At 42.4% G+C, this 144,179-nt stretch overlaps 3 protein-coding genes and 1 pseudogene across 5 annotated transcripts; 3 read left to right on the forward strand and 1 right to left on the reverse strand.

Annotated features, from left to right (window-relative positions):
- Positions 1-6,374: 6,374 nt before the first annotated feature.
- Positions 6,375-31,199, reverse strand: LOC145342298 (uncharacterized). Its single transcript, XM_080187755.1, has 11 exons — positions 31,068-31,199; positions 27,820-27,884; positions 27,331-27,378; positions 26,376-26,447; positions 25,030-25,106; positions 21,626-21,755; positions 14,452-14,651; positions 10,824-11,105; positions 9,809-9,874; positions 9,245-9,430; positions 6,375-7,249 (listed from the first exon to the last, which is right to left on the reverse strand). The coding sequence occupies exons 1-11, from the start codon at positions 31,197-31,199 to the stop codon at positions 7,209-7,211; spliced, it is 1,299 nt and encodes a 432-aa protein (XP_080043881.1). The 3' UTR covers positions 6,375-7,208.
- A 166-nt stretch (positions 31,200-31,365) lies between these two features.
- On the forward strand, positions 31,366-44,867 carry cnep1r1 (CTD nuclear envelope phosphatase 1 regulatory subunit 1). 2 transcript variants are annotated; one of them, XM_080186969.1, is made up of 6 exons: positions 31,366-31,437; positions 31,534-31,605; positions 36,574-36,647; positions 37,860-37,969; positions 39,316-39,370; positions 43,847-44,867. In XM_080186969.1, the coding sequence occupies exons 1-6, from the start codon at positions 31,410-31,412 to the stop codon at positions 43,886-43,888; spliced, it is 381 nt and encodes a 126-aa protein (XP_080043095.1). In that variant the 5' UTR covers positions 31,366-31,409; the 3' UTR covers positions 43,889-44,867. The 2 variants fall into 2 exon arrangements, with proteins under 2 accessions (XP_080043095.1, XP_080043096.1); XM_080186970.1 differs by having other exon boundaries at positions 39,321-39,370.
- A 14,470-nt stretch (positions 44,868-59,337) lies between these two features.
- heatr3 (HEAT repeat containing 3) lies at positions 59,338-103,748 on the forward strand. 2 transcript variants are annotated; one of them, XM_080188108.1, is made up of 15 exons: positions 59,338-59,485; positions 66,471-66,643; positions 67,894-67,981; positions 69,802-69,914; positions 70,856-70,965; positions 80,031-80,171; positions 81,013-81,305; positions 83,463-83,553; positions 89,944-90,089; positions 96,487-96,569; positions 96,659-96,795; positions 100,463-100,551; positions 100,759-100,905; positions 101,454-101,630; positions 103,383-103,748. In XM_080188108.1, the coding sequence occupies exons 1-15, from the start codon at positions 59,345-59,347 to the stop codon at positions 103,494-103,496; spliced, it is 2,043 nt and encodes a 680-aa protein (XP_080044234.1). In that variant the 5' UTR covers positions 59,338-59,344; the 3' UTR covers positions 103,497-103,748. The 2 variants fall into 2 exon arrangements, with proteins under 2 accessions (XP_080044234.1, XP_080044235.1); XM_080188109.1 differs by lacking the exons at positions 83,463-83,553; positions 89,944-90,089.
- Positions 103,749-112,069: 8,321 nt separating this feature from the next.
- On the forward strand, positions 112,070-115,083 carry LOC145342306 (multifunctional methyltransferase subunit TRM112-like protein pseudogene; annotated as a pseudogene).
- Positions 115,084-144,179: the final 29,096 nt, after the last annotated feature.

Consider the following 144,179-nt stretch of genomic DNA (forward strand, 5'->3'; position numbering starts at 1 on the left):
AAGTTCTCCTCGTCTCTAAGTAGGCAAACCCTTATTTTTCAGTAGCGGTTCCTTGTACTAGATTCTCCCACAATTGCAGTACCTGGCAAGTACTGTGTAAGTAGGTTAAGTCCTTTCTTTTTAGGCAGGGTAAACACCTCTCAGCAGTGGGAGCTGAGTACTTAATTAGCTAACTAGTTTAATCTGGTTACTGTAGTCCCAGTTTAGTTTTTTTATCAATTCAGTTCAGGTAATACAGCAAAAACAAATGGAGTCCAGCAAGAACGCTGAGTGCAAGATTGAAGTTCGTTGACTGGGGGATGTCAGTGAAGGGGCAAGGGATGTATTTGTTTCCCTTTGCTTTTTCTGTCTTTCTCTCCCTTTAGGACTAGTTCTTACTCTACTACAGGAAAATAATCTAGTTTGATGAGAAGCTGGTATGTGGGGAACTTGGTAGTGAAGTTAATATATTAAAAGCACCATAACTGAATAAATAGCCTAATTAAGTAATTGTTAAAAACACATTAAGATAACAGGGCCAGTGATGTTCCAAGGCTGAAGCATCTGGGTGTTCCTGAATAACATTGTGATCCAGGAAAATATGTCTTGAAGCTTGAGGAACTTTGACTCAGAATCATTGAGCTAGAGATTGAACTGTAGACTCTGTGACACATACGGGAGGGGGAAAGTTACCTAGCTGCTTTGTACCATGCATGCAGTCCTGCCTCTTCAGATAGGGTCTTCTGATTTGGTCAATGGTCAGGGACAGGAGAGTGTGACTGTGAGCAAGGCAGGTAAGGAGACCTAGAGGGCAAGAGTGCAGGAGTGTCAATTCTGCAGTTTTGGGTTCTCTCAGGTTGTTTGGATGGGGGGGGCTCGTCACGGCATGGATGAGCTGATCATCTCAACTATAGCACTGCAGTACAGGAAGCAATTCAAATGGCGGGGTGTTGCATGTAAGAATATAGCGATATTAGGGGACAGTATAATGAGGGGGATTGACACTGTTCTCTATACCAAGGCGTATAAACTTGATTGTATTTTTTGAGGAGGTGATCAGGTGTGTAGATGCGGGTAGTGCAGTCGATGTAGTTTACACGGATTTCAGCAAAGTCTTTGACAAGGTCCCACGTGGAAGACTTGTAAAGGTGAATACACATGGGATGCAGGGTAACTTGATGAAGTGGATTCAAAATTGGCTCAGTTGGAGGAGACAGAGGGTGATGACTCCAGGATAGCAAAGTCAAATTTCTTCAGTCTCTTCTACCATCTGTCAAAATCCATAATATATTCCTCCATAGTCGAATCATCTCTTTTCGTAAAGGCTGACCAGGCGTTATATGCTTCCAATAAGTCATCCTTTTTGTAGAATTTATTCAAGAAATGTAACAGAAGGGCCAGTCCCTCTTCATTGTCCAAACCATTCACTTTCCATTCTGAAAACACTTACACATAATTTTACTCTTTACTGACCATGATAAAGCCAAAGTCATACCTTGCTTCTTTTTGTAATGAAGTAATCTATGTTCACATCTCAAATTCAGTTTTCCATTGCCCAGATGGCTCTACTTCCAAGAAAATTGATGGATAATCAAAGTCTTATATTTTGCATATTCCTTCTGCAATCCTGTAACTTAAAATTTGTCAACAGCAGTATATTTCTTTTCCTTCAGAAGGTGAAGGCATAAGCCTGCTTTTGCAGTAATGACCACAGCTTAATGTTCATTCACTGCTTCCACTTGTTAATATCATTTCTAGTAAATGATGGTGGAATAACACAGCAGCATATCTTTTACCTTCAGCAAGTTTATTTTACATCAAGCTCAATCAAAGTAAAAATTCCTTATGAATCTTCCATAGCAACTGTTCCAGTTGTGTCCACTGAAACTATTTTGGAGGTTGAGCCAATGATCATCATTTGTATTCAATAAGCTTGACAACATAATTACCAAAGGATGTACTTACATTGACAGGATACTTGGAAAATTCAAGGCGATCAGGCAGAGTCAATGTGATTTTGTGTAAGGGAAATCATCTTTAACAATTTTATTGGAGTCTTTTAATGGAATAGCATGGGCTGTGAATAAAGGGAATCTGGTGGATGTACTAGATTTCCAGAAGGCATTTGGTAAGTTGCCATATCAAAGGTTATTGCAGAAAATAAAACTTCATGGTGTAGGTGGATAACATGTTCGCATGGATTAAAGAGTGGCTAGCTAACAGAAAACAGAGTTGGCACAAATAGGTCTTTTTCTAGTTGACAGGGTGTAATGAGTGGTGTGCCACACAGATCAATGCTAGAGCCTCAACATTTACAATTTATGTACATGATTTGGATAAAGGGATGAAGGTATGGTTGCTAAATTTGCTGACAACACAAGGATAGGTAGGAAAGTAAATTGTGAAGAGAACGTAATGCAAAAGGACATAGAAAGGTGGGTTAAGTGAGCCGGCAAAAATCTGGCAAATGGACTATAACGTGGATAAGTGTAAAATCATGTCTTTAATTTTAAGTACCCTATGCCAATTTGCATGTGGTTCAGCTTTGAGTTTCTGCTTTCTAATTTAGTGCAGAGTTCCTAATACTCTCTGTGCAGAATCACTTTTCTAGTTCTACCGATATTGTCAATACCTACATGGGTCACAATTGGATCCCTTCCCTCCTTTTGCAAGTTCCTCTCCAGCCCAGAGCAAATGTCCCAAACTCTGACAGTGGGAAGGCAGCATAACTATCTGAACTCTTACTCTTTGCTACAGGGAAGAGTCAATTCCCTCTCACCATATTGTCCCCTACTTCTAGTTCATTCCTTTTTGCCCCTCCCAATCTTGAATGCCTTTCAGTACCTTGGTGCCATGGTCACTTTCCTCAATAAAATCCATAGCAGCATACAAAAGTTATTTGCATGTCCTAACTGGTTCCACCCTGCACTTAAATTCACCTTTGAAATGGAGCAGGCAAAGGAACTCCCTTTTCGCGACATACTAGCTAAGAAACGTCAGGGGTTCTCTACCACAGTCTATCATAAACCTACCCTCATTAGTCAACATATGCATTGTGATTCTGACAGTTCCGCAAGCTATAAAATTGCCAACATTGCAAATAGGGCTTAAGTCATTTGCTCACCAAGGAAGCTTGATACTGAACTAGGATGCACCAAAGACATCTTGCAAGATAACGATTACCCCTAATCAGATCATTTTGCGTATGGTGCAAACCTGTGAAAAGGCCCAAGACCATTTTTTCTGGCCATGAAAAATGCCTATTATATCTCAGATTAACTGGATAGGCAAGATGTCTCAAACGTTTGAGCAACAGTTGAAGCTCACCATTTCACACTGCTACTATACAGGATCAAAGCAAGTGGTATTCACCATTGACAGGATAACACCATCAAAAAAAAGACACACTGCCAATCACACAAATGAGTAATGTGATATATAGATTTCAGTACAGTATGATGCTAGGTACATAGGTTATATGTTCCAAAGATTGGTGGATCGTATCTCACAGCATGTCCCAGCACTGTTCACAACAGGTCAGGTACAAACTGTACCGAACCAGTGCATGCTCACAAAACTCAAAACGATGTCCAACAATGGAAGTGATTCTGCAATTAGACAAATTTGCGAAATAATCCTCAGTGCTAAAAAGAGAATTTTTTCAAAGTAGAAATACTTCCTCATTTTGTACCCTAAAAGTGGCAACATAAGTACCCAAGGTATTAAGAAAGCATATGGCATGCTTACCTTGATCAGCTGAGGTGTTGAGTGCAAGAGTTGGGAAATCATATTGCAGCTATATAGAACCTTTGTTAGGCTGTATTTGGAGAATTGGTTACCACACTACCAGAAGGACATGGATGCTTCAGAGAGTACAAAGGTTCACCAGGATGTTGAGAACATTGGCTATGAGGTTGAATAAACTAGGATTGTTTTCACTGCAAAGCTGGAGGCTGAGAGGAGAACTGATTGAGATCTACAAAATAATGAGTCTTTTTCTAAGGGTGGAAGTATCAATTACAAAAGGGCACAGGTTCAAGACGAGAGGGGGAAAAGTTTAAGGGAGACATGCAGAGGGAAGTTTTTCCTCAGAGTGTGTGGTGGGTACCTAGAACACACTGTCAGAGGAGGTGGTGAAAGCAGACACATTTGCCTCTTAAATGTTGCTAATGAATGGGGACATGAATAAAGGGATACGGATCAAGCACGGGCAGGTGGTTTTTCTTAAAAGGTCAGTTAGGGCATCATAATTGGCACAGTCTTGGAGGGCCGAAGGGCCTGTTCCTTTGGTGTACTTTTAACTTCAGGAGATTCCTTATTCTGAAACTCTCTCGCTAGCTCTTTTCAATCCCACTCAGGGTGAATTTTCTCTGATATCAGCTCTTTATGCCTTATAGTGTAGCATTTAGTGCCAAATATTTGCATACACAGGTACCATGCTGTACCACTGGCAGATAGTCTCTGATTCAGCGGAAGGAGATGAATGGTCTCCATTCCACTGAGACAAGTTACTCTTCTCATCACTTTCAGATCCATTATACATCCATAATGATTTTACTCAGTGCCAGCTCAAGGGACGCCAGTACTTGGTCTCCCACACATACCTTCATCTCCCCTGTGGGTTGTGTCCTCATCTATCTACAGCTCAACTCACCACCCACATACACCATATCATCTGGCCTGGCAACCATCCTGCTTACAGTCTCTCCATCTATCTTCATGCAGGACAAGCTGGCACATAACAAGAGGGAGGCATCCCAGACTGCTGGTGGGATGCCGAAACTGAAGATCATCATGGACATTAAGAGTAGTTCTGCTGGCTGGTGAGGACATTAGCTTCAGAACGGCTTATGGTGAGTCACTGGCAATAAACAAAATGAGAACCCAATACAGAGCATCCGTCTGATAACCATGCTGAGAGTGATGTCCCCTGTTTATCTGGGCCCTGCTATGCACTAATGACCTCCCTTCTGTAGGCACATTGGGAAGCAGCCTCAGGGGTCCAACAAGGTTTGAGACACCAGCTCAGAGGGCATCACTAGTGCGTTTTCCAGAACCCTCAAGGGGAGACCAAACACACTGCTCACTCACACCCTCCACTTGCAGAGATGGGACCTAGTCTTCAGGCAGCCTTGGGGTCAAACTGGTGGACAAATCATAACGTCCAATCCACAGCAGATAGAGGCAGGGACATTACAGGGTACTGACACACTGGAGACCAGGAATCTGCTAAGTCAGAGTCTGATGACAAGCCTCTGGACTCAATCACACCACAATCGCTAGATCTCCAAGTCAAGCTTAGCAAAAGCAGGAAGGGATGCCTGTTGCACTCCTTGGATTGAAAGATTGCATGGAGTAGTTACATCTGTCTTCAGTCTGAGGTGATTGCAATGATAGAATGGGGCCATCATAAGAGACCTCAGTGCAACACTTCTGTCCAGCATTGCTGCAGCACATGCACTCCATGATATAGGCTGAGTTCCAGCAATGCCAAGGGACAGCTGGACTTCTTGAACTCACTCCAACTGCCCCTCTATCACAAGGAGGAGAAAGCTAGGGGCTCTGTTTTTGTTCTTGGGTCAAAGCATCAATTGGTTCCCCCCCACTGGGACCATCCATCCAGGTGACACGAGAGTCCAGCCCATTAGAATTCTCTCTTCCTGTATTATCTTTAAACTAGTCACAAATTCAAAATTAAATGGGAGCTGGGGCAACCAATTTAGCTATTATATATCAATGACTAATCATTTATGACTAAATTCACTGAAGGAATTTGACTAATGTAAGCATTAAACCTGCACTTCCATGCAGTCAGTGAAACAAAAATTAACATTCCTTCCAAGGATCTCAAAACTGTTGAGATGTGCAATGTGTTCTTATCTCAAATGCAGAAACCGGAACAGCATTTAAAATACCACAGCTGGAACTTGAAAATCAAGATAAATTCAAAACATCAATCATATTGCACATCAATGAAAATGAAGTCAAGAGCAAATGCACAGTGGTTAGCAGTGCTGCCTCACAGCAACAAGGGTCCAAGTTTGATTCTTGTCTTGGGTTACAGTGTAGAATTTGCACATTATCCTAATATCTGCATGGGTTTCCTCAGTGCTCTGATATCCTTGCACAGCCCAAAGATGTGCAGGTTAGGTGGATTAACCATGATAAATGCACAGGGTTACACGATAAGACAAATGGGAAGGCCTGGGTGGGATGTTCTTTCAGAGAGTCAGTGCAGACTTGATGGGCCAAATGGCCCTTTTCTATACTGTAGAGATTCTATGGTTCTAAAGTATGAACTGTACAAAGGATCGCAATGTTTTTTCCACTTTAAGGCACAGGAATTTGCTTGCAGTTCATTGTATTAGATCAAATAATTTACATGTTCCAACAAATGCATTACAAAGAAAAAGGGAAACCTTTATTAAGTTCAAACACCTACTTATTCTTCAGTTGTTACAGAAGACATCCCTTTAAAATATTATCACATTGTAACACACTGAGAACTAAGGTTTCTGAAGTGATTGCGGGTTTTTCTCCCTCTTCCTGCAAAATAATTAGAAACTTCATTAACAGAGGTGTATATCAATACATTAAAGAAATTAATTACTTTAATTGGGATATACTGAACATATTGTTTCTCATCAAATCAACGCAGCACTGTTACAATGCTCAGTACAAAAAAAGCAGTCAAGTGAACAGTTGTACAAATCTGGCCAAGATAATACTGTACGGTGATATTTACTCAATTACTCCTGTTGATATAATTGCTTTTAGCAACAGAAAGATCCATATGTCAGAGTACTTTAAGTCTCCTTAAAAAAGTATCACCATACAATAAAATCTTTGAAAAAAAGTTCTCAAAACAGAATGGAGAAATCGTTAACAAGCATCTAACAAATGAAACAACCACCGCGAAAGATACATTTATCAAAGGTTTCTTCAACCCTTTCAAAACCATTCATGGCGACATTTAAAAGTTACAAAAAATGGTCCTTATACATGACATTGGGCATACACCTTCAAAAAGGAACTTGAACTTACAATGGGATCCTTCTAAAATGCTAAAATACTACAGTTTAAAATTCAGTCTGAGACTATTCATCAAGGTGTTTGTTGTATTCGTTCGGTGTGGTGTCTTGTACTTCTGGTGCTCTTCAAACAACATTGTGGATATACAAACTTTTCTTCAAAGCAGGGTGAATTTTGATGCTTCAAGTGGTCATTCCTTACTGCAGCGGGAGTCTAGCACCTAGTTTTAACGGATGACCTATAACAGAAAAAATATTTACTTCCTGTACCTGAATCTCCACACAATCAAGTTCATGCTGCATCATTTTACAATGCATTTTAAAAAGCAATTAAGGCTGAAGCACAGGGCAAGTTCATTCATAGCATCTCAATATGAATCATCTGGTGAACCTTCATTGCATCTCCCTGAAGGCAAGTATGCCCTTCTTGTGTAGAGACACCAAAATGGCCCAGTATTTCAAAAGGTGTGGTCTCACCAAAAGCCTATGTAACTGCAGAAAGAACTTTTCTTACCCAAATCGCACTATATAACATCCGTTAGCATTATTTTCTATTCTTCCTACCAAAATGAGCAATTTAATTTTTTCCTTGTCACTTAATCTGTCCATCCTTTGCAGCCTCAATATCATCCCCACAACTTACTTTCCCACCCAGCTTTCTATCAGCAAACTTGGATAGATCAGTCCCCTCAGCAGAGTCCTCAATATAGAACTTCGGCCCTCAATGTTGCGCCGACCAGTGGAACAAATCTAATGACCCTCTAACCTAAACTATTCCATCATGTATAGACTATATAGACAATAACTAGCAAAGACTAAGACACTGATCCTTGCCAAACCCCACCAGTTACAGCCTGCCAACTCAAAAATAACAAATTTAATTTTGCTGTTTGCATCAAGTATCCAAAAAAGATCAGAATTATCATTGAATTTCTAAACAAAATAATTGTTTTTTGTAGCTATGCTTTGAGCTCCTTGTTTTACTGATTACTTCAGTTTCTGTATATTCCATCTTTTGTTCCTCCCAAAAGTAATTTATTTATTTTTTCATGTTAATCCATTTATACTTACCTTTACCTCATCAGTTGCTAATTCTAAAAATGTACTTTTCCTGCGTCCTCAGCTTTTATTTCTATAAATATAAGGATGCATTTAATCTATTGATACATCCTCAAATCCATTTGCTTCAATTGTTCCTTCACTTCTTTCAAATTAGCCCCTTTAAAGATGCAAAAATAGCTCCCAGCATTTGGTACATCTGAAGTAAAGATCATGGCCCAAACAATTCAGGTATCAGGATTATTGGAGATTGGATACAATTTGGGAGATGGTTGTCAGGACTCTGGAGAGCCTGATACATACACGTGCTGAAAATTTCCTTGAGAAGTTTAAATTACTGATCTGATTTCCACTGCCCCAGAACCCATTGTGAATGTCTCGGACATTGAGCTGAATGCCAAAGCCTGCCAGGGTTCATACCTTATGCTAGTTAATATCTAATTAAGGGATGGGCCAGCATAACTCAGAGCACTATGACGGACTCCCCAAATCATCTCAGCTCTAACCTGGCCACGGAGTCACTCATTGAAAGACTTGAAACATTAAATACTTGCTCTAAATATGTTAGCTACTGTCATGGCAAGGTGGAAAACGCCCTCTCTTTGTTCATTTTTTTTTTTGCGCTCAGTCTTCCTTGTGGATGTCTGACCGACCCAACAATCCTTCAACCAGGACGGGATGTCCAGGTTGAAAAATTGCAAAATGGTTGGATCATAGAAATCTTCATAAGCAGCGTCAACATGTGCATCGACATTGACTAGCAGAAATGGGCCTATGTTAAATCTGATCATTCTGTAATATTTCTCCCCAAAAATAAAAGATCTGCCATTTTCTGTTCCTTGTCAAGACATGGATCAAATTTAAAAAAATTACCTGGAAACCTATTCAGAAATATAGTAATTGAATAGAAAATAGACTGAGGTCGTTTTTCAGCTGTTGAAAAGTTGCTGGTGTTGCTGAGTGAAAATATAGTTTTGAAGTAGTTCAGATAGTTACCACAAAGTTGTGTGGATTTTTAACCACAACATGACAATACAGGAAACCATAAAGACATCCTTGAAATGTAAAGTTATTACTCTGAAAAAATATGCTCAGAAAAATGACATGATAAAATGTAATATTCTGAAAATTAGGCAGAATGCTGAAGACAAAGTAACTGGGAGGAAAATGCTAACCTGGAGCTGGCAAAAGGGCCCTGATTGGCCGATCGCCCAAAAGTGGAGGTTTTTTCTGAGAAAGAGGTGCATGACCCAAAAGGGGTGGCCTGCCTGGTGTTGGAAGAAGGGGTTTAGGCTTGCTGGTGGGTTGTGCAACAGCGCCAACATCATAGTAACCTTCAGTTCCAGTGGGTTGAAGAGAAGCTGGAAAATAAAAGTTTAAACCATAAGTTTACACTAACAGTTTGCACCCAATTTAAATCTTTTAAACACTAAATTCTACTTACTGCTGTTAATGTTTAATTCAAATTGCTGTATTTTGCACATTAACTTGATGTTATCAGCAGAATACACAAGTAAAAAATCAGTAACTTATTCTATAAATGATAAAGTACAATTTTTACAAGCATTACACATCCAAGAATAGAATAGAAATTTAATGAAGTGAAGGTCCCAAAGAAGTTTCAATGTTCTTTCAGAAAGGAGCTGGATGCATTAAATAATGGAATTGCACCCATACAATGCAACCACTTCAAATTAACCATATAAAAATTGCACTGGAATCCTGAAATGTTCACTTACCTTCATGTGGCCATTGATAATTTTCAGTTCCCCCTTCCTGAAAGTTTTGCCAATTACTGTTTGCCTCTATCAAAACAAATAAATATTGAGTTTGCAACAATCAAAAGTAACAACTTTCAAGGCATAAAGCACAGAAATCAAGGCTCCAAACCAATAAAAAAACTATAGCAGGTATGCCCAAGCTGTATCCCTAAAGCTACATATAGTCTGACCCCTTGGCTGTCTGGATATCAAAGCTCACACAACAGAATCCTAATTGTGCTTATATTTCCCAGTTGTCAAGTTTCAATTTTGTGGTTTGGAAGTTTTCAGCATGGGTGGACAAATCCTGAAATCTAAATACAAGGTGTGTTAGTAAAAGCAACTTGAGATAAATGTAAATTTCTTGGAAAATGGATTTAAATTACATGAGCATTAATGCAGTGCATGGTTCTCTCTTCAGTTTCTGACATGCACTTATCAGAAACAGAAATACCACCAGCAGCTGTCTACCACTGACCTATCCTTTGCAGGATTATCCCCATGAAGTGAACATGAAGCTAATCTTCTTGTATTTGGAACAGGCAATCTGATTGGTCTGCTCTGAGATCCCTAATTCAATGTTTAGCGCCAAGAAAGAAGAGCCTGCTAATAAACCCATTATTGTATTTTGAGCGTCAATGCAAAAACAGACAAGAGATTGTTACCGGCAATGATCAGAAAAACAATCTGGCAGCTCCTTTAACGACATGGCACTGATCAGTTGTAATCTTTAGAAATTCAACCATCTCTCAATGTATCTTATCTATGAGATTTTTGAACAACACTAACCAAAAAAGTGCTAAGCCAAGATGCTGTTTTCCATAAATGGCACATATGATAATCTATGTAATAGCCTGAAGTAGTAATAAAACAGCATTTATAATATTTAATTACGTTAGCAGTAAAATTATTTTCAATAGACAACTGCTGAGATTGAGTGGATTCCAGTAATATGGACTCTGTATGCAGACGGAATTATTAATTCTTAACTAACCTCCTTCAAGATCCTCTTTTCTTTTGTTCAAGTAGTCAACCACTTTTTGAAGCTCTTCTGCATAAAGATGCTTTCCATCACCAAGCAGAAAGAGGAGATGCCGAATGCTGCTTGGCACAACGTGACTTTCATCGTAAGACTCACGATGAAGGTAATCATCTGCCAAATTCGCTGCTTTGTGAGCAATCTCAAGTCGTTCTTTCTCCAAATTTTCACCAAAAATGCGTTGGTGCTCACGAGAAATCAGGTCCAAAGCATCTTCCAAAGGCATATTACGATGTTCTGCTCAAGAAAGGTAACTTTATTTTTGATCTGATTGGAAAACTCTTCAGTGAGTTAAGTACACATTTTTATAATTTACTAGCATATATTTGGAAATAAACCAACACACTCAGAGATTTCAACAAAACGTAATGAAATGGAATTAGGGTAACACAGAGGCTAGCACTGCTGTCTCATTGTGCCAGGGACCTGGGTACAATTCCTGGCTTGGGTCATTGTCTGTGTGGAACGTGCACGTTCTCACTGTGTCTGTGTGGGTTTCCTCCAGGTGTTCCGGTTTCTTCCCACAGTCATAAAGAAGTGCTGGGTAGGTGCATAGGCCACACTAAATTCTCCCTCAGTGTACCAAAACAGGCACCAGAGTGTGGCAACTAGGGGATTTTCACATTAACTTCATTCCAGTGTTAATGTGAGCCTACTTGTGACACTAATAAATAAACTTAAACTTGATGAAAAAACAGCCAAGGTTTTTTTTTTAAATGGACACAATGAAGATACATAAAAACTAAGATTTTCATTTACATAGCATGGAAGTGCTCAAGACACGGACTGCAGTCCAAATCAGCCTTCATATGAATCACAAGCTTCAAAAGATTTTTAAATTTTGCATATGGCAAACTATATAACCCATGGGAGTGGAAAACAAAATGAGAGGGGAAACTTAAGAGGTACGTCTATGTATGCATGTCTCTCTGCAGGGAAGGGCTTTACCCTTTGCGAATGACAGGCTTATGTCACGTGTGCATTAGAATAAAAGCATTTGCGTATATCAAGTCTTATTGCAATTTCTGTACAATAATACTCATGCCATACAAGAGCTTTGTTATATTTGATGTATCCCAATACAAAAAAGTTGGGTGCCTCAGTTATAGGTTAAGTCAGGCACAGGGTTTTGACACAATGAGGTGATGAACTGTCTGAGAATGAAGGATATTATCTTAACGTGTCTGAGAAACAGTGTACAACTACTGAAACAATGATTTAAAATGCAAGCTCTCTGAATCTGCCTATTAATTTTATTACTGATGATTTTTTTAAAAAGTAGGTAATTGGAGAAAGTAATCTTATAATCCTAATTTTGGAAAGTTAGATATAGCACAGGGAAAGTTCAATGCCTTTAATTAGGGAAGCGGAAACAAAATTTAAGGTCCTTCTGTTAGCTGCCCAGTGATGCCTGGAACTTTAACCACATGGACACCATGAGCTTGTTAATGACAGATCCTTAGATTGAACATGATGATTACACATATTGCTCAGGTTAAAAAAAGAACCGTTATTTAGGCGACAGAACTCATACCACAATGACAGGTGAAAAATTACTGTTCATGTCAATACCAACTTAAGTGACAGTGATGAGCTGATCTGAAACAAAAATAATCACCTCTTCACTGGAATGAAAATAATATGAAGGTTTACTGCAGCAAGTTTTGAGATTAATAATCACATCCTGCAAGTTTTGCCCAATGGAAAACAAACTAACTTATTTTCTATTGACTCAAGATACTGCCTACTAAATATGTTGTCTAGGAAAATGGATTTTGGTCATATAATCTCACAATTCCCATATTTGCAAGGGATAAGGAATCTCAGTCTCAGGCAGACATATGGCAGACTTTTCGCAGTATGGTTAGACCAGATTTTCAGTGAGCTGCAAGTTCAGTCAGGTAATTAAGTACCAAACAGAAGAGCATAGGAAAAAAATAAAGGAGCTGAATATTAATTAAATTGAGAGTGTGCGGAAAGCTGCAGTACATGGAGTACAGAGGGATTGGGGGGGGGGGGGGGGGGGGGTCGGAGGGCTGTGGTCCTCATGCATAAGTTCAGGAGGTAATAGGGATGGCAAATGGAATTTTGGCCTTTACTTAAAAGGCAACGGAGTAAAAAAAGATTGAAAGCCTTGCTAAAACAATACAAGACACTAGTTAGATTGCACTGGCAATACTGCGAACAATTCTGGTCCCCTTATCTAAGGAGGCAGTCCAGAAAAGGTTCACTAGGTTGATCCCAGCTATTGAGGGATTTCGTGAGGTTGAGCCTGTACTCAGAGTTTACAAGAATGACAGGATTCTCAGAGGGCTTGACAGGGTAGATGCTGAGAGCTTGTTTCTCCTTGTGGAAGAATCTAGGACCAGAAGGCATAATCTCAAAGTAACAGGTCGCCCATTTAAGACAGAGATGAGGAATTTCTTCTGAGGGTAGTAGATCTGTGGACTTCTTTACTGCAGAAAGATGCAGAGGCTAGACCATTATGTTCAAGGCTGAGATGGACAGATTTTTAATCAGTAAGTACATAAGGGTTATGGGGTGAAGGCGGGAAAAAAGCCATAAAGATGGCTACCTGGCATAAAAATAGTTGAACAGCATGTAAGGGGTTAAAAGGCATTAAACCTGCACTGACTTCCAAACAGACAATCACTTAAAATTTAAATCACAGGACAGACAGTTAATTTAATTAAAACAGGGAACAGACGCTTCAGGAAGCCAGGCACCTTAAGAGATAAAGATAGTCCTGGGATAATGGGATCTGATAGGGAGATTAAGAACAGGAATGCATAAGCACAAAGGAACCATGTACTACAAGAATAGAATAAATTAAGTCATTGATAAAGAGGAAATGTACCCATTTATGGAACAATGTGATATTGAAACGATAATGGCTGTACCTGTCCATAATAATGAGCTAAGAAATGTTGTACCCATTTGACCATAATGACGTGATAATCGTGTCCGGTCCAACTATTGTGTAAAGGGTATAAAGGTGGACTGCTTCTATTGTTTCATTGAGAGAAGGTAGCTGTCCAGTACTGCGGAGTGCTGGTCCCTTTTCTCCACGAAGCTTCGTTAAATAAACTGTATTGTTGTCCCTCCAGTCTGACTCCAAAGTGGTAATTTTTACTACAACAGAGGATAAGGTGGGAAAGTGGAGTTGAGGAATATCTTATCAGTCATGATTTCATCTCGTTGAGTGGCAGAGCAAACTTGATCGATCGAATGGCCCATTTCTCCTCTGTCTTGTGGGCTTCATTACTCAAAACACCAAGGAGTAAAATAGTCAGTTCAAGGTGTTCAGACGTTCTTCCTTAAAAGCAGAAATCCACCAGCACATTGTTTCCGTATCAAATAATAAATTGCACATGATGCAGGAATCAGTTTCAAATATTTTTTCCTAGTTTAAAAAAACTATCAAAATACTTTGGAAAGAAATGCCTCAAAGCCGTATGAAAAATGTAATTTGCCTCAGGAACAACAAGCATTAAGTTAGATAAAAATACTACAAAGATCTCCATGAAAACTTAAGGACATCATTGGGGTTTTAGGTGTATCTTTACGGAAAATGAATATGTACCTTTGTGGCCTGCATACAAAATAATCACCGTGCAAGATGAAAGAGACTGATGTTCTCCACCAACAACGACACAAAATGGGGAGCCTTCTTCTCGAACATCTTTCAAAGCAGTATCAAGAGCCAACTCTAATTTAAGGTACACAAGATCCACGAGAAGTCCCAGTTCTTGCACACGTCGCCCTACCAGTTTGGCATAATCCCTTAAATTGAAAGACAATATTTTCCAGTTAGGCATTCAAATAAGTTTGAAATGCAATTTCACATGATTGTTTAAAAAAACAAGTGTAGTGCAAGACCCTAAAAGAACAGTACCATTGCAGATGAGGATTTTCTAAAACAAAAAAAAAACTAATGGACAAAACTTTGTTTAAATTCTTAATGGCAGTGGCCCCTTCCCAAATGCATAGACATCTCACTGGTTGGACAGATATTAAGCTCTCAAGCTTTCAAAGTCCAAGGGTTAAATTTAAACAATATTTTATAGCAAGCATTGCATACAAGAGACTAGTCAACAGTGTAACAATTTAATTAAAATATGTTCTGTTCTTATCCGTGGATAACGAAGGAGGTGAAGGAAAGTGTTAAAAGCAGAGGCGTTTAGAGTAGCTAAGAGTAGTGGGCGAGAAGAGGATTGGGAGAGGTTTAAATGTCAACAAAGATTGACAAAGAAGTTGATAAAGAAGGGTAGGAGAAACTATGAAGCTGGGCTAGCGCTTAATATAAAAAAGGATAGCAAGAGTTTTTATAAATATATAAAAAGGAAGAGGCTGGCTAGGGTGAAAGTTGGTCCCTTAGAGGATGAGAAGGGGGACTTAGTGGTGGGGGATGGGGATATGGCTGAGGTCTTGAATAACTTTTTTGTTTCGGTCTTCACAGAGGAGGATGTGAATAATTTGCCGGATGATAGAGATGGAAAGGTGGTAGGACTGGAGGGTCTCGATGACATTAGTTACTACAGAGGCGGTGCTCGACAGACTGGAGGGGGCTGATTGTAGACAAGTCCCCAGGACCGGATGGAATGCATTCGAGGATCCTGAAAGAAATGGCGGAGGTGATAGTGGATGCCTTGGTGGTTATTTTCCAGACATCGCTGGATTCCGGGGAAGTGCCGGAAGATTGGAAAACGGCTAATGTTACGCCGTTTTTTAAGAAGGGTGGCAGGCAAAAGGTAGGGAATTATAGGCTGGTTAGTTTAACGTCTGTTGTAGGTAAAATGTTAGAATCCATCATCAAGGAGGAAATAGCAAGGCATCTCGAGGGGAACTGCTTGATAGAGCAGACACAGCACGGTTTCGTTAAAGGGAAGTTGTGTCTGACAAATTTACTGGAGTTCTATGAGGATGTGTCTCGGGCGGTGGATAGAGGAGAGCCGGTGGATGTGGTCTTTCTTGATTTTCAGAAGGCGTTTGACAAGGTACCTCACAAGAGGTTATTGCAGAAGGTCAGGGGGCATGGAGTTGGGGGTAGGGTGTTAGCGTGGATAGAGGATTGGTTGTCAAATAGGAGGCAGAGAGTGGGGGTCAATGGGTGCTATTCGGATTGGCGGATGGTGACTAGTGGAGTGCCCCAGGGGTCGGTGCTGGGGCCTCAGCTATTTACCATTTATGTAGATGATCTGGAGGAGGGAACTGAGTGTAGGGTGTCGAAATTTGCTGATGACACCAAGATTGGTGGAAAGGCAAATTGTGCGGAGGGTGTGGAGAGTCTACAGAAGGATCTAGATAGGCTGGGCGAATGGGCCAGGAACTGGCAAATGGAATTTAATGTTGGCAAGTGCGAGGTGGTCCACTTTGGTAGGAATAATGGTAGGAAGGATTATTACTTACATGGAGAAAAACTGCAGCAGGCGACGGTGCAGAGGGACCTCGGGGTCCTTGTGCACGAGTCGCAAAAACCCAGCTTGCAGGTGCAGCAGGTGGTCAGGAAGGCGAATGAGATGCTGGCCTTCATCGCGAGGGGGATTGAATATAAAAGTAGGGAGGTCTTGCTGTGGCTGTATAGGGCATTGGTGAGGCCGCAGCTGGAGTACTGTGTGCAGTTTTGGGCGCCCTACTTACGCAAGGATATTTTGGCCTTGGAGGGAGTGCAGAGGAGGTTTACTAGGATGATGCCGGAGTTGAGGGGGTTGAGCTATGAGGAGAGGCTGAACAAATTAGGCTTGTACTTGTTAGAGTTTAGAAGAATGAGGGGAGATCTCATTGAGACGTACAAGATGATGAATGGGATGGATGGGATAGAGGTGGAGAGACTCTTCCCGCTCAGAAAGGATAGTGGGACTAGGGGGCACAGCCTCAAGATAAAGGGGGGGGGGTGCGGTTTAGAACGGAGTTGAGGAGGAACTTCTTCACTCAAAGGGTGGTGAATCTCTGGAATTCTCTGCCTGTTGAAGTGGTGGAGGCTACCTCGCTAAATATTTTTAAGACGTGGGTTGACGGGTTTTTGATGAGAGGGGATTAAGGGTTATGGGGAGAGGGCGGGAATGAGGAACTGAGCCACGACAGATCAGCCATGATCTTATTGAATGGCGGGGCAGGCTCGAAGGGCTAGTTGGCCTACTCCTGCTCCTATTTCTTATGTTCTTATGTAAGCAATTTTGAGTGCAAGCTTAATGTTGGATGATACCCTCAATTTAAGCTTTTAGGTCAGGTTTGAATAGCTGGATATCCAATCTCTACTGCAACACAGGATTGATTGTCAAAATTAGTGGGATGGCTAGTTAGCCAACTGGAATTTAGAATCTAGAACCAATATTCATTGAGTTTAGAGTTGTGCATAGAACAAACAACTTCATTGAATTGAACTAAACGCCCCCCTGCCACCCACTTCATTGTTATAACAATCAGATATTTAAAGCTAGATTCCTGCTCAAAAAAAATTTAGATTATGCATCAATTGCATATGGACAAAATGCTGTTGATCATAATGAAATGCGTCTATCTTTAGAAGCTGGCAATTCCAAAGCGATTCCAATTATGCAGGGTTGCCCATTTTTCAGCTTACAGATCATCACAACGAAACACCCCACCACTGAAGGAAGCTACCCAGGTATCAGCAATCCTTTTCCCTGCAATATTAATTCTATACAACTAAAGATCAATAAATTGTAAATTTTGAACATTTCAGCTTCCTTGCCCACACCAGTTTCAAATATAATAAAACCAATTTGAACACTTCTCTTTTAGCCATGAAAACACCTTATTCTTAAATTCCAGTTTATAAAATCTGGTTGAAGTTTACTAAAAACTGGCTACAGCTGATTTCCCAGTCAACTGATTGATTTAAGAACATAACATAAGAAATAGGAGCAGGAGTAGGCCATCTAGCCCTTCGAGCCTGCCCCGCCATTCAATAAGATCATGGCTGATCTGTCGCTGCTCAGTTCCACTTTCCCGCCCTCTCCCCATAACCCTTAATCCCCTCTCTTATCAAAAACCCATCAACCCACGTCTTAAAAATATTTAGCGAGGCAGCCTCCACCACTTCAACGGGCAGAGAATTCCAGAGATTCACCACCCTTTGAGTGAAGGCGTTCCTCCTCAACTCCGTTCTAAACCGCCCCCCTTTTATCTTGAGGCTGTGCCCCCTAGTCCTACTGTCTTTTTTGAGCGGGAAGAGTCTTTCCACCTCTATCCTATCCATCCCATTCATCATCTTATACGTCTCAATGAGATCTCCTCTCATTCTTCTAAACTCTAACGAGTACAAGCCCAGTTTATTCAGCCTCTCCTCATAGCTCAATCCCCTCAACTCCGGTATCAGCCTAGTAAACCTCCTCTGCACTCCCTCCAAGGCCAAAATATCTTTGCGCAGGTGCGGCACCCAAAACTGCACACAGTACTCCAGCTGCGGCCTCACCAATGCCCTATACAGCTGCAGCAAGACCTCCCTACTTTTATATTCAATCCCCCTCGCTATGAAGGCCAGCATCCCATTTGCCTTCCTGACCACCTGCTGCACCTGCAAGCTGGGTTTTTGCGACTCATGCACAAGGACCCCGAGGTCCCGCTGCACCGTCGCCTGCTGCAGTTTTTCGCCACGTAAGTAATAGTCCTTCCTACCGAAGTGGACCACCTCACACTTGCCAACATTAAATTCCATTTGCCATTTCCTGGCCCATTCGCCCAGCCTATCTAGATCCTTCTGCAGACTCTCCACACCCTCCGCACAATTTGCCGTTCCCCCAATCTTGGTGTCATCAGCAAATTTCGACACCCTACACTCAGTTCCCTCCTCCAGATCATCTATATAAATTGTAAAAAGCTGAGGCCCCAGCACCGACCCCTGGGGCACTCCACTAGTCACCATCCGCCAATCCGAATAGCACCCGTTGGCCCCCACTCTCTGCTTCCTATTTGACAACCAATCCTCTATCCACGCTAACACCCTACCCCCAACTCCATGTCCCTCGACCTTCTGCAATAACCTCTTGTGAGGTACTTTGTCAAACGCCTTCTGAAAATCTAGAAAGACCACATCCACCGGCTCTCCTCTATCCACCACCCTAGACACATCCTCATAGAACTCCAGTAAATTTGTCAGACACGACTTCCCTTTAATGAAACCGTGCTGCGTCTGCTCTATCAAGCAATTCCCTTCAAGATGCCTCGCAATTTCCTCCTTAATGACAGATTCTAACATTTTACCTACCACAGACATTAAACTAATATTTCAATGTTATCACACCCTTATACAAACACTACTTCAAAATTAAATCCTGTTTCAGGATAAGAAAATTTGTGAAATTAACATACATAATTTACAAATGACAATCAAATGTTGCGATGAAATAATTCCCTCATAGCCTTCATGAATCTCAAGTAGTACACAAATATTAGCTCCAGCTATCCTGTAATAAGACAATTTTTACTAAAGGCTACTTTCTTTGATCTGTTGCAGCTAATAAGGAAATAGGTAGTCACGAGATTCAAAAATAACTACTCTCAAAAGTCACAAAACTAAAGTTGATTCTTTCCAACTTATTCAGCAGCAACATTACGATATGTTCTACTAGGCCTTTTACAGGCAGATTTGGTTTCCTGGTCTGGATACAGTGCTGCATATTTTCAGCCCATATTTGCATTATTAAAGAACTATGTGGTGGCTATTTCCTAATAAAACTTTGCTTCTAATTCAACCTCATTTGTTGCACAAATCACCAGTTGACTTAAGTACTCAAATTAGGAATGTTTCAGCCCATATTATGAATTTTACGAGAAACACAATGACCCAGATTTTGCAATTTTAATGACAACAAAACTATTCCTCATTGAAACTGATATCAATACCCAGCTTCTGGATATGCATGTTTTAACACGGAAATCCAGAAGTTGCTTCCTTGCTTCTCCATAGATTATGCTGAAGTCCTTGTTTTCTTTCACAGATGTGGACATAATTGGCTAGGCCAGCATTTATTTCCCATCACTAACTGCCCCTGAAGTGGTGAGCTGCCTTCTTGAACCACTGCAGTCCACAAGTTGTACGAACACACATCATTGTTTGGAAAGGAGTGCCAGGGTTTTGACTTGAAACATGGAAATCTTAGCATGGTGGCAGTGATTAGCGCTGCTGCTGCACAGTGCCAGGAACCTGAGTTCAATCCCTGGCTTGGGTCACTATCTGTGCAGTCTGCACATTCTGTGTCTGTGTGGGTTTCCTCCCACAGTCCAAAAGACGTGCTGGTTAGGTGTACTGGCCATGCTAAATTCTCACTGAGCATAACTGAACAGGAGCTGGAATGTGGCAACTTGGGGATTTTTACGGTAACTTTATTGCAGTGTTAACAATGTAAGCCTACTTGTGACACTAATAAATATATTTTAAATTGACAGTCTTTTGTTTGTCCCATTGTAAAATCTTTCAACTTTTCGAATGAGATGTAACTGGGTTTAAACTGTGCACCAACTCAATTACTCCTGACCAGCCTCTCTGACCTTGAAAACAAAATATGCAAAATGCCAAACTGTTGTTTCATTTTGATAAAGAACATATTTTTAAAATAAAAATCATTTTTTCAACAAAGTTAATTTTTCAGTTCCTTTAAACCCAGGAGTATGTGCCAATTTTTATTTCATTCTCTCAAAAAGATTACAAGTGACAGATTAGTGGTATTTACTTCCTGCTTTGCTACCTGAGAATTTTTCCGATGTCATTGGCTGCTCAGGCTACTTGATGGCATCACTGTTGCCACATGACTAAGACTCCCCATATACGACACTTGAACAAAATTAATACTTGTAAAATGAAATCCACACGAGCACTGGATTGTTGTAGGCAGTGTTCTTAGCGGTCAGCTACAAACGTCATTTTACCACTGACTGCAAACTCGGCCATTAAATGGATGATCAATTGATAAAACAGTTTTAGAAAATTTTGCAAATAGTCTGGTCAAACAATTTTTATAGACATTTTATCTCAATACTAAAATGAATATCCTGCATTACATCGAAATTAAAAAGCAGAAGTATTAAAGCAAATGCTAAACAATAGCTCACAGTTTGTTCTCAATGGCTTAGATGATTAAGGCAGTGAACAAATGACACAGATTCCTAGTGCGCATGAGTTACACATTTTGTCATACAAAAGTCCAAAATGTGATCCATGACCTGAACCAGTTCAGGATACAGGCCCATTGGGTTATCAAGCAGAAAATCGCTGGAGCTCCCACTCTGGGTTGTTATCCAGAGATCTGAGACACATGCACAAAAAATTAGCAAGTATGGATACACAATTAGGTCAGACCAAGTTAAATCTCCACTCTGATTTATCACCAAATTCCACAACCTCTGAAAGCTCAAGTATGAATAATGACTCTCTCTTATGGAACTATATTCCAAATCAACACCATTAGGAGAGGTGGTGAGGAGGAAATGTGAAGACCAAGAATGACTATGCTTGATGCATTTTAAAAATAAAACCTTGAGTCATCAGTTAGGGCTCTTAAGCACCAAGAGTTCTTCTACTGCTTTCCATTTATATAGAATTATATATTAATTATTTTTGTGGACTAATATTCCTCCAGTGATTAAGAATGAGTATGGTCCTTATACATTTTCTTCACATGACAGCACCAAGTCAGTGTCTCAAATTGCAAATCAAACCTGTATAGAAGTCAGTTTGGTGTCAATTTGCAATATGCAACAAAGAGTGCTAAAGTAATATGCCAAAGGAGGTTTACCCTTGTTGTTTGCTTAGAGCTATAACTACACAGTCAGCATGTTTCTCTTTATTGTAGTCATCCTCTATCTCTCTATAGAACTGCTGATAGAGCTCATCTCGGCGACTATCTTCAGGTCTGCAGCTGTCTTCTGTAAAGAAGAATGTACAATTAAACCAGAATAGGAGATTTATTTTTGTTCCAAAGCAAATATCAGGTTTGCATTTATGTATTGCTTTTCATGACCATCAGACAATCCAAAGTGGTTTACAAACAAGTACTTAAATCACTGCTATAATGTGGGAAACACATTAGCTAATTTACACACAGGAAGCTCTTACAAACAGCAAGGAAAATGGCATCTAAGGAATAAAAATTAGCCATGACACAAGGAACAGCTACCCCATTACTCTTCATTTATGTTCACCTGAGAGCACAGCTAACTTGTAACTTAACATCACATCTGAAAGGCATTGCGGTACTGAGGGAATGTTGTACTGCCAGAGGCAACGGAGTTTCAGTCTAGATTGTTATGCTCAAGTCCTGCCTCAGAGGCAAGATTGATATAAACAGAGTCTCATCTGACATGGTTTGGCAAGTATTCAATACAATGACATAAGTATGCCCCTTACCATGGGGTGGGGAGAAGATTAACAAACTTCTGTTAGAATAACATAACAGTTAATAATAAATGATTTGCCATGTTATGTATTTGGGGAATGTTAAATTTTAAATAATGCCCCACAACTTCCCTCCTGTTGGTAATATTTTCAGTTAGTTTTAAAATAAAGCAGTATGCTTCTTTGCTCATATCTATAATTTGGGCAGCTCCAAAACTACTGAGTTTCAAAGCAATTGACAATTATTCTACCCATATATTACTATCTTACATCTTCATATTCACAACTCTTGACTTCCTGCTGTCAGGGAATTTTCTTGATAGTCAATGATATATTGTTTATACAAGTTTGTTCTCCGGTAATTACACAATCAAGCCACTTGGTGGCTTTCTGGCTAATCTGAACAGCTACACAATACAATTCAAAAAAATCATATTATGCATCTATATTATTTTCTGCTTGGGTTAAGTTTTTCTTTCATGCTTCTAGTTAGTGAATAACAGGCTGGCATGCACTACCACAATGCCCAGTTGCCAGAGCAACTTGGCAGCTGATGCTACCACTAAAGAAACAGCCACTGGTAACATCATATCCAGTGAGATAAAACCTCTCAACTTCAGTCATCAGCAAAGATGCTTGACATGAAGACATCCCATCTGACATGGATTTGTTTACTCTTTCTATCATATTTCATAAATAAAAGGATGCTAGTATCCAATGTAATTTATTGCATTTTTCCAACTTGGCAGTTTCTCAGTAATTGGGTCATTAGGCTCACTGTTCCACTCAACAACTCAAACTGGGTTTTATTCTCCTCCAGGTTTGAACACTTCAATTCTTTCCTTCCACTTGCCAGCACAACTGACGACTATCAATCTTGCACATTTATTTGCCAGCCAAAGTAAATGCTAAACTTTAAAGTTGTAGGCTTAAAGTTGTAGGCTTCAGTTTGCACTGCTAACAAACATCCGACACAGCAGCACTGTACTGGAATACACGCTTGCAGTCATTGACAGAACAATGACTCGACCCTAAGAAAACAGTCAAATGGTACATGCTATTTAACACTTTCTTTTCATCTGGCCCCATTAACCTGACAAGTAATGTTTTCTCACCAGTGAACTGCAGGACACACACCCCACTGAGAAGCATTTCCTGATATAGAACTCCAGGACACCCCAAATATGATATCGTAAATCCCACTGAGCAGCAGTTCAACAACCAAGCCACCAACTCATTTATCCCCCTATCATTGCACAGATTTACATGATTCATGTCTTGCTCCACATCAGATCCCATATTTTGCCCAAATAGCACCCTTACACTGATTAGTATGTCAATGTCTCAAAAGAAGCCATCCTCCTAAATGAATAAGATGAGAAACGAATAGGCCATTCAGCCCCTTGAGCCTATTCCACCATTGAATAAGATCATGGCTGATCTGGTAATGGCCTCCAATTTCCTGCCTGTCTACATCCAAAAAACCCTCATGTTTCATGTGCACAGAATATGGAAATCTCATAAGGTGTACAAAATCATCAAAAAAACCAATAGCATGCTGGCTTTTACATTTGGAGGAATAGAATTCAAGGTGGTACCATAGAAAGATTGCATAGCCAGGAAGCAGCCATCTGACCGGTTGTAAAAGTTTCTTCCACAAGTGGCAATTTATGCTAGACCAATTGTTAATTTTAAATCTAGACTTGATCGGGAATATGGGGAAAGATGGGAGTGGAAAGTAATGGAATGACATCACAGGTGAACAACGATTTCACTGAATGGTGGAAGGCCACGAGGCTAAACAGCCTACACCTGTTTCTATGTTGCTAACGCCTTTCTTGAAAGGGTTATCTTACAGACAGCCCTATCACGCATCATGATCTGGTAATTCTAGATGCAACTCATCCATTAAGCCACTGCCCCCTACTTCTTCTACAAGTTACCCCATTCAACTCTTCAGATCCTCCTTCTACCCCCTCCAACTATTCTCACTTCACCATAAAATTACAGTTGGTAATATTTTGCCATGCACTGCACCATAGATAACAGCAAATTTTTCCCTCACGTGACACCTATAATCATCTCTATTTGATTCTTACATCCATAAAAGATAGAAATCAGCAATATAAACTTTCCACCTATCCACCACCATCCAAGTAGTGGTAAGTAAAGTCTGTTTTCCAGATCTTCAACCTCTACTGCAGAGAAACAGTTATGCTCCAAATATTTCCATTCATCCAATTTCCAAACTGATGCACACCTTCTATTTAGTTACACAAGTCAGGATTCATTAAAACAAGGACAGAATATCTAAAATGAAAATTTATGTACATCAGAGCATCCTGGTCTAATTATCTTCCACCCTTAATCCCTAATGTGTCTGTTAGTTGCAACTGGTCTTGACTCGTATGTATAAGTTTTTAAAAAATCTGTTGAAGAAAGGCATTAGTGATCAATAGTGAAGGCCCTTAAGCTAACCCAAATAAAACACTTACCAAAACAAAACCTAAACAAATGCCAAAATCAGAATGATTACCTACAAAATTACATGCATTCATTTATAGTATTTTAGTTAATTGGTAAAATCTTATGTAGATTAGGACCACATTTGGGACTTAATTTTATTATTGCTTCATAAATAAGCCTAGCTTTGTGTTGAAGAAAAATGGGCTCGGCTAGTAGATTTCTAAACAGTGGCAGTCATTCAACATACACTGCTTTATATGCCTTTGTCACTGTGTTTTAAAAGTTTTCTAAAGCAAATATCTGGTACACCATAAACAAACAGATGCATAACAGTCATACCGCTCCAGGTGTAGTTGTAATCCTCTGTGTTGTAAGGCTCAGTATAACCACCATAATATTCCAACACTTCCTGAGTCCTTAAAGGGGAGGAAATAACTGATTAACATTGATGCTTAATTTACATCCACTATTACAAATCCTTTATTTATTTTAGTATTGCTCAAAAAAGAAACATGCTGGCAAATCTTTCTGTCTTTAAGTTCTGCATGAACAAACAATAAGTTATTTACTTTGCTTTCTTTTGATGGAAATGATTTCAAGTTTTGGAGTTAACTATTTATAAAAAAAGTGATTTAGGAAGACCACTCTAAAATATTAATATAGTTCTGCATTGCAAGCTTCAAAACACCACTTATGAAAATTGATTTAATTCAGCAGCAAGTACTCACCATTCAGATGAAGCTGAAAATTGAAGGTGACCAAGAATTTGTTTCCTAGGGGTTTGCAATGGAGGACAAACACATTGACCAAGATTTTGTGGATGGAGTGAGTGACCTTTTACACTGTAACTTGCAGGAACTGGAAATTTATTTCAGTGCAGTGCCCTCTAAACAGGATCTGGAATTTTTATGAAATAGGGCAAGCAACTATGCATCGCCTTACTTAGATGGCGGTCTTCGTGAGCAGCACAGTGTAAACCAGGAATGACAAGTTAGGGTATTTAAATCAATGCCAAATTGAAAATGTAATATACAGGGAAAAAAAAGCTGGGATTAAGAGAAATTAAGGATAAAACTGGCTCTTAAATGATTTTATGATTTTTGTCTTAATAACTCCATCCAGGAGTCCATTCCATCACTATGAACTATTAGCCCCAAATTTGAATCTGTAAACTCTACAAGCCAACAGCCTTAAGCGTAAGGCTAGAATTAAGAAGAGCTCCCAAAACATGTAAAAATCCCAAACCCCATGACATAAAAGCAAAGTTGACAATTATACTGATGACCCCAATTACAAGCTACTCTTAAACCTACAGGTCACCGTGAAGTGGATTGTATTGTATCGTGGATTGCATGAGGACTTTTCTACCTGATCTGGTTTGAATAGTATTACATAATTTCCATCTGGGATGCAAAGGTCACGAGTAAAACAAGTTTGGGCTGTTTCCAATACATGTTTGGGTAAGTATGTTATGAGCCACGCTGACCAGGAATCAACACAAGGGTTAAGTTAATTTGTCTCCTCTGCTCAGCAATTAGTTGCAATGTCACTTGGATTTTAGGGATGCTCAAAGCTGAAGTGTCAAAATGGAAAATACTCCATGTTTACATTTAGAAATGCCAAATTTTATCCTTGAAAGAATTAATGCAAGTATTGGAATCAGCAGAATGATATTTATCCGTCACCTGTAAGGATCAACTCTTTCAGCTCCCAAAGGTGATCGGTCTCGCTCTAGATCTTGCCGAGTCGAGAGGATACTATTTAAAACAGAAAACTAACTTAAGTTGGTTAGCGTTTTCATTTAAAAGAAACATTCTAAAGATCATTACCAAAGAAACTCCTTTTCAAAGCAAAAGGAGTTTGCAGGGGCTTCGAGCCAGATATTCTTGATTTGGTACAGCGCAAAAGTTACAGGTTATCCAATGTCATCTGGTGTGGTGGTGAATCGCCTTACTCAACTTCAGAATCTACAGACTACTCTTATGATCGATCATGCCCTCAAATGAAACTTTTCCTCAGTCATAACTATTCAATGGCCCCTGATCACCTCAGACTGAGTTAGGTTCAGTTACAATAGACCCATTAACCAACAGCTTCTTGACACATTGCTACATAACTGGGCATGGACAAAGAAACTTCAGTGAATTTGTGCCTTAAGAGGTGCTTAATGAAAATAAACCAGGTGGAAGAAAACAAAATACCACCAAAGGCTGTAATTAACATATAGTTGTACTAAAGTGTTGATTGCAATCACTCTCAAATCTGAATGCATGGTAAAAGTGGTCTTTTCATATCACTGCTGTGAGAAAGCAGAGGGTAAGAATTAATGCCCACAATGTAGTAGTAGTGGGTAAAACATTACTATGGCCTAGATTTGCAGTACTGTTTTAATGATGGAAAATACATTCTCCTCATTAATGAGCCAAGAAGCCAATTCGACCTTTACACAAGTTTTAATGAGAAACATATGCAACTCATTTCATCTATTGTCGGTATTACACCACAATAAGATACAACCCTGCCTCCTCTCCACCACCCACAAAGTCCGGAGTGAATTCTTGTTCCATTTTCCAGACCAACACGTTATTACAAATGCAATTGAACCATCTTTGTTGTTAAACTAGAATAAACTTGTCATACCTTGGTATGGATTCTCTAGGAACGTTGTATTCTGCTGTTGCAAATGAACTGGAGGTGACAAAGAAATAGACAAGAAAAATCAATGCCCAGGTCTTTGTATTAAGCCTTTTCTGCAAATTTCGTTCTTTCCACTATTAGAGGATTTCATCAGAAATGTAATGACACAGAACAAAGGTACAACTAACCAAAAACTCAAAAGCTGAAAAGAAAAAAAATCATTTTTTACAACATATGATAATTACATTACATTGTTTGTGCCTACTGAATAGGTTAGAGGTTTTGAATCCTGAATCAGACTGATCAATTTTCATTACAAAGTTTTTTTCCAGCATCAGCTAGCAATATTGTAATGATCGACTGACCACTATATTGTTAGAACTGAAACAAAATTTCATTAAACTTAGAATATTCACAAATATTTGAATGAAGTGATAATCAAAAACTAAAGACTTTTCTGGGGTAACAGGCATTTAGAACACTTCTCCTTACCTTCCATCTGGGCTGGGTCTGTGTGATGGACCTCCCCTAGACTTTATCCAAGCAGACATCTTAACCTAAAAATTGGAAAACTGGTTAAGAAAACATTGCATTGCTTCAAGGAAGTAAGTGGTATATTGGCACATGCTCCATTTGGAATTCATCCAATATCCTTAATTCCTTTAGATGCACTTGGGTTTAGCAACACTAATTGTAAAGAAACCGTGTTATATCAGAACGAAGTCTGACAAAGAGTAGGATGCTAAACTGCACAATAAACATCAAGAGATTCATAGGCTCTAAAATACACACTTAGATAATCTATCATTCAAAAAAATTGTTTTTGCACTAAATACTCCTACTTGCACAAGACAGACAATAGGGTAGCACTTCAATTCTGGAGCTTAAAACTAAGTTGTTATCTTTGCAATATCTTTAAATTTTTCCCAAAATTTAAACATGCTTTTCTGATATTCAGCAACTCCAATGGTTCACTCAATCGAAAATCATACAGCAAACAGGATTTTCCAGCTATGAAATCGTATCCATTTATAAATCTAAACAAGGTGATATAATATCCAGATTACTGCGGAAATGTCCTTCAAGAGTCTCCAAACTTTGACAAATAACACTGAATAAATTCAAATGTCTCGGTACACTTATTGCCTTCATTTTCACATTTCAGAATCATATAATCCCTACAGTGCAGAAGCAGGCCATTCAGTCCATCAAGTCTGCATCAACTCTCTGAAGGAGCACCTTACCCAGATCTTATCTCTGCAACCCCACATAGTAGAGGTGTAATCCCCCTATCCTACACATTTTGGGACACTAAGGGGAAATTTGGCTCAGCCAATCAACCTAACCTACACATCTCTGGACATTTTTCAAATGTGCTAGACACTCAAACATTATTGTACATGGATGGGCCACCAACAATTCAAATCACTTAATTTGTACTGTATGTGTCCTGAATTCCCAAATCAAGGGTATTGTTGCACAATTCAAACTCAGACATCAAATAACAGAAAATTTCCAATATTTGGTAGGATGATGGATTGCCATGCTGAGTTTCTAACTTGTGGTAAAACTGATATGTACAAATTCAATCATTAATGGAACCATGGAATAATATTTTGCTTCAGTTTTTAGATTTGAAACAGGAACACTGCATTCACACTGTTACCAATGCACCTAAAATTGTTTTTCCCTACTTCTTCAGATTCGTAGACTATATTTTCATGATGGAAGTTACTTGTCTTGCTAACTCCTCAAATGACAAGGGAGCTTTTGCCAATATTTACCAATTCATACATCGAGGGAATCTAGGAAATCCACAAGTGCAAATTCCCTTTTTGTGTGGAAGGAAGACTTCGTTCCTCAAATCCTAGCTGCATCTGCGCAGTGTGGTGATAAGACAATATGGGAGGAAAAAAGCAACCCAAAAATGGCAGCCTACTGTAATTTGAAGTGTGTTATAACAGTGCTAGCCTTGTTAACAATACATCACAGCAAGAATTATATATAATCTATCACTGGTATTCTACATTAAAGCAACCTTTGTTTCATTATCCAATTGTTTGAATTTGAATTTGTTTTAATTTTAGATTGGATGTATTGTAGCTTATCTCTCTCAGTTTGCCTATTGTTTTGATTTGTGCTCGTTTTATTGTGCATGTTACTGAGCACCCTCCTGCAATTTGCATATATCAATTAAGCATTTCTCAGTCTGTTAATCCACAAATTTGTTTGAGATTGGTGTATCCAATGCTTCAACTCCTCCTTTTATTCTACAACACCCCCCCAGCCTCAACTAAAATGCTTCAAATTCTAACTCCAGGCAGCTTTTAAGTTTCATCCACAAAAATCAATTTTGAGTCCAAGCCTGATTAAGCATTCACACATGCAACACCATGATCTGTGTTTTCTTGTTACAGAAAATGGGAATTATAACAGAACTTCAGTAAAAACAATTCTTCAGGTGTGAAATATGGCTTGAAACTAGGTGAATGCATTTCCTTTTAATTTGAATAAAAATTTCTATACTGGAATTGTCAGAAAGTTTGTTTCCCTTAAAGCACTAATACAGATCGGACACTAGTTACACGCTCTTCTAAATGGTTAATTTTTACATGCCTAGATAGGAATGGAATAAAGCCATCAGCCCAGTTATTCCTTCAATTCCCTGCCCAAGAAATACGAACTGTAACAGCTCTACATGTAATGCACCATCGTCCAGGAACTTGAATTTGTTTACATATAAAGATCTATTGCTATCAATTGAGATACTGAAGGTCCCAGAATGCTTGTTCTAAAAGTAGCTTATCTTCAATAGTGATATAATTGTACTTTGACAACCCAAGTTGGAATGATGCCCAGACAAGTGCCCATCATAACCAAACTCAAGGTTAATTTTAGTCAGTACAACTTTGAGTTTTGTTACATATATCCCCAAAAATGCATAAAACTCAAAGGATTACAACAATCAGAACTCACCTTCTGAATGTTAATTATAAATAAGGAGACTTCTCAATCTACACTGCTGAATCTTCAAGCTTTAACAGTAGAAACCAAACGGAAAGATTAAAGTGGTAACAGAAGGGAGTGTTAAACATAGTTGCTAATCTAACTTTCTTCAGATTTGAGAGATGAGAACCTCCAACATTTTTGTATTTTTATTGCAGCTTACCAACATTTGTAATGTTAAGTGTTTGTGAAATGCAATATCTGAATCACTTTCTAAACGAAAGTGCGGAATGTGGGGAAATCATTGATAGTACGTGCGCGTGAATGCATTAAGTTTAAAAAAAACTCGTCCGATACCAGACAGCTGTAACGGCGCTAATTTTGGCGACTGTTGTTCGGCGAGTTTAAAAATCAACAGAATGAGAGACTCGGTCAAACGGGCATCTTCACAACATGGCCACCGAGTCTGGGCCGAATAAAAGTTTGGGGTGTCGCTTTCGGTCGCAGAGGCCGAAATAAATCGGAGCGCAGCTCGAAGCGATGCCGCCCACAGTCGCGGCGATGAGGCGGAGAGGCCGGGCGAGCGGCTCACAAAGCCTCCGCCTGGGGCGGCAGCGGCGACCGGGCCTGGGCCTCCCAAACAAAGGAACGTTTCCAGCCAAAATTAAACCCGGAAGCGCGAGGGACGGCGAGACGAGACTAAAATAAAATAGCGGATTGGTGGCCCGGGTGACGGCAGTGTTTTGGATGAAGAAACCTCCCTCCCATCACATCAAAATGAAAGCCCGATTCACCTCCTGCTGCTTCTCGCTCTCCTCTTCAGGCAGCCAACCTGATCCGGAAATACAAACCAACCGCTCCTCCTCGCCCGGAAAGACAAGCCAGCCGCCCCTCCTCACCCGGAAATACAAACCAACAGCCCCCATCTCACCCGGAAATACAAACCAACATCTCCTCCTGACCCGAAAACACAAACCAGACGCACGAACCCGCTTCCTTTCATCCCCACCAATCGGATCACTCCTTACATAGCTGACGCCAACATCCAATCAGCTGCGGCTTTCGGAGATAGTAGGTGGGAGGAGCCAGAGGGCAGGCAGGGCCGGGGGGGGAGGGGACAGCGACTGCGGACTGTGATGATGAACTCTCTGGAACAAGCCGAAGGTAAATGGAAGAGGAGGATTGAGCGTGCGCGCCCCGAAGCCGGTTACTTTTTACTGCAGCCTGTCAGATGAAGAATTTGGTTGTTTTGTCTTGCAGATCTCAAAGCTTTCGAGAGGAGGCTGACCGAGTACATTTCCTGCTTACAGCCGGCGACGGGACGTTGGCGAAGTGAGTATTCAGTGTGTGTGTGTGTGTGTGTGTGTCCACCCTCGGTGAGTATTCACAAAGGGGGGTGTGTGTGTGTCCACCCTCGGTGAGTATTCACAAGGGGGGGTGTGTGTGTGTGTCCACCCTCGGTGAGTATTCACAAGGGGGGGTGTGTGTGTGTGTGTGTGTGTGTGTCCACCCTCGGTGAGTATTCACAAGGGGGTGTGTGTGTGTGTGTGTGTGTGTGTGTCCACCCTCGGTGAGTATTCACAAGGGGGTGTGTGTGTGTGTGTGTGTCCACCCTCGGTGAGTATTCACAAGGGGGTGTGTGTGTGTGTGTGTGTCCACCCTCGGTGAGTATTCACAAGGGGGGGTGTGTGTGTGTGTCCACCCTCGGTGAGTATTCACAAGGGGGGGTGTGTGTGTGTGTCCACCCTCGGTGAGTATTCACAAGGGGGGGTGTGTGTGTGTGTCCACCCTCGGTGAGTATTCACAAGGGGGGGTGTGTGTGTGTGTGTGTGTGTGTCCATCCTCGGTGAGTATTCACAAAGGGGGTGTGTGTGTGTGTGTGTGTGTGTGTCCACCCTCGGTGAGTATTCACAAAGGGGGTGTGTGTGTGTGTGTGTGTGTCCACCCTCGGTGAGTATTCACAAAGGGGGGGTGTGTGTGTGTGTGTGTCCACCCTCGGTGAGTATTCACAAAGGGGGGTGTGTGTGTGTGTGTGTCCACCCTCGGTGAGTATTCACAAAGGGGGGGGTGTGTGTGTGTGTGTGTCCACCCTCGGTGAGTATTCACAAAGGGGGGTGTGTGTGTGTGTGTGTCCACCCTCGGTGAGTATTCACAAAGGGGGGTGTGTGTGTGTGTGTCCACCCTCGGTGAGTATTCACAAAGGGGGGTGTGTGTGTGTGTGTGTCCACCCTCGGTGAGTATTCACAAAGGGGGGTGTGTGTGTGTGTGTGTGTCCACCCTCGGTGAGTATTCACAAAGGGGGGTGTGTGTGTGTGTGTGTGTGTCCACCCTCGGTGAGTATTCACAAAGGGGTGTGTGTGTGTGTGTGTGTGTGTGTCCACCCTTGGTGAGTATTCACAAAGGGGGGTGTGTGTGTGTGTGTGTGTCCACCCTCGGTGAGTATTCACAAAGGGGGGTGTGTGTGTGTGTGTGTGTCCACCCTCGGTGAGTATTCACAAAGGGGGGTGTGTGTGTGTGTGTGTGTCCACCCTCGGTGAGTATTCACAAGGGGGGGGTGTGTGTGTGTCCACCCTTTTTGATTTTGTTTATTATTATCACATGTATTATCATGCAATGAACAGTCTTGTTTCCTGTGCACTGTACAGACAAGGCATACCGTTCATAGAGAAGGAAAAGAAAGGGGGCAGAATGTAGTGTCACAGTCATAGGGTGCAGAGAAAGATAAACTTAATGCAAGGTGGGTCTGTTCAAAAGTCTGGTGGCAGAAGGGAAGAAGCTGTTCTTAAGTCAGTTGGTACGTGACCTCGGACTTTTGTATCTTTTTCCCAGTGAAAAAAGGTGGAAGAGAGAATGTCCGGGGTGCATGGGGTCCTTAATTATGTTTGGATGCTTTGCCGAGGCAGCAGGAAGTGTGGACAGAGTCAATGGATGGGAGGCTGGTTTGTGTGATGGATTGGGCTACATTCATGACCGTTTGTAGTTTCTTGCAGTATTGGGCAGAGCAGGAGCCATGCCAAGCTGTGATACAACCAGAAATAATGCTTTCCATGGTACATCTGTAAAAGTTGGTGAGATACACACATACCCTGAGACGCGTACTCACCCTCAGTGAGTATCCAGGGTATGTGTGTGTCCACGCTCGGTGAATGTCCAAGGGGTGTGTGTGTGTGTCCACCCTCGGTGAAAGGAGAGAGGGGGATGGGGATGTAATGCTGTAATTAGAAATGGAGACAGTTGTTTAGAGTTGCATTTCCAGATGCACTTTTAGTGGTAGGAATATATTCTCCAAATAGTAGTATCAAGTGGTCCATTAAACATTCATACAACAGGAAGGTATTGTAGATGCTGGAAACCTGACATAAAAACAAAATATGTTGTAAAACTGAAATGGAAACAAAAAATTCTGAGAATCTGAGATAAAAACAAGATTATGTACATTTGAAATAAAAACAAAAGACGTTGCAAATCTGCAATGCAAACAGAAAATGCTGCAAATCTGGTCCACCTTGAAGCATTAACTCTCAAATGCTACCAGATCTGCAGATTGTTTCGAGTATTTTTTATTTTTGTTCTCATTAAATGTGCTGCAGATTGCTTTATACCTGGTGAAATATGATAGACTGAAGTAATCGCTGTCATCACATTAAATCAGTACAGCACCTTGCTTTTCTTCATGTATAACAACTGAAATAACAGTAATGCAGCAAAAAAAATCACTAGGATTTTCCAACCCTAGCTTTGAGCATCTATGTTGCACAGGACACTGTCTACATACATACTTGAAGGAGTACAATATCAAGGGAGGCAGTGTTGAGGAGCAGAAGGACCTTGGGGTCCGAATCCATAGGACTCAAATCGGCCTCACAGATGGAGGATGTGGTCAAGAAGGTGTATGGTGTGCTAGCCTTCATTACTCGAGGGATTGAGTTTAGAAGTCGGGAGGTAATGCTGCAACTTTATAAGACCCTTGTCAGACCCCACTTGGGGTACCGTGCGCAGTTCTGGTTGCCTCACTACAAGAAGGATGTGGAAGCTATTGAGAGGGTGCAGGGGAGATTTACAAGGATGTTGCCTGGATTGGGAGGCATGCATTATGAGGATAGGTTGACGGAGCGAGGTCTCCTCCCTGGAGAGATGAAGGTTGAGAGGCGACCTGATAGAGGTTTATAAGACATTGAAGGGTATAGATAGGGTGGATTCTCAGAGGCTATTTCCCAGGGTTGAAATGGTCGCTACAAGAGGACACGGGTTTAAGGTGCTGGGGAGCAGGTACAGAGGAGATGTCGGGGTAAGTTTTTCACTGAGAGGGTGGTGAGTGAGTAGAATAGGCTGCCGTCGGTGGTGGTGGAGGCAAACTCGCTGGGGTCTTTTAAGAGACTTCTGGATGAGTACATGGGATTGAGAGTTAAGATCGGCCTGGTAGGTGTGGATATGATCAGAGCAACGTGGGCTGAAGGGCCTGTTTGTGCTGTAGTGTTCTATGTTCTGTGTACTCGGGCATTAAGAAGTCAACCTCAAAGTTTTCCTCTTTCCGTCACAGTCTACAAACAAAATAAAGAACTTTTATAATTGCTAAGATGTTCAATGGCTGGAAGGAGTCTCATTTCAATATTTAAGGTACAAGCAAGTGTTTAGTGTAGTATGGATCATCAATATGAGCCATACAGACCAGTAACATCTAAGGTTCAATCCCCTGAGCTTCATTGTCTTTCAATATAGATGGGAAAAATCAGCTAGGATTTCTGCTCCTTAGCAATGTTCAGTGACAATTACAAAATTATAATGTTGTGAACTTCACATTGGGCAAGATTAGGTTTCACTGCAATTTTCCACTATTCTGAAGTACATGAAAAGCCTGCTTTTGATCAAAAAATCCTTCCAAGATTGATTAATAAATCATGGCCACTGGGGCAGAATAACAAATTTTGGCAGTGCCGTGAGACTCAACCCTAACAAGAATCAAAACCATCGTGAGATCAGGCTTTCAGAAATAATTTAGAACAGAAATTGCTTGAAGCAACCCACGAAATCTTATCAATTGCCTTCTCAATCTGTGAATTACCACTCTTTGAAGAACTCAGCCAGGTTTGTAATATTGGGAGGATGGTTAGGGCAACCAGCGTGTTCGATGCACATTGATATACTTATTGCAACTGTGGGTGGGATTTTTCAGCCCCACCCACCACCAAGAGTACCTGGTCCTGCTGAAAGACAATTGGCCCGTGGCCGGCTCATGGCAGGTACTCCCATAGAGGGGCTGAAAAATCTTGGTCTATGTCTTTCACAGAGAAGCATGCACCAACAAGGAGTTTATTAATAATACATTGTATTAAGGGCCTGCCAAATACATTTTCATTATGTGGTGCCGAGCAGTGTTGTAGTTATTGTGTTTCAATTATGCTCAACTCAAAAGCAAACTTTATATCTGTCCGTGCATTGTATAAAACTTGATCTCGATGTGCAAAATATTTCAATTAGCACTGTTCAACGGCATACAATACACCCCTCTACTATTGGGTATGCATTAGAAATAATATGCCTGGCCTACTGTGTCCTTCAAGCCAGTTAAAATTCCAGGGTGGAAGTTTGTGTAGCTCAGGTTAAAAACTATTAATCTGGGTCATGAAAATTGTAATTACACAGATGCAAGAACTAAGCAGAATTATTTAAAATATAGATATAATTTTCTACTTTTTGCTTGAAATAAGTATCTTTTGATATGCTTATTGATGAACTTGTGCCATTGTACTCTGACGATTCATAGCACCTTGGATCTGTCCTTCACAAAAACAACTCTTTGCCAGAAAGCAGCCTCAGAAACTATATTTTAAATGATTCAAGTGATCAATTTTTTTTTATTCGTCCCTGGCCTGGCCACAATTTATTGCTGTCCCTACTTGTCCTTGAGAAGTAATGGTGAGCCGTCGTCTTGAACTGCTGCAGTCCATTTGATGTGGAAATGCCGGCATTGGACTCACCTGATGAAGGAGCTTTGCTCCAAAAGCTCATGATACCAAATAAATCTGTTGGATTCTCACCTGGTATTGTGAGCTTTCTTAGCGTAACCTACATATTTTAGGATCACCTGGAGTGCTGTTCAGAAGGGAGTTCAAGGATTTTGACCCAGCGACAGTGAAGGAAAATAGACCAAGCTAACTTCTAGTTAAAAATAAAGATTTCTTAAAGTAATTATGATAAGTACATTTAGAATTTTAGTTTCCTTGAAATATAAATCTCTGATATCTTACTGAACCGCATCATGAAAATATTGGTAATGGGAATTCAACTTTTTATTTGCAGTGATTCTCATTGTTGTTTCGGTATGTACTGCCACAGGTGCCTGGAATTGGTTAATAGATCCTGAAACGCAAAAGGTAACTAGAAGCTTTTATACTTAAAATTGTCAGGAAGTTATGTCCAGTACAAGTAAGTGGAGGTACACTTTCAAAAGGTTTGTTGGAATTGATTTCTGTTCAACAACAGCTTGAGCAGATTTTCTTTTGCATTCCTACAAGTTTCAGAAAGAGGCTTTATTTGGAGAAATGCATTTTACAAAAAAATGAAACACCAGCCTCTCCGAAAATAAGGGATTCAAATTCAATTAATTTTTTGGCACTTTGTAAGCCAGGAAATGGTCTGAAAGAATACCGAGTGATGGTGTTAACATGTTGTTAATGTCTCGTGAAATTACTGGCTTGTTTGAGCAAGTGTTATGGCGAGGTTTAAAGTGCCCAAAACCTTGCAGGTTGTGTTCACTTGGCCTGAGGAGAGAGGTTGCCGCGTATTTCATTATAGATCTAAATCTTCCAACTTTTCAATTATGAATTCATGATTGCGTTATGAATGGAAAATAACAGTCAACTTTTGATCTGTTTAAAATTATAATGCCTTTCAGAAAGAAGGAAATGGATAAAGTTTCAGATTTTCTCTGCTTGTAATCTGATTTTTTTGTTTTGTTCGTTGGCCTGATGGCTGTGGCTTCTTATTTTGGTTATGCATTAAACAATTAAGGCTGCTTTTGTGTCAATCTTTTTCCTTTGCTTCCTTTGGATTAAAACTATTTCTGTTTCTTCTGTCCATATGAAAGCATTAAAACAGTTCTGAGAGATAATCTGGCTTGGTTGGGCATGAGAAGAAGTACAAAATCAGTAAGCTGTGAAGTTTTGTAGCTTAACATGTATCTGTCTAGGGTCAAGTTTGTCAATGATCTGGCATGCCTAAGAAATATTTGATCCCCTGCACAATTTTTGAAAATGTGTTTGCAAAAATTCCATATTCTAATATAAGGGATTTGTAAGAGAAATAAAGATCAGCGTGCAGCAAGTTTTGAAATGAATTGAATATGTTTCTGTAAATTGTGCATATTGCTGATGTACAGCCAATTACTTGGGAGACTGAAGAGCCTGTTGCTTTCTCCATGGCTGTGGCTCAGTCTGTGTTGACCTGCCAACGAATCAGTGCGCTTTTCTCCTGTGGTGTACATTGTTGTGATGTTTTATCATTCTTGCATTTGTTCTGATAAGTGCAAGACAAAAAGCATCAACAATATGTTTCTCTCTTCAGCAATACTTTTTAAATCTTTTTAGGTATCTTTTTTCACATCGCTATGGAATCATCCATTCTTCACCATCAGCTGTATAACTCTTATTGGTTTATTCTTTGCTGGAATACATAAAAGAGTGGTTGCACCATCAATGTATCCTTTTTTGGTATGTCACGGACAGAATTTATGGGCTTTCTTTTACTACTTGTGATCAATATGTTTCTGTGAGAGGTATATGTTTTACTCTCAGTGAGTGTGTCCCAATTCAATAACTCCAGCAGCAAGCTTTTTGTACATTACAAATGAAGAAACCGACCCCAAATTTAGCTCAATGTTTCATTCACTCATCTCTCACACACAAAGATACAGGTGAATGTCCTATCTTGTTTCAGCTAATAATGATCTCAGTCTCTTTGGTGGCAGGCCAGTAAATTTCTTGATGCACTTGATGTCTTAAAGTTGAATTAAAAATCTTGTTAAGTGAGTGATTCTTAACAGGCTGTGAGTTTTCTTGTCAAATTTCCATAAGTCTGGTTCTCGGGTTCACTTTAACTGGAACAGGTTGGAGAATTACCTCAGCTATTTGAGTGACTTGCAGCTAGTTCAATGTCTTTTGATGGAACTCCATCTGCAAGCAGCTTGCAGGTTTTACAAGTAGATAAAATTTTTCCCTTGTTATGTACTTTTGACAAGTTCAAAGTCCTTTTTCCAAACAATGGGGAATACATATGTTGATTTCAATCATGTAGTGTTGATAGTTGAGATTTATCCAGCCTAATTTGGATGGGAGAAAACCATTATAGTATAATGGAAGGTTGATGGGACCTATTCATACGTCTTACACACTTGGAGCTTTGAAGTCATAATTTAGCCAGAATGAAACAAAGTGAGGTTCTTTCCAAAGTCCTTTTTTGTGTTGATCCATGCTTAAAGGATTATGTGAATGTCGATAATAAATTAGGTATTCTCTTGAGATTTAAGATGGTCTGAGGCTCAGATGCAAGAGGTTACATGATTTGCAGCAGCCATTTTAATATTCTGTCTAGCTTTTAAAAGTATTGACTGAAAATTCACTGTGACATGACATGGTGTTTTTCAATTTGCTATCAACTTGATTTGCAGAATTAGATTATTGCTGTGGTGCCTTTTTAAATGCTGACTATGTATTTTTAAACTAACTTAGTTATCATCTGCTGAGATGAGTCCTGTCTTCACTCTGCACCAATGCTTTGGAATGTTTGGTCTATTATTTACTGTTAAACTGAAAATTGCATGTGTTTAACCAGGAGAGAAACTATTAACAGCCAACATTCTTTAATATTATAATAGTTGTACAGTACAGTTTCCTTCACTGCATTCTGTTGAGTGATTTGTCATTCTTGTAGAGTTAATGAATCTATAATTCCTTATGCAATCTCTTCCATAAGAACAGAGCCAATATTACATAATTCCAACTTTAATTGATGAAAAATTGATTTTCTTTAACCTGTTGTTTGTAGTATAGCTGCAAGATGTCGAACTGTTTTGGCAGAGTACAACATGTCTTGTGATGATGTAAGTATTTGTTTTCAGAGCCAGAGTGCCTGGAAAATTTAAGTAAAAATTGCATGGGTTTTAAAGTTGAAGTCCTCGCTGATTTGAGTTGTCAAGCTATCATTTGCGTTTTTAGTATGAAGCACAAATGTTTTGAATTGTTTTGTGTTTTTTTTGCTTTTTTTAAGCCCTGTTGTGTGATTATGGGCATTGTATGCATTTTTTTCATTGTGTAAATTTCTTTCAAAATTGTTTTAAACTTTCTCCTGGTGCATGAGTAGTTGGCAAGTTTAAAGGGGGGACAAGGAGGTGAGAAATAGTGGCCAGTTTAACCTTGTTTAAATGTGTGAGAATTGCTACTGATTTGGAAACTTGTGCTCTTTTTATGTATAATTTTAGAGCTTGGTATTTTGGTTGGTCCAGTACACACAACGATATGAATCTGCTTTTATTTTTGTAAATTGCAGAGGAAGAGATCTCTTCACTTTCTATTCTCCACCTATCTTGGCCCTATACTCTTTTCCAATTTCCAATATGCCAATGTAGGAATGGAACAATGTCACAACTGTTGCTTGTTAATTGAGTTACTACAATTGCTACTAGACAAGAGATAAAATGTACAAAGGTCTTTGACAGAGTCAACTATGAGAGATTGTAGAACATCCTCCTGTATTTTGACTGCCCCCAAAAGTTTGCCACCATTCTCCCCCTGCACCACAGTGACATGTAAGCCATGATGCTGATCAACAGGTCCGCCATAGACCCAATTCATGTCTGGACTAGGGTCAAGCACCAATGCGTTTCTTGACCTTCCTTGCTAAAATGGTCCACCTTGCCCTCATGTTCCTGCTGGAATGGAGCTAAACTGCAGAGAAAAAATGGCATCTGTTCTTTGCTGCCTGCAGGCAAGATCCAAGATTGTCCCAAACTCTGTCGTTGAATAGCAGTATGCAGACAATACTTGCGTCTGCAGGTTATCAAAATCCACAACAAGGCCTTGGTCAATGCAAACCATTTTCCATACCTTGAGAACATACTGTTAACGAGGACAAATGTCGACAATGAGATTCAACACCACTTTGAATGCCAGTGCCGTCTTCAGTCGTCTGAGCGGGAGAATTTGAAGATCAGGACCTCTGACCCGGCAGCAGGCTCATGGTCTTCAGAGCAGTAGTGAAACCCACCCTCCTAAATGTCTGAGATGTGGATTATATACAGCCAGCACCTCAGAACCCTGGAGAAGTGCCATCAGCACTGTCTCCACAAGATCCTTCAAATCCATTGGCGGGACAGGCACACCAATTAAGTTGGTTTATTTGTTTTGCCCCAAAAGAAAGACCGGCACACCAAACAGGGTTCTCGCTCAGGCCAACATCCCTAATACCAAAGCACTTATTATCTCTTATTAGCTCTACTGAGTGGGCCACATTGTCCACATGCCTGATACAAGACGCCTGAAACAAGCGCTTTAATTGGAGCTTCAACACAGTAAGCAAGCCCCAGGAGGGCAGAAGAAACTGTTTATGGACATCTTCAAAGACTCCCTGAAAATGTATAATATCCTCAATGACACCTGGGAATCCCTGGCCCAAGACCACCTGAAGTGGAGAAAAAGCATCCAGGAAGGAGCTAAACACCTTGTTTCATCACTGATGCAAGCTGAAGCCAAGCACTGACGGTGAATGGAAGGCATGATAATCCAGGCACCCCACCCATCCATTCCTCCATAAGAACATAAGAAATAGGAGCAGGAGTAGGCCATCTAGCCCCTCGAGCCTGCCCTGCCATTCAACAAGATCATGGCTGATCTGAAGTGGATCAGTTCCACTTTCTCATTTTCTCCCCATAACCCTTAATTCCCATGTCGGTCAGAAACCTATCTACCCGTGACTTAAATATATTCAGCAAGGTAGCCTCCACCACTTCAACGGGCAGAGAATTTGAGGCTGTGCAATCTCTCCTCGTAGGCTAACCCTCTCATCTCCGGTACCAGCCTAGTGAACCTTTTCTGCACTCCCTCCAAGGCCAATATATCCTTCCGCAAATGCGCGACCAAAACTGCACACAGTACTCCAGTTGCGGCCTGACCAGTACCCTGTACAGTTGCACCAAGACCACCTCCTTTTATATTCTATCCCCCTTGCTATAAAGGCCAATATTCCATTCGCTTTCCTGATCACCTGCAGACTGGGTTTTTGCGATTTGTGCACAAGGACCCCCAGGTCCCTCTGCACCGTAGCATGCTGCAGCTTTTTGCCTTTTAAATAATAATCCCTCCTACTATTATTTCTACCAAAGTGGATAACCTCACATTTGCTAACATTATACTCCATCTGCCAGGTCCTTGCCCACTCACTCAGCCTATGGTCCTTGCTCACTCACTCCAACCACCTGGGACAGATTGTAGATCACACATGGGTGACTGAGAAATTCAAAGAACTCATTTTTGAAATGGTAGCAAGTCATCCTCGACCCCAAGGGACTGCCTAAGGAGAACAATTCTTACTTGATAAGAAATAAAATTTAGTGGTCAAAATTTGCCTTCAAATTAATTTTTTTCTCTTCCAGAATTTTTTTTTTAGATTTCCTTGTTGCTGAAATTCAGTGAAAATTGAATCTAATCCAGCAATTACTAATGTGGGTGACTTGACTCTACTCATTTTTTGGTCAGAAGCCAAGACTACTAATTTTCCTCTGCTACTGCTGGAAGATTACATTCTTGGTCCCTAGCTTTTGATGCTTCAGAAAGGAAATGAATTTCATTCTTCACATGTTTATTGTTCTCTAAATTTGTCATTGTGATTTTTTTAAGTGGATTTGTTCCATCATTTATATTACTGATGTAACTACCATCCAGGAAGGTGTCAACTAACATTTAAATGTCAGCTTTTGGGTACATTTACATTATTACTAGCATAAAGCAATTTCACACTGATGCTACAATTACAGTGTAAATGGAACCTCATTCTGGGCTTGGGGATAGACCTGCCCTGACACTAAAGACCATTTTTAAAAATTCATTTGTGCGATATGGGTGTCGCTGGCTGACCAACATTTATTGCCCATCCCTGGTTGCCCTTAAGGTGGTGCTGAGCTGCTGCCTTGAATCACTGCAGTCCACAATGCCTTTAGGGAGGGAATTTCAGAATTTTGACCAGCGTATGAAGGAACGGTGAAATATCTCCAAATCAGGATGATGAGTGACTTGGGGGGAACTAGCAGATGGCAGTGCTGCCCTTGTCCTTCTAGATAGAAGTGGCTGTGAGTTTGGAAGGTGTTGTCCAAGGATCTTTGGTGAATTTCTGCATCTTGTAGATAGTACACACTGCTGCTACTGAGTGTTGGTGGTAGAGGGAGTGAATGTGGTGCCATCGAGCAGGCTATTTTGTCTTAGATGGTGCCAAGCTTCTTGTATTGTTGAAGCTGCACCCATCCAGGCATTCCATCTTGCTCCTGACTTTGAGAGTCAGAAGGTGGGTTATTTGCCTACCGTATTCCTAGTATCTGACCTGTTCTTGTCCTGTTTTTATGCAGTGAGTCCAGTTGAGTTTCTGGTCAATAACCCCAAAGATGTTGAAAGTGGGGGATTCAATGATGGTAGCACCATCGAACATCAAAGGGTGGTGGTTAGAGTGTCTCTTGTACGTGATAGTTATTGCCTGGCATTTGTGTGGCATGTATGTTACTTGCCCCTTGTCAGCCCAAGCCCGGATGTTCTCCATTTGGACATGGACTGCTTCAGCATCTGAAGAGTCACAAATGGTGCAAAACATTGTGCAATCATCAGCGAACATCCCCACTTCTGACCTCACGACTGAGGGAAGGTTATTGATGAAGCAACTGAAGACGATCGGGCCTAGGACACTACCCTGAGGGACTCCTGCAAAGATGTCCTGGAACTGGGATGGCTGACCCCACGACCATCTTCCTATGTATCAAATATAACTTCAACCAGTGGAGAGTTTGCCCCCTGATAACCATTGATTCCAGTTTTGTTAGGGCTCCTTGATGCCACACTTGGTGGAATGCAGCATTGATGTCAATTATGAGAGAAATAGTGGGAAGCAAGTTAAACAGCAGTAATTGTGGATAGAGGAACAGACAAAGTAGAAAAGGGAATGGATATTTAACAGATTTACCACTGCCAACTCCTTAAGTATAAGATTTTGAGAACAGTTGGGTTTTGTGCGAGAAAGTTGAGAAACAGTTGATCCAACAGTTTTGTTTACATTCATTGTCAGAATAAACAGGGCTTGAGGTCAGTAGGTGTGCTCTGAAGACCCCATTTTGAGTGCTGCATCTATGGTTTCGGTCCCTTTTAGCTTTCGCTCGTGTTAGGACATTACTGTTAGCCTAACTAAGGAACAGAACTGTTAATTAAAGCAGACAAATATTGCATGTTGTAAGTATTTTGTGTACTTTGTTTTGTTTTTATAAGTGTTTGGAAAATACCTTTTGTGACTTCAATTTTTAAAAAAATCTCTTTCAACTTTCTAGACTGGAAAACTAATATTAAAGCCCAGGCCCCATGTCCAATGATGAATCTACATGCCAGTTCTGTGGCTCTTTTGGAAAATGTGGAAGCAACCTCAAATGCAACGCTGCACAAATCCACTGATGCAATGTTCCTTTTGGTGTCAACATCATTGTTTTCAGCTGGCTCAAGCTCCCTAGGGCAGGAAAAATCTTGGCAACAGAAGTGCATTTTCTGAAAAATCTAATGATGCAGCGAACGGGTTAGAGATTTTGGAAAACTTGGTATAAGATACAATATTGAACTTGTATTTAAATCTTGCCAGGTTACTTTAATTTATTAGAAAGTTCTAAGTTCTTATATTTTAACTTCTGGGTTATACTGCTCATTTTATTATTGATATGTTTTTGTAACTATTTTGTGACTCAAAGTACAACATCAAGGATTTAAAAAACTGTGACCGATTCCCATTGTGAGTTGGGCTGAACTATATCAGGAACTGATCCAACAAGATTGCTAAACATTGCATGTCTTTATTCTTCCAATTCATTACTTTTCCTTCATATAGAGGCTTTTTTATATATTATGAGAATGTTCTTTTGCGAGTTACTTTTACCGTTCACCAGTACGATTTATGAGGCATCTGTATTCTCATTCCATTTAGACTGATAAATTAGAAATGGATTACCAATGCTTTGGGTGAGAACTTCCTTTGATCTCCAAATTGTGTTGTGTACGAATCTATTTATAGAAAGAGATAATTTTGTTTCATTTGTATTGCAAACTATTGCATATAAAGATTCTAATTTTACTTCTCAATTATGCAGCCTTGTATAACCATGTGGAAATGAACGTTTCAATTTTGTAGTTTATGTTCTTGCATTGCAATCTTAGAACCTATTGCAGTGCTACTTTTGCTTCTTTGTATTTTAATGACTTGAATGATTTCAACTTTTAAATTTTAAAAGCATCATGACTTTGTAAATGTTTTTCAGGCACTTGAATTTTGTAGGCCTGTGTACATAGCAATAAACAATTTATATGGAAAAGATTAAGAAGTGATCATAATGCTTAAATCAATCACATATGCACTGATTAACCAAGAATGGGGTTTAGATATTTGAATTATGATTAGAAAAAAGTAAAAACGTTGTTGTGCATGAACTAGAAATAACTCCAATTGAACACCAGGGTGACTAAAAGAATGGTTTAAAGCTGTTACCAAAAACTCTAGCACCTCCTTTATTGTCCACACTTGGCTGATCATCCAGGATGTGTGAAATCTATCTGTTTGAGAAAGCTGAACTTGAAATTAAATACCTTAGCCATTCTTCACCAAGACTAGCTTCCTTCCGTTTTCACAGCATTGTCTGCCTCCAACACACTGGCAAAATACATATTGATGTTTTCTCACCTACTGGCTCAATTTCACCAGTGTTCCTGCCAACCATCTGACTTCCATTCTCCTTGAACTCCAACTCTTCAAAAACTTTACAGCTTGTTTTCTTTTTGTTCTGCCATCACCCTGTGCTCATTGATCCACAGTAATTCTTTGTTTCTAAAGCATTGAATAAAAAATCTCAACCTTCTGCTCTTTGCAGGCTTGCCCTACAATACTTCAGTAACTATTTCCAGACTTGCATTTGCTCCTTTGACATCTTGCCCTCTGGTTCTGCACTTCAAAGCATACCTTCATCCCTCTTCCTTCAATCCACTATTAGTAGCTGAGTGTCCTGCTATCCAGCCCCATCTGTTGGAATATCTTCCCCAAATACAATTTCTGTTAACACTTCAATCTTTATCAGATAGGAGATTTAAGAGAATATTTAATCAGAGCTGGCTAGGCTTTGGAAAGGGGAGTTTCAGAAAGGCTTATTTGATTGTTTTTATTCATTTTGACACTTCTATGGACATTTGAAGGGATTACAACACATTATTATAGGGTCAAAAGTGAGCAATTGAGGGAATGTGTGAGCAGGGTGATCTATGGGGGTGAAGGGATTGGGGGGAAGGGGTCATAAAATTGCTCTGTGTTACTTTGTTTATTGGTTCAAGCTGCCAATGTTCACGTGCACGAAACAAGACTGCATCAACTTTTGACAGCACGGTTTTGTAAGAGGGAGGCCGTGCCTTACAAATTTGGTGGAGTTTTTTTGAGGAGGTGACAAAAACGGTTGACGAAGGAAGGGCCGTGGATGTCATCTATATGGATTTCAGTAAGGCGTTTGACAAAGTCCCTCATGGCAGGTTGGTTAAGAAGGTTAAGGCTCATGGGACACAAGGAGAGGTGGCTAAGTGGTTCCGCGGGATTCTGTACTGGGACCTCTGCTATTTGTGATGTATATAAATGATCTGGAAGAAGGTGTAACTGGTGTTATCAGCAAGTTTGCAGATGAGACAAGGATGGCTGGCATGCGGATAACTATGAACATTGTTGGACAATACAGCAGGATATAGGCTGGAAAATTGGGCGGAGAAATGGCAATTGGAATTTAATCCAGATAAATGTGAGGTGATGCATTTTGGAAGAACTAATGTAGGGGGGAGTTATACGATAAATGGCAGGGCCATCAAGAGTATAGAAACACAGAGGGACCTAGGTGTGCAAGTCCACAAATCCTTGAAGGTGGCAGCACAGGTGGAGAAGGTGGTGAAAAAGGCATATGGTATGCTTGCCTTTATAGGATGGGGTACAGAGTATAAAAGCTGGAGTCTGATGTTGCAGCTGTATAAAACGCTGGTTAGGCCACATTTGGAGTACTGTGTCCAGTTCTGGTCACCACACTATCAGAAGGATGTGGAGGCTTTAGAGAGAGTGTAGAGAAGGTTTACCAGGATGTTGCCTGGTATGGAGAGTCTTAGCTATGAGGAGAGATTGGGTGGACTGGGGTTGTTCTCCCTGGAAAGACAGAGAATGAGGGGAGGCCTAATAGAGGTGTACAAAATTATGAAGGGTATAGATAGGGTGAATAGCGGGAAGCTCTTTCCCAGGTCGGAAGTGACGATCACGAGGGGTCACGGGCTAAAGATGAGAGGGGGCGAGGTATAACTCAGATATCAGAGGGACATTTTTTACGCAGAGGGTGGTGGGGCCTGGAATGCACTGCCAAGTAGGGTGGTGGAGGCTGACACGCTGGCACCGTTTAAGACTTACCTAGATAGTCTGGGAATGGAGGGATACAAACGAATGGTCTAATTGGACCAATGAGCAGCACAGACTTGGAGGGCCGAAGGGCCTGTTTCCTGTGCTGTATGGTTCTTCTTTGTTCTTTGTCTCTAGCTTGTTTCTGTCTCCGGGATGCCTCTGGAGATGGTGAGTCTATCTCCAATCCATGCCCACCTCCCCAACACTAAAATAGGGAAGAGTTGCTCAATTGTTTCCCTGAATGGCCTTTCACTTTTACAATCTCTTTTCAAATGTCACGTACCCCACGTGCTGAGCATACCATCTTTCTTCCAGCGGAGCAGGCAGAGAGGGGAACAATTTTGGAGAGGAGAGCTGGAAGGTAAGCTGAGTCTTTGATGTTAACTTACTTTTTCGGAGCTTTTGTTTCAGAGCAGCAGGAAACTGGAAGTTGGCCGTGGGGGGACTTGGGAAGGTTTTTGTACTTTAAAAGGCACTTACCTCCAAGGTTTCAACCTCATTCTTCCAGTGGAGCAGGCAGAGAGAGGAGAGCTGAAAAGGAAGCTGAGGTTTTGATTTTAACTTACTTTTTTGGAGCTTTTGTTTCAGAGCAGCAGGAAATCAGAAGTTGGCCATAGGGAGACCTAGGTAATTTTGTTTTACCCAATAAACATGAGGAAACCTGAGACACTACACATGAAATATCTTCCACCCTCCAACCTAAAAGAAAGACTCAATGTGAGAACAGGTAAACTTTTTCTAACTCGTTTTTCTATCTTGTTGGGAGTTTGGGTGGAGAGGATGACAGTTAGGGCAGTTCAATGCTCCTCTTGCAGGATGTGGGAGGTAAGGGACACCATTAGTGGCCCTGCTGACTTCACCTGCGGGAGGTGCACCCAGCTTCAGCTCCTCAGACCGCCTCAGGGAATTGGAGCTGGAACTGGATGAACTTCAGATCATTCGGGAGGCAGAGGGGGTGATAGATAGCAGTTATCAGGAAGTGGTAACACCTAAAAACAAAACTAGCTGGGTGACAGTCAGGAGAGGGGAGGGGAGGAAGCAGTCAGTGCAGGGATCCCCTGTGGTTCTTCCCCTCCAAAATAAGTATACCATTTGGATACTGGATACTGTGGGGGTGGGGCGGGGGGGGAAAATGACCTTCCAGGGATAGGCCATGGTGATCAGGTCTCTGGCACGGAGCCGGGCTCTGTGGCTCAGAAGGGAAAGGGAGAGAATAGGAGAGCAATGGTAGTGGGGGACTCAGTCGTTAGAGGCACAGACAGGCGGTTCTGGGTTGGCGTGAATGAGACTCCAGGATGGTAGTCTGCCTCCCTGCTGCCAGGGTCCTGGATGTCTCTGAGCGGGTAGAAAGCATCCTAAAAGGGGAGGGTAAGACATCATTGTCCACATCGGTACAAATGACATAGGCAGAAAGAGCAGGGAGGTCCTGGAAGAGCAATTTAGGGAGTTAGGCAGAAGGCTAAAAAACAGGACCTCCAGGGTAGCAATCTCTGGATTACTCCCCATGCCACATGCTAATGAGGCTAGGAACAGGGAGTTTGTGCAGCTGAACACATGGCTAAAGAATTGGTGCAGGACGGAGGGTTTCTGATTCATGGATCATTGGGAAGTCTTCTAGGGAGGATTGGACCTGTACAAGAAGGACAGGTTATACCTGAACTGGTGGGGCACCAATATCCTGGCTGGGAGGTTTGCTAGTGTGATTCAGGTGGGTTTAAACTAACGTGGCAGTGGGGTGGGAATCAAAACAATAGGTTAGCAAGTGTAGAGACTGGGGACGAGCATGGGGCCAAGACAAGGCTACCTAAGAGGAACAGCAATCTTGGGGAGGATGAACTCAGTGGGGCCTGGAGGTCTGGAGTGCATCTACTTAAATGCAAGGAGCGTAACAGGCAAGACAGATGAACTTAGAGCCTTAATGCATGCATGGAACTTGGATGTGGTTGGAATGACAGAGACTTGGCTAAAAGAAGGACAGGACTGGCAGCTGAATATTCTGGGGTATAAGTGTTTCAGGCGAATCAGAGGAGGGGCTAGAAGAGGTGGGGAGTAACAATACCAGTTAGAGAGCATATTGCAGTGGTACAGAGGGTGGACAATTTAGAAGGATCATATTAGGAGACACTAAGGGTAGAGCTCAGAAACAGGAAGGGCGCAGTCACTATCCTGGGGGTGTACTACAGGCCTCCCAACAGCCCACAGGAAGCTGAAGAACGGGTATGTAAGGAGAGTCTGGACAGGTGTAGAAAAAATAGAGTTGTTGTAGTGGGAGATTTAATTTCCCTCATATAGATTGGAAATCCCTTAGGGTTGGGTGTCTGGATGGGGAGGAATTTGTAAAATGTGTCCAGGAAGGTTCTTAGTTGATAGTCCAACTAGAGAGGGAATTATACTGGACGTATTACTGGGGAATGAGCCCGGTCAGGTTATCAAAGTTTCAGTGGGGAAATATGTGGTGAACAGTGACCACAATTCTGTAAACGTTTGGATTGTCATAGAAAGGGATGAGTGTTGTCCTATGGGTAAGGTGCTGAACTGGGGAAGGCTAACTATAGCCGGATTAGGCAGGATTTAATGGCTGTTGATTGGGAGAGGCTTTTGAGGGTATATCCACATTTGGCACGTGGGTCTTTTGAGGAGCAGTTGATAGGAACGCAGGACAGACATGTGTCTGTAAAAAGAAAGGGCAGGAAAGGTAGGATTTGAGAGCTGTGGATAACCTGAGAAATTGTGGGTCTGATCAAAAAGAGAAAAAGAGGCGTATGTAAGGTCCAGGCAGCTAAAAACAGATGAAGCACTGGAGAAATACAGAGAGAGTAGAAAAGAACTTAAACAGGGAGTTAGAAGGGCAAAAAGGGGTCACGAAATGTCCTTGACAAACAGGATTAAGGAGAATCCCAAGACATTTTATACATATGTTAGGGACAAGAGGGTTGTCAGAGAAAGCGTCGGACCTCTCAAGAACAAAGGAGGGGAATTATACTTAGAACCCAAGGAAGTAGGTGAGATCCTAAATAAATACTTTGCATCAGTATTCACAAAGGAGAGGGACACATTGATTGGTAGTGTCTCAGAGGAATGTGTAGACCCGTTAGAACAAATCGCAATTACAAGGAAGGAAGTGTTAGGCGTTTTAGGAAGCATTAAGGTAGACAAATCCCCAGGGCCTGATGGCATCTGACCTAGATTACTGAGAAGGACAACAGGTGAAATTGCTGGACCTCTAACAGAAATCTGTTTCTTCATTGGACACAGGTGAGGTTCCAGAGGATTGGAGGATAGCAAATGTGGTCCCATTATTTAAGAAGGGTAGCAAGGATAACGGGTAATTATAGGGTAGTGATTGACGTCCATGGTAGGGAAATTATTGGAGAAGATTCCTAGAGGTAGGATCTATACGCATTTAGAACTTAATAGTCTCATTAGCGACAGACAACATGGTTTTGTATGAGGGAGGTCATGCCTCACAAATTTGGTTGAGTTTTTTGAGGAGGTGACAAAAATGATTGATGAGAGAAGAGCCATGGATGTCGTCTACATGGATTTTAGTAAAGCATTTGACAAGGTCCCTCATGGCAGGCTGGTGGTCAAGGTTAAATCTCACTGGGTCAAAGGTGAACTAGTTAGATGGGTACAGAACTGGCTTGGCCACAGAAGACAGAGTGTAGCAGTGGAGGGGCCTTTTTTCTGATTGGAGGTCTGTGACTAATGGTGTTCCGCAGGGCTCTGCACTGGGATCTCTGCTTTTTGTGATATATATAAATGATTTGGAAGAAGATGTAGCTGGTCTGAGTAGTAAGTTTGCAGACAACACAAAGATTGCTGGAGTTGCGGATGGTGATGAACACTAAGAGAATTCAGCAGAATATGGATAGGCTGGAAAATTGGGTGGAGAAAGAGCAAATGGAATTTAATCCAGATAAATGCGAGGTGATGCATTTTGGTAGATCTAATGCAGGGGGAGCTATACAATAAATGGCAGAACCATCAGGAGTATAGACACAGAGGGATCTGGGTGTGCAAGTCCACAGATCCTTAAAAGTGGCAGCACAGGTGGAAATGGTGGTGAAGAAGGCATGTGGCATTCTTGCCTTTATTGGACGGGACATAGAGTATAAAAGTTGGCATATGATGTTGCAGTTATATAGAACGTTGGTTAGGCCACATTTGGATTACTGCATCCAGTTCTGGTCGCCACACTACCAGAAGGATGTGGAGGTTTTGGAGAGAGTACAGAAAAGATTTACCAGGATGTTGCCTGGTATGGAGGGTATTAGCTATGAGGTGAGATTGAGTAAACTCGGGTTGTTCTCCCTGGAAAGGTGGAGTTGAGGGGCGACCTAATAGAAGTTTATAAAATTATGAAGGGCATAGGTAGGGTGAACAGTTAGGAAGCTTTTTCCCAGGTCAGAAATGACAAACAAGGAGTCACAAGTTCAAGGTAAGGGGGGTAAAGTTCAAAACAGATTTGCAGGGGACTTATTTTACACATAGGGTGGTGGGGGCCTAGAATGCACTGCCAAGCAAGGTGGTTGAGGCAGACACGCTAGAATCATTAAGACTTACCTAGATAGCCACATGAACAGACTGGGAATATAGGGATACAAACAGATGGTCGAGTTAGGAACATGTGATTGATGCAGGCTTGGAAGGCCGAATGGCCAGTTCCGGTGCTGTATTGTTCTTTGCCCTTTTATCAGGGACACTCTCCACCCTTGCTAGTTTGCCATTCACATATAAAATAGCACCTTTAGATTTAAAGGTGATGGTTTCAGTCTTCCCCATATTTGACTGGGGCAAATCTCTGTTCCTCCAGTACTGGAGGTCAGACAAGCAATCTGACAACTTAGACCATAGGTGAAGAGTAGAGCTAGACGGCATACATGTGGAGACTAGTGTTGTTTTGAGAAGATGTTGGCAAGGGGCAGCATGTAGGAGGGAGTTGGGAATAGATCCTTGGAGGACACCAGTTCTAATAGTGCAGAAATGGAAAGAGAAGCCATTGCAGGTGACTTGAGTTGCAGTTGGATAGATAATGAATCCATTTGGGTGGAGGCCCTCCCAACTGGATAATGGTGAAGAAGATGGTATACTTAACATAACATAAGAACATAAGAAATAGGAGCAGGAGTAGGCCATCTAGCCCTTCGAGCCTGCCCCGCCATTCAATAAGATCATGGCTGATCTGTCGTGGCTCAGTTCCACATTCCTGCCCTCTCCCCATAACCCTTAATCCCCTCGCTTATCAAAAACCCATCAACCTGCGTCTTAAAAATATTTAGCGAGGTAGCCTCCACCACTTCAACGAGCAGAGAATCCCAGAGATTCACCACCCTTTGAGTGAAGAAGTTCCTCCTCAACTCCGTTCTAAACCGTCCCCTCTTTATCTTGAGGCTGTGCCCCCTAGTCCTACTGTCCTTTCTGAGCGGGAAGAGTCTCTCCACCTCTATCCTATCCATCCCATTCATCATCTTATACGTCTCAATGAGATCTCCCCTCATTCTTCTAAACTCTAACGAGTACAAGCCTAGTTTATTCAGCCTCCCCTCATAGCTCAACCCCCTCAACTCCGGTATCAGCCTAGTAAACCTCCTCTGCACTCCCTCCAAGGCCAAAATATCCTTGCGTAAGTGCGGTGACCAAAACTGCACACAGTACTCCAGCTGTGGCCTCACCAATGCCCTATACAGATGCAGCAAGACCTCCCTACTTTTATATTCAATCCCCCTCGCTATGAAGGCCAGCATCCCATTAGCCTTCCTGACCACCTGCTGCACCTGCAGGCTGGGTTTTGCGACTCATGCACAAGGACCCCGAGGTCCCTCTGCACCGTCGCATGCTGCAGTTTTTCGCCACGTAAGTAATAGTCCTTCCTACCATTATTCCTACCAAAGTGGACCACCTCGCACTTGCCAACATTAAATTCCATTTGCCAGTTCCTGGCCCATTCGCCCAGCCTATCTAGATCCTTCTGCAGACTCTCCACACCCTCCGCGCAATTTGCCATTCCACCAATCTTGGTGTCATCAGCAAATTTCGACACCCTACACTCGGTTCCCTCCTCCAGATAATCTATATAAATGGTAAATAGCTGAGGCCCCAGCACCGACCCCTGAGGCACTCCACTAGCCACCAACCGCCAATCCGAATAGCACCCATTGACCCCCACTCTCTGCCTCCTATTTGACAACCAATTCTCTATCCACGCTAACACCCTACCCCCAACTCCATGCCCCCTTATCTTCTGCAATAACCTCTTGTGAGGTACCTTGTCAAACGCCTTCTGAAAATCAAGAAAGACCACATCCACCGGCTCTCCTCTATCCACCGCCCTAGACACATCCTCATTGAACTCCAATAAATTTGTCAGATACGACTTCCCCTTAACGAAACTGTGCTGCGTCTGCTCTATCAAGCAATTCCCCTCAAGATGCCTCGCTATTTCCTCCTTGATGACGGATTCTAACATTTTACCTACAACAGACGTTAAACTAACCGGCCTATAATTCCCTGCCTTTTGCCTGCCACCCTTCTTAAACAATGGCGTAACATTAGCCATTTTCCAATCTTCCGGCACTTCCCCGGAATCCAGCGACGTTTGGAAAATAACCACCAAGGCATCCACTATCACCTCCGCCATTTCTTTCAGAACCCTTGGATGCATTCCATCCGGTCCTGGGGACTTGTCCACAATCAGTCCCTCCAGTCTGTCGAGCACCGCCTCTCTAGTAACAATAATGTCATTGAGACCCTCCAGTCCTACCACCTTTCCATCGCTAACACCCGGCAAATTATTCACGTCCTCCTCTGTGAAGACCGAAACAAAAAAGTTATTCAAGACCTCAGCCATTTCCCCATCCCCTACCACTAAGTCCCCCCTCTCATCCTCTAAGGGTCCAATGTTCACCCTAGCCAGCCTCTTCCTTTTTATATATTTATAAAAACTCTTGCTATCCTTTTTTATATTAAGCGCTAGCCCAGCTTCATAGTTTCTCCTACCCTTCTTTATCAACTTGTCAATCTTTGTTGACATTTAAACCTCTCCCAATCCTCTTCTTGCCCACTACTCTTAGCTACTCTAAACGCCTCCGCTTTCAATTTAACACTTTCCTTCACCTCCTTCGTTATCCACGGCTTATTACCTCTCCTCCTACAGTCCTTTTTAACCATCGGAATAAATTTCCTCTGAGCACCAAGAAAGATCTCCTTAAAGATCCTCCACTGCTCCTCAGCAGAACTACCTTCCAACGTGCTCCCCCAATCAACATTCGCCAATTCTTCTCTCATCCTACCGTACTCCCCCCTGTTCACAAAAACTGCACACAATGGGAGTATACTTATACTCATGTACAAAATATACAAATACTGCAAACCATGGAAATCTGAATTGAAAGCAAACACTGGAAATACTCAGCACATTTGCACCATCTGTGGAGAGAGAAACAGTTAAAATTTCAGGTCTGTGACTTTTCAGCAGAACACATTCCTTTAGCATAACATATACATCACAGGAACATTGTAAAACAAAATTTGACACCAAGCTACATGAAGATGTAGGGGCGATCTAATAAGAGATTCTAAGTGCCAAATGAGTGTGATAAGGGGAGAGAATCACGCCCATTTTTTCAGCAAGAGAAAAATTCAAATCTTACGATACTTAGAGAAAAAGGAGGCAAAGTGTGATTCGCACCAGTAAGGGGAGTGGACGGAGTCTGTTCATGCCAGGACGCTGGCTGGTGATGCTAAAGGACACTATTGTGCATTAGTACATAGTGATTTGGGAGATTGTCACTCCACTGCAACCCAGATTGCCACCCCAATTGCCCCTCCCCTGGCCAATTGCTGCCCTGATTGCCGCCTCCCCTATTAATCACCAACCACCCCCGCCCCCCATACATTGCCACCCCAACGATCCACAACTGGAAAGTGTGTAGCTCCCCATGCGATACCTCCCCTTCAGATGCCACCCTTTCCTTTAGGCCCAGTCCTTTGGTACTCTCTGGTAGGCACATGTGGAATGATGTATTTGTGTCAACGTCAGGATTTTTCTGATGGCATACCCTTTTGCATTATGCAATATATGAGCCAAAGTGTTGATTGCAACAATGTTCTTTTAAAAACCTTTCAGTTTTTGGTAAACAATGTCCTGCTTTCCATAATAAACACTTGTGTTGTCATCTGAATATGTGGGAAGTCTCTCTAGGTTGAGATTGATGTTACTGAGTGTGGATAATGCTTCTGCTGCTATTGCCTCCGAGGTTATCACAAATCCAACAATTTGCTGGAACCCCTTCTCGTAATTGAAATACCTCAAAACTAAGGGGAAATACTAAAGGTGGCACAGCAGTTAGCACTGCTGTCTCATGGAGCCAGGGACCTGGGTTCAATTCCTGGCTTGGGTGTGCGGATTCTGCACATTCTCCCTGTGTCTGCATGGGTTTCCTCCCAGATTTGAAAGATATGCTGGTTAAGTGCATGGGCTATGCTAAGCAATGTACCTGAACAGGAGGTGACTAGGGAATTTTCAGAGTAACTTCATTGCGGTATTAATGTAAGCCTACTTCTGACACTAATAAATAAACTTAAAAAAAGCTTTGTTGCAACTGTATCAATAGCCGAAAAGATCATTTGTTTTAACATAATGAAATCTGTAGAGATTTTGGCACGAGAACATTCTTACTCGATGTTTTCACGTTTGTTCACCCACACATCAGGCCTTTGGGGAGGAGTAGATTTCTTTATCAACCTCTGTACTGTGGTCAGTACTCCAATAAGACTGGTGGTGGCTCATGGCAAGGTAGACTTTTGTAGTTTTGCAGCAGTGACATTATTGTTTGGAGGATATGCGTGCAATTTAATAAAGGATGTCATGATGATGCAGTTGTACTTTCAATGTTAAATTTCTGCTTTTCTGACAAAACGTGCTGATTCACATCTCCCTTTCCTCAGTGTCTGGTGATGATATCACATCAGTGTAAATTGATTCTTCCTGTTTTTTGCAATGAAATCACATTCTTTCAAACATTCCAACTTGAACAACATCTTTCTCTTCGGCATTTTTTATGTGTACGGTGATGAGTCCATGCAGATGCTACGACAACAGAGGAATGAACATCGCTTGACAATCACCAGGCAAGAGTATTTTCTTCCTGTTGGGGAATTCTTCAGCAGTCGCAGGCATTTGGCCTCTGATTTTAGGGTATGCATTCTCCAAGGCAGCCCTCACGACACATGACAGCGCAGAGTCGCTGAGCAGAGACTGATAGCCAAGTTCCGCACACATGAAGATGACCTCAACCTGGATCTTGGGTTCATGTCACACTATCTGTAACTCCCATGGTTTGCCTCGATTTGCAAAATCTCGCTAATTGTCCTGTCTGAAGCTAATACACATCTCTTTAATCTGTGCTTAACGTTCTGTCCGCTCACATTGTCTGTACCTTTAAGACTTGATTACCTGTAAAGACTTACATTTCAACCATTATTTTGTAAATTGAGTTTGTGTCTTTATATGCCTGTTTGTGAACAGAACTCCCATTCACCTGGTGAAGGAACAGCACTCCAAAAGCTAGTGGCTTTTACTACCAAATAAACTTGTTGGACTTTAACCTGGTGTTGTGAGACTTCTTCCTATGGCAATGAGTGTCAGGGTGTAGGTCTGATGAGAACAATACTATGCTCTTTTTCATAGGCGCTTATTGACTGCAAAATGATTTCCAATGACTGATATCATTATTAGCTAGTGAGGCTGAGAGGACAGCATGGCATAATGTTGAGGGCAGCAACCTAATAGGCACAGGTCAAGTCCAATAGGACACTTCATATGGCACACTCTCCAACTAGAATCCCTACAGTGCTGAAGAAGCCATTTGATGTATCTAATCTGCACCAACCCTCTGGCAGAATATCTTACCCTGTCCCTCTCCTCATCCTTGTAACCCCACGCATTTACCATGGCTAATCCACCTAACTTACACATCTTGGGATACTAAGGGGCAATTTAGCGTAGCCAATCTCTCTAACCCGCACATCTTTGTGGCAAGGGGAAACCAGAGCACCCTAGAAAACCTGTGCAGAAATGGGGAGAAACTCCATACAGGCTGTCATCCAAGGCTGGAATTGAACCTGGGTTCCTGGTGCTGAGAGGCAGCAGTGCTAACCATTGTGCTGCCCTCATTGACATGTAACCAATAGTAGGGTGACCATTTAGATATGGCAAGCCTCTAATTGGTTGATTTTTATATCATCCAAACTGGTCAGGGAACACTCACAATTGAATGGACTGTCCTTCAGGCTGACTCGCAACCTTGTGAATAGTGTGAGGTTCAGAATACCGCACCTAATGGCGTCTGATATTTGAACAGGGCTAAATGCACTAAAATCCAAACCGTCTATTACAAAACTGGGCACCCTAGATTGGTACTTGCAGAAATCTTGTAGCAAATGGAGGGCAAAAGGTTAAACAGTTGGAGTTTTGAAAGCTGTAAGTGAATTGAAAAAGAGCTCTTTTCTCAGGGGCATACACACAAAAGGAATGAGGTTTGGGATGGAGAAAGGAGAATATGAACTTAGCCTGATACAAAGCCTGATCTATAACAGGCTCCAACTCTGATGAAGGGTCATGCTGATTTGAAATGTTGGCTCTATTCCCTCGCCACAGATGCTGTCACACCTGCTGAGATTTTCCAGCATTTTCTGTTTTGGGATTAATAATAGGTCTGTCTGTGATTGATAGAACAGGAGTAGTGAGGTCACGTGTTATGATAAGGAGGTAACTGTGGAAATGGGTTTGGGGGGTTTACATGAGGGAGATATTAAGACAAGATAGGAGGGCAGTGAAAAAAGAGAGAACATGATGAATTAAGATGGAAATTACCCAGGATATTTCTATTTATTTCACATTGGTGTCTTGGTCATAAAATACAGTGAAGATTTTGAGAGTGAATCAATCAACCAGTTTTTCTTGGTGCACCTTTATTCTTACAAGGCTTCGAATTAGGAAACAGCTAAATTTGCTGTTTTGAAAGTCAGTCTTGGGAATAGTCACCTCGAGATCCTAAAAATTTGCAGGACTGTGGGAAGAAGAGTGGCACTCGGTAAATTGCTCTTTCAGAGAGCCAGCACAGGCACTATGGGCCGAATGTTCTACACTCACACTGCAATGTGATAGAATTTCCTACCTAGATATGCGCTAACTCTGTAATTTCCATTTCCCATGGTGGGATTTGAGTCAGTGACCCCAGAGTATTAGCTTATATTTGTAGTTTACCGGTTCAGTGGCCAATCCAGCCACAGGAGGAAACGGCGCAATATTTAACGTTGGGATTGGGCATCTTCTCGCTGTAAAATCAGATCCGGATTGTGTTAACTCTGCGGATGGTATTTCTCCCTCTCCTGGGGAATAACTAGGGCAGTAAGAGTCCCCTACTCCGTGACGGTGCAGAGACCCCCCCCCCCCCGCCAGGGAGGATTAAAGGCCCCAACTCAGTGAGGGTGCAGAGATCCCTCCACTCAGTGAGGGTGCAGAGACCCCCCACTCAGTGAGGGTGCAGAGATCCCTCCACTCAGTGAGGGTGCAGAGATCCCTCCACTCAGTGAGGGTGCAGAGATCCCTCCACTCAGTGAGGGTGCAGAGATCCCTCCACTCAGTGAGGGTGCAGAGACCCCCCACTCAGTGAGGGTGCAGAGATCCCTCCACTCAGTGAGGGTGCAGAGATCCCTCCACTCAGTGAGGGTGCAGAGATCCCCCCCACTCAGTGAGGGTGCAGAGACCCCCCCACTCAGTGAGGGTGCAGAGACCCCCCACTCAGTGAGGGTGCAGAGACCCCCCCACTCAGTGAGGGTGCAGAGACCCCCCACTCAGTGAGGGTGCAGAGATCCCTCCACTCAGTGAGGGTCCCCACAGTGAGTTTGCAGGGCTTCCTCTCTGCAGAACTTGCTCTCCTGGACATTTTGAATATTCGCACAGAGTCAGCATGATAAACATGAAGCCGGGGACCAGCTTCTCCCTGCCTCAGCCCCTCTCTCATTCACCACCCCCGCCCCCCAAGTTCCCCAGCCCCTCACTCTCTGCCTCACTCTCAGTATCTCCTCCCCATTCATTCTGTCTCCTCCCCGGTTGTGACGTTCCGTGATTCCCGGAGCTGCCGGCACAGAGACCGAGACCACATGGCATAGCCCAGCCTGGCCAGCCTGTGTCTGACCCCGCTGCTCAGTCACTGCCCAACCTCTCTCTGACCCCGCTGCCCAGTCACTGCCCAGTCTCTCTCCCCCTCCCCCCCGCTGCTCAGTCACTGCCCAGCATCTCTCCCCCCCCCCCCCCGCTGCCCAGTCACTGCCCAGCCTCTCCCCCCCCCCCACTCGCTGCCCAGCAGTTATGGGCAAGAAGAAAACCAACAAATTCCCCCGCTCACAGTTCTCCCCAATCGGGCCACCGAATGACACCCACCAGGAAGAGGAGGAGGAGGAGGAGGAGGCTGGAGAAGTTTGCTCGCCTGCCCGGGATTTACTGGAGAAAGTAAATTTAAAATTGTTCTCTCTTGGTTTGTGTTGTTCCCAGCTGCTCCCTTTTGGACTGAAGGTGGAATTAACTTTATTCCCTGCCTCATTCTTTTTCTGCCCCATCCCTTTTTTAAAACTCATTAGTGTATTCAATTCTCTCTCCCCCAAGCTCTTCAAAGTAACTTTTAAACCTAGCTCATTACAGTTTTAGATGGTAAATAAGACACCCAGTACGGATGGGAGAAGGGTTATATAGAAGAAGGCATAATAAAAAATATCAGTTTTGTGGAGGGGTGATGGGATACAGGCATTCAGAGATGGCATGCCAGCACGTGGCCTGAGTAAGACTAACAACTTTGTGAATAGCATGTTTTTTGATTTGATTTGTTACTGTCACATGTATTAGTGTATAGTGAAAAGTGTTGCTTCTTGTATGCTATACACATAAACCCCATACTGTTCATAGAGAAGGAAAGGGGAGGGTGCAGAATGTAGTATCACAGTCATAGCTAGGGTGTAGAGAAAGATCAACTTAATATCAGGTGTCTCCATTCAAAAATTTAATGGCAGCAGGGAAGAAGCTGTTCTTGAGTCAGTTGGCATATGACTTCAGACTTTTGTATCTTTTTCCCGATGGAAGAAGGTGGAAGAGAGTATGTCCGGGATGCATGGGATTCTTGTTATGCTAGCTGCTTTTCCGAGGCACTGGGAAGTGTAGACAGGTGGGAGGCTGGTTTGCGTGATGGACTGGGCTTCGTTCATGACTCTTTGTGTTAGGGTAAGTTACCATTTATATAACCTGGAACTTGGGAATCTGACAAGGATACTGTGAGAATTCTCAAGCCTGAATATGGTATAGATAATTCAGTGGCTGTTGTGTTGGTGGGATAAACTGCCTTAAAGCTGTGTATTATATCAAACAGGCCACTAAAATTGAACATCACCAGTTATACCTTAACTGAAGATAATACAAAAGAATCTATGACCATTGTGCTTTTTTTTGAGACATTAACAGGAATGTGACTTTTGTTTTATTAATGCTAAACTGGAAAAAATTTTGATTTTATTATTGTCACATGTTTTAACATACAGTGAAAAGTATTGTTTCTTGCACACTATACAGACAAAAGATACTGTTCATAGAGAAGGAAATGAGAGAGTGCAGAATATAGTATTATAGTCATAGCTAGTGTGTAGAGAAAGATCAATGTAACGCATGGTAAGTCCATTCAAAAGTTGACAGCAGCAGGAAAGAAGCTGTTCTTGAGTCGGTTGGCATATGACCTCAGACTTTTGTATCTTTTTCCCAAAGGAAGAAGGTGGAAAAGAGAATGTCCAGGGTCCTTAATTATGCTGGCTGCTTTGCCGAGGCAGTGGGAAAAGTAGACAGAGTCAATGGATGGGAAGCTGGTTTGCATGATGGATTGGGCTACATCCATGACCTTTTGTAGTTCCTTGCGGTCTTGGACAGAGCAGGAGCCATACCAAGCTGTGATACAACCAGAAAGAATGCTTTCGATGGTGCATCTGTAAAAGTTGGTGAGAGTCCCTTCCTTTTCTGTAATTTGATGCTGAACTGGCAATTGATAAAACAGAATGCAATGTGGAAGTGGGGAGTTAGAACTGGATGCTGTTCATGTTGAAGCTCACACTTGCATATAGATGATTTCACTAACAACCAGGCCAGATTTGCATGGAATAGGGGGAGATGCCATTCCCAGAAATGTACTGACTGTGTTGACATTTAGAAGTGAAACCAACACTAGTGCTATGGAGAGACAGGTGGGGGAGATGATGATGGTGAGTGTGCAGACTGGAAGTTATGATGATGTGACATTGGATCCTGGGAAGGGGAGGCTAACTGGACATCCTTAAATGTCCAAGTTCAATAAATAGCCAAGAGCTTCTCATATTTGCCATTGAAATTAAGATGCACATTAACAGAAGAAAAGAGGTGGAGTAGGTGTTTTTACAGCGTACCATGGTCAGGAATCTTCTGTTATCCTTGGCTTGCAGGATGTTTCTGCGGTTCTGGGCAGTTCATGGGTGGCACGGTGGCACAGTGCTTAGCACTGCTGACTCTCAGTGCCAGGGACCTGGGTTCAATTCTGACCTCGGGTGACTGTCTGTGTAGAGTCTGCACATTCTCCCCATGTCTGTGTGGGTTTTCTCTGGGTGCTCTGGTTTCCTCCTGCAGTACAAAGATGTGCAGGTTCAGTGTATTCGACATGCTCAGTTGTCCCTTAGTGTCAAGGGGATTGGCAGGGTAAATATGTGGATTAAGGAGATAGGGCCTGGGAGGGACAGTTGTCGGTGCAGGCTCGATGGGCTGAGTGGCCTCCTTCTGCATTGCAGGGATTCTAGGATAATTTGGCCATTGAACAGAAGGTACATTGCCTCAAATCTCTCGATCAGTGTTCAAACCCTCATTTCCAGCCCTGAATAGGCACTTAATTTTCTCTGATTTTTCTGGCCAGTCTTCCAATGGAGGATCCTGCAGACATCAGTGAGGGGAATCCATGCAGAAGCCATGGCCCCTTTACACAGCAGTAGCTGCAATATTCTGATAAGTGCTCACTAACACACTGAAAAACTTTGGGACAGTTAAACGGGCCTTCAGTGTGTTAGTGAATGAATGTTGTCGGGTGGGTGTGGTAAGGGGATAGGGTAGCAGCTGGGTAAGGTGGGGAGTCAAGGGACTGGGGGGTGGGATGTGTGTGTTGGGGGAGTCGTGTGGTGGGGAATAGTCATGTCACGTCAGGGATAGCTAGGAAGTCAAGGAGGTGTCGGGGGAGTCAGTTGTATAGTTACCCAGAAGTTAGACATGGATTTTTTTGTCAAACATTTCCTCGGTAACTATTCAGATAAGTAAGTTGGAACCATTCCAAAGTTTCTGGCTCTAACTCAGAGTTGGAAACTTCTTCAGAGAATCCCCGGGAGGAGGGGAATTGTTTGCCATGAGTTTAAATTTCTCAGGCAATTCACATGGAGTTAGGAACACATTCTGGGAAATACGTCTGGCCTCTGATGATCTGGAGACTGGAAGATCTGGACCAATATCAATTTCAGGTTTTCTATCTGCACCTGACAGTGAATCACTAAGCCAGTTGTACAGCCACAATGGCATAATGGTTAGCACTGCTGCCTCACAGTGCCAGGGACCTAAGTTCAATTCCTGGCTTGGGTCACTATCTGTGTGGAGTTTGCATGTTCTCCCTGTGTCTGCATGGGTTTCCTTCCAGTCCAAAGATGTGCTGGTTAGGTGCATTGGCCATGCTAAATGCTCCCTCAATGTACCCAAACAAGCACCAAAGTGTGGCGATTAGGGGGTTTTCCACAGTAACTTCATTGCAGTGTTAATGTAAGCCTACTTGTGACACTAATAGATAAACTTTAAAAAACTTTTACCCTTGACGTTCTTATAAGATTGCAGGCCTCAAGTTTAGGAATGCAAGGATAGAATTGTCCAAGATAGAACCGAGGGAGTTAAAAAGGACATAGAAAATGAGGGAGCTGTTAATGGAGATGAACAGAAGCTGCAGTGTAATGGTTTGTAGAAGGCCAGAGAAGAGGATGCTTGTTAGATTTATCAGAGCAGAGCTTTGGAAATGGGTGGTGAGCTGTCGATGCTGAAGCAAAGAAATGTGATTTGGGGTAAAACAAACATGTATTTATATGTTGCTTTTCACACCCTCAGGATGTTGCAATGGACACATCAATTTACCCAGGTTTAATAGGCTTAGGGCAGATTGGCATAGCCAATTTTTAGGAAGCCTCAATTGCGTTGGGGATACTGCTGGAGTTTAGCAATTGCATAGCTGTCACTGTGGTACTTTTGAAGTCTAGTCATTGTTATAATGTAGGAAATGTCGCAGTTATTTAGAACACAGTATGCTCCGGGAAACTACAATGTAATAATGATCAGATAATCTGTCTTTTTAGGTGGTGGTGATTGAGGGATAAATATTGGCCAGGACAGCGGGGATAATCTCACCACAGAGGGCAGACCAGTCCTCCATTCAGTATCTCATCTGTAAGATGCTGTCTTGATGGAGATCACTATACTGCGTTGGAGTGGTGGACTAGATTTTTGTATTCAAGTTTCTAGAGTCAGACTTGAACCCACATTCTTGTAATTCAAGCAAGATTGCTACCAATTGAGCTACAGTTGAAAACCTTCTCAACAATAGCAAAATGAAAGGTGGCAAAATCTTGCAAGGTGGCAAAAGTGATTGTAGAAGTTAATCTGTAGTCTTCGGTTTGTGTGAGGAGAATGCAGATCAGTTGGAGGGGAAGGGATGGGAAGTGTTTAAATTGAAATTGTCAAAGACAAACTTTTGCTGTACCAGAGAGTATAATGAGACAGCAAGGAAATAGCTATGAAATTTGGAAGAAGTATTAAGTGGTACTGAAAGGGCCTGTGGAACACTAGCGGGAGATGTGGACCTCTGTTACAGAGCAACTGTTATTTTTGGATCAGTTTGCATTAAATTCATACAATTTGTCTTTGCATAATAACACAAAATGACAAATAAATTATGTTTCACCACATTAGTTGTCTGTCTGGACTTAAGCAAGTTGATTTTTTAACTTTGGTACCAAAGAAGCGTCATATCTGACTCAGAACATTAACTCAGTTTCTCTCTCCACAGATGTTGCTGGACCCATTGGGGATTTTTCCATTATTTTCTGTTTTTAATTCCTAAATACTCTCCTGCATTATAGTCTTACGAACCTGAGAGTGTGAAACAAAAACTGAAAATGCTGGAAAATCTCAGCAGGTCTGTCAGAATCTGTGGAGAGGGAATAGAGCCAACGTTTCGAGACTAGATGATCCTTTGTCAGAGCTCTGGCGCTATGTGTCTGTGCTTCTGTTCATCTCCCTATGTTCATCAGAGAGCCAATACCAGATACCTCTAAAATCACCTGATACCAGAGAGTTCCAAACAAAGTGGGTGTGTGTGATGTGATTATCCATTATTGAAACCAATGAACCAACTGATTATGGATTTTGATCTTTGGAGCAAATTCTTCAATGCAAATGTCAGGAACATGTTTATCATCAATTGCTCTGTAACCCTACAATGGAGGTCTGAGGGTCACAGAAGATAGTTTACACTTTTTATGTGTTCATCAAACCATCACAATGTGTAGACGATTCTGAAATAATACTCAAAATCATTTCTGATGTAATCTAAATCTTCTGCTGTAATTGTTCCTCAACACATTTCTAGGTGTCTTGTATCTGCTTAGAAAAATTAGACTAGAGGGTAACAAAAATGAATTCTTGTTACCCTCCAGTCTAATTTTTCTAAGCTGAGGGGGATTACTTAATGTACCCAAGTTTAAAAGGCATAGCCAAGTTTTAGAAAGTTTTGACCATGAAGAGGGTACCCCTGGAGTCTAGCCAGCTAAAACTGCCTGACTCACCAGTGCAGAGCATTGCTACCAGCCAGTACCATTCCGTATTATTTTTTCGTCATCTACGAATGACAGCTTCATTTTTGGTTCTGGCTTTGTTTGAAGTAAAGGCAGTTTGCATACTGTACGACAAACACCCGTGGGAGCAAATGCAAAACTACACAAATCCTTCTTTCCAGGGGACATGTTGTTTCCCCTAAGTTAAGCTATCGTATATGGAAATATTGGGCTGGACCTGGCAATTCAGGATGGTAAACAACAGTACAGGAGGGGTTGTAACACTAAAAGGTATCAGTGGCAGGCTCAAAGTGATAATGGACACATCTATTTAAGGGCTTAGGCACAGATTGGCATAGCTGAGCCTTAGAAACTTTTGACTGTTGAGAAGGTACTGCTGGAGTCTGGCCAGCTAAAACTGCATGACTTACCAGTACAAGGCTTGGTATGCTTATTCAGCCTGTGCCATCCTAGCCAAGAAGCCATTGGTTTAGATGGTAAAGGAGTTGAGTGAAAAGCTCCAGGGAGGAGATCTATCTCCTCAGTTTGGAGCCCAGTTGGCAGATCTGTGATCAACAGTGCTCTGGAGTCCTGTGGATCTGTCCAAATACCTGTTACAAAAATCACAAAAAAAAATGACATGGTTATGAGTTTACTTCACTAGTTACACTACCCTTTAGCCACCTTGACTAAAGAGCTTACCTTGTTCAAATGACAGTAATAATTTACATTTATGTAGCACTTTTAGCATAATAAAACACCCTCAAGCACTACACAGGAGCATTATCTAATGTGGAATGACACCAAGCCATGTTAGCAGACATTAGGTCAGATGACCAAAATGCATGTTCAAGGAGATATATTTTAAGGAGTGTCTTAAAGGAGAAATGCAAGGTAGCGAAGTGGAGAGGTGTTGGGAGTGTCTGCCAGAACAGGGCACTTAGGCAACAGAAGGCACAGCCACCAACAGTGGAGCCATTGTAAATCAGAGAGAAAACAAGAGGAGAAAAATGATGTGCATCAGCAAATTGAAGAAGGCTGGATGATAATCCATTTGATAGAATTGGTGATGTTAGCATAAGCCTTGTCTATATCCAGGTATTAGTTGTAGTCCTAACATTTCCACCAATCATATTAAAAACCAAGAATTTCTCATGTGTGAGTAATAATTGCAGGAGAATTTTTTACTTTGGTTTTTGATGCATCTTTTGTTGCAGTTACTTCAGAAATTAAATGGGCACTGACCAGTACAATGTGAAAGGTGTTCTTTGTGTAAAACTTTAATCAACATTAAGCTTCAGCTGGATGAACTTGTTGTTAGTAATATCCTTATCTTGGATCCACAACTGCTTCTGGAAATAAAGAAATGTGGAGTACCCTGTACCACAAGGGGCTTGTATCAGTGTAAAGGCACTTTACCATCATAGCTTGCATACTCTTAGAATGTTGGATCAAAAACAAATTACACTAAAATCTCACAGCATTTCCACAAGTTGTATTAAATGAGAATCGATCGTACAAGTATGTGTAAGTCGGGTACGTGACTGTCCACTGTGATGAACTAAAATCCTATTCTCTGGTAGTTACAGAGTGCGTCTCCTGATGTCCGAGAATTTGCATGTGCAAATATTTCAAAACTTGTCCAGGAGAAAAAGGTGATCCCTTCCTTTCTGCAGAAAGACGCCGTTCGGATTTTGGGGCCAATGCTACTTGATCCAAGTGTGGGTGTCAGGGAAACAGCTGCTGGTGCACTCAGGTGAGCGGCAAATGTTTTAAACAACATTGAACACGCATCAACTCAGAAACATAGAAGCCCTACAGTGCAGGAGGAGGCCATTCGGCCCATAGAATCTGAGCTGACTCAGTGTATTACCCAGTCTTTGCCCCCTCAAACTCCTAATCCACCTAATGTTCGCAATCTGGAACACTAGGGGGCAATTTAGCAAGGCCACTCCACCTAACCTGCATGTCTTTGGGCTGGAGGTCATACAGAAATTGAATGTGGAAGGTACTGCCAGAAAAGTGATGGAAGCAAATTCAGTTGTGGCTCTCAGAGACATTAGATACGCACCTCAAGGAAAACATTTGAGCGGCAGTGGGATAAGGGTAGGCGAGCGAGGCTAACTCAATTGCTCTTGTAGAGAGCTGGTATGGGCTGTATTTTATTTACAATGCCTATCCTTTCTACTCCTTTCCTGCCTACTCCTAAACTATCTCCCATATTATGCTGTGTGGGGGAGGTGTCAGGCAGTCAACTTGCCCTTAAGTTTATTGAAGGCCTTAAGTAGCCAATTAATGACCCCTTAAGTGCCTCATTATGCCTCTGCTACTATTTTACACACAGCAGGGGAAGGCTGAGTGGGTAACCCAGCAGTTTTCACTGCCAAGGATATTGTTGGACAGGAAGGAGTGAGTGAATGTCCTTTGGGGCAACCCCTGTGACTATTGGAGGCCCTCTTCCCCTGCTGGGGCCTAACAGCCAGTCCCTGCCTATACCCTGGACGTAGCTGTCAGCCTGGCTTCCATAATCACCTCTTCAGGAGTACCTGTGGTCCCATCAGCAGCAGGTTTGAGTGATAGCCACACCTGGACTTCAGAGCTGCCAGTCAATCAGGTTGACAGTGGCTCTCTAAGGTGGAAGACTTAGAAGAAGAATCATGGAAACCCTACAGTGCAGAAGGAGGCCATTTGTCCCATCAAGTCTGCACCACCAAGAGTCCCATTGAGGCCCTATCCCCCAGGTGGGGTGGAAGTCTCATCTTGAGCTAATTAACGCTGCTTCCAGGGTAAGATGAATGCAGAGAAGGTGGTTTTTAGATGAGTGGGCTCAAGACTGACTTTTCACTTGGTGGATTGGGAATAGGGGTTAGAATGTGGCATTGTGTAAAATCCGCTAAATTTGACAGGTGACTGGCCTTTTCTAGTGTTGTAACCGTTATATGATATGCTGAGAGGAGGGGATTGTAAAGATGCAAATATCCAATATGAATTGCTTATTTTGAACAGAAACCTTAGTGCTTGTGGGGGATATGATGTTTGTGATGAGATGGTGAAACAGGATGTTCTGACTCCACTGACTGCATTGTTGCGGGAGGTAAGCTCTTTGTGTAAAATCGAAATCCATCTGCTCTTGTTTCACTTTTTCCATAACTTCCCTCCTTTGGCCTTTTCGTCCATAAAAAATGTAAATAGGAGCAGGAGTAGGTCATTCGGTCCATTGAGCCTATCCTGCCATTTAATACATCATGGCTCATCACCTGCTTCGGTTATGCTTTCCCACACAATCCCCGCATCCCTTAATTTCCGTAAATCCGTCAATCCCTTACTTGAACAGCTCTCTGCCATTGAGAATTCTAAATATTCACAACCCTTTCAAGAAAACTTTCCTCATCTCGCTGCTGGGTGGCTGACTCTTTATTCTGAGACTATGGTCTCCAGTTTTTGACTTGTCAACCGGAAAATATCCTCCAAATATCAACCCTGCTGAGTCCCTTTTAACATACCTCAGTGAGCTCTCATTCTCTGATGTACATACAGCACTTGAGGTGCTGCCCCACCAAGATTCTATATAATTGCAAGAGCATTGCTTCAGTCTTATTAAGTCCTTTAATAAAGGCTAACATACCATTTGCTTTCCTAATTGTTTGCTGTACCTGCATGTTAACTTTGTGTTTTATGTATCTAAGGACACACAACCCTCTCTGAATACAATGTTTTCCAGCCTCTCATCAATTTAAAAACTATTCTGTTTTTCTAATTTCCCTGCCAAAGTGGGTAAGTTCATATTTCTTCATTCTGCTGTGTTTGTGCCCAGTCATTTAATCTACCCAAATCCTTTCTGCAGCCGCTTTGCATCCTCCTCACACTTTACTTGCCCACTTAACTTTATATTGCTAGCAAACTTGGATACATTACTTTGAGTTACCCCATGCATTGTGTTGGTAATGATTTGATTTATTGTTGCCACATGTATTGGTATACAGTGAAAAGTATTGTTTCTTGTGCTATACAGACAAAGCATACTGTTCGCAGAAAAGGAAAGGAGAGAGTGCAGAAAGTAGTGTTACAGTCATAGCTAGGGCATAGAGAAAGATCAACTTTGTGAGAGGTAGGTCCATTCAAAAGTCTGATGGCAGCAAGGAAGAAGCTGTTCTTGAGTTGGTTGGTACTTGATCTCAGACTTTTGTATTTTTTTCCCAACAGAAGAGAGAATGTCCAGGGTGCTTGGGATCCTTAATTATGCTGGCTGCTTTTCTGAGGCAGCAGGAAATGTGGACAGAGTCATTGGATAGGAGGCTGGTTTGTGTGATGGATTGGCCTTCATTCATGACCCTTTGTAGCTTCTTGCGGTCTTGGATAGAGCAGGAGCCATACCAAACTGTGACACAGCCAGAGAGGATGTTTTCTATGGCGCATCTGTAAAAGTTGCAGACATGCCAAATTTCCTTAACCTCCTGAGAAAGTAGAGGCGTTGGTGAGCTTTCTTAACTATAGCGTCGGCATAGGGGGATCAGGACAGGTTGTTGGTGACCTAAAAACTTGAAGCTCTCAACCTTTTCTACTTTATTCCTGTTGAAGCCACTATGCTTCCTGAAGTCGATGATGAAGTCCATGTTTTACTGACATTAGGGGAGAGATTATTGAGCGGTTATTAATCTCTAATTATTATTATGGAATGTTGCTCTTCAATCTCTAGCAATTCTGTCAAATTGACAATTGTTAAGAGAGGAGGGGAAGCAATTATGGGGGGAGGCAACTGGCACAATCCTTGTGGGGGATTATTTGAGTGGAGCACTGTATGGCTCAGATGTTTGAATTCTATAGCATGCTACTTTTTAAATTGATGCTCTTTAAGTACATGCTGAGAAAAGCATTGCTAACTTCAATCTAATTTCTGTTGCTCCATGATTGCAGTGTTGTACAGAATTAGATGCAAATGTGGTCATTCCACAAAAACAGAAAAGTACAGATAAAACCTACGTGGAAGACATAGCCAATGAGGCCATCAACCTTCTCTGGAATTTATGGTAAGTTTATTTTTCACCAAGCACAAACACTTTCAGAGTAGCTAACTGCAGGTTTTTATGAATCTGCAAGTATTTTCAATGCCAATTTTCCTGATAGCTCTTAACAAAGTTTGCGCTGCAGAATCACTGATGGCGTTTAAGATGAACAGTTTATTTTATGGAAAATGTCCATGATGGCATTTGGTAAGAAATGAAGCGGAAGTCTTCACTTTATCTCCTGCAGCTCCTCTAATAAATTCTTTAATCATTCTTGGCAAAATGCTGCAGGTAGAATTCCTCAGCCCTTTCACTGGGTGCACTGCTTATTGCTCCCGTTCATTGATTTCAACGGGATAAAGGTTTGTGGGTGGCACACTGGTAGTTTTCAGATCTCCATCCACAGTCAAGGCACCTTAGTCACTGAAGATTTGGAACATCTGCCCCAGGAATTTTGGATTCTGTCCATGCTTTTGCTTAAAACAGCCTAATGGAACTGGGGAACTTTCGCAGTAACTTCACTGTAGTGTTAATGTAAGCCTATTTGTGGCTAATGAATAAATTTTAAACTTTTGGAATAGTCAAGTATTGCTTAAATTTAGACATTGATGAATTGCTACTTTCTTTCATGTTACCTACTAATATAATTGTCCTGTAAGCGTCAGGCAGGATTTGCTGCTTCTGATAAGATAGTTGCTGTCAAAGTGACTTCCATTTTCACCAATTAATGTAACCATCACCTTGTTGCTTACTGTTTTCCACTGACTGCCCTGTTGTTAGTGCATGTGCATTGTTTCCCAGAAAAATGTGCCTGGTGATGAGGTGTCTGCTTCTGTAAGCTTAGATTGTAAAGGTGAATAGCTAATATACAGACATGAATGGGTCTCAGCATTGTAAACTAAAAATACGGACAGTAATTGTGTTGAAGAGAAGGGTTGATCAACTTTTTTTCCTCATTTTCTTAGTGAGAGCAGCAGCACAGCAGTGTCTGTCTTTAACAAAGAAGGTTTATTGGACGTCTGCATTCAGTGTTTGAGACGGTTTAACGTTAATGTTGAACTAGCTATTTCTGCAGGTGAGTAATCTCAATTAAAATCATTCAGAATGTGGTACTTGTGCTGGATTTCTGGTAAAGTAGTAAAATATGATTCGTTCGTACCATAGTTCAAACTAAAAGAACTCTTTAGCTGAGTTCTATCAACAACCTCCAGTAAATTTTGGACCGTTTTAATGTTGAACCCAGTTTAATTATTCTCAAGATAAAAGCAAAATAGTACGATGCTAGAATCTGCCAAAGGGTCATCCAGACTCCAAACATTGGCTCTATTCCCTCCCCACAGGTGCTGTCAGACCTGTTGAGCTTTTCCAGCATTTTCTGCTTTTGTTGTTAATTATTTTCTATCTTTTTTTAATATTTCAATGGTGCGTCCTGATAACTGCTTTAGAAATATAGACAGTGAGAGTTTAATGATTGGATGGCACCAGTCTGAGTGGGACATTGGAATGTCTCACACTGGGAGATAAAGTTTGGTCTGATTGGGACGTTGGAACTGGAAAAGACAAGTTTGATCTGCCCTGCAGCCTCAGTCTTCAAAATTAGGCTATTCTTCTGCCATTTAAGTCCTGCCATTGATTTTACCACCAACTCCCTCTTGAAACTTACGTTATCAACTTCATTTCTTTCCCTGAGGAGACCATTCTAAATGCTACCGTGCTGTTAAATGGTAGGGCGGCAGGGTGACACAATGCTTAGCAGTGCTGCCTCACAGCACCAGGGGTCTGGGTTCAATTCTTGGCTCGGGTCACTGTCTATGTGGAGTTTGCACATTCTCCCCATGCCTGTGTGGGTTTCCTCCGGATGCTCTGGTTTCCTTCCACAATCCAAACGATGTGTTGATTAGGTGAATTGGCCATGCTAAATTCTTCCTCAGTGTACCCAAACTGCCGCTGGAGTGTAGCGACTAGGGAATTTTCACAGTAACTGCAGTGTTAATGTAAGCTTACTTGTGACACTAATAAATAAACTTCATCTGATCTATTCAGCTTTTCTTTCATCTGAATATCATCCTTCTCCACTTGCTGTCAACAGTTTCTAAGTATCAACTTGTCAATATTCTTAAGGTCTTGACTACTGCAATAACATTCATTCTCATTTTTCCAGAAACAAACTCAGCTTTTGGAATCTCAATCAGCTGAATCGCATTTTGCTGAACCCTTTGCAGTCTTAATGTTTACTCCTGCAGTACAACGACAAGAATGACATAACAGTGCAGTTATGTGTGTCAGCATCTACATTGTGCTTTGCATTGCCTAAAATTAAAGACCATGTTCCGTATGTTTCTTACTGCGTATCCTCATGGAACCACCTCTTTTGTTCTGCACGCGATTCAATTCAATTCTTTTCTAATGCCAGTTCTGTTCATGCTCTTAAATGTCAGTACATGCTTGCTTTGTTTAATTGAGACCAGGAAACTATAAGTCAAGGCTGCTAACTGTAAAGTGTAGTGTGAGTAATTGTGATGTTGCAACATATATTTCAGTGTTCTGCATATGGTCATATAAGACTTTGTGCAACACATCATGGCTTCATTGGAACACTGATGACATGAGTAACTCGCTACATTAATGTAGTTATATTTAATTGTGCAAGGTGACAGGTAAACCAGCATTTTTATAATGCGTTTTCATGTATTGTTGAAAGTGCCCAAAGCATTTTGCATTCAACTGATTACCTTTGAAAAACCCTTATGAGAAATGCGAGTAGTAAAAGATTCCCAACACAGCAGCAAGATAAATGGTCAGTTCATCTGTTTTCAATGGTTGAGGGAAGAGTGTGAGTCCACTCACTTGGGTGAGCTCACTGTTATATGGATAATGCTGAACCACAGGAATTGGTAGCTTCAGTTATATTTCTGCTTCAAAGAACACTGTGACAAGGCAGCACTCCCTCAGTACTGCATTAAAGTGTTAACCCCTTAACCTTCTGACTCAGGCAAAAATACTCCCAGTGGAGTCAAACTGACGCTTAATATATGCAAAGGAGAGAGGTTTTAATTTCCCTAATGGGAGGACTGCCGACACCAAATGTGTAGATAGGCTTTCTGTACTTGAGTCAAATTTGCATTTGAATGCTGGATGAATGAATTCTAGGATGATTTGCAAGAGGGAAGCTCCTTATTGGAAGTACGCTGGGGAATATTACTCACGTATCTTCCTAGGTAGCTGTTTGATTGCCTGATTACAGTGTGCCAAATGGCCTCATCTGAATAGTCACTGCCTGATGACAGGAGTAATACATCTTACAAATTGTCCACATTGAAAAATGAGGTGGTTGGTTTAACAAGTGACAGTGCACTTGCATATCGCTTTAGTTATTGTAGCAGCAGTAAAACCTATAAGGGAAATTGTGTTCAAACAAGGGTGTTTTTGAAAAGATGAAAATTATTGAATGGGAGTATTGGTTCAGACTATACACTTAGCACTATGACTGTTGAGCAGTTATGAACGTTTAGTGTCAATCGGGGCTCAGTTGGTTATATTCTGACTTCCGAGTTGTAAAATGGCGGGTTTGAGTTGGTTTCCAGAGGCTTGAGCCATAATCCAGGCCAACATTTCAGTGCCGACCTGAGACACTGCTGCATTGTCAGAGGTGTCTTTTCTTTCACCTCTCTTCGGTGGAAAAAATGGCATGGCTTTACTCAGATGACCAGGCAGACATTTATCCCTCATCCAACATCATCAGAACAAATTATCTGGTCATAAACACAGTGTTGTTTGTGGAACGTTGCAATGAGCAATTTAGCTGTCGTGTGTCCAGAAAGACCTAGTTGGCAGCAAAATACTTTGAGATTTCACGGGGTCACGAAACGTGCTGTAGAAATACAAGTCTTCCTTTATCCTTCACAACTTACTGTGCTAGACACACTGAGCACATGGTCATCATCAGACTAGATGTATTTGATAGATTTAGAGTCTTGTTTAAAACACTGTCTAAATGACCATTCAATATTTGAGGTGGTCAGAGAAGTGCTTTAGATTTTCTTTTGGTATTTCAATCTGATTCATGAGATTGCATTTTTAATGGTTGTTGCTAGTTACAATTCTTGAATTTACAATGACTTGATTTCAAACTGCTTGATAGAGCAGACTCAGCACGGTTTCGTTAAAGGGAAGTCGTGTCTGACAAATTTACTGGAGTTCTATGAGGATGTGTCTAGGGCGGTGGATAGAGGAGAGCTGGTGGATGTGGTCTTTCTTGATTTTCAGAAGGCGTTTGACAAGGTACCTCACAAGAGGCTATTGCAGAAGGTAAGGGGGCATGGAGTTGAGGGTAGGGTGTTAGCGTGGATAGAGGACTGGTTGTCAAATAGGAGGCAGAGAGTGGGGGGTCAATGGGTGCTATTCGGATTGGCGGATGGTGACTAGTGGAGTGCCCCAGGGGTCGGTGCTGGGGCCTCAGCTATTTACCATTTATATAGATGATCTGGAGGAGGGAACCAAGTGTAGGGTGTCGAAATTTGCTGATGACACCAAAATTGATGGAAAGGCAAATTGTGCGGAGGGTGGGGAGAGTCTACAGAAGGATCTAGATAGGCTGGGTGAATGGGCCAGGAAATGGCAAATGGAATTTAATGTTGGCAAGTGCGAGGTGGTCCACTTTGGTAGGAGTAATGGTAGGAAGGATTATTACTTACGTGGAGAAAAACTGCAGCAGGCGACAGTGCAGAGGGACCTCGGGGTCCTTGTGCATGAGTCGCAAAAACCCAGCTTGCAGGTGCAGCAGGTGGTCAGGAAGGCGAATGGGATGCTGGCCTTCATCGCGAGGGGGATTGAATATAAAAGTAGGGAGGTCTTGCTGTGGCTGTATAGGGCATTGGTGAGGCCGCAGCTGGAGTACTGTGTGCAGTTTTGGGCGCCGTACTTAACGCAAGGATATTTTGACCTTGGAGGGAGTGCAGAGGAGGTTTACTAGGCTGATGCCGGAGTTGAGGGGGTTGAGCTATGAGGAGAGGCTGAATAAACTAGGCTTGTACTCATTAGAGTTTAGAAGAATGAGGGGAGATCTCATTGAGACGTATAAGATGATGAATGGGATGGATAGGATAGAGGTGGAGAGACTCTCCCCACTCAGAAAGGATAGTAGGACTAGGGGGCACAGCCTCAAGATAAAGGGGGGGCGGTTTAGAACGGAGTTGAGGAGGAACTTCTTCACTCAAAGGGTGGTGAATCTCTGGAATTCTCTGCCCGTTGAAGTGGTGGAGGCTGCCTCGCTAAATATTTTTAAGACGCGGGTTGATGGGTTTTTGATAAGAGAGGGGATTAAGGGTTATGGGGAGAGGGCGGGAATGTGGAACTGAGCCAAGACAGATCAGCCATGATCTTATTGAATGGCGGGGCAGGCTCGAAGGGCTAGTTGGCCTACTCCTGCTCCTATTTCTTATGTTCTTATGTTCAAACATGATTGAGAAGGAAGTATTGACACTACCTTTAAATCACATCTTCAATGATTTTTTTTTTCCAAAAATCAGTTTTGTTTTATACTTTACCTTTTACATTCTGCCTCCTCTTCCTCCTAGCCTAATCTTAGTGTCAGCTAGTATCTTGGATAGCCTTATTTAGATACGCAACACAGTGGCACAGTGGTTAGCACTGCTGCTTCACAGCACCAGGGACCTGGGTTCAACTTCTGGCTTGGGTCACTGTTTGTGTGGAGTTTGCACATTCTCCCCATATCTGTGTGGGTTTCCTCTGGGCGCTCCGGTTTCCTCCCAAAGGTGTGCTGGTTAGGAGCATTGGCCATGCTAAATTCTCCCTCAATGTATCCGAACAGGCATCGGAGTGTGGCGACTAGGGGATTTTCACAATGACGTCTTTGCAATGTTAGCCGACTTGTGACAATAATAAATAAACTTCCTTTAGATTCTTTGCTGATCTTTGGTTTGATTGGAACTGCTCTGTAGTACTGGAAAAAGAAGTCTGCTGCTTGCGTTGACCATTCAACTATTCCCACAACCCTAGAGTGTGAGAGTTGAACTGTTTTTGTAACCAATGCAGGCATGTAGAGACTGAAGGAGGAAGGTTGATTAGTAAAAAAATTGTGACCCTGATTTGTAGCTGAAAATTTGAAAGCCAAGCCTGTCGGCAGATGAGTGTCATGGTTTGTATTTTAAATATTTTTAGCATTGGAGTGCTAGGAAGTAGTTGAATTATTGGATAAGTTATTTTGAAATAGTTACCACTGCCAAAGCTTGCACAGTTGACTGCAGGGATTTCTGTCTATTGATGGCTGCTAGCTACTTTTAGAACTGGGGCAGTTGCTTTCCAAACTAGGTTGCACCTGCAACACTCCAGATGTTATCCAAAGCAATTTAGCTCTTTGCGTACCTTCAAATCCATTCTTCAGTGACTTGCATTTTTGAGTTTGGCAGTTTGGAAAATGGGATTATTTTTAGACTGAAGATATTAAATTCAGGTCTGAAATATAAAGTTACCAGCAGATGCCCCAAGATGTGACACGTGGGTAGTCTGATCTTGGGGAATATTTGCAGTAACTGCTAACCTGTCCTAACCTTGTAAGGCCACTGTTTAAATGCTCACTGAGTAAACCCAGATAATTTTGTCACTTGTTAATTCCTCATGTGTATTTTTCAAATATCAAGCTATGCAATTGGATTTGCTTTAAAGTTATGTATCTGCAACAGAGTATCACAGATGCATGCTAGATGCAAGACTTAGAATCCCTACAGTGCAGAAGGAGGCCATTTGAACCATCAAGTCTGCACCCAGGCCCTATTTCATAACCCCACACATTTACCCTTGCTATTGCCCCTGACAATAAGGGTCAATTTAATATGGTCAATCAACCTTACCCATACACCTTTGGAGTGTGGGAGGAAACTGGAGCACCCGGAGGAAACCCACGCAGACATGGGGAGAGTGTGCAAACTCCACACAGACAGTCACCTGAGACCAGAATCGAACCTGGGTCCCTTGCGCTGTGAGGCAGCAGTGCTTATCATTGCCACCATGCTGACTTTTAGTTACACATGCTAGGTTGCTGTGAGACTGCTGACTTATGAAAATAAACTATTCAGCCTTCAAGGTGAAATGAAAAATTCCATGATAGATCTTGCTGTTTCTCATTGAATACAATAGGAATTATTTAGGAATGTGGTGCAAAGTGCAGTGTAAAGAATTTAAATTTGACCTGATCGGCTTTGGTGCCATCTAGTGGTTCAAAGCATAATGCATTTACCAAAAGTAGTTTATGCATGAAAATCTTAAGACAGCAACAAAAAAAAGTGGAAAGAATAAATGCAGAAAACCCGAATGATAACATGAGTATTGGTGAATTGAGTTCAGGTGATTATTTAAAATAAGGTGATTCTATGCTGGTTTGAAGTTACCAGGATTCTAGTATATGCTTATGGCACCACATCAAGGATACTTGTGGACCTGATGATATGCTAGCCTCGGTAACCCCCTTGAGAGCATATCTGCTGTTTTCATTGGTGTCTGTGAAACCTGTCTATTTTGACAGTAATTGGTGAATGTTTGTTTGCTTGGTCTCTGCTGGGTGTTTGCCACATCTTAACAAATAATTGGGTGGAAGGAGCATTGTGTGTTTAAACAGAAAAGCAGGCATACTTCTCAAGGTGAGGGGTTTGGGATGTGTGGGTAGAATCAGCAGCCAAAGTAAGGAGAGAATGCTTTATTTTGCTGGTGATGCTTCTATTAAATGCATGGTGGGGAGTGGAGGGATGGGGAGGCAGTAGTTGATCAGTAGATTAGTGTTTCTCTGTTTCCTTCTATTAATCATAAATTATATAGTCTCAACTCAGTTGTGTATTTAATAGCGTTTATGTGTTGTTGTGACGATTAATGAACCACCAGTTGTTTGGATTGCGTTTCTAGGTCGACCTGAATCGGAATTCCCAAGTGAAGCTGTCTGAAATACATGGCAGCATTTTTATTACAATCGTCTCAGAAGCCCATTGTAGAATAAGTTCCACCTCCTTCCCTTAACTACAAGCCTGTTAATTCATTATGTGCTGCACAAACCCCTGATAAAAATCTTCAAAATATCCATTCCTGGTTGTTATGTGACGAAATCATAGACTCCCTACAGTGCAGAAGGAGGCAATTTGGCCCATTGAGTCTGCACTGACAAAATCCCACCCAGGCCCTATCCCTTAACGCCAGGCATTTACCCTGCCAGTACCCGTGACAGTAAGGGACAATTTAGCATGGCTAATCAACCTAACCAAAAACAGACGCCGGAATGTGACGACTAGGGGATTTTCACAGTAACTTTATTACAGTGTTAATGTAAGCCTACTTGTGACACTAATAAATAAAAGTAAACACTTTGGAGTATGGGAGGAAACCCATGCAGACACGGGGAGAATGTGCAGACTCCACACAGACCGTGACCTAAGCTGCTCCCAATGATTTAGCTTTTGTGATCTAGGTTTCAGCTCTTCTCACTTGCCAATCAAATAGGATAGTGCAACTTCAAGTCTATCTGTCTTGTCTTGATCTTGGATGTCCTTTTGAATATTATTAACGACAACAGAAGGGAAGGAATTCGCAGGCTACCTTGCTGTGAAATAGTCCAGATTCAGATGATTTACATCGTTCCACATTGCCAGATTCTGACCATCAAACAGTAAACAAATTTAAATGACCACCAATATTCTATCAGCAGACAGTAAAATATTGGGCGGCATCTTATGGCCTCGCTTGTCCCAAAACTAAAATCCTGCCTGAGGTCAACAGACCTTCCCGTGCTCTGCCCCTCCCCCGCTCCGATTTCTGTGGCGTGTGGGCTGGTAAAACCCTGGCCATTGTCTCTAATGCTGGTTTGAAATACAATAGATTTCTTTTCACTTGACGCGAAACCCACTCCCCGAGAGGTGTCTGTCATTTTATTAATTAGCGATGACTGAGAAATGGCTGCCCTAGTATGGGCAAGGTGTGGTGTGGGGTTAGTAGTCAACAACATTGAGTGTCTATGACTGATGGCACAATGGTTCGCACTGCTGCCTCATGGCAACAGGGACCCGGGTTCAATTCCGGCCTCGGGTCACTGGCTGGAGTCTGCACATTCTCCCTGTGATTGCTTGGGTTTCCTCCGAGTGCTCTGCTTTCCTCCCACGCTCCAAAAAGCGTGCAGGTTAGGATGATTGGCCATGCTAAATTGACCCTACTGTCAGGGGAATTAGCAAGATAAATATGTGGGGTTGCAGGAATAAGGCCCGGTTGGGATTGTGTTTGGTGCAGACTCGATGGACCGAATAGCACTGTAGGGATTCTATGAATACTGGACAGAGTGCACTCCCTGTGCACCTTTTCAAAAGCCCCTTTGGCGAGGGTGAGGAGTGATTACCAAGTGGAACTCTGTCCCGTAAATACTGAATTTTGGCAGCGCGGCTCTGCACACCTCTGCTGGTTTAGCTGCAAGCACATTAAACTCCTGCCTAGAGGCAGCCTGGCTCAGTGTCTTCGGGTGGATAGAAATCTCTGAAGTATAATGTAAGCAACATCTGCCACAGCTACTGCCAATGACCTGGGCAGACAATGGGCTTCCTCTCCCAGCTTTGACCTCGTTTTTAAGTAGGTTATGCAGAACTTCCTCATTTAGATCAAATAATGCAGTTGGTAAAATGTTCATTTCACATGAGCCCAATTTTGTCCTCAGCCACATTGTACACCAATGTGTTGGCCGCAATGGAGTCCACTGGATGGCAGTCAGTTTGGGCTCAATTCCTTTCTTTAATCCCAGAGCATTGAGACTAAATTGCAGCATCCCTACTGCCACCTGCCCGATACCAGCACAGACTGGCACTGAAACTGGATCCTTACTAGTGATGGGTAGCCCTGATACTGACCGGATACGTTTGCCAAGTGCTGGGTGCAGAGCTAATTTTATAGCACGAGCTGTCAAGATTAGTGTTACAGGAGCTGTGTGCGTGCATCGAAATGCAGAGTCTGACAATTGACAAACCACACTTCCAATTCACTTAACCTGGCTGTAATGATGCATAAATTAGCCATAGCATTTTATTCTTAGTTTAGGTGTTGGCGTTTTATGCATGAAACTGACTGTGACTGAGGTGGATTTGGTGTTTCCACCCACAGCTTACTGTTTGCAGACGATCACCGAAGACAACATGGAGCTTTTGCCTTCTTTAATCCCATCAGCCCTCCAAGTGTTGGAAATGTTGCTTCTGTCCTCGGAAGATACCACAGAACATCTGCTGCTGAGGACACTTGTAGCAGGTAAAATGTGTAATGGGAAAGCAAGTTGCAATCCTCACAAGGCCTTCCATCCGACTTGAGGAAACATTCATTTTGCTTTATTTGATTGAACATTTATCTACACAGTGCGATATTTGGATATGGATTTACTTCCAGAAGCCTTTTTTTAGAAAATGCAGGTTCAGAATAAGTCAGTACAATAATTGAGAAGTGGTCTTATCTGTAAATGACTGTGGGGTACAGGAAAGTGGGAAAATTGATGGTTGCGTCAACATGAGACCTTCTAATCAGTAGTTGATTTGGGACCTAATTTTATTTTTTTAATCCCGAAAAGCTGTCAGAAAAGGATCATATTCAACCAATGAAAACTAGAAAAATCATTTCCTTAGTTTGGCCAGCAGAGACAAATAAATGACGAGCACCAATTCAGCAATGGATGTAAAGGAGATTTTAAAATCCATGCAGAAACTATGAATTTCTAAGTGATATCCTTCCTTTAATTTCAGGAAATCCGGTGGAAATGCTTTTGAAATAATCGCAGATTCTGGCAAAGTCTGTTTTCAGTCGTTGCTGAGTATTGCTATGTGGTTGAGAAATCCGTGCACCTCATTCTCTGCATTCGTTTGTGTCAGTGCAGTTTGTTAATGTGGTCCACAAATGGGAAATTGTTATTATAGAAAGCAAACAAGGCGCAATACAGTGCAGTACATTGCTCTCGGCAATGTAATTGTTACGCTGCACCAATTGTGGGTGGTGAGGGACAATGGTATCGAGTGGCTTGAGGAGTTTCAAATCTGCAGTGGCTGGAGTGCCTTGGTTTACTGTGCACATATTTATGTTTGTAAATGACACTTGCCTTTAGGTACTGTGTGGAATGTGAAGAGTGTTGTACCTGCCAGCAGTCAGGCAGACACAGTAAATGCCGTGATAAGGATTCTTTCAGAGACTTTGGAGAGGAACGCCAACCAGATCATTCAGAGACTCAGGGAGGCTGCCTGTGCGACGCCCACGGCTGAGACGGAGACTGAAATGGAGGAAGACATGGTTGATGCTGACAAGGATGGTGCTCCCAATCTGGAGGATGGGGTGCAGGAGGCTGCACACAAAGGAAAAGCAGAGAATGTGAAAAATGATGACATTTCAGACCTTCTACCAGTAAGCACAGAGTGAAGCTCGTCCTAAAATGCTCTGAGCCAGGCTTCATCTAATAATCAAGCTCTGCTACATCCCCTCTGATATTTGTCAGCCCCCTGTCTCTCAGCCTTTTTGTTACATAACACGAGGTAATCTGCATAGCTTCAGCTCATCTCATGGGGAAAATCTAACCCATCTGAAAAGTATATTTGCTTTTATTTAAGGGTGGTTGTATTCCCATAAGCTCTATTAGATTTCTTTGTTTTTCATGTTTTATTTTGGGAAAAGAAGATTGGGAGGGTGGGGGGAAGCCGAACTCAATCTGCTGCTCTTAACATTTTTCCATCTCTTTTTACTTTTAGCTTACTTACTGTGGCTCATTTTTGTTTACATCCTAAACAGTTTTAACCTTTTAGTGTTTATAACTTGTTATGCTTTTGGTAACTGTTGAAATGATGGAACATTATATGGAGGTTAATTACAATTAGTGCTGCAGGCACAGTGAAAGATCTAATCCAATAGACTGTTGGTCTGGGAACAGTTGGCGGGATTTTATGGCCTCTCTTATCCCGAAACTAAAATCCCGCCCGAGGTCAACAGACCTTTCCGTGATCTGCCCCTCGCCTGCCCCGATTTCCATTGTGGAAGGGACGGTAACATTCCGGCAGATGGGCCTTGTATATTCAAATAGGATTTATCCTTTACCGTGCTGCAGGAACAGGAAACTTTCTGACTTGCAGTAAGAAGCACTTTGCAGGTCAGTTGGCCTTTTAAAATTCCTTCTATCTATTCTGAAATAATTGAAGTAGAATTGTATGATTGGTCGCTCTAGTTAGTTTGAAGTACAAATGTTTGATGGTATAACTGTATCCATCAGCATTGTCTTCCTTCAACAGAAGAGCAGTGAGATAGATTTCAGCATGCCTTACAGTGCCAGGGACCTGGGTTCAATTCCAGCCTTGTGTAGAGTTTGCATGTTCTCCTCGTGTCTGTATGGGTTTTCTCCAGGTGCTCTGGTTTCCTCCCACAGTCCAAAGGTGTGCAAGTTAGGTAGAATGGCCATGCTGAATTTCCCCTTGGTGTTCCAAGATGTGTAAATTAGGTGGATTAGCCACGGTAAATGCATGGAGTTACTCTGTGTGTGTGTGTGTGTGTGTGTGTGTGTGTGTGTTTTTTTGGTGGAGGGAAATGCCTGGGTTATATGCTTGGGTTATATGCCCTTTCAGAGAATCAGTGCACACCCTATGGGCCAAATAGCTGCCTTCTGCACTGTAGGGATTCTATGGACCTTAATTCTGCTCTGTCAGCAGACTAAGTGGAACGATAATTCCTTGTTGGTATAGCTCCCCTTGCATCTTCTCGCCCTTCACCCCACTCAGTGACGAGCTGAGAACCTGCACTGACGTTCACTCGTCTCACAGATCATACCTTATCCTTATTTGCCACAAATTGCAGCACCGCTGAAATAACCATTCTTAATATATTTCTTTTTAGTAAAAAGGTGTAAACAGCTAAATGTTGTAATAGATAGGAAACCGATATAATTTTATTACATAACTGGACAGATGCTTGAGTTATCAGAAGTTAGTCATGCAGAACAACTGACTTCTGATGACTCTTAACATCTGCTCAGTTAGGGCGTTAACAAGCCCACTCATATATGCTGCATCTTCACAAGCTATTTGAAACCATTAGCTTTTCTATGTCAACCAGGCATGGGTGTTTTTTAAAAATCAATTTTATGCAATATAAAATATCGACATAAATCTACTCAGTGATGTTCACCGAGTTTTACAAATGTGTGTGTGTAGAATTTCCTCTGACATCTTTACGACAATTTACTGACGCATGGGGGAGTGAACTTGGCACAGATTATTGCAAGCTAAACTTGTTTGTTTTGAGATTTATTCAGGTGCAATGCATTATTTTCAGGCTGAGAAATTAAAGAGTAGAATTACTTTGAATTACTTCTCTGGTGCAGATCTATTCCGACCTGACGATTTTCACTTTGAAACGACAAACCCAATTTCGTGCTGGACATTTGCGTGTTTTGCACAAGGCTGATGAAATTGTCCTTGACCCAGTCAGTATTGGTCAGTTGCAAAGTGTGCAGTTTTATTTGGTATTCAGTGACATATCTGCAATGTGTTGATTTTTAAAATGATTATTTATTGACAGGTCCGGAGTGAGGAGCTAAGGCATGCCACTGCTCTGCTTGCTGCCCAACAGACAACCTTAGAGATTATTGTAAACATGTGCTGTTCGGAAGGTACGAACTGAAATCTTTCCAGAGTTGCTTTTTTTTTACAATTTCTTACCCATTTGGGATGACTATCCTGATTTTTTTGGATTTGATTTATTATTGTTACATGTATCGGGACACAGTGAACAGTATTGTTTCTTGTGGGCTATGCAGACAAAGCATACTGTTCAGAGTACATAAGTGAGAAGGAAAGGAGAGGGTGCAGAATGTAGGGTTACAGACACAACTAGGGTGTAAAGAACGATCGGCTAACTATTCGGTAGGTCCATTCAAAAGTTTGATGGCAGCAGGGAAGAAACTGTTCTTGAGTCGGTTAATAGGTGACCTCAGACTTTTGTATTTTTTTCCCGATGGAAGAAGTTGAGAGAGAGAATGTCCGGGATGCGTGGGGTCCTTGATTATGCTGGCTGCTTTCCCGAGGCAGCAGGAAGTGTAGACAGAGTCAGTGGGTGGGAGGCTGGTTTGCATGATGGACTGAGCTACATTCACAATCCTTTATAGTTTCTTGCTGCTTTGGTTAGAGCTGGAGCCATACCAAACTGTGATACAACCGGAAAGGATGCTTTCTATGGTGCATCTGTAAAACTTGGTGAGAGTCATGGCTGACATGCCACATTTCCTTAGTCTCTTGAGAAAGCAGAGGCATTGGTGGGCTTTATTAACTGTGATGTGGAGATGCTGGTATTGGGCTGAGGTGAACAAGATGAGAGGTTACACTCACCAGGTTCTAGTCCAATGGGTTTATTTGAAATCAAAAGTTTCAGTGCTGCTCTTTCATTAAGTGAAGTCATTGTGTTGACTTTTTTAAGTGTGAGCCAGTTTTGAACTTTAACTAAAGTATTTGTTTTATACTAAATGGAAGATGTGATTAAGCACTGAATTGTATGGTTTACACTGGGAAATTTTGCTTGGTTAAGCCTTTGAAGCGTAGTCATCAGTAAATATGAATTTAGGGAGCATCCTTTCCATAGTCAAAATATTGTTCCCCATTTTTATTCTGAAATGATACTGCTCCCCAGTGGACAGATTGTTTATCGCATCCAAAAACTCGAAGCGAAATTATTTAGTCAGAAAATAATTGGACATTTATGCTTTAAAGTATCTTTTTTCCACGAAGTTTTATCTAAATTTTCTTGTGGATTCCACTTCCTTGCACGTTTTGCCTGCTCGAGAAGAGATTGTGTAATGTCATGTTCATGTCTGCAGCATTTAAACGTTTTTGCAACATTTCTGTTTTCACATTTAGCACTAAACTGTTACCGACGTGAATGAGGACATGTCTGTGTGGAACTATTCAAAAGCAAAAAGGCCACCTCAGCTACTTAAGTGAGCTAATGTTAAAAATTGCATCTTGGAATGGGGAGAATACATTAGTTGTCAGTCAGAATCCCAAGTTGACCGTTTGCATATAATCCAGGAGGAACAATAATTTTCCAATATTATTTTCCTTTGTTTTAGGCATATTTTTCCTTCCCACGTATCATGATATGTAATAGAGTTCTTCTCTTGGCTCCAACCTGATGACTACCATAAAGAGTGTTTTATGAATTGTATTTTTTTTTGTTGCGTATAAGGTATCTTGTGTCTATTCAATCTTTGAATTCAGAGACAATCAGAGGATTGTTTGCATGCATTGTCTTTTAAACATGAAAGCAGAATCTGAGATGTGTTTCTTTTTCATTCTTCTTTGAAATTGCTTGTGTACAATATGCTTGGAGGATTGTAGCTCTTCCAACATTGTCCCAGACCGTAGTTAAGAATAGTCCAACCCACTGAGGGAGCAAATTGAAACAAAACTGATTTTACCTTGAGTTTTCACAGCTTTTGAGTTTATACTGATGCCCCTCATAAGCAGTTCAGTCATGAGTTTCTGGACCTTTGGGTACACTACGGGCCTGATTTTAACATTTTCATTCTAAATGCTGAATCTGGGCGTAATGCAGATCCAACTTAGAAATCTGCTTTCAGATGCCCCCGTATGCACGCAGCCATCTGCAGTCCCATTTGCGCTGGGGGCGGGGCTTAGCACGTCCGAAACGATCAGAGCTCTGAACTGCGCGTGCACAGTCGGAAAAAAATTTGAAAAAGGATACCCATGTCAGGTCGCTCCCGGGCTGCAGAAAGTGGAGAAAACGACCCGGGAATGAAAAGCGCGAGCGATGATGCACACGCACATCATTGTCCCCCTTATCCACCAACCCCCACTACCCACACACATCCCTGTCCCCCTTATCCACCCCCCCCCCACTACCCACACACATCCCTGTCCCCCTTATCCACCCCCCCCCCACTACCCACACACACCCCTGTCCCCCTTATCCACCCCCCCCCAACTACCCACACACATCCCTGTCCCCCTTATCCACCCCCCCCCAACTACCCACACACATCCCTGTCCCACTTATCCACCCCCCACTACCCACACACATCCCTGTCCCCCTTATCCACCCCCCCCCAACTACCCACACACACCCCTGTCCCCCTTATCCAAAACCCCCCCAACTACCCACACACATCCCTGTCCCACTTATCCACCCCCAACTACCCACACACATCCCTGTCCCCCTTATCCACCCCCCCCCAACTACCCACAAACATCCCTGTCCCCCTTATCCACCCCCCACTACCCACACACATCACTGCCCCTTCATCCACCCACCCTGCTACTGCGCACATCACTGTCCCACTTATCCACGCCCCACTACCCAGACCCATCACCACCTCTGTCCCCCCCTTCCCACTGATCGCCCACAGAGTGGCAGTGGAGCCCCCTGCCCTCCCCCATCAGTGAATGATCGCGGCCCCCACCCCCACCCCCAACCTCCTGATAACAACCCAGCCTCACACCTGCCCCTATCTCCAGAGAATGATCTGGCCTCGCTACACCACCCTCCCCTCCCCGCCCACCTCCAGAGAAACATCTGGCCTCACTCCCCTCCCCCCACCCCAACCAAAGAATGATCTGAGCCGCCTCCCTCCCCCTCACCACTGATCTGACTCAGAGAGCCGTTGGAAACACTGAACTCACCTCTTCAGCAGCTGGAGCACCCGATTCAGACTTTTATTCAGCAGGTCCATTATGGCACGGTTCCGGATTGGCAAATGCACTGGTAAAGGGGGAAATGCTGATAAAGTGCACGGGCAGTTCATTAATTCAGTTTAAATGCATGCAAATGCGTTTAAATTGCCGTTGCACCCGTTTTGGCCACGAAGCGAATCGCCGCCATTCCCGGGTTTCGGTAAAATAGCAATCTGCACAGACCCAGGTGTGGATCGCAATAATGGCCTCATGCCCGACTTTACCACGTTTTCATGCCTGAAAATAGGCACAATGTAATGGTAACATAGGGCCTTATGTCTTGAGATTTATCATTATACAATCCAATGTGCCACCCTCTGCTCCACAATGTCAATAAAGTCGATCAGGCAAAATCGCTTCCTGTGAAACCATGTTGTTTCCTTGAATCTAAAGCCCCGACACAAACCATTCGGCCTGACTAATCTTAATGCTGCTGCACAGGAGAGCTCCACCTTGTGCCCCCTATCTAACCCTATCAGCAAATCCTTCTAATACTTTCATCATCGTATGTTTATCAAGCTTCCCTTAAATACACCTATGCCAGTTCTTCAGCTGTCTTGTGTGGTAACAAATTTCATGCACTTTATAATCCTTTGGGTAAGCCTGACTCCCCTATTGGATTTGTTGAGAGTATCTTTTATTGACACACTGACTTTTAGTCTCCCCGCAAGTGGAAACATCATTTTGATTTGGGTTTAACAGCCACAGTGTCAAATTTTGCAGATGACATGATTCTCAGAAATGTAATGAACAGCAAAGAGGATGGCAGTAACTGACTTCAGGAGGGCATAGATTGGGGAAATGGGTAGGCACATGGCAGACAAAGTCCATTGCAGAGAGGGTGAAGTGATACATTTTGTTAGGAAGAATGAGGAGAAGCAGCATGAACGAAATTGTACAATTTTAAACGGAGTACAGAAACATAGTGACCCTGAGATGTGAATGCACAAATTTTTGGTGACAGGACAAGTTGAGAAGGCTATTTTTAAAAAAAGCATGTTTGTCCTGGGCTTTATTAATATAGGAATGGAATGCAAAAGCGACGAAGTTGAGCTAAACCCTTATTTAACACTATTTGTACCTCAGTATTGTGCACTTCAGAAAGAATGTCAGGATTCTAGAATGAATGCAGAGGAGATTTAGTAGAACTGTACCAGGGGTGACAAACTTCAGTTATCGGGAGAGACTGGCGAAAGCTGGAGCTTTCTACTTTGAGCAGAGAAAATTCAGAAGCAATTTCACGGTTGTGCACAGTTTTAGAGCAAATAAGGAGAAACTGTTTCCAGTGGCAGAGAAGGATTAGTAGGCACAGAACACAGGTTTAAGCTGATTGATGTAACAATTGGAAGCGACATGAGAAAACGTTTTTTTTTATACGGTGACTTGTCATGTTCTGGAACTCTCTGAGATGTGATGGAATTCGATTGCCTTTGCCTCGTCTCCCCTTCCAATCCTACCCCTAACTCCTAAACATCCCCTCCAAAACACCAGCTGTCTCTTCCCAGTCCTTCTGGGCAATTGCTGGGATTAATCCTTCCCCCAACCCCTTCACCTCCCTCTATTTATATGTTGATATCATTTGCACAGATGGGTCAGTCTCCACATGTGTAGTAACAATATCTAGATCTAGCTCTCCATCACCTCTTGACCCTTTTATTGCCTCTATGTTGTTAGTTCATCATGGATAAGCTCCAGTTTTTTTCCATTCCACAACAATGATGTGCACCTATATCATTGGCACTTCACAAGAGTCAAATTCAAACAAAATTTGACACCATGTGACAAAGAGGTATTACAACAAGTGTCTAAAGGTTAGTAGCTGAGGTTAATTTGAAGGAGTGCCTTCAAGGAGGAAAGAGAACTGGAGAGGCATTCCAGAGGTTGCGACTTAGGCAGCTGAAGACGTGGCTGCCAATGGTGGAGCAGAGAAAAACAGGGATGTGCAAGAAACCAACGCCAAAATTTTCAGTTAACATTAACTCACCACGAACTCCACAGCCTGGCCACTGGTTCATGCTCATCCTCCTCAGCTACTGCCTTCAGCTGAATCAGGCTATTTGCAGCTCCTCTATCCCATTCAACCTCAAGCTGAAATTCTGATCCCACGTCCTGTCCAAGAACAAAAGAATGAGGACCGGAACTTTCCAGCTGTTCACGGATCACCAATAGTGCACCCTTGTCGTGGGTTTCCCGGTGGTGTGGGGTGGAGTCAGCGGGAGATTCCATTTGCAGCAGCAGGACCAGAAGATCCCACCATTGGCTAATGGTGAGCTGCCTTCTGCCTTGAGAAACTGCTGGGCAGGCCAGAGAGTCCCGCCTGAGTACTTCTAACCCACTGCTTCAGCCCCACATCATCCTGGCTGCTGCTGAAATCCTCGTCTATACATTTGTCAGCTCAATACTGAACGATTTCATTTATCAGTTGGCTGGTTTTCCATCCTGTAACTGTGATTTATGCCAAAGAGAAGAGACATTAACTGCCCTCCTCCTTGATAATTCTGTCATCAAGATCACAACCTTGTGAATAGTCCAGCTTGTAAACTAATGTACATTTACATTTGAGGGTAGGCCCTTGCTATTGGGTAATATTTGGCCTGATTAATTTCTGAATTAAGAATGTTGACCAAATATGTGGATAAATCTTGAGAGATTAATGTGTATTAGCAATAAAGAAATGTTTTCATCGATACATTTAGATGAAAGCATTCCAAAATTATATTCATCCTATCTGATGCTATATGGATGCCATGGTAGCACAGTGGTTAGCACTGCTACTTCACAGCACCAGGGACCCGCATTCGATTCCCAGCTTGAGTCACTCTTTGTGTGGAGTTTGCATATTCTCCCCTTGTCTGCCTGTTTCCTCCCACATTCTGATGTGGTTAGATGCATTGACCTGAACAGGCACTGGACTGTGGCATGTAACCCTAACTTGAGACGGATAAATAAACATTATAAAATAATTATAAAAGATAATTATAAAATAAATATAGAATAAATCATTATAAAATGTATATCATTATAAAATAAATATAGAAATCTCCCAAAAATTCCCCACATTGTCGACATGAAATCCACTTATTGCGCATTTTAAATTTGAATCAATCACAAGTGAATGTAATGAAAACATGAATGTAATTGTCTTCGGTCAAGTATCCAACAAGAATAAGCACAACAGAATGTTGCATGTTCAATAAGTACGCACTTGATTGATTAGAGTGTTAAGCAGCTTTGTTGTTCCTGATTTTTATCAGTGGCACCAAAGCCCTCTCTGTTAACTTTATAGTTTTGGCACTTTTATCCATGTTTGCACACAGATCCTTCAGATGATGAATGGGAGGAAATGTCAAGCAGTGATGAAAGTGATAACTCTATGGCTGAAGGGGCTGGGGCACTCTTTTCTCCCCTCTGCCTGTCTGCGGAGGTCCTCTCTGGACTTGTGAACTACCTTATTCCAAAAAAGGTAAACACACAAATTGTTTGACCACAATGTTAGAATAATAATATTTCATTTTCCTTTGGCAGTGCTTCCTCATAGTAAACATGAATAATGGTTCTTGTTGTGGAATGTTTGGACTTCCTCATGATTTAATCTTTCACTGTATGGTATGTTTTACTTGTTGACCATAATTCTTTTCATATTGCCTGCCACAACTGATTTGTGGCCATTTTATTAGAAAAGAAGCTTCCCTCCATATTTGGTACTAAAACTCGTGGTGGGAGCATGGGGCTCAGATTTCACTTTAAGCCAGTGAGCTGAATGTTGACACAAATATTAGATAAGTGCTGAAAATAATAGGTTTGTGTCAATTAAAGCTGGAGAGTATCTGACCACGTGATGTTTAAGTTAGAGGGATTAATGGGTAAATGTATGGGGTTACGGGGATCGGGCCTGGGTGGGATTGTTGTCTGTGCAGGCTCGTTGGGCCAAATGGCCTCCTTCTGCACTGTAGGGTCTCTATGACACATAAATGGCTTTCATAAAGACCACTGCAAGTCACGTTTGAAGATGCTCTTGATCATCACATGATGAGAAGAAATTATTTACAGAAAGGAATTGAACTAATTTCAGTTAACCCAATCATTGGCTATAAAGTCTAGAAGTTTAAAGTTTATTTATTAGTGTCACAAGTAGGCTCACTACTGTGAAAATCCCCCAGTAGCCCCACTCTGGCACCTGTTTGGGTATGCCGAGGGAGAATTTAGCATGGCCAATGCACCTAACCAGCTTGTCTTTCGGAGTGTGGGAGAGAGACCAGAGCACCCGGAGGAAACCCACACAGACATGGAAACATAGAAGATAAGAGCAAGAGGAGGCCATTTGGCCTTTTGAGTTTGCTCTGCCATTCATTACAATCATGACTGATTGTCCAAGTCAATAGCCTAATCCTGCTTCCTCCCCATAACCTATGATCCCATTCATCCCAAGAGCTATATCTGGAAGCCTCTTGAATACATTCAATGTTTTGGCATCAATCACTTCCTGTGATAATGAATTCCACAGGCTCACCACTCTCACTCCTCACCTCTGTCCTAAATTGTCTATCCCAAATCCTCAGACTGTGACTCCTGATTGTGCACTCCCCCACCATCGGGAACATCCTCTCTGCATACTTGACATACTGGATACTTGACGGAAGACAATTACATTAATAGTTTCATTACATTCACTTGTGATTGATTCAAATTTAAATATATACAACAGACATGGGGGAAAAGTGCAGACTCTGCACAGATAGCTACCCAAGTCACGAATCGAACCTGTATCCCTGGTGAGGTGAGGCAGCAGTGCTAACCACAGAACTGCTTTCGATTGAGAGCTGACCTCACGGTATTATTGCTATTTATCCCATTTTAAGTAGCAAGAACCCGTTTTGTGATTGCATCATGGTTACCTGACAGAATAATATTTTCTTTCAGTGAGGTGGGGGAAATGCCTCCCTGGTTATTGCTGATAACGGTGACATTGGTACAATAGTGAGAGAGATGATCTTAGTTCTGGAGATTGTGGTGTAGAATGCATTGAAGATTGACTAGCTAACAGGAAACTGAGAGTTGGCATAAATGGGTATTTTTCTGGTTGGTAGGAATTGATGAGTGGTGCGCCACAGGGATCAGTGCTGCAGCCTCAACATTTTATCATTATATATGAATGACTTGAATAAAAGGATGAAGGACTGGTTGCTAAGTTTACTGACGACACAAAGATAGGTGGCAAAGAAGACTGTGAAGAAAATGCAAGGAGGCTGCAAAGGAACATAGATTAAGTGAGTGGGCAAATGGAGAATAATGTGGGCAAATATGAAATTGTCCATTTTGGCAGGAAGAATGAAAAAGAGAAGCTTATTACCTAAATGGTGAGAGATTGCAGAGCTTTGGGGTGCAGAGGGATCTGGGTGTCCTAGCACAAGAATCTCAAAAGGCCAGTATTACGGGTGCAGCAAGTAATTATGAAAGCTAATAGAATGTTATCATTTATTGTGAGGAAGTTGATGACAAAGGTAAGGAGATTATGCTTCAGTTATGCAGGGCACTGGCGATACCACATCTTGAGTATTGTGTATGGTATTGGTCTCCTTATTTAGGGAAGATGTAAATACATTAGAAGTAGTTCAGAGAAGTTAGATTAGATTACTATCATGAACGGATGAGTTGTCTTATGAGGAAATGTTGGAGAGATTAGTTTTAGTATCCACAATTATTTAGAAGAGTAACGAGCAACTTGATCAAAACCTTTAAGACCCTGAGGGGTTATTGACAGGGCAGATGTGGAGAGGATGTTTCCTCTTGTTGGATAATCCAGAACTAGGTGTCACTATTTAAGACTGAGATGAGGAGAATTTTCTTTTCTGAGGGTCATAAGTCTCTGAAACTCTCTTCCTCAAAAGGCAGTGGAAACAGACTCTTTGAATGCTTTAAGGGAAAGCGAGATAGATTCTTGGTTAACAAGAGGATAGAAGGTTATTGGAGGTAGGCAGGAATGTGGGGTTGAAGTTTCAATCAGATCATCCATGTTCTTACTAAATGTTGGAGCAGGCTTGAGGGACAGAGTGGTCTACTCCTCCTGATTCATATGTTCACATGAGTCAGTTTGAGTGGAGATGTGAAAAGTAAAAGCAAGAAATCACTTGTGGGAATGGTTTATCTAATCCCTAACAGTAACTACATTGTAGAGTAGGTATGCAGGAAAAAAAATGGGGGCTTGCGGGTAAGGTATGTTTATAATCATGGGTTGATTTTAGTCTATATATAGATTGGACAAACCAGTTTGGCAAAGATAGCCTGGATGATGAATTCATAAAGTGTTTCAGGGACAGTTTCTTCATGCAGCATATTTTAGAGCCACCCAGAGAGCAGGTTATACAAGATGTGGTATTGTGCAATGAAACAGGATTAATTGATGACCTCAGAGGAAGCAGTGATCATAATATGATTAAATTTCACGTTCAGTTTGAAGGAGGGAAGAAGTAGATCTAAGACTAGTGTATTAAACTTTAATAAGGGCAATTATGGGGTCATGAAGACAGAGTTGGCTAAAGTGAATTGAAAATTAGGCTAAGGGTTAGATCAGTAAAAACGCAATAGTTGACATTTAAGGAGATATTTCAGAATACACAAAAAAGATATATTCCAATGAGCAACAAAGACACTATCAGTGGCTAACTAAAGAAGTTAAAAATAATATCAAACTGAAAGAGAAGACGTATAATTCCACCAAGTTGAGTGGCAGGTCTGAAGATTTGACAGGATATAAAGAATAGCAAAAAGTGACTAAAATATTAATAAGGAAGGAGAAATTGGAGCACAGGAGGAATCTAGTTAGAAATACAAAAAGCAGATAGTTAGGATTTCTCTGGGTATTTAAGGAAATGGGTATGTAAAGTGAGCGTTGATCCTCAAGAGTTTGAGGAATTGAGAGTAGAAAATAAGGAGATGGTGGATGAATATTTTGCATCTGCCTTCATTATACAGGATATAAATAGCATCCCAGAAATAATTGAGAATCAAGAGATGAATGGGAAGGAGGAACTTGAATCAATTACAATCATCAGGGAAAGGATACTGAGAAAATTATTATGAATAAAAGCTGACAAGTCTGGAGATCTTGATGGATTTCATTTCAGAGTATTAAAGAGAAGCGGCTGCTGAGATAGTTGATGCATCAGTTTTAATTTTTTATTATATGTTCTAGGTTTCATCAGGTTGGAAAATAGCAAATGTGACTCCACTATTCAAAGAGGAAGGAGACAGAGAGTGGGAAACTACAGGCCAGTTAGCTTAACACCTGTCAACAGAAAATTGCTGGAATCTTATTAAGGAGGTTATAGCAGGGCATCTAGAAAATGTTAACGCAGTCAGGCAGAGTAGTTTTGTGAAAGGGAAATTATGTCTGACTAATTTATTGAAAATCTTGGAGGAAATAACAAGCGAAATGGATAGAGGGAAACCTGTAGATGCACCATACTTTGATTTCCAGAATGCATTTAACAAGGCGCTGCACCAAAGATTACTTAAAGAAATAAGAGTTCATAGGAGGTAACTTGTTAGCATGGATAGAGGATAAGAGAGTAGGCATAAATAGGTCATTTTCAGATTGGCAAGAGGTGATGCATAGAGTGATACAGAGATAAGTGCTCGGCCCTCAACTATTTACAATTTATATCAATGCCTTGAATGAAGGGACTGAATCTACAGTTGCTAAATTTGCTGGAGACAAAAATAGGTAGGAAAATAAGTTGGGAAGAGGACATAAGGAGTCTGCAAAGGTACATGGATAGGTTAAGTGAGTGGACAGAAATTTAGCAGATGGAGTTTGATGTGGGAAAGAATAGAGAACTATTTAAGTGGCGAGATATCGCACAACTTGATGATACAGAGGGATCTGGGTATCCTTGTACTTGTATCGCAAAAAGTTGGTATGCAGATACAGCAAGTGATTAGGAAGGCAAATTAAATGTTGTTTATTGCAAGGGGAGTGGAATGTAAAAGTAGGAATGTTTTTCTTCAGTTACAGAGGACGTTGGTGAGGCCACATATGGAGCACTGTGCAGTTTTGGCCTCCTTATTTAAGAAAGTACATAATTGAATTAGAAGCAGTTCAAAGAAGACTAATTCAACTGATCTCTGGTTGGGGGAGAGGCTACCCTATGAGAAAAGGTTAGACAGTCTAGGCCAATATTCATTAAAGTTTAGAAGAATGAAATTCACAATAACTTTGTTGCAGTGTTAATGTAAGCCTACTTGTGACTAATAAACTTAAGCTTAGAAGTGATCTTATTGACATGTGTAAGATCCTGAGGGGTTTTGACAGGATGGATGCTGAAAGGATGTCTCCGCTTGTGGGAGAGATAGAATTAGGGGTCTCCCAATTAGGATGGAGATGAGCAGAATTTCTTTCTGTCAGCAAGTCATCCTGAGTCTTTGGAACTCATCTCCAGAGAACACTGGAGGGAGGGTCATTAAGTATTTTTAGGACAGAAATTGATTGATTCTTGAGTAACAAGGGAGTCAAACGTTTTTGCACTAGGTAGAACATAGAGTTGAGACCACACTCAGATCAGCCATGATCTTACTGAATGGTATTCGAGAGGCCGACTGATCTCTTCATTTGTATCTTCCTATGTATGAATACACAATTTCCAAATTGATGATTTCTGGCATATGGCTCCAGTGAAATCTGTCTTGCACCAAGGTTTTCAGTTCTATACATAAAGGCACATCTGCATAGCACTTAAAGGGATAATTAAGTGCTGTTCAGACAATGTCCAATCATTCAACAGCTCTGATTGTTTCCTTCCAAAGCAAACTTGTCCCGTGAAAATGTTGGATGACTGCAGACATGTTTTCCATTTTATCAGCATCGTTTCACAGCCCTTGCTGCCGATTTATATCTCTGCAGTTGGGAAAATCTATTTGCCATTTTTTAGAGATTACAAAAACCGTCGGAACGTTCCAATATTTAATCAGTTCCCCAATCGGCCAGATTTAAAGGCAATATATTTTCTCATTGGATAGAGTTTACTAAATTTGGATTTGAAAATTCTGTTCTTAGCAAGCAGAAACTGTGCAGACGAGACCTGTGCATTTATGAAATGTAGTTTTGTCCTTGGGGGTCATTGATTTAGAGAAAGGCAGATTTCTAAATAAAAAAAATCAAAGCTTGGCAATTGGAAAATTAGGACGCATGTGAAAACCACTGCGTGCATCTGCAGTGTGTCAGGAAGTCAACCTTACTGGCTTTAATGAAGCCATCAACCAGGAACATTGATTAGTTTAGCAGTGTAGTGAGGCAGCACCATCTGTCAACTCCAGTCAACTCCATCAGCTAAAGCTGATCAATAACATACCTGCCTGCAATCATAGCATAAAATTAAACTATTAGGTATTTACCAGTGTTAGAGAATAATGTACTTTAATAGGAATTTCTCTTCAATGTGCTCATAACCGTGTCCCAAATTTGTGTTGTCAAATAACCCTTTCCAGAATATGTCAAGTTACGCCACAACGATTACTGTGCATGCTATGTAGCTGGCATGAGCTGATGTGTTTCTCTTCCCTGGGGTGAATCTTCTACCAGTGTAAAAATCAAACTGTTATCTTGTTAGTGTTTCTCACTTGCTGTGCGAGTGTGAATCTTCAAAAGATTTACATAGAACATTACTTAGGTTAATGTGGTAAAACGTTATACGTCACAGACGCGAATCTGAAATTAAGCTGCATGTACAAGTTTGTTAAATCTTTGGCCTAATAATGAATTAAGAGCTGGCAGTGATGGATTGGAAAGAGGTATCAGTTCATGCTTGGAGCTGATGGGTTGCTTTTCTTTTTAATAATGCTTGTCTTCACTGATAAATCCTTAGGTTCTGGAAAAGACTGAATTCATAGACAATGTTACTGTAGATGTATGTATGAAAAGTCCACCGTGGCGACATCTGATTGCAAAGTAAGTAAAGCCCTTCTATTGTACAATAAAGGAAAAGAGCCAAAAAAAATTTAAAGTTAAGATCTTTTGCTATGGATTTTTTTTTGTAGAATGAAACGGATACAGTGTAGAGCCCTGACCTGCCTCCATAACCTCTTATCAGTATTGGATGTGGAGGAGCTGGGAGGACCAGCCACACTTCAAGCTCTTTCACAACACCTTACGATGCTTGTTTTCTCCCACTCAGGTGAGTTAATTGGGCAACAATAGCTACATTTAAGCCCCCTATGTTTCCACTTTTGTTCTTTCTGCTGGAAGAATATTCCCATTCTCTAAATAGAACTCTATTTAAGCAAGACAAAATGGCCCTGACCTCTGGGAGGGCACAGATTGAATGTAGCCTGAGGGACCCCTCGGAGGTTCCAATGCAAGGACTCCATGTGAACTGCCCAGGAAGTTTGAGCTTCAGATGGGCAAGTTCCCCCCACCCTCCTTGGGAAATCCAGCTTTGAGTTGGAGTCTGTGGTCGGTCTGAAATGACCCCGTTTCCCCCTCCAGCAATCGTTCACATTGATCCCTTCCAACATTCCCCCCCTCCCCTCCCCGTCCCAGCTCTCCCTGGTCTGACTTGACTGCCCTTGACCCATCTACCAACCGGCCTACCTGTGACCCTACCTGCTTACCTATCCTACCCCCCTTACACTTACCTCAGCTCCAAAGCTTTTGGACACTTGAACTGTTTGTTTACAGAATATGGCAGCTAGTGTTGTAAAAAGTGGATGTATACACAGATTCTCTCTTGAGGGTTCCTGCGCTGCATCATTTCTGCTGGATTTTCCATTGGAAGACTGTCTTGAAAAACCAGCAGAAAGTAAGTGTGTATATTTTTGTGCGCTGCAGAGTCACTAGTGTATATAACATTAAAAATCAGTGGGCAGGGCCCATCCCCACTGGAGGGGCTGGCAGCACAGCACTGAGCGGGCCACGCTGATCTGTCAGCACCGGGATCAACGCATGTGCAGTAGCCCTGCACTGCCGGCCTCCCAGTTGCTGGCCAGGTTGATCATGGGCCAGTTCCCACGTTGCTGCTCTTCCCACACCCGGCCCTCCCCCCTCGATCACCATTCCTGGGCCAGTCCAGACCTCACCCCAATCACCAGTCCACTCCCCTCCCCCACAGTCCTGAACACCCACCCCCTCAAAAGCTGACTGAACTGGCCTCCCTTCCTACCTGCCCCCCCCCCCCCCCGATCGTGTCCCCAGAGTGGACCCTTCACTCCCACTGGTTGGCCCACCAAGCCCCTGCCCCATAGTGCCCACCCCTTGTCACTGACCCATGCCCAGTGGGCAGTGTCAAGATGTCCCCGGGCATTGGCACTTTGCCCCAGGCAATGCCAGTGGGCCGAGGCTAGCACTGCCAAGATGCCAATGCCCGGGGAGGGGATTGGATATCATCTCCCTGCCCTGATTTTTCCCCCTCCCCTTCACACCAGTGGAGTTGGGCCTCTAGTTCCCCATTAGTGAGGAGCTATAATGAACCATTCTGGCATGGGGTTTGGATGCTAGTGAGCCCAGAGACTTCAGTCCTGGGCCTGCTAATTGTATTTAAATTATATTAAAATGGCCATTAAAATAGCCTTGGCGTCTCTCCACCGATTTCTGTCACGGAGCTGACACTGCTGGAAATCCAGTGGTGGGAGATGCTATTGGGGCAGGAACACATGTGCAAACCCCACGAATCAGCCGATGTGAGAATCTCCTGGCCCACTGCCCTAGCAAAATTAACGCAGCGAGATGGGAGAAATCCCCCCCCCAAAATTTGGCAGTCTGGGTGCAAAATTGTGCTACGTTTCCATAGTGAGGTTAGGCAAACTTTTTTGGATGTTCACAAACACGATGGATGGGACCCTCCCTGAAAGGTAGAGTGCGCAACGAGTGGGAAAACCCATGAGGAAGCTGCCAGCCCTAAAGGGAGGCTGCTTTTCTACTGTATTGGTCGGCTTATAGCCAGGGGGCGGGTACCACGATGCCATGCTGGCAGGGCAGGCTGTGATTGAGGCTGCCCTGTCACCAACTTAGGTTTCAAAAGATCAGAGTGCCCTTTCTGATGGAGACCCTGATGCACAGAATTGAAATTCCCTCAACACACAACAAGCCCCCACCCCATCCCCGGCAAGGGGGGGCTGTGCTCGGGCACGACCTACCACCACTCCCGGAGCCAACCTACCGCCACTCACCTAAATTCCTGTGGTGGGGTTCTGCCTGCCCGATACACACTGTGGGAGACCTGTCATGGCTCACACACTGACTGACTGACTGGAATGGGTGATCTAATTGGGAGCGAGGGGAGGTGATCAGGTGGAGAAATCTGATAATCACATTTAAATATATTCAAATGGGAGTCCCAAAGTTGAATACTGGGATTCCTGTTACCTCACTGTGGGTGGGGTGGGGAGGGTTGCGATCGCTATGAAAAATCCCTCCGGCATCAATCATGCTTTGGGACTCCTGCGGGATTTTCTGCACCTGCTGCTGATTTTTTTTTTGTTTTTTGCATTAAAAATATTCTTTGACGTATTATAGAGTGTTAACATGGTGGCATTTTTGGAACACAACTGAAAACAAGCATTTTTATTAATAGCATTGAGTCTCATCACCTGTGAGTAATCTGTTTTTAAATCACTGAGCAGAACATTAAAAAAATCTAATGAACCACTTACAAGTTTTGTTGGTGTCCCCTTGTCAGTTTCTTAAATTTTTTTTTACTATTTAAAAACATACAGATGTTTTTGCACCAAAAGAACACAATGTAATTTGAAGAGTTTCCTCGAGTGGACACAAATAGGTATTCACAGAAATGTACCATAAACATTTAGTTGATATTGGGCTTTGGCCCGATTTTGTACTGGGCCTGACTGCCAGCAGAATGTATTTTAAAGACTGTGAAGACTTGATTTGTAGTAATGAGGATAGAATGAAGAGGTTGAGTCTGTTTTCCCTAGTGAAAAGAAGGCTCATGCCTGACAGAGATATTCAAGATTTTGAGAGGTATGGACAGTTTAAATAGTGAGAAACTATTCCCACTCGAGAGAACGTCAAGAATGAGAGAGTACGGATTCAAGATGGGCAAAGGAGTAGAAGGGATGTGAGGAAAGAATTTTTTCACCCAGACGCTGGTTGGAGTCTGGAACGAACTTCCTGAGAAGGTGGTGGATGCAGATTTGATTAAGGTACTCGAAAAGGAATTGAATTGCTATCTGAAAAGAGAGAGTGTGCGCAAGGTTACGGGGATCAGGCAGGAGAATGAGACTGAGTAGAATGCTCTTTCAGTAGGCAGTAAAGACCTGATGAGCCGAATGACCACCTACACTGTAAAGATTGTGTGATTTATTTTTAACTTGCGTTCAATATTCCTTGACCTTTTTTGCTGGTTTGGCTGACTCCTGAGTAGTTTTGGGAAACGCTAGGTCCATAATGCCCATGTTCTCCACTTTGATTTTGGGTGGACGGTGGCACAGTGTTTAGCACTGCTGCTTCTCAGAGCCAGGGACCCGGGTTCAATTCCAGCCTCAGGTCACTGTCTGTGTGGTGTTTGCACATTCTCCTGTGTCTGTGTGAGTTTCCTCTGTGTGCTCCAGTTTCCTTCCACAGTCCAAAGATGTGCAGGCTAGGTTGATTGGCCATGCTAAATTGACCCTAGTGTCAGGGATTAGCAGGGTAAATATGTGGGGTAATGGGGATAGGGCCCGGGTGGGATTGTGGTTGTTGCAGACTCAGTGGGCTGAATGGCCTCCTTCTGTAGGTATTCTACGATTTGAAATGTCAGCCTTGCTGCAGTGAATTTAATGTTTGATGAAGACCCAGTTTGCTTGCCTCGTGTTCTACATGTTTGTTTTAAATTACACTTGATGCAGAGCTGCCAAAGGATTCAGAGTTTTTAGAGGCTGTGACAAGTGCAATAAGGTCCTTGCTGCAGAGAATGGCTTCCCAAAATCTCCCTCAGGTAAGACATTTTTAGTTCAGTTACTGCAAATGGAGGTCGCCCCAATCAATAAAACTGAAGTTACTATAAAATACTGGTTTAAATCTAAAGCTAACTTGTGATTGTATTTACCAAGTAGCAAAAATGAATGCTTTTCATGTTAATAATTTTTTCCCTGCCCCTTCTCTTAACACCCACTTCATTTTCACTCTCTTTTCCAACATAAAGCAAGATATGAGTGCAGAGCAGCTCATGATATTGTGTGAGGCCGGAGCTCAGTGTGAAAACATCAGTACTCGAGTCAACGTGGTTGCCATGATGGGGATTAGTGGCAGTGCCCTAGCCAAGGGAGATGGCACAGCTGAAACCCTCAAGGTATCAGGATAAATATGTATTCAGAATATACCTGTGACAGAGTTTAAACATTGTGACACATTCAGTAAGACAAAAACAGTGAAGAAAAAAATGTGCAACTCTGTGGCCTGGGATGTTCCAGCCACCTCGCGGTGGTGGTTGATTTCCTGTGGCAGATGGAGGTGAACATTAGCCACCGGCAGGATCTTCCAGCCCCGTCAAGCCTATGGACCTTTGTATGGCTCACCTGCACTGCCATCGGGGAAACCCTGCTGCAAGGGGGTCGACTTCGGCCGCTGGTGAGAGGGGCCAGAAAAATCCCACCCTCTGTTTCCCAATCTGTGTGGCCGTGTGAAAATTGGCAGCCTACCACCTAATTAGTAGTAAATATTTCTATTTGTGCAGTTGAAAATGTTGCATCACCTGTAAGTGTCCGATACAAAATATTTTGAACCAGTTTTGCAGAAACTGCTTACAAAGTTATTGGCAAGGTGTGCTTGTTTGTTCATGTTGTAGCTTTCTTACTTGTGTATATCTTTTCTGTCTTCCCCTGTGTTTGTCAATCCCAGATGGTTGGGAGTTTTTTGCTTCACGTAGCCACTAAGGATTCTTCACTAGTGGTTGTAGGTGAAGCCCTGGATGCCATCATTGATGTATTTGCTGATGGAGAAGAGGCAGACAAGGCAGCAGATCAGATAAGACTCGTCCAGGCCCTCAAGACTTTTCAACCAATTTTCAAATCCAGGGTAATTGAAATAAAATGCACTGTAATTATGATAATTATATCTAAACTGTAATGATGCTCTGAAACTTTTGATGTGGAGATGCTGGAGTTGGACTGGGGTAAATGCAGTAAGAAGTCTCACAACACCAGGTTAAAATTCAACAGGTTTATTTGGTAACAAACACCACTAGCTTTCAGAGCGCTGCTCCTTACCTGATTTACCTTACTTGCACTTACCACCAAAAGCTGGTGGAATTTGCTACCAAATAAACCTGTTGGACTTTAACTGGTGTTGTGAGACTTCTTACTGTGAAATTTTTGTCCAGGGCTTTGTCATTTATGATCAAGTAAAAGCACAATAATGTGGATGCTGCAGGCCTGATATTAAAACAAAGTGCTGCAAAAATTCAGCATCTTTGGACAGCAAAACATTAACATTTCCCAAGTCCAATAAGGCTCTTCTTCAAAGCTGAAGAGAGGTAAAAATGTGATGCTGTTGTAAAGGAGTGTGGGGCGCTCAAGTTGAACGAAGGAAAAAGCCACGGACAGGTTGGGGGGCATTGCCATTTAAGGACCAAAAGTATCAGGGAACTAAAAGCTAAGAGAGTGGCACAGAAACAGAGCGTTTTCCCAGAACAGATGTTCATAGCAGAACAAAGGTAAGCTCTGTTGGAAAGCAAAAATATGAAAGCAAGATCTCGTACAACAGGCAGTTGAGGGCAAGGAGAAAAAATGGAGGGCAGAGTTCACGGTCATAAGTTGTAGAACTTAGTGGTGAGTACTGAAGGCTTTAAAGTGCCTAATCAGGAGATGAGGTGTTGATCCTCCAGATTGCATTGAATTTCACTGGAAAACTGCAATAGGCCAAGGACAGAAATGTGAGCACAAGAGAACATTCTTTCTGCATTTAGCATTGAGTTCAATAACTTTAGACCATGAACCCTGTCCACTTTTTTAATTTTATATGCCAGTTTGCATCTTAGAATTCTGTCATGGAATCTACAGTGCAGAAGGAGGCCATTTGGCCCATCGAGTCGGCACTGACCACAATCCCACCCAGGCCCTATCCCCGTAACCGCATGTATTTACGTTGGCTAGTCCCCCCAACACTAAGGAGCAAGTAAGCATGGCTAATCCACTTAACCCGCACATCTTTGGACTGAGAGGGGAAACCCGAGCACCTGGAGAAAACCCAGGCAGACACGAGGAGAATGTGCAAACTCCACAGACAGTGATCCAAACTGGGAATCGGAACCTGTCCCTGGTGCTATGAGGCAAGTGCTAACCACTGTGCCACCTGGCCACTCTTCATAGAAATCCTACAGCACAGAAGGAGGCCATTCGGCCCATTGAGTCTGCACCGACCACAATCCCACCCATTCCCTACCCCCATATCCCTATATATTTATCCACTAATCCCTCTAACCTACGCCTCTCAGGACACTTAGGGCAATTTTAGCATGGCCAATCAACCTAACTTGCGCATGTTCGGACCGTGGGCAGGAACCGGAGCACCCGGAGGAAACCCACGCAGACACAAGGAGAATGTGCAAACTCCACACAGACAGTGACCCAAGCCGGGAATTGAACCCAGGTCCCTGGAGCCGTGAAGCATCAGTGCTAACCACCGTGCTACCGTCCGCCCCTAGTTTTCATGTTTTTGAATTACAATCAAGGTTCTCTGAAGTGGTTGTGGAACAAAAGTTCATTAAAATGAAGTATTTTTTGGTTATATTTTAAAGCTTACTTTTAATAATAATTTTTTTGTTATTAGATCCAAAAGGAAGGCAAAGGTAACCTCACTCCAGATCAACGACTGGTCCTTGACAATGTGAAGATTAATCTGAAACGGTTTATTGCCTACCAAGAGGCTTTAGCAAAGAAATAAACAGAACACCACAAAGGCTGCTGCAAAGAAATTTGTATTTTTCAGTTGAGTTTCCTTTCCAACATTTGAATCTTAAAAAAGTTGATTACCAGTAAAATATTTTTTTAAAATTTGGATGGCGCAGTTATTTTTACTCTTGAAACTCATTGGAAAAAGATTGTCTGGGTTGCTGCAATATATTTTATTTAAAATAATGTGGTGTAACTGTGTTGATACTGAAGGCAGTTACTTCAATAAAATTTTTAAAAGTCACACAAATTTGATTATTTTGTTGAAATCAGCAGTATTGAAACACAAGCAACAAAGGTGTTCTCTACCCGTGAGAAGTAAAGGCTATTGTAACATAATAAAGGGTGAAGGTGTCATAACTTCTATATGATTCATCCGGAAGACAGTAGATTGTAATAAAACAAGTACATCTGTGTAAAGGTTTTATTTATTCTTCAGCTCCACTTGGTTTACTGACAATTTAACTGTGGAAAATCATCAGGGAAAATACAACTTTTGAATAGATGAATTAGAACACACATGGGAACACAGTGAAGGGAGCCCCCAAATAGTCCAGGGGAGTAGAAATGTTTAATTTTTGTTAGCACTTGGCATCTTCCCCACAATGGATGTCAGAATCCCAAGAGGGAGGAGAGAAGCATAAAACTTAAACCATACCAAGAATCAACCCCTGTCGGGTAAGCATATTTGAAAATGGTTTAAATGTCAAATTATCTGGCCAATCTCCACCACTGTCACTTGCAGTAGTGGCAGGTGCGTTACTGTCTTTTATTTTTGCTGCCTTTTCTGATTGAAGAGATTTGTAACCAGATCCCTGCACACCATAATCTTGAGGATGCGAGGTGACTGACATTTCTGCTCCACAAAGGCGACATCGAATTTGTGAAAGGGAAGTATGCTCAGTAGCCTCAGTGTAGGCATTATTCCTCACACTTTAACGTACATTAGATACATCAGCATCCTGGAATCCCAGCTGTATTTGGATCCTTGGGAATTATTCCAAGTGGCTGTTTGCCAATCTGTCAGTAGAGCTGACGGTCTCCAGCCAGGTGCAGTGCTAGGTAAAGAAATCCCATGAACCAGACTTTCACAAGCTGCTGTTAATAGTGGAGTTGTCTTAATTTCTTAAGTGCAGTCGGTGTAGAATGTCTTGTAAAAACGAAGTGCAGTTGCACATTGCCACCTGACGTGCACTTCTACACAAGGGCATTGGACACGTTCATCTGATGAATGAGGATCAGAGAAATTGTGATGGATATTTCTCTTTCATTCCAAGTTTGTCACATAAAGCTCCCCAAAATACTTTGTTTTCTAATGCTGAACAATAATATCAGAACAAGTTGGTCTCGCCTCTTACCTCAAGTCTTCATTGACTTTGCAATTTTTGCACCAGATTTAGGGATCTAATTTCAAAGAACTATTCATTTGAAATTCAAGCATTCACTTTAACCAGCTCCTCCAAAGCCAGGGGCACAATATTTCCAGATCGCTGCTCGAGTAGCGCAGCCGGCTGGGAATATACAAATCAGCATTTCCATCTATGTAGCAAGCCTGAGATGGTACTGGCCAGGCTTGCTAAAGTTTCTGATCCTGCCACTGGAGGTCCAACCAGTGGGGAATATGTATGGTCTCTAACAATGGGGATCAGGCATAATGGCCTAGCTGTGCGACCTGAGGCCCCTAGGGAGTCGGGGGTGGTTGCTCCTTGGGCGGAAGTAGGAAGGGAGAAGATAAGGGGAACTCTTTGGAGGGTAGATAGGGGCTGGCAGTCAGAGGCTAGGTCCAGCCACCAGGAGGCCAACCATCTGTTGGGGTCTCTGGGCTGGTGATGTTAAGAGGGATGGGTCTGGGCTGGTGATCGGGAATCGGGCGATGTCTGAGAGAAGGAGGGGGGCAAGCTGCATGTTATCTGATCTGCTGGAATACTGGGAGATTGACACATGCGCACTGACCCCTGAGCGCTCTGCTGCTGGCCTCTGTGGTTTGTTTAGGCTCCACCCCCTCCTTACCGGTGTATATCCTCTGACAGCCTCTGTGATGCACAGAGTGCCGGAAATTCATTTCACTAAAATTGCCCAAAAATCAGGTGGGAAAACCACCTATTTTCCCACCCATTGGGCACTTAAGTTTTTTTGAGGGGAAATTGGGGCCCTGGATCTTACTCAGTTAATGGAAGGACATTGGGGAGAGTTATAGAACAAAGAGATCTAGGGGTACAAGTTCATAGCTCCTTGGAAGTGGAGTCACAGGTGGACAGGGTGGTGAAGAAGGCATTTGGCAAGCTTGGTTTCTTTGGTCAGAATATTGAACACAGGAGTTGGGGTGTCTTGTTGAAGTTGTACAAGACATTAAGGCCACACTTAGAATACTATGTACAGTTCTGGTTGCCAGATTATAGAAAAGATATTATTAAACTAGAAAGAGTGCAGGAAAGATTTGCCAGGATGCTACCAGGACTTGATGGTTTGTGTTATAAGGAGAGTCTGGATCGACTGGGACATTTTTTCCCTGGAGTGTAGGAGGCTTAGAGGTGATCTTATAAAATAATGAGCAGCATAAATCAGCTAGATAGTCAACATCTTTTCCCAAAGGTACAGAAATCTAAAACTAGAGGGCATAGGCTTTAGGTGAGAGGGGAGAGGTACAGAAGGGTCCAGAGGGGCAATTTTTTCAGTGTCTGGAACAAGCTGCCAGAGGTAGCAGTAGAGACAGGTACAATTTTGTCTTTTAAAAAGCTTTTAGACAGTCACATGACAAGATGTGTATAGAGCAATATGGGCCAAACGCAGGCAATTGGGACTAACTTAGTTTAATAAAAAGGGTGGCATGGACAAGTTGGGCCAAAGGGCCTTTTTCCATGCTGTAAACCTCTATGACTAGTTATGGTTCCAACTCTCCCATGGTACTAACTTCATTGGATCCAGGATGCATGTGGTGTGAACCGGAATATTCCAAGACTTCTGTGATCTTTACGCAGTCAGTATCACACTGCAGCCATTGAAAGAAGTGCTCCCAGTTGCTGTATTTCTCTTGCCCAATGCTGAAGTCTTTGCGTGACTCAGAATTGAACCCCCCTTTGTAATAGTTGTTGTGAAAAGAGTCAGTATCAGTGAATGCTGCCTGGATGTGAGATTTGCATGTGTAACAAGGTATACCATTGTAAATACTGCCTTTGGTTTTCTCCAAAACTGCATTTGCAATTCATTTTAAAATCTTAATTAGAATGGCGCCCATCAAATTCCTATACTGAAAGGTGCCTTCATCTTGTTTTGCAAACCTTGATTTCATTGAAGTGAGAAGCTTTTAGTGCTAATACTTATTAACCTTTCCACGTATAACAGAGAGGAAGAATCTTTGATAGCACTATGCACTACGCATTTCTAATATTAGAATACTAATAGGTTCATTTAAATTTTCATTGTACCAGTAGATTCAGTCTATTCAAAATTTGCAGTTGCTAAATTTGAAGTATGTTAATCCGAATTGCAGTCTGATTTCAAAAACACCCACAACTAAAATTGTTGCTTGTTGCAAACTTTGTTCAGTTGAATTAATGGTTAATTATAACTGAATTTCCCCCCCTCCAAATCACTCCTGACCATTTGAACCTCAGCTGGCTAAGATGTGGAGATGCCAGCATTGGATTGAGGTGGGCACAGCAAGGAGTCTCACAACGCCAGGTTAAAATCCAACATGTTTATTTGGAATCACAAGCTTTTGGAGCGCTGCTCCTTCATTAGGTGACTCAACTGAGGGAGGACCGATGCTCCGAAAGCTTGTGATTCTAAATAAACGTGCTGGACTTTAACCTGGTGTTGTGAGACTTCTCACTCAGCTGCCTAAAGCACCTAACTTTTCCTGAACAATCTGAACTAACCAATTTGTTGCAGAACAGTAACTGTGATACAAATCACACCCATGATGGATCAAGATCACACACTAACTTGGCTAAGCAACATACCAATTGAAAAGTGTTAGCAATTGGAGACATAGCAGAATTGCTGAAAATTTACCTCATTTCAACTGGTGGTACAATTTGTCTTTTTTATGAACTGCTATTGTGCAAAATAATGTTTCACTTTCTTTTAAAGAAAGGCACAGCTGGGGGAGAAATGCTAAACACCGAATTGCTGTTGTAGAAACTGCTAGTGTGGGATGGTGGAGGGTGGGTAGAAGATGGCTGCTGGTTACTAGAAATTCCAGAAATCCATCACTCATTCGTATCTCTTCTTTTACCTATGATCGACAGGAAGAATGGTAGACTGGTGCTTCTTTTTTGAAGAGTGTCTATGTCCCTTTGACGACCGACACTTGGTTTTGCAAGGTAGAAAAATTGCTTTTATAGTTGACAGCACCCCACACATGAAATCTCTGCACCCAAAATCAGAATCCGTTGGCAACTGCACTATGAATCCATTCCACCACCAGCAGAAGCAGCTGTATTTGACACACAACTGAGGATCCCACACAGGCAACATTAGCTGACGCAGAAGCCTCAGACCTCATTGAGCACATGAGCAATCTTGCGATTGAGTTCTGAATCCATTACTGGTGCTGACGAGGAAGGCCTGACATCTGGATTGCTGACCAAGTCAGAAATTGCTGCTGTGTGGGAGGATGCGGGCGATAGTTGGAATGAGAGTGAGAAGAGGCCAAAGCAAGTTGATTCAGCAGGCAGATGGAGGTAGACAAATCAACTCCCGCCGTGGGACTAAGTCCAATTCTATGCGATTGCTGGGGAACTGACTGACGACTAAGCCAGATGTCCCTGTGCCACTTTTGTCTGTGCTAATTATTTTGCAGACAAATGTGCTGTCAGCAGGAAGCAAGCCACTATCAGATTATTTTCAAAATGCCTGGACTTTGTGCTGCTTATACAGTGCTCAAGTTTCTAGTCCACGCATTTCAATAGTTGCTTTGATGTTTTATGATGCATTTTGGTGTTTTTTTTTGCTGCTCTGTCTCATTGAAATTGCTTTTTTGGTAACTACTGAATAATGTCTTTTAAAATTCAAAGCAGAAAACAAATGAACAAGAATAGATTATGATATCATGCAACAGATTTTGAAACAGTTTAAATTCTGAGATGCCTTGCTTTCAAATATACGGAGTAATTTGCAAAGCAAGTTCCAGAGGGTGTGATTAATGACCGAAGGATTGGTCATTAATTGTGGTCGAGAGGAGGAGGAAACACTGGCAGTGTCAGGGGAGCCAAATGATGTGTGCTGGGACATTGCGGGAAAACTGCTTGGAGGAGAGCACTTGAGGTACAAAAGGGCTAGTCTGCAGATGGATTTATGTATGAGGACAGAGTACTTGAGATTTCTCACACAGCGGAGCAGAGGCAGGAGCTTGCAAGAATAGGGGTAATGAGAGTGCATCATCTGACTCGGGTGGCACAGTGGCACAATGGTTAGCACTGCTGCCTCACAGCTCCAGGGATCTGGGTCCGATTCTCAGCTTGGGTCACTGTCTTTATAGAGTTTGCACTTTCTCCCCATGTCTGCATGGATTTCCTCTACGTGCTCCAATTTCCTCCCACAGTACAAAGATGTGTGGGTTAGGTGCATTGGCCATGTTAAATTGCCCCTTAGTGACCTGGGATACATAGGTCAGAGGGATTAGTGGGTTAAATATGTGGGGTTACGAAGATAGGCCTAGGTAGGATTACAGTTGGTGCAGACTCGATGGGCCAAATGGCCTTCTTCAGCATTGTAAGGTTTCTATAATTTCTATGAAAAGGATATTGGCTGCAGATACTAGATTTCTTGAAGTTTGTGAAGGATGAAAGAAGGGAGGTCTGCAAAGAAAGCAATTGAGAAATTGGCCATTCATTGTCCAGAGGAAGAAGTATTGATGTAAAGAAGCAACTGCAATATTGTATATTGATCAAATGCATTAGACATTTTGAAGCTACAAACCATCTAATAGTCCAAACTGGAGGCTAGGACGTTATTCAAAGCAGTGTCAGATAGTAGGTGCTGGTAGGAAGTAAAACATATGTTGTCAATTTTGTCAACTTTGAACTGAAAGAAAGTTACAACTCACTGGAGCCTTGATGTCAGTGAAGCAATCAAATAAACCTGTGACCTCAAATAGAACTGTGACATCAGATGGAACTGTGACAGGTACATCAGGCAGTAAAGAAGGCAAATGATATGTTGGCTTTCATAGTGAGAGGATTTGAGTATACGGATCGGGATGTTTCGCTGTAATTATATAGGGCATTGGTGGGGCCACACCTGGAGTATTGTGTGCAGTTTTGGTGTCCTAATCTGAGGAAGGATGTCCTTGCTATAGAGAGAGTACAGTGAAGGTTTACTGGGCTAATTCCTGGGACGGCTGTCTGTAATGTGAAGAAAGACTAAGTCCATTAAGATTATTTATTCACTGGAGTTTAGAAGAGTGAGAGGGGATCTCATAGCAACTTATACAATTCTGACAAGGTAGATTCAGAAAGAATATTCTCAATGGTGGGTGAGTCCAGAAATACAGGTCATAGTTTGAGGAGGAAATGTGGAAAATTGACCAACTATATTGTGCCCACGAAAAGAAGGACAAGTCCAACCCAGCCAAATACCACCCATTAGTCTACTCTTGATCATTTGAAAAGTGATGGAAGGGCAATTCTATCAAGCAGCACTTCCTCAGCAATAACCTGCACATGAGTGCTTAGTTTGAGTTTTACCAGAGAAACTCAGCTCCTGGCCTTAACAGCCTTTCTTCGTCCAAAAATGGACTGAAGATCTGAACTTAAGAAGTGAGATGAGAGTGACTACCCTTGACATCAAGGCTACATTGACCAAGTGTAGCATCAAGGAGCCCTGGCAAAATTGGAGCCAAGGAGAATTGGGAAAATTCAGCATGGTAGCACAGTGGTTAACGCTGCTGCCTCACAGTTCCAGAGACCTGGGTTCAATTCCCGACTTCGGTCACTGTTTATGCGGAATTTGCAAGTTCTCCCCCTGTCTGTGTGTGTTTCCTCCGGGTGACCAGGTTTCCTCCCACAGTCCAAAGATGTGCACATTAGGTTGATTGGCCATGCTAAATTGCCACTTAGTGTCCTGGGCTGCTTGGTTAGAGGGAATAGCAGGTAAATATGTGGGACTCTGGGGATGGGGCCTAGGTGGATTGTTGTTAGTGCAGACTCGATGGTCTGAATGGCCTCCTTCTGCACTGTAGGGATTCTGTGAATCTGTGATTCTATTTAGAGTCATACCTAGCAGAAAGGAAAATGGTTGTGGTTGTTTGAGGTCAGTTCTCTCAGTCAGAGGATGTTGCTGCAGGAGTTAAACTACCTTTAACCCCTTCATCAATGATTTTTTTCTCCATCATGGGTCAGAAGTGGGGATGTTCATTGATGATTGCACAATGTTCAGTATCAGTGACAACCCTCAGATGCTGAATCATTGCATGAATAGATGCATCAAGACTTGGACAGCATTCAGTGTTGGGTGATGTGACAAGTAATATTTGCATCACTCAAATGCAAGGCAATGACTATCTCCAACAAGCGTAAATCTAACCAACTCTCTTTGATGTTCAATGACATTACCATTGTTAATCCTTTTCTGCTAACGTCCTTGGGTTTACTATTGACCAGAAATTGAACGGGCTACCCTTATAAATGTTGTGGCTACAATAGCAAGATCAGAGGATAGGGATTCTTCAGCGAGTAACTCACTTCCTGACTCCCAAAACCTGCCCACCAACCTACAAGGCACAAGTCAAAACAGTGTGATGGACTATTCTCCACTCGCCTGGACAAGTGCAGCTCCAATAATATTCACAAAGATTGACACCATCCAGTACAAATCAACTCATTTAATTGACACTCCATTCACCACCTTTTACTCCCTCCACCACTGATGCACAGTGACAGCAGTGTGCACCAGCAGAAACTCACTATCACCCCTTCAACAGCACCTTCCAAACCTGTGACCTCTACCACCTAAAAGGACTTGGGCAACAGATATATAGGAACACCACCACCTATATATAGGTTCCCCTCCAAGCTACTCACCATCCTGACTTGGAAATATATCGCCATCCCTTTACTGTTGCTGGGTCAAAATCCTGGAACTCCCCCCAGTGGCATTGTGGGTCAATCCAGCAAATATGGATTGCAGCGATTCAAGAAGGCAGCTCACCTTCTCAAGGGCAAGTAGGGATGAGCAATAAATGATGGCCAGCCAATGACACCCGTGTCCCATGAATGAATAAAAAATGAGATGGTGGAATTTGAATTCAATCAAAAATATCTGCAATTAAGAATCTACTGATGATGTTTGATGTATATTTTCGGAATGCTAGTTAGGGATGTTTTATTTGCATCCCATCTCAGACCACATTCTAGTTGCAATAGGACTATTCAGTGCTATTAGTTATGGGATTGTCCCAATTTGACATTTGCTTTGTCGCACTCTTGACCATTTGGTGGTCATACTTGGTACAGTCTTGGTTTTGGGCATTTACTAACCATTTCTATTGGGTTTCAGGTGCCATCAGTTGGGTGCTGCACTCAAATGTTCCGTCAATTCTCAGGTTGATAATTCATTGCCCGCATGCCGGTCATAGGCATCTTTCATCTTCTCCTGCATCTCATACTCCGAGGAGTATCAACGATTGATAACTGGGGAGGCTTGTTTGCACTTGTATACCGAATAGCCATTCCACATAGGTTCTTTAGTGTGATGTTTGCAAGTTCAGAGTGGGTATGTATATTCAGTTCAAACACCATCATGTAGCCTATTGGCTGATGATCAGCATTGCAGATTTAGGCAAACTTCTCCTAGTGTAAGTATAGAATTTCCGATGGTGGGTTCCTCTGGTCTCTGGTCCTTGCCGTTGTCTTGATATTGCTATGGATGGTGACTAAGGAGAAGTGCTTGCATACTGGTAGGCCTGTGATCACTGGACCCATGTTGTCCACTGTTGTACCTGTAAAGTCTCAGATACTTTTGACCAGTCCACGTTTTACCCTAGTGCCCTTATTCGCAAGATGGACAGAAGATAAACACAAGTAAAAGTTCAATAAGTTTATTAATAATAATACTATTATCCTTTAAATTACCCACATAAAACAAGAGGATACCCCACATTCAAGTATACTACCTGCAAAGATGGTATGGTTAAACTGCAGGCTCGATTCTCTGAGTCCCTTTGGTCTGTCATCACAAAGGTGAGCCATGATGGCAGCTTCTTCCTCCTTTCCTTCTCTGATCAGTCTTCTGGATGGTCAAGGTCACCTCCCTCGTGGTCACCGCTGGTGAGTCTGAAATGTGTACCTTTATCCCCCTCCCTCCCTGCCTTTCCAGAAACTTCTCTGGCTTCCAGCCAATGAGAATTCGGGAGGGGGGTCCCAATATCCAGTGGGTTTCTTGATGTCTGCCTAACAGGAGCCCGCCCCCAGGTGTTCAACCCCATGGTGTTGCTTATATGTAACCCGTTGCCAGATAAGGTAACTGCAGGAACTCTAGGTGACAGAAAGTCTGGCCTGATCTGGGCTTCTAACAATAGGCCAGTGCAATTCAATGGGGTGCAATGATCTCCTGCTGGGTCTCAGTGGAGTGCAATGATCTTTGATGGGTGATTGGTGGGCCAGGCCCAGACATGTTTCTGTGTATGTGTATATTTGACCTTAGTCAAGTCTGGCCTGCCCGAAGTTTGAGTGTGTTTGATTTTAATATGCCCAATTCTTTAATTTAGGATTCCAATGTAATCAGCCTTAAAACTAGGCCCTGATTATATTAACACACCGAGTGAGGAGATGCCTTATTTTGTGTTATGAATCCCAGGGACGGATTCTTCAAGCCATTGTACACTGAGAGTTTGGGCTTCATTGGTTGAATAATTACTCGCCACATCCATGAGGATGTATATTTCAGTGTATAAAATGGCAGCATGTCTGCACTTGCACTGGTATACAGTTTTGCATTTGTTATGCTGACATTGGTATACAATCTGGATGGTATATCTGGAAAGGCTTCTGTTAGTACCGCTGTGCTATTTGTATTCTTTGATTTTCACCATGCTAAATGTTTGCTCACGTGTTGCATCAATAGTCCAGCCATCTTCATCAGCTGACCATATAACTTGGCTAGACATTTTGTGGATCTTGTTTCTGTGCTGTTTGGTACACGCTGTTGGTTGGTTGGAATGCTACTGAAGCCTTGCCTCAGGTTGTGTCTTCAAGTAACATTGAACCTCTTATGTTGGCCTTTGCTTTCTGCATTGGTGCTTCCAGTGTGTTCTGTTGCCACATGCATTTCATATGGTGTTAAAAGCCGGACAATTTCTGGGTGCATGTATGAGGCATTTACTAGGCTTGTCTGCATTGACTAACATGTCAGCGATATACAAATTATGCATAGCCTACCCATTAGTGTGGCTTCATACTTGTGTCCACGTTGTATTAGAGCTTCCATGGTGTAACCTCTCAGTTGGTCCAACATGTATTTTTTTTTTAAGTGCTTCCACTTGGTTAGGTGATATCACAAGCTTGATTGTTCTTTCAGTCAGCTCTGCCACTGTGAAGTTGCAAATATGACCCTTGTCTATGCATCAACTTATGAATTGATCAATTGTCTCTGTCAATTGTTGTCCAAATGTAATTGCAGATGGTGCATTCAGAAGTTGAGCTTCACTCATAATTTATCCTTGAAAGTTGACCATGTTTGATCTAGATTCTTAAGATGGCCATCAGCCAGACTTGATGTATTCAGGCTATGGAGGCCTTCAATGCCTACAATAATTTTAAATTTAATGGCTTGTGTATCTGGATATTGAGGTTCAGAAAACTTCTGGCAAGGAGTTGCCATGAAGTGGCTCCAGTGGCACAGTGGTTAGCACTGCTGCCTCATAGTACCATGGACCCAGGTTCAATTCTAGCCTCAGGTCACTGTCAGTGTGGAATTTGCACGTTATTCCCGTGTCTGCATGGGTTTCCTCTGGGTGCTCCGGTTTCCTCCCATCGTCCAAAGAGGTGCGGATTAGGTGGATTGGCCATGCTAAAATGCCCCTTAGTGTCAGGGGGGCTAGCTTGGGTAAATGCATGGGATTATAGGGATAGGGCCTGAGTAGGATCATGGTTGATGCAGACTCAATGGACTGAATGGCCTCCTCCTGCACTGTAGGATTCTATGATTCAATGATTCTAAGCTCCTGACCCACAACCTGCTGAGCTTACATGGCTTTGGGTTGAGCCCCAGCTTCCCTCTGCCGCTGAGGGCCACAGAATGAAGGTCAACAGTGTGGAATTCAACCAGGAGTTTATATCACAAATGATTCCCAAAATGGAGTGTGGGGCACTGGCTGTGCAGGAGAAAGTGTTGGAAACTGGCATGAACTTCCCAGGAAGCTTCTGCCCGAATCGTGTGGCAATGAGGAATTCCTGCACAAAATGCATCATGACCTGTTGAGGGTCAAAATGCTGGAAGGAATCTTGAAGTGTCTGGAATCCAGCTGAGAATTTCTCATCACCAAAGGAAATCCAAACATTCTTCTGAACGAGGATGAAGTGAAAGCAATTTTCAAATTCTTGCTGTTTCTCCATCTCCTGGGGACTCTTGCCTGTTGAACAGTATGACCCTGTGTTGTGAAGTTGAGTTTGTGAAGTGTGGTCCTTTTAAAAGCTGGTTTTGTGTCAGTGCTTGGATGTTTAAAACACAGGGTACACAGACTGCACATTTGTAACAAGCACCAAGCATCAGGGTTGCCTTGGTAACAGGCTTTTGAATTTTGAATTTAGCAGCCTATCAATTTAAAGAAGACACTCAGCTATCAGGAGCCTATCAAATTTGAATTTTCTGTTGTAGGAGAATTGATAGGTCATCACAGTTATAAAAAGAGGAACTCAATTGCCTGCCTGCAACTCAAGGGCTGCCACCTCTCAACACCTAGACAGGGCAAGAGCGGCCCCCTACCAGCTTAAAATACCTCTTAAGAGAACTCTCCATCTATCTAAACCTCTATGACTAAGTCTATGTCTATAACTCTATCTAATGAAGGGTACCAAAATCAGAACTTGCTTACAGACGGTGGAATTGACAGAAGAACTCCAAATGTTTTCCAAAGCCAAAACACCTGGTTGTATTTTTTTTGAGAATGACTAAAGTCTGTTACTTTTTTTTGGCAATGAATGGACTTTTATTTATTTGAACAGCATTCCGGTAGTATCTTCCTTTAGTTGTTATATTACTTGTTTAGTTAAAGTTCCTAATTGGTTAAATAAATAACTCGTTCACTTGAAGTGAATGTCAGGTATTTCTATTATCGAACCTCCAATCGTTAATGAAGAACACTTCACACCTTCCCAAACACTTTTAATAGATTACAAAGTGAGGTATTCCTCTTTGGGGGATTTGGCGTGTCTTCTCAGAAGGGGATAGACCTCTGCATCGTAACACTTTCTCTGTTCCCTGTGCCGAGAGGAGGCTTTTATATGGTTTTTGTATTGATACATTGTGGATACTATGATGGTGACCACATCTCAGCCGTGTGGCTTCTGGGTGGGAGCTCAGGCAGCAGAGGGGTGTGGGGGGTTACTGACTGACTGTGGAAGAACCTGGAAAAGGGGTAGTGAGGCAACCCACCATCAATGGAGTGATCCACACAGTGTGCAAGCACAGGCTCACTTTGTCATAAACCCCTCCCACTATGTGTAAGTGGTGGGAAATGGTCATTATACAAAATAAATTGTTTTTTTATTAAAAAACATAGCTTGCCACATTGCTGGAATAAAGTAAATTCAAATAGGAAACCTGTTGTCTTCTAATTGAAATTTATCAATCTTTTAACTTTTTGCAGAATTTGTAATGTTATCTGGATGTTTTCACAGATATGCAACTTTCCTCCAGCTCTTTTAGAATTAATTTAGTTCTGGGTGCAGTACCTTTAGTGACCACTGCCTTAGCTGGTAGTAGGTTCCTGCTTAACTGCAATGATGGCACTGTTGAGCTCTTTCCTGACTTTGGTTGAGTTCTGAGCTCCACTCACAAAGCAATGATTTCAACAGGAAAATAGCTGCAGGGAGGTCAAAATGAAAAAGCAAGCAGCAGAAAAAAAAACTTTCTAACAAGGTTTTCTAGGTGTTAAGAGCAGCTATGGATGGATTATTTTTCCTAACCCAATCTGTAGTATTTTAGATTCATGAATTCTCCTATCTGTGGGATTCTGTTTAAAGTAAAGTATATTTATTAGTCGCAAGTTGGCTTCCGTTAACACTGCCATGAAGTTACTGTGAAAATCATCACCACACTCTGGCCCCTGTTCAGGAACATTGAGGGAGAAATTAGCATGGCCAATGCACCTAACCAGCACGTCTTTCAGATTGTGGGAAGGAACCGGAGCACCCAGAGGAAACCCATGCAGACACGGGGAGAAGGTGCAGGCTCCACACAGACAGTGACCCAGGCCAGGAATTGAACCTGGATCCTTGGTACTGTAAGGCAGCAGTGCTAACCACTGTGCCCACCTGCAATGTGTTGCTTAGTTTCTGTCCCTGCTTAAACTTTGCAGAAGTTAGATTTTTACTAATTGAGCTTTCTCAGATGTAAACAATTTTACTGGGATGCCTGCTTGCTGGAGCAAGGTGCAATCCCACAGTGCTTATAAGATTCCTAGGGAACTGCAGAGTTACTGATACATAGTGAAAATTGGTGGTTGTTTTGTTTTTACATCACTTGTTTCTTTTGCTGAAGGTGAATAACTGAGGCTTAAATTCTCAAATATTCAAAATCATGCCACCATGTTACATTTTTTATTTTCTTCAGTGTCCAATGTAGTGGTCATAAACAAGGATTGGTCAAACATGAGCATAGGTTCTTTACTTGGGTCAAAATGTCAGTGCTTATACCTAAGAGCACTGTGGGAGTAATTTCACTACACGGACTGCAATGGTTCAAGAAGATGGCTCACCACCACCTTCTCAAAGGTTAATAGGTATGAGCATTAAATGCTGGTCTGGCTGGTGTTACTCATATCCTACGAATTAATTTCTAGAAACATAGCTGGACCAGTTATACTACAACTTAATACAGGGGAGCTGGTGACCTCATGGTATTATCACCATATTATTCTGGGGACCTGGGTTTGAATCCTTCCACAGCAGATGGTGGAATTTGAGTCCAATAAAAATATCTGGAATTAAGAATCTACTGATGACCATGAAACCATTGTAGATTTGTCAGAAAAACCTAGCTGATTCACTAATGTCCTTTAGCGAAGGAAATCTGCTGTCCTTACCTGACCTGGCCTACATGACTCTCAACTGCCCTCTGAAGTAGGGCAAGCCACTCAGTTTGAGGGCAACTAGGGATGGGCAATAAATGCTGGCTGGCCAGCGATGCCCAAGCCCCATGAAAGAATATAAAAGAAAGTTATCAAATTCTTTAATAGCAGCATCCTGCAGGTATTAGTTTTTCAAAATAATTCAAAGAACTGTCTTTGTCATAATTCTACTTAAGGTGTAAAAATCAGCAGGAAGAGTCAGTTCTCTTATCCCTCAGTCATAATGTGTTATTAAATAAACTTCTACAAGTACTTGTGGATCCAAAAACCATCAGTATGTTTTCCCTTTATAAGTGTTGCTATAGAAAACTGGGTCTCCTATAATAGACACAGAAAACATAATGAGAAATTACTTTAAGATATTGTCATATTTGAATCAGTGCACAAAGTAGAATATCATGTGCCTAAAGGTATATATAACATCATCAGCATACTTCTTTGGGTGTCCATATGACTGATGGTGGGAAGAAGAGAGGGATAAATTGGGTGAGTGGGGTTAGGGCTGAAGTGGTGATCACATCTCATTGTTTTGATGTTCGTACATTTCAACTGTACCTAATTTAAATCAGTTATAATCCCAGTCAAAACTGAGCATTAACTGAACATTTTCTTTTGAGGCAAGATAGAATTGGAATATTTCATTTCTTTCACCTTCGGAGGTACGTCACATGAACAAATTTGATTCATACTGAAAAAAATACAGATAAATGCTAAACACTTCTCATACAACAAGGTACTCAAGTAGCAGCGCTTGCCTAAAAATAAATCACTTTTTGGCCTCCTTCCAGTACCTGAGCCCAAGGGAGTAGTCATTCGTGTGTAGCTTGTGCTGCATTGCAAGCTTTTTGACTTGGGAAGACAACACAGACCAGCCAAATTCTTTGCTCAACTAAAATATAAACAGAAAATGATGATAATATTCTGTAGGGCCTGGCAGCACCTGTGCCACTGACCTGAAGTCTTAACTTTGTTTTTCTCTCTACAGTTGCTACCAAACCTGCTGAATATTTCCAACATTTTCTGTTTTTGTTAAAATTTCCAGTCGTAGGTTTTAAAGAGTGTCTTAAAGGAGGAAAGTAAGAAAGCAAGAGAGGTGGAGAGGTTTAGTGAGGGAATTCCACAGCCTAGGGCTTCACTAGCAAAAGGCATAATCACCATTTTCTGTTTTTACTAAACTTCCCAGCATCCACAGGTATTTTGCTTTTATCCTTTTCTCATCTGGTGTGCTTTTGCCAAATGGGTCACAACGTAAAAGCCTGGATGAGGAAACTGACTGACTTTCTTCATTATCAATATCTCCCAACTCTGTCCCTGCTTCAGCTCATCTGCTGCTGACTCACTCACTGATATCTTTGTTACCTCTAGCCTCGTTATTCTACTGCATGCTGTGTTGTCCTCCCACATCCTGCCCTCTGTAAGCTTGAGGTCATCCAAAAGCTGCTGATCCTGTCTTAACTTGCACCAAGTCCCATTCACCCATCACCCTTCTATTCACTAACCTAGATTGGCTCCTGGTCAAACAATAACTTGATTTTTAAGTTCCCATCCTTGTTTTCAAATCCCCCCCATGGTTTTGCCATGTCCTATCTCCAGCCTCACAACCCTCAGAGATGTCTGCGCTCAGCCACTCCTGGCCTCTTAAAACATTCCTGATTTCAGTGGCTCTGTAAGAAGTCTCACAACACCAGATTAAAGTCCAACAGGTTTATTTAGTAGCAAATGCCACTAGCTTTTGAACTGCTGCTCCTTGTCAAGTAAATGGGAGCTCTGTTCATAAACAAGTCATATAAAGACACAGGCTCAATTTACAACATAATAGTTTACAAAATAATCCAACCATTACCTGATGAAGGAGCAGTGCTCCGAAAGCTAGTGGCATCTGCTACCAAATAAACCTGTTGGACTTTAACCTGGTGTTGTGAGACTTCTTACTGTGTTTACCCCAGTCCAACGTCAATGTCTCCAATTCAATGGCTCCACCAGTGGTGACTATGCCTTTTGCTGGTGAAGCCCAAGACTGTGGAATTCCCTGACTAAATCTCTCCACTTGTCTTGTTTTCTTACTTTCCTCCTTTAAGACAGTCTTTAAAATAAACGACTGGAAAATTCCAGCAATTCTCGCCGGTGGAATCTTCCAGTCCTGCTGTTGGTGTTGAACCCCTGCCATGGGTTTCCTGGCAGCAGGAGGCGCACTGAACAGGAAACCCATTTAACAGCGGTAGGATTAAAACATGCCGCCATCAACCAATAGTCCACGAACCACCTCACAGGGATGCGGAAAATCCCACCCTACATCTTTGATCAAACATTTACCAATCTGCCACAATATTTCCTTAAATGGCTCAATATGAAACTTTGCTTTACAACACTCCTCTGAAACACTTTGGGACATATTGTTTTCCAGGTGCTGTATTAATACAACTTGTTGTTGTTAATGTGCCTTCCCAAGGGTACTGTGCACACGTTTCACAGCCTGGCTGTGAAAGCAGAGAACTCAGGTCAGATAAATCAAAGAGCTTCTTGTTCAGCATTGTTCAATATTCACAACATCTGTTCATTGACTCATAATAGTTGTATTTCTATTCATTTTATAAGGCTTTGAAGTTTCCAGTAAAGGCAGATATCTTACTGTATTTTCAGTTGTTGTCTGCCAAGGCATTAACGGGATTTTGGAACCAGGTACACTGTTTGTACTCAGCTCTCACTTTGTACGCTGGAAGCAGGTACATTGTTTGTACTCAGCTCCACTTCCTGCCCAGCTCTTGACCCTTGAACTACCTCCAAATTGTCAATTACAAGTCTTCCATTATCGGTTGAGCCTTCAGATGTTGTGATTTCGCTGTTTCAAAATTCCAGCCCAAACATCGCCACCTCTCATTCCTTCTTTGAAGAGATCTCAACAAAATCATTGATGACCAAGTTTTCAGCCATTCCTTCTTGGTTTCGCATCTGTTTTAATCCCCACATTCGTGAAGATCTTCAGAATGTTTCACACCTTCAAAGACATTATCTAAATACACATTGCGAAAGAATTATTTTTCAACTGACCAGTAAGCTCAGCTTAATTTTCTCATAGTTATAAAGATATTACAGTATTTATTATAATATTCTCTTAAACTGGTTTTGTTTGGAACAGTTCACTACACTGGTGTAGTGTACATCAATAAAAAATCCCTGATTAGCCAGAGGCGTAGTTACAGCAACACCATTTACAGATAAACAGAGATTAAGCTACTTATCTTGACATATGCAGACTTGGAATACAGAGATCATATACCCAACATTGGTGTCCATGATTAATTTTTCTTAACCAATCTGAAATTTAATTTGCCATATGGCTAACATTTTGGATACAAATGTTCTACATCCACGTTATTGGTTTATTTTGTTATTTTAAATTAAATCAGATTTTCTGATCTTCTTTCTTTTAGATTAGCTTCCTCAGTTTACTTTTGAAGTTTAGTGGCCCAAAATTTGTAATCATTTTGTTGCCCATTCAGTCTATTTCACTGCTGAATTTTATTATACATAGATTGGGCCGAAGGGCCTGTTTCCCGTGTCGGGTTGTTCTTTGTCCTATTAGCTATTACTTTTACAAAATGTTACTTGTTTAAAGTTTATTTATTAGTGTCACAAGTAGGATTAAATTAACACTGCAATGAAGTTACTGTGAAAATCTCCTAGGCGCCACACTCTAGTGTCAGTCCAGGTACACTGACAGAGAACTTAGCATGGCCAATGCATCTAGCCAGCACATCTTTTGGAGGAAACTGGAGTACTTGTAGAAACCCATACAAACACAGTGAGAATGTGCTGACTCTGCATAGAAGATGAGCCAAGTCAGGAATTGAACATGGATCCCTGGTGCTGTGAGGCAGCAGTGCTGATCACTGTGCCACCGTGCTGTTTGGACATGTTGGACAGGATCTTACAGCTTTGCTAATGGAGGCTAATGGAGATTTCCATTCTGGGAACCTCACCCACCCCAATTCCAGAGTGGGCAATGTTTTGATTTTGTGAATTTACACAATCCAATGTTTTTTTTTGTAACTGCTGTCCTACATCTGGATGGAATTTCCAGTGATTGTGTAAGCTATGATTAATGTATCTAACTTAATCAAAATAACACAGAATAGCATGGTTTCCAGGACTGATCCTGCTTCTCAAATATCTCCAGCTAAAATAACCACTATTCATATGTAGCCCCATCTCTTGTCAGTAGGAATCTTATTTCTAGTTTTCTCTTTTCTACTCAACTACAAGCTACGTCTCATAGACTCCTGTGAGAGAACTTATAAATTATTTTCAGATAGTTAGATATGTACCAATCTATCACCCAAAAAATCTGCAACATCCTCCAGGAATTGTAATGAAATTCACAGATAATGCTGGCCTTTCATATCTTCATGAAGTCTGTGAATTGCCACCATCTTGCTACCAGATTTCTGTAGCTGCAGATTTGTTCAACTGCACCTTCACCTCAATCTTTGATTTCCTAGTCCCCAGTACAACATTACAACATTGCTCTTTTTCACCCTGGCTGTTTCTCTGGTACACCCCCCATCTCTGCTGCCAGTAATCCATGGGAAAAACAGAAAGAAATCCCACAACAGGTTTATTTGTAGCAAAAGCTGCAAGCTTTCGGGACAGCCTGTCCCTTCATCAGGTGGCTGGGCGTTCTCATCCATGGGATGCAGACTTGAAAAAGCATGGCAAACATTTGAGTAATCTGAGTAACATCTGAGTAATCTCAGGATTGCTATCTGTGCCACATGCCAGTGAAGGCAAGAGTAGGATGCTCAGGCAGATGAACACGTGGCTGAGGAACTGGTGTGCAAGGCAAGGTTTCAGATTTCTAGATCATTGGGACCTCTTCTGGGGCAGGTGGGACCTGTACAAGAGAGGCAGGTTACACCTGAACTACAAGGGGACCAATATACTTGCAGGGAAGTTTGCTAGTGTTATTGGGGAGGGTTTAAACTAGATTTGCAGGGGGATGGGAACCAGAGTGCCAGAGCAGATAGTGGAGTGGGGGTGAAAATAAATGATGTTAATAGTTCATGCAAAATCACAAATAATAGAGTTGTGTGTGGTGGTAATAAGCTTCTGAGGTGTGTCCATTTCAATGTCAGGAGCATTGTGGGGAAGCCAGACAAGTTGAGGGCGTGGATTGACACATGGAATTATGACATTATAGCAATTACTGAAACTTGTTTACAGGAGGGGCAGGACTGGCAGCTCAATGTTCCAGGGCTCCAATGTTTCAGACGTGATAGAGGCAGAGGGATGAAGGGTCGGGGGTGGCGGGGGGGAGCCGTGGGTGGCAATGCTCGTCAGGGAAAATGTTATAGCAGTGCTCAGGCAGGACAGATTTGAGGGCTTGTCTTCCAAGGCCATATGGGTGGAGTTGAGAAACAGGAAAGGTATGACCACATTAATGGGGTTGTATTATAGACCACCCAATAGTCAGCGAGAATTGGAGGAGCAAATCTGCAGAAAGATAGCAGACAACTGCCAGAAACATAAAGTTGTGATAGTAGGAGATTTTAATTTTCCAAATATAGATTGGGACTCCCATACTGTTAAAGGTCTAGATGGGGTGTAGTTTGTAAAATCTGTTCAGGAAAATTTTCTAAATCAATATATAGAGGTACCAACTAGAGAGGATGCAATATTAGATCTCCTATTAGGAAATGTGTTAGGGCAAGTGACGGAAGTGTGTGTAGGGGAACATTTTGGTTCCAGTGATCATAACGTCATTATTTTCAACTTGATCATGGATAAAGATAGATCTGGTCCTCGGGTTGAGGTACTAAACTGGAAAAAGGCCAAATTTGAAGAAATGAGAAAGGATCTAAAAAGCGTGGATTGGGACAGGCTGTTCTCTGGCAAGGATGTGATTGGTAAGTGTGAGGCCTTCAAAGGAGAAATTTTGAGAATGCAGAGTTTGTATGTTCCTGTCAAGATTAAAGGCAAAATGAATAAGAATAAGGAACTTTGGTTCTCGAGAGATATTGCAAATCTGATAAAGAAGAAGAGAGAGTTGTATGACACGTATAGGCAACAAGGAACAAATCAGATGCTCGAGGAGTATAAAAAGTGCAAGAAATTACTTAAGAAGGAAATCAGAAGGGCTAAAAGAAGACATGAGGTTGCTTTGGCAGTGAAGGCGGAGGATAATCCTAAGAGCTTCTACAGGTATATGAAGAGCAAAAGGATGATAAGGGATAAAACTGGTCTTCTTGAAGATCAGAACAGTCAGCTTGGTATGGAACCAAAAAAAATGAGGGGGATATTAAATAGGTTTTTTGCATCCGTATTTACTAAGGAAACTGGTATGGAGTCTACGGAAATAAGGCAAACAAGTAGGGAGGCCATGGAACCTATACAGATTAAAGGGGAAGAGGTGCTTGCTGTCTTGAGGCAAATCAGAGTAGATAAATCCCCAGGACCGGACAGGGTATTCACTCAGACCCTGAAGGAGACTAGTGTTGAAATTGCAGGGGCCCTGGCAGATATATTTAAAATGTCGGTATCCATGGGTGAGGTGCTGGTTGATTGGAGGATAGCTCATGCTGCTCCGTTGTTTAAAAAAGGCTCAAAAAGTAATCTGGGAAATTATAGGCTGGTAAGTTTGACGTCAGTAGTAGATAAATTATTGGAAGGAGTACTAAGAGATAGGATCTACATATAGTTGGAAGGACAGGGATTTATTAGGGAGAGTCAACATGGCTTTGTGCACGGTAGGTCATGTTTAACCAATCTATTAGAGTTTTTTTCGAGGAGGTTACCAGAAAAGTGGATGAAGGGAAGGCAGTGGATGTTGTCTACATGGACTTCAGTAAGGCTTTTGACAAGGTCCCGCATGGGAGGTTAGTTAAGAAGGTTCAGTCGCTAGCTATACATGGAGAGGTAGTAAATTGGATTAGACATTGGCTCAATGGAAGAAGCCAGCGAGTGGTAGTGGAGGATTCCTTCTCTGAGTGGAGGCCTGTGACTAGTGGCGTGCCACAGGGATCAGTGCTGGGTCCATTGTTGTTAGTCATCTATATCAATGATCTGGATAATAATGTGGTAAATTGGATCAGCAAATTTGCTGATGATACAAAGATTGGAAGTGTAGTGGATAGTGAGGAAGGTTTTCAAAGCTTGCAGAGGGATTTGGACTAGCTAATAAAATAGGCTGAAAAATGGCAGATGGAGTTTAACGCAGACAAGTGCGAAGTATTACACTTTGAAAGGACAAACCAAGTTAGAACATACAAGATTAATGGTAGGACACTGAAGAGTGTAGTAGAACAGAGGGACCTGGGAATACAAATAAATAATTCCCTAAAAGTGGCATCACAGATAGATAGGATCGTAAAGAGTGCTTTTGGAATGTTGGCCTTTATAAATCTAAGTCTTGAGTATAAGAGTTGGAATGTTACGGTGAGGTTGTATAAGACATTGGTGAGGCTGAATTTAGAGTATTGTGTGCAGTTTTGATCATCTAATTATAGGAAGGATATTAATAAGGTTGAAAGAGTGCAGAGAAGGTTTACAAGGATGTTGCCGGGACTTGAAAAACTGAGTTACAGAGAAAGGTTAAATAGGTAAGGACTTTATTCCCTGGAGTGTGGAAGAATGAGGGGAGATTTGTCACTAAGAATGAGACCATCCAATCAACTGCCTCTGCCACATCCCTCCCATTGGGTGAAACTTCCTCTACAGTTTCCCACTGCCCTAGCCCTGAGCTTTCATCACCCTGGGTGACCAGAAATTTCCTCCAAATAAATGCTGGGAAGACCGGTCATTATTTGCACATTATACGACATGTGACTCCAACCCGCTCCTTAGCAGCAGCCTGAGGCTGAACCAGTCAAGTCGCAACTTTGCATCTCATATTTGACCCCAAGCTGAGCTTCTGACCACATTTCTCTGCCATCACTAAGACCACCCGTTTCCACCTCTGTAATATCACCCAATGTTAGACCATATGACTATAAGGTATATGAGCAGAATTAGGCCATTCAGCCCATCACATCTGCTCTGCCATTCAATCATGGTTGATAAGCTTGTCAGCCCCATTCTCATACCTTTTTCCCGTAACCTTTGATCTCTTAACCAATCAGGAACCTGTCTATTTCTGTCATAAATATACTCAATGACCTGGCCTGTACATCCTTCTGTGGCAATGAATTCCATAGATTCATCTTCCTCTGGCTGAAGAAATTCCTCCTCATTTTGCCCCTCTCTCTGCCCACCTGCCACTGAAACCTTTGCTCATGCTTATCTTACTTCTAGACTTGACTTTTCTAAGACACTTGAAGTCATCCAAATCTTGTAATATGCCATTAAGGATAGCAGCACGCCATCGCTTTAAGTCATGAGATCCAGCCTCAGTTTCAATTGGCTCTGGAGCAGAACACAGCAAATGTACAGTTTTGCAATTCTGCAGTCTTCAAGCTCTCTGTCTTTGAATATCTCTTCTCATCTGCCGAGAATTGGTAAATGAATGCACAACATGCATGCATAAACCCTAATGATCATTTGGAGCCTATAAATCATTATAAAAACACACAACACCAAATGCCTTTGGCTTAACTTACATCAAATCCCATTCATCTATGATTCTAGAGCTTGTCAACTTACATTCTTGCCTGATCATGCAATATCTTGATTTTAAAATTCTCATCCTGTTTTCAAATATCAGCATGGCCTGCCCCCTCCCTATCTGTGTAATCTCCGCAAGCCCCAAAGCCCTCCAATTTATCGCTGCTCATCTAATTCTGGCCTCTTGATCATCACAATTTTAATCGCCCTATGATTGGTAGCTGTCGCTTTGGCTGCCTCTATCCTGAGATCTGGAATTCTCTCCTTGCACCTCTTTATCTTTCTATTTGATTTTACTCCTCTAAGACACTCTTAAAACCTGGTTCTTTGACAAAAAATTTAGGTCACTTGCTTTAACGTCTCCTTATTTGATTCAGTGGCCGTATTTTGTTTTATAATGCTCCTGAGAAGTGCATTAGGACATATATTTCTATATTGCCTTTAGTTAATAAAGATTTCTGTTGTAAATGTGCTTCATTTGCTTTCTTTTATTATTGATTGCAATGTTCTCCCTCCTATAACTTTCAACTTAATGGACCCATTCACTCAGGTGCCTTATTGTAACTGATTTGATTTGATTTGATTTAATTTATTATTGTCACATGTATTAGCATACCGTGAAAAGTATTGTTTCTTGCGCGCTATACAGACAAAACATACCATTCATAGAGAATGAAGTGAGAGAGTGCAGAGTGTAGTGTTACAGTCATAGCCATGGTTGTAGAGGAAGATCAACTTAATGCAAGGTAAGTCCATTCAAAAGTCTGATGGCAGTAGGGATGAAGCTGTTCTTGAGTCGGTTGGATTCAATCAGGCCATTGAGGTTGGCCAATAGAGTATGAACTCCCTGATTAAGGATCCAATTGATGGACCAATAAGGGAGTCTTTGCCTTGTACTTAACTTGGAGTGTCAGTTCCTTTGACACCCCCAGAGATAGATTGCTAACTACTAGCACCCTATGTACTGCTGTTAACAATTGTAATCAAAGGGATTTTGGTGAAGGGACTTCGGCCTCCAAAGACTTATTATACTTGTAACTATTCTGAACTATTTTCAATAATTCATTCAGTTTTCCAAAGGTGAAATATTTCTAAAGAAAATCTTGAAGTTTTAAATGAAAGTAATCATGAAAAAATTGAATTTGTATTAGTTGCAATTTCAGTTATGCAAGCTTCTGGTACAAAGAAAGCTATGGTTTTTCTGAAGAATTATTTAATACCCAACGCACAAAGGTTTATTTTACTTTTCAGCATCAGCTTTCTCCATTATGAAATGTGTAAACAGACTGTACTAAGTAATGTGAATAATCGGGGATGGAGAAATACTCATGGTATATTTTGGAGGCTAGGGCAGATTGTACTTTCATAAGTTCTGCAGTTAACCTTAGAAACATCTGTTGAAGGATTCCATAAAGTAAGCTAAGCTCTGATACTGATATAGTTAACTGATTAGTTCCTTATTAACCCATCAGGATGTAATGGGGACTAATGTTCTGTATGTATGGGCAGAATCCTGCAGGAAGCAATCACAAGCCTCAGAAAAACTGAGACAGTTTTCAGTTGTTATTATAATTGCCTATTTTTGCTCTTAATTTTTTCCTTTTATTAGCATTTGAGCAACTGCTGGCATGGAAATGTTGATGCCTGCCTTCACTCAATTCTGCCATTGAACTGGACTTTCTCCCTGCATCACAGCCTTGTGTCTTACTAGCTAGTCCTGTGTTCTCCTCTTTTCTGTAGTTTAAGGGTCCGACATGTGCAGGGTTAACTTGGGACTGAGCACAGTACTATCCATATAGTGATGTAAGAGGAAACCTAACCCTGTACCAGTCTACTGTTGGGCAGAGCTGTGTGCACAAGCAAGCATGAGACAACTCCTGGCTTGAATCCTTTACTATATGGAAAGTAGTTTTTGTAGTTATTCTACTTAAGACTACAACGACTTCATTCAACCTACCAAACAGTATCCAACCCCCTACAAATGGTGACAGAGAATGTAAAAGCCTTGTGATAGTGTGGTCCCTTTAAGAAGGCCTTACCAAGGGCCATGTGGTTGGGCTGGACCCTATGGAGCGTCGAGTTGGGAAGCTAGGCCAATAAAGCGTGTGTATGCTGGATTGGGGGAGGATCGACAGTTGGAGCTTGGGAGGAGTAATGCCCAGTCACATAGTTATTCAGTCCGACCCTGTTTGTAGATGTAGTTATTGTTTGGCAATAAAGCCTTTTGTTCTTAAGTCTCATCGAATCACCGTCAATTTATTACACTGGCGATGAGGAAAAACTTTCCAAGACTTCACACAACCTGATGGGGAAGAGGCTGGAGCATCAAAAATAAGAAGAAGCAATGTACAGATACATGTTAACACATCTTTCATCAGGAAATTAGAACAATTCCACCCAAAGTAGAAAAATAGGTGCAGTTTATTGAAAGGCTACGCTACTTTCATTGTAACAAATGAGATGACGACTGAAGACAAGCAGATTGTGGCCTACAGACTTACAGCTGAATCAGAAGTTTAAGATTGCCGATGTTTCAGACACAAATGGGGTGACCCTACCGTTGTGTCCCACCAGCCGATGGGCGGTCGAGCCAGGAAGGTCGCACAGGAGCCAAGAAATCAGGTTTGCACCCGATTTCTTACCTCTTGCGATCTTGCTGATACTGGATATCCTACAAGATCAGCCTTCCATCCATTTCCAGTGAGAAACTTAATAAATTATTTAAATTCAATTTGCATATGATTTAAATGGAATTAGTGAGTCCGGAACATTATCATCCGGGCTTACTTGCCACTGCGGACTCTATAGGAGAGATTCTCTCCGAAAGAATCACAGCTGGTTCCCAGAAACATGGACCAGTCATGAAGGCCTCATTGAGGCCCCACTGGGAGGTCGAGAGGAAGGCAGTGTGCCCTATGGACAGTGCCAACCTGATACCTTGGGGGTAGTGCCAGACTGGGAGCAGGGCCTATGTGTGCTGAGCCAGACTGGGGGCTGGCCAACTGGGGGGGGGAGGGTGGAGCCCGCTGCTACTCTGCAGATGATCAGTGGGGGGGGAAGGTGGTTGGTCTGAGCAGCAGGAGGTGATGGACAATATTTGCATGCGGGGTGGGGCTCACAATCAACCAAGGCCACTGCGATAGCTGGGGGAGGGGGTGTTGGTTTGGAGCTGGCTGCAGCAGCAGAGGCCTGGCAAGTCTCTCTCTCAGACCTGTCAGGCCTCTGCAGGTTGCCATTGCACATGTGCAGCCACAGTGTTCTGCACATGCGCAATGGTGCCCTCTGCTGCTACAGCAGGCTTGCTGATGATTTAAGCCCCACCCCCTTCTCCAGCAGGTGAGGCATGGTTTAGTCCAATTTTTCCTTCACTAAGTGGATAAGATTCTGGATTAGAATGTGCCCAAAAAACGGATTAGAAACTCTCCCGCATTCACACCGATCCTGGAATTAGAATTTTTTTGCTAGGTTTGACCCCCAAGTCTTTTGACCAGATGGTGCAGCTGGTTAAAAATCATTACAATCCCTGATACTCAACCATTATGTTGAGGTACAAATTACACTCAGCAGTCCAGGAGCCAGGGAGACGGTCTCAGGCTTTGTGGCCCAATTGAGAGGATGAGCAGAGTGTTGCGAATTCAACTCAGCTTTAGGAGATATGTTGAGGGAGTGCTTGGTCTGTGGTATAAACAGCTTAATTATACAAAAAAAGATATTGGCTGAGCCTTGACTCTCTAGAAAAATCTGTGAAGCTGACCCAGGTAATTGAATGTGCAGAATGGGGTGTCAGTGAGTTGCAAAGTGTGCCAAATGAGATACACTACTTATGGGAAATGGCTGCTTTGATGAGCAACCGGAATGTAGGAACTGAAGAGCCCAATATCAAGGATACAGCATCGAGAACAGAAGCTTGTTTTTGGTGTGAGGAGAATATTCCCAAGAGGTATGTTGATGTAGGAATTGTGTTTGTTTCATGTGCAAAAAAAAGGGTCATTTACAATCATGCAGTCAGGACAGAAAGTGCAAAAAAAAACCCCACAATGGTTTAATTCCTTTGACAAAACTGGATGAGGAGCCCAACAAGAGACTCAAATTGTATACCCTTCACTACGTCCAACCGAGTGAAGTGCTTTCTGTAGAAATAATCTTGATGGTAAAAGGCAGATCCCTAAAAATGGAAGTCAACACAGGGGCTGTGGCAACAGTGATTGGGGAGCTGGCATTTTGTTACCGGAGAAACATTGTAGAATTTAGAGGCAGCAGCAATCACCTTGTCCTACAAGAATCAGACAGCACAATTACCTGTCTTGGTAATTAAGGGACATTGTTTAGTTGAGCATGATTGGCTTGAGCAGATTAAGCTGAATTGGTTAAAGATGGAGGTTTTCAGGAACTGCTATAAATATTCAGTAGTCTTCCAAAATTAACAAGGTTGTATAAGGGAAGCTAAAGCTAAAATATATCTGAATCCAGAGACAACACCTACATTTTTCAGGGCTCACCCCCTGTTGTCAGGGGACTGCTTTAAGAATTCTGAGGGAGTGGTTAGAAGGGATTTGTGGGCCAACAGCTTTAAATCAGCGCCAGGTTTAAAAGGAGGCCTGGTGTAGACAGCGGGCAGCGGAGTGAGGGGGAAGCAGAGTGAGTTATTAGGGCTTAAGATCAAAAAGGGCTTGAGGGAAAAAGGCCAGGTGAGTTCGTTTGAAAAAACCAGAAAAAAAAATTTTTTTCAAGACTACTACAGTGAATAATGGAGGGGCATGTGATGTGTGGTTTCTGTATGATGTGGGAACTGGTGGACCCCAGGGTCCATCCCAGTGACCATGTCTGTAGTAAGTGCAGGTTGCTGGAGGAGCTCCAGCTCAAGGTGGATGAGCTGGCCTCTGAGCTACAGACACTGAGGCTCATCAAGGGGAGAGAGGGTGCCATTGTCAATGGGGTGCAAGTGACATCCACCCCCCCTAGACTGGCTAACTCTAAGGGTCAGGGACAAGAGGGGGCTGCTGGGAGGAGGAAGGGGGGTGAGGAGCGGAGGCCTCAGCCTCTTAATCTGCATAACAGGTTTGAGGTTCTTGCTTCCAGGCTGGACGAGAACGAGGCAGGTGAGGTTGGTGAGCAAGCTGCACACGGTACAGTGATGCAACAGGACATAGGCAAAGAGAAGGGGAAAAGGAACGTAGTAGTGATTGGGGATAGTGGGGTGAAGGGTATTGACACTGTCCTTTGTCACAATGACAAAGTGCACAGAAGGGTGTGTTGTCTGCCTGGTGCTCGGGTACGGGATGTGGCAGCTGGGCTGCAGAGGAACCTGGAGTGGGAGGGTGAGAATCCGGTCGTTGTGGTACATGTGGGTGCCGGCGACGTAAGCAAAGTGCGGACTGAGGATCTGGGGAGGGAGTATGAAAAGCTGGGAATGGAATTAAAAAGTAGAACCGACAAGGTGGTTATCTCTGGGCTACTGCCTGAACCGAGTGCAGACGGGCATAGGGTTGACAGGATTAAGGAATTGAATGGGTGGCTCAGAGATTGGTGTGGGAGGAATGGATTTGAATTTATGGGGCATTGGCACCAGGATTGGGGTAGGTGGGACCTGTTCGGGCGGGATGGGGTTGGTCTGAACCGTGCTGGGACCAGAGTGCTGGCGAATCGTGTAAAGAGGACTGTAGACAGGGCTTTAAACTAATTGGGGGGGGAGGGTGCGAGGGTAGGTGACCTTACGAGGTCTAAAGTTAAGGAGAGGGTACAAGTAAGGGAAGAGGCCGAGGATGTCCCAATAATAGAGGGAGTAGGGGGCGTGAGTATAGTTGGTGGCGTTGCGGCAAATAGGGTCCAGGTGAAGGCTGGGATGAAAGCGCTTTATCTGAATGCACGAAGCATTCGGAATAAAGTGGATGAGCTGGTGGTGCAGATCAGCATAAATGGATACGATCTGGTGGCCATTACAGAGACGTGGCTGCAGGGTGACAGGGACTGGGAGCTGAATGTACAGGGCTATCAAGTGCTTAGGAAGGATAGGCAGGAGGGAAAAGGGGGTGGCGTAGCTCTGCTGATTAAGGATAACATCACGGTGGTAGCAAGGGATGATATTGGAGCCAAGGAGCAGAGGGTGGAATCGTTGTGGGTGGAGATTGGGATCAGCAAAGGGAGGAAGACGCTGGTGGGTGTCGTCTATAGGCCCCCGAATAATGATCTGGAGGTGGGGCGGGCTGTTAACGCGCAAATAAGTGCAGCGTGCAGGAATGGGACGGCCGTAGTTATGGGGGATTTCAATCTGCATATTGATTGGTCGACCCATGTTGGACGTGGAGGACTCGAGGAGGAGTTCTTGGAATGCTGCCGGGATAGTTTCCTCGAACAGTGTGTGTTGGAGCCGACGAGGGAGCGAGCTATCTTGGATCTGGTGCCATGTAATGAGGCGGGTAGAATTAGGGACCTTGCGGGGAAGGATCCTCTTGGGGAGAGTGATCATTGTATGGTGGAGTTTCTGGTGCAGATGGAGGAGGAGAAAGTGGGTTCCCGGACACGCGTACTTTGTTTGAATAGAGGGGAGTACGGTAGGATGAGAGAAGAATTGGCGAATGTGGACTGGGGGAGCGCGTTGGAGGGAGGGTCTGCTGAGGAGCAGTGGAGGATCTTTAAGGAGATCTTTCTTGGTGCTCAGCGGAAATTTATTCCGATGGTCAAAAAGGACCGTAGGAGGAGAGGTAATAAGCCGTGGATAACGAAGGAGGTGAAGGAAAGTGTTAAATTAAAAGCGGAGGAATTTAGAGTAGCTAAGAGTAGTGGGCGAGAAGAGGATTGGGAGAGGTTTAAATGTCAACAAAGATTGACAAAGAAGTTGATAAAGAAGGGTAGGAGAAACTATGAAGCTGGGCTAGCGCTTAATATAAAAAAGGATAGCAAGAGTTTTTATAAATATATAAAAAGGAAGAGGCTGGCTAGGGTGAACGTTGGTCCTTTAGAGGATGAGAAAGGGGACCTAGTGGTAGGGGATGGGGATATGGCTAAGGTATTGAATAACTTTTTTGTTTCTGTCTTCACGGAGGAGGACGTGAATAATTTGCCGGGTGTTAGCGATGGAAAGGTGGTAGGACTGGAGGGTCTTAATGACATTACTGTTACTAGAGACTCGGTGCTCGACAGACTGGAGGGGCTGATTGTGGACAAGTCCCCAGGACCGGATGGAATGCATCCGAGGGTTCTGAAAGAAATGGCGGAGGTGATAGTGGATGCCTTGGTGGTTATTTTCCAGACGTCGCTGGATTCCGGGGAAGTGCCGGATGATTGGAAAACGGCTAATGTTACGCCGTTATTTAAGAAGGGTGCCAGACAAAAGGAGGGGAATTATAGGCCGGTTAGTTTAACGTCTGTGGTAGGTAAAATGTTAGAATCTGTCATTAAGGAGGAAATTGCGAGGCATCTTGAAGGGAATTGCTTGATAGAGCAGACACAGCACGGTTTCATTAAAGGGAAGTCGTGTCTGACAAATTTACTGGAGTTCTATGAGGATGTGTCTAGGGCGGTGGATAGAGGAGAGCCGGTGGATGTGGTCCTTCTTGATTTTCAGAAGGCGTTTGACAAAGTACCTCACAAGAGGTTATTGCAGAAGGTCGAGGGACATGGAGTTGGGGGTAGGGTGTTAGCGTGGATAGAGGATTGGTTGTCAAATAGGAGGCAGAGAGTGGGGGTCAACGGGTGCTATTCGGATTGGCGGATGGTGACTAGTGGAGTGCCCCAGGGGTCGGTGCTGGGGCCTCAGCTTTTTACCATTTATATAGATGATCTGGAGGAGGGAACCGAGTGTAGGGTGTCGAAATTTGCTGATGACACCAAGATTGGGGGAACGGCAAATTGTGCGGAGGGTGTGGAGAGTCTGCAGAAGGATCTAGATAGGCTGGGCAAATGGGCCAGGAAATGGCAAATGGAATTTAATGTTGGCAAGTGTGAGGTGGTCCACTTTGGTAGGAATAATGGTAGGAAGGACTATTACTTACGTGGCGAAAAACTGCAGCAGGCGATGGTGCAGAGGGACCTCGGGGTCCTTGTGCATGATTCGCAAAAACCCAGCTTGCAGGTGCAGCAGGTGGTCAGGAAGGCAAATGGGATGCTGGCCTTCATAGCGAGGGGGATTGAATATAAAAGTAGGGAGGTCTTGCTGCAGCTGTATAGGGCATTGGTGAGGCCGCAGCTGGAGTACTGTGTGCAGTTTTGGGCGCCGCACCTGCGCAAAGATATTTTGGCCTTGGAGGGAGTGCAGAGGAGGTTTACTAGGCTGATACCGGAGTTGAGGGCGTTGAGCTATGAGGAGAGGCTGAATAAACTAGGCTTGTACTCGTTAGAGTTTAGAAGAATGAGGGGAGATCTCATTGAGACGTATAAGATGATGAATGGGATGGATAAGATAGAGGTGGAGAGACTCTTCCCACTCAAAAAAGACAGTAGGACTAGGGGGCACAGCCTCAAGATAAAGGGGGGGGCGGCTTAGAACGGAGTTGAGGAGGAACTTCTTCACTCAAAGGGTGGTGAATCTCTGGAATTCTCTGCCCGTTGAGGTGGTGGAGGCTGTCTCGCTCAATATTTTTAAGACGCGGGTTGATGGGTTTTTGATAGGAGAGGGGATTAAGGGTTATGGGGAGAGGGCGGGAAAGTGGAACTGAGCCACGACAGATCAGCCATGATCTTATTGAATGGCAGGGCAGGCTTGAAGGGCTGGATGGCCTACTCCTGCTCCTATTTCTTATGTTCTTATATGTGGGGTTGTGGAAATAGGGCCTGGGTGGGATAATAGTTGGTGCAGAGTCGATGGGCTGAATGGCCTCCTCCTACACAGTAGGGATTCTATGATTCAAAGAATACTGAAGTCAAACAATGTTGCATTCACACTAGCAGTCCATCTCACATCTATTTTTCTTAGTGTTAGGCAGATTATCACTCTAACTCTTCACTGCTGGCTAGGTCACAAAAATTCATCAACTTTGCCCTATTGTCAATGAGTTTTCTTCTTCCTCAGCTGCCATGACTCCGGAACTACATATGGCAACTCTGATTTACAACAGAGTGGCTGTTACTTCCAAATAGGAGCATGCTTCAGAAACTGTGCCAGTTTGGAGAATTTTCCCATAGAGACTACTTGCGAACTATTTTAGATGTAAAGGACAGGTTAAATATAGTTCAATCTTAATACTCAAATGTCATATCCATGCTCCAGTCCGCACACGAGCATGTAAAATGTCACAGGAGATCAACCATTTAATATTACATAGAAGGCTTATCGAAATTGTTGTGTCTTGTTATTAGGACAAAAATGGTCACAAATATATAGCTGATATGGTCCTTATATTGTGGTTCCTAAACTAAACTAAAATTTATTTATTTATTAGTAGCATAGTTGCACAGTGGTTAGCACTGCTGCCTCATACTGCCAGGGACCCAGGTTCGATTCTCAGTTTGGATCACTGTCTGTGTTTGTACATTCTCCCCATGTCTGCGTGGGTTTCTTCCGCGTGCTCCAGTTTCCTTCCACAGCCCAAAGATGTGTGAGTTAGTTAGATTGGCCATACTAAATTGCCCCTTAGTGTCAGGAGAATGACTAGGATAAATGCATGGGGTTATGGAATAGGGCCTGAGTGGGATTGTGGTGAGTCCAGACTCGATGGGCTGAATGGTCTCCTTATGCACTGTACAGATTCTATGAAAGATACAAATTAAGAGCAGGAGTAGGCTACTCAATTCCTTGAGCCTGCTCCGTCATTCAATAAGATCATGGCTGATCTGAATGTAATCTTTCGCCCTTATGCTTATCAAGAATCAATCTATCTCTGTTTTAAATGTATTGAAAGATTCTGCATCCATCGTCTTTTGGGGAAGAGAGTTCCAAATCTTCTGTGATTCTTTTTGTTCCCATATTATATGACCAACCCCTTATATTTAAAACAGACCCCAATTCTAGATTCTCCCACAAGAGGAAATATCTTTTCCACATCCGCCCTGTCCAGACCTCTGATGTTTAAATCAAGCTGCCTCTTATTCTCCTAAACTCCAGCAGGGGAAAAAATCTCCAGGGGAAAAATCTGCCTACATTTTCCCAATGAATTCCTTGTTTTGAATATTATCACAATGGCTGGAATTTTCCAGCCATCCACGCCGCGTCACCGCTGCCAACGACAACAGAGAATTTGGCGCTCAACCAAACCTCTGTTCACTGAAGTGGGACGGGAGAATCCCGGCTGCAAGCAAGGTCAGAGAATTTGGCACAATTATATCAATATGTAGCAAAAAGTCAAGGCAGTCTTTCAATATCACCTGTATTTGTATCCAAGTTAACAAAGGAGAGTTAAACCATTTGCAAAGAGCACCTTATCACATTCCCAGACTGCTCAAGGTTGTTTCACAACCAAGGAATAACTTATTAAAGTGCAGTCCCTGTCACTTAGGCTATTGGCTTCAATGGATCCCCTAGTGAACATTGTGCAACTATCTCCAAGTTGATGCTTACCCGAATACCTCCAGCATATCTTCATCTTCCACGATTAGACATCCTCTTTCATCCCTGAGCCAACCTATCCTAACTGGTCTTTGAATTTTCCTATGCTTATAAAAGTGCTTATTATTTCATAATCATAGATCCTTTTATATCTTCTACTATCATTTTTATATTTTCTTTTAGCCTTTTTAAATTCCCTTTTAACCTCCCATCCACCCCAACAATCTACCCTATTGTAGCTTTCAAATTATCTGTTGGTTGTATCTTAGTAACTGTAGGAATTTCCTATGCTGAATCCTTAATGTATGCTGAATTAGCCAATCTGAATTGAGGCAGTAGCAATGGATCGAGAGTTGATTTTAAGACTAAGGTTGACTGGAATTCACTCATTATCAATTAACCTCGCTGGGAAGTGCAAAGTCGGTAAGGTAGTTGGCATAACGCTACAAATAACTATAATAACAAATCCAGAACTTGAATCCTTCACATCATACTTATCAGTTTTTAAGAGTTACCAGCCTGGAATCAGCTACAGTGACAAAATTAGCATGTTGTTAATTGATGGCTATTTTTGAAATGATTGCCACTGCAGGTTTACTTGGAGCATTTCAGTAAAAAAGACACCAGAGCTAGGAAGGGGATCGATACAAGTTCTCTCAGAGCCTTTTAATAATAGCAAGTTTTCCTATGCAAAATAAAGATGACCCAGATGGTATTACAGATGGGAGAAAACCTCCTGGCTTATAATTTGAATGAAGTTTTTCTTCTGTGGTGAGCATATTCTTCCCAGTGGAGTTTCTGAATTATGCTAATACCAGAGAGTGCAGCTGTCAGTTCATGCCCAGGGAACAGGAAGATGTTTTCTGTAGCTGTCAGAGGATTGACGCCTCAAGTCTGCCTTTGGGTCTCTGTGGGAGCTGATAGGAAACGAAAAGTAAGATATTCAAAAAAAAGAGAGGCATACAGAGGAAAAGAGTTTCAAAGTCAGGGACATGAGATAAAACTGATTAACTAAGAGACATGCAGCAGAGAGATGAAGTAGAGGGAAAAGAGACTTAAAAAAAGAAAATGACATAAGAAACAATAGAAATTGAAACAAAGCGAGATGGACAAAAAGTTACAGAAATAGGATAGAAGTTTTCATTTTATTTTTGTCTGAGCAATTTCACGATTAACTCTAAAATTGAAAATCCTACTTATAGTACAAAATACATTGAGACTAATTTTGAATGTTGCTGCATTATGGGTGACATTGAACTTTGCTGCATGGTGGGTAAGTATTAACTTTGCTGCATTCTGGGTAATTTGGAACTTTGCTGCTTGGGTTGAGAGTGGATCACCTTCACCTGATTCCTGTTCCATTCATAGTAATGGAACTAAAATTGAGAATTGGTTTAACAATTGGCGAGCAACTTGTTCCACCAGGATACTGGTTGAGAATTGATGTTGAAAATTACCCCATTAAATCTACAAAGTTATTCATTAAATCGGTCTTTGGCAGAAAAATAAAAGTTTCATGATTTTCTCATTGGGTTAAATAAACAACTTCACCAGTTTGACTCACTGAAATATAGATCAGCAAAGATCTCATCTCAGAAAGGCTGCAACTTCATCCAATCCCCTCAGTGAATTTATGTTTTCAAAGTGGTTCAAATGGAATATAAGCCATAAAACATGTATAACACAAGAAAGAAAAGAAAACAGAAAATGTGGAAAATACTCCACAGGCTAGACAACATTTGTGGAAAAAGAAACAGTTAACATTACAGATCAATCAGCTTTTGTTACAACTGGCTTGTCTCACTTAATCTGTTCTCAGATGTTATATCAACACTTTTGTATCATACTTTTCAAAAATAGTTACAATACAAACATGAGTAGAAGGCCATGGAACTCATGAAGAATGTGCTCATGCCATGTGAGGCGACCATGTTGGCAGTATATTACTGAAAGTAGGTTAGTGACTGACAACTGACAGACACAATGGGCGGGATTTTTTCGGCCACACTTTCTCTAACACTGAAAAATCCCGTCCAAGGTCAATGGATCCTTGCACAGTCCATACCCGCCTGCTATGATTCCTGTGGTAGGCAGGATGGGAAAATTCCATCCAATCTCCCATTCTTTTCTGTCTCTTTAACTCTATGTGGAGTGATGCTTAACTAACCTAACCTTCTACCCATATTCCCTGCACATTTGTGACAACAAACAGTGGCAAAGGATGATGAAGGGGTTTGAAATGGTCATGGGGAAACATAGAAACATAGAAGATAGGTGCAGGAGGAGGCCATTCAACCCTTTGAACCTACTTTGTCATTCAGTATGATCATGGCTGATCATCCAATTCAATAGCCTAATATAAAAACAGCTCAATAGCCTAATATAGGAAGAGACACAACAGGTATAAATGTATTCCTTCTTATTCATAGCTTTGACAATAAGGTATGTTCTATTCCAGAAAGTCAGGTGGTGAGGGATAGAACTGGAACAAATCTTTACACGCTTTTATTCACTGAGATGCAGATCACAAACATACAGCTCCTAACTCAACTAGAGTTTCTGTCTGTTCTTGATTATAGGGACACAAGTGAATCCCCAGTTGATGCCCCCCCCACCTGTGTACTATTAAATATAATTAATATACAATTAATAAATTTAGAGCATGGTGAAAACCAGGACACGTGGGATTCCTTGGCGTATGATCCTACCTGTATCTCTCTGCCCAGTCTCCCTCTATGCTAGCCCAAACCACTTACCTGCTCTTTTCTTGTTATCTGTTCAGTTACTGTCACCTGGGGAGAATGTGAGGCGTTAGCACTGGATGGTTCTCTGAACATAAAGGAGCTGAAGGAGTGGGAAGTGAATGATGATGTGCCACAATTCCAGTGGAAACTGAGGAAAAAGCTGTCAATGATTTATGAGTTGTGGAACCTAGAGCTTATGAATCCTGAAAAGAATGTTCAGGGGATATTGTATCCAATCTTCCCCACATTAATACAGTAATTGCACTTCAGAGAGACATAAGGTCATATAAATTTTGACTCTGAGATTAATTTCAGAAGATGTGCGGCAGACTTGACTCCTGACTATTAAACTTTCATTTGCGTAAAATCTCAGAAGTTTTACTTTCATTGTAGAAGTGGAGGGGGAAAGTTTAAGGGAGATTTTATCACGCAGAGTGGTGGGGGACTGGAGCGCACTGCCAGAGGAAGTGGTGGAAGCAGGCACATTAGCAACATTTGGGAGGTGTATTTGGAGGAGCACATGTATAGGGAGGGAATAGAGGGATACGGACCGAGTGAGGGCAGAAGGCTTTTTTTTTAGTTTAGTCAGGGCACCTTGATTGGCTTGGAGGGCTGCTGGGCCTGTTCCAGTGCTGTACTTTTCTTAGTTCTTTGTTTAAATGGCAGCTTCAGGTTTTAGTAGATCAGCACCTTTAAGGCAACCATGTACCAGTTGGTGCTTTCATCCCCAGAGAGGTATAGACTGCAGATTTATTGGCAACAGAGGAAAGAATTGAAAACAGTTTACAAAGTATCTTCCAGGCCATGGTGATTAGTATTCCTCAAACTGTCTCTCAAGGCTTTCAGAAGCTTAAACCAGCTATCACACCGATCGGTGGGTTCACAGGTCCAAGGTTATTTATTAGAAGCGGAGCAAGAAAGAGTTAATGCTGGGGTGTCAATAGTACAAGCCTGCCCAGCAGAGAAGACTTTGGCGTTTTGATGCTCCTTTCAGTTGTCATTCAGGGGTACTTTCCATGCCGGTCATCTTGATGCATTTCTCTATAAAATTTTGACCCTCAGCGGATCAACTACCTGCTTGCAAAATGTTCTGTCAAAGTTGAGAACAATGGGCTATAAAAATTAGTTACTCATGATCTGATAGTACACTGCAGATCCCCTCCTGATCAGTTCAGGCAACAGAGGTTGCCTTGAATACCTCATTAGTCCTTTTGATGATGCGGAGATGCTGGCATTGGACAGGGATGGGCACAGTAAGTAGTCTCACAACACACAGGTTAAAATCCAACAGGTTTATTTGGAATCATGGGCTTTTGGAGCACTGCTCCTTCATTATTCACTTTAACCTGGTGTTTTGAGACTTCTTACTGGGTCCTTTTGTTTACCAACAACAATAATTACAACTTGCATTTATAAAGCGCATTTAATCTAATAAAATATCCTGAGGCATTTCACAGAAGCATTATGAAACCAGTGTGACATAGAGTCACACAATGACTCATAATGAGTTTCGTTTAAAGTTTAAGTTTATTTATTAGTGTTACAAGTAGACTGACATTAATACTGCAATGAAGTTACTGTGAAAATCCCTGAGTTGCCACACTCCGGTGCCTGTTCAGGTACACTGAGGGAGAATTTAGCATGGCCAATGCACCTAACCAGCACGTCTTTTGGACTGTGGGAGGAAACCGGAGCATGCAGAGTAAACCCATGCAGACACAGGGAGAACATGCAGACTCTGCACAGACTTTGACCCTAGCTGAGAATTGAACCTGTGTCTCTGGCATGGTGAGGCAGCAGTGCTAACTACTGTGCCATAGAGAAGCTGACCAAAAGCTTGGTCAAAGAGGTAGTTTTTAAGGGGTGTCTGAAAGAAAGAAAGTGAGGTGTAGAGGCAGACAAATGTAGGGAGAGAATTCCGGAGCTTAGGACTTAGGTAGCCAAAGCAAGACCACGAATGGTGGAGCGATTAAAGTGGGGGATACTCAAGATATGAGTTTGAAATTAGAAAAGCGATGATATCTCAGCGAGATGTCTGCCAGTGGAGATTACAGAGAAGGTACGGGGCTATGCAGTAACTTAAAAAGAATTACAGGAATTTTAAAATTGAGGTGTTGATAACTATTACCTAGTGTATGTCTGCAAGCACAAGGATGATGGGTGAACAGAGTTTGGTGTGAATTGGGATATATGCAGCAGAGGTTTGTGAGAACTCAAGTTTATGGAGGGTAGAATGTGGGAGGCCAGCCAGGAGTGTGCAAGGATAGTCAAATCTAAGGTAAAAAAGACCTAGACGAGGGTTTCAGCAGCAGAAGAGCTGACGCAGGGCAATTTAGGTGATTTAACTGAGGTGGAAATAGACAGTATTGATGATGGATTGATATGTAGTTAAAGCTCCTCTCAGTGTAAAAAATGATCCCAAAGTTACAAGTGGTCTGGTTCAGTCTCACATATTTTCCAGGAGAACAATAGAGTTGGTGCAGAGGGTCAAAGGCAATAGCTTCAATCTTTTAAGATTTATCTGGAGGAAATTTCTGCTCATTCATTACTGGACATTGAACAAGTAAAACAGCAGAGGCGAGGTGGTGAAGTAAAGTTGGGTGTCATCAGCATACATACTAATGTCGTTTTTCCAGTTTATATTGCTGAGCGGCAGTGTGTAAACAAGAAATACAAAGGATTCAAGGATAGATCCTTGGGGGACACCAAACATAAATCTGCAGGAATGGGAAGATAGTGATTCTCTGACTGTAATTCGATAGCTAAAACGGGAACCAGGCAAGTGCAATGCCATCCAGCTCACAATGGTGGAAAGACATTGAAGGAGACTGCTGTGGTCAATAGTGTTAAAGGCTTAAGACAGGTCAGGAAGGATAAAGGGAGTTAGTTTGTCTTTGTTCAAGGCACATAGGATGTTATTTGTAATGTGATAAAAGCCATAAATATCACCCTTACTGGGCCATTACCTGTGGATGCAGTGGGTGGGGTTTGTTGCCGAGAATGTGTCATTTTCTTTCTCAAAGAGAAACCAAATTCTCAACATCAGGTGCATCTTGACAACATCCGGCACTTCCTGGCTGCAATGCCAAATGTGATGAATTCAAATGTGATGAAATTATCTCATTGAAGCCTAAACAAATTCTGAAGGGGCTTGTTCGGATAGATGTTGAGGGATGGTTCCTGCTGTTGGGGGGTCTAAAACATGGGGCACAGACTCAGGAAAAGGGGCTGATCAATTAATACTGATGTGGAGATTCCAGCGTTGGACTGGGATGGGCATAGTAAGAAGTCTCATAACACCAGGTTAAAGTCCAGATTTATTTGGTAGCACGAGCTTTTGGAGCACTGCTCCTTCATCAGGTGAGTGGAGAATTGGGTTCACAAACAGGATCTATATAGACACAGACTCAGTTACAAGTTGGAATGCGAGTCATATCAGGTAATCGAACCTCCGACAATGCAAGTGGAGAGAGGGCTAAGCACAGGTTAAAGAGGTGTGAATTGTATCAAGCCAGCACAGCTAGTAAGATTTTGCAAGCTCAGGCCAAATGGTTGACATTACAGATAATGTGACATGAACCCAAGATCCTGGTTGAGGCCGTCGTCATGTGTGCAGAACTTGGCTATCAGTTTCTGCTTGGCGATTCTGTGTTGTCATGTCTCTTGAAGGCAGCTTTGGAGAATGCTTACCCGAAGATTGGAGGCTGAATGCCTGTGACTGCTGAAGTGTTCCCCGACAGGAAGGGAACACTCCTGCCTGGTGATTGTCGTGCGGCGTCCATTCATCTGTTGTTGTAGCATCTGCATGGTTTCGCTGATGTACCATGTCTCAGGACATCTTTTCCTGTAGCGTACCAGGTAGACAACGTTGGCTGAATCACATGAGTATGTACCGTGTACCTGCTGGGTGGTGTTCCCACGTGAGATGATGGCATCTGTGTTGATGATCCGGCACATCTTGCAGAGGTTGCTGTGGCAGAGTTGTGTGGTGTTGTGGTCGCTGTTCTCCTGAAGGCTGGGTAGTTTGCTGCGGACAATGGTCAGTTTGAGATTGTGCAGTTGTTTGAAGGCAAGTAGTGGCGGTGTGGGCGTGGCCTTGGTGAATCATTTAGGATGAGCTAAGGAGAAATTACTTCAATCAAAAGGTTGTGAATCTTTGGAATTCTCTTCCTCCGAGGGTTCTGGATGCTCCAGCATTGAATACACTTACTGCTGTGATAGAGGGATTGTTGGTCTCTCAGGGAATTAGGAGTCCAATGGGGAGCAGGTAGAAATGTGGTGATAATAGTAAATGGCAGAGTGGGCTTGATGGGCTGAATGATCTACTCCTGCCAACTCTCCTGTAAAGGTGGCCCAGACCTGATAAGCACATATCTGAACATTGATTCAGAAAGGTTTATCACCTTCTCAAGAGCAATTAGGGACGGGCAATAAATTCTGGCCTCACTAACACAGCTTACACCCCATAAACATGGTGAAAAAAAGACTTGTTGACATTGTAGCGGTAGTATATGGTTGCCTGAAATAAACAAGAGTTACAAACATTGTGCACAGTGCTCAATCTTC

The sequence above is a fragment of the Carcharhinus amblyrhynchos genome, chromosome 4 (genome assembly GCF_965287045.1).
Source record: "Carcharhinus amblyrhynchos chromosome 4, sCarAmb.v2.hapA, whole genome shotgun sequence".
Classification (NCBI taxonomy): Eukaryota; Metazoa; Chordata; class Chondrichthyes; order Carcharhiniformes; family Carcharhinidae; genus Carcharhinus; species Carcharhinus amblyrhynchos.

Coding starts and splice junctions, on each gene's coding strand:
- LOC145342298 (XM_080187755.1), bottom strand. CDS start 31,199: ATGGGGGCTGTTGGTTTGTATTTCCGGGTGAGGAGGGGCGGCTGGCTT. Junction 27,885..31,067: donor AGAGCGAGAAGCAGCAGGAG/GTGAATCGGGCT, acceptor TCCAATTTTTAG/GTTAAGATGTCTGCTTGGAT. Junction 21,756..25,029: donor TTACAACTACACCTGGAGCG/GTATGACTGTTA, acceptor TCTTCTTTACAG/AAGACAGCTGCAGACCTGAA.
- cnep1r1 (XM_080186969.1), top strand. CDS start 31,410: ATGATGAACTCTCTGGAACAAGCCGAAG. Junction 37,970..39,315: donor AGAGTGGTTGCACCATCAAT/GTATCCTTTTTT, acceptor TGTTGTTTGTAG/TATAGCTGCAAGATGTCGAA. Junction 39,371..43,846: donor ACAACATGTCTTGTGATGAT/GTAAGTATTTGT, acceptor TCAACTTTCTAG/ACTGGAAAACTAATATTAAA.
- heatr3 (XM_080188108.1), top strand. CDS start 59,345: ATGGGCAAGAAGAAAACCAACAAATTCCCCCGCTCACAGTTCTCCCCA. Junction 80,172..81,012: donor GCTGAGGACACTTGTAGCAG/GTAAAATGTGTA, acceptor ACTTGCCTTTAG/GTACTGTGTGGAATGTGAAG. Junction 90,090..96,486: donor ACTACCTTATTCCAAAAAAG/GTAAACACACAA, acceptor ATAAATCCTTAG/GTTCTGGAAAAGACTGAATT.